Source organism: Zingiber officinale, chromosome 5B, assembly GCF_018446385.1.
Source record: "Zingiber officinale cultivar Zhangliang chromosome 5B, Zo_v1.1, whole genome shotgun sequence".
NCBI lineage: Eukaryota > Viridiplantae > Streptophyta > Magnoliopsida > Zingiberales > Zingiberaceae > Zingiber > Zingiber officinale.
This window is the reverse complement of record NC_055995.1, coordinates 133573382-133716934: the sequence shown is the minus strand read 5'-3', so window position 1 is coordinate 133716934 and position 143553 is coordinate 133573382. Positions and strand designations below refer to the sequence as shown.

The window sequence follows — 143553 nt, the reverse complement described above, 5'->3', positions numbered from 1 at the left end:
GGCTATTGGGCTCTGATACTACTTGTTGGTGCAGCGGGGCCGGCAAGATGGGGTAAATTGCCTGTAATCAAAGAGTATACCCTCTTCAAAGAACTTCAACTCAAAAATAAAAGCAACAAGAGTAATTAAATTAAATAACAGAAACAAAAAGAGAGATGACTCAGCTATTTAACTTGGATACAACCGAGACGGTTGTTAATCCAAGGCGGTTGGAAAGCGCACTAGAAATGTCTCATTCTCTAAAGGCGGAGAAGCCTTTTACACTTTGAGAGCATAGAAGTTGCTAAGAATGAAAGTACAGAGTTGATTCTCGAATAGCTGTTCGAGACCCCTTTATATAGGGGTTCCAACACTCATCCAGATCACCTGATCTTCGGGATCAGGCTTTGACTCGAGAGGGATCGATCGACCGATCCCTAGGTTCGGTTGACTGAACCTGATGAACTTTCCCATCTTTCCGTCTGGATGCAGGCTCTGTGGATCGAGCTTAGGTTCGGTCGACCGATCCTTATGTTCGGTCGACCGATCAGCCAACGGTCTCTACTCGATCTGACCCGATCAAATCGCTTAACCAAGTCTCTAATTATCTTCTGTTCAGTCGACCGATCAGAAGGTTCAGTCAACCGATCACTTCACCAACGGCTGGCTACTTGTCATGGCTTCTGACGTGTCACCAACAGCTGGCTTTCTGATGATAGGGATTCGGTCGACCAATAAGGGCGTTCGATCGACCGAACACTTGTCAAGTCAACATCCCGGTTGACTTGCTTTGGTTCTGCTCACTTGGGTGATTTCGGCCATCCGGAATAGGGCTCACCCGAACCCAGTTCCTGGCCTTCTCCTCGAGTAGTCTTCCGTCCCGGCTTTACGTCCCTCAAACGCCGCGCACGTTCTTCTCGCCCACCGTGTACTCTTCCGCAGCTCTCTCGTCCTTCGGACGCACCGAGCCCGTCAGCTCCCTTCCCGTGCCGTCCTTCTCGCTAGCTGCGTCTTCTGCTCGACTTCCTGCGCTCGCCGCGCACGTTCTTCTCGCCCACCGGTGTACTCTTCCGCAGCTCTCTCGTCCTTCTGACATACTGAGCCCGTCAGCTCCCTTCCCGTGCCGTCCTTCTCGCTAGTTGTGTCTTCTGCTCGACTTCCTGCGCTCCTAAGCTCCTGCACACTTAGACACAGAGATCAGACAAATAGGACCTAACCTAAACTTGATTGATCACATCAAAACAACCACGGGGTCCAACACTTCACACCATCGGCCAAATGGAGAACTGCGACCTAATAAGGTATGCTTTAAACGCATTTCCTCATAATGCATTGTGGGCATCCATTGTAGATGCCTACAAAATTTCGAAGAATCTTTCAAAATAAAGTTAGATGAACTATTTTGTGAACTTGAGCTACACGAAAAAACTAACGCCAGAACCGAGAAAGGTGTTGCTCTTTTTGCAGGTTCTTCCAAGGAAAAGTCAAGAACCAAGCCTGAATCTGAAGGTGAGTCTGACCAAGACTCAGAAAATGAAGAACACCTAATGACCTTGGTAAGAAAAATATTCACCAGGAGGAAGAAAAACTTCAGCAAAAATGTCCTACAAAAGATCAACTCCACTACCAAACCAAAGAATGTGACCTATTTTGAATGCAACAAGAAGGGTCACTACAAGAATGAGTACCCAAAGTTGAAGAATGACAAAACCAAGACAACCAAAAAGAAGGCACTCAAAGCAGCGTGGGACGAATCTCTTCAGAGGAATCAAAAGCCGAAGATCAGAAGCACCAAAGCTACCTCGCGCTGATGGTCCGCGAATCAGATTCAGAGGACAAATCAGAAGATGATGTTGGATCATGAGAATTCGCTAGAGGGGGGTGAATAGTGATTTAAAAAATTTAGTAAGTACGCAGCGGAAAAACAAGAACACAACAACGCTAACACAAAACCAATTTACTTGGTTTGGAGCCTTCGTTGACTCCTACTCCAAGGCCCGCACTCGTTGAGTGCTTTCGTTGGGCAATCCACTAACAATTCAAAATATTACAAGTGAAAGTACAATTGCTTTAAAGGATAAATACTAACAACAATAATGAATGAAAAAGAAGCGCGTTGTCGGAGGAGCTTCGCAGCGTTGCAGGAGCACAGCACGACAGAGCAAGTGTTGGAAGATCTTGTTGTTCATTGTTCTTTGCTCCAGGGTTTCACCCTCCTTATATAGGAGGCTTGGGGCGCCTGGAGTGTGACGTAGCCCAGCATACCGGCGAGCTCCACGTGGTGAAGCGATAAGGGGATAAGTTTGCACTTCCAGGTGCCCGGACCTCCACTTTACCAGCTACTTGCATAAAAGAGTTAGTCCGAGGCAAAATGCAAACTACCTTGCAAAACAAAGTATTAGCACAGCATAGTCATAAAAAGGATAGTGTAGTAATTAGATTTCGTCTCATCAAGACCGGAATCTAGTCAAGATCTCAACTTAGAGTTCTGAAATGGTTCTAAGTTAGATCGGCGCCTAAGTTCCCTTTTCGGGAACGCGTCCTCACAGTCACTCCCCTCCAGTGACTTACCTCAACTTACCCGTCAGACGTCCCGTCGACCCATCTGGACTTCGTGTCAGCTATCCGATCAGCCCATCGATCTAGCTGGACTTCGTGCCAAAGGTCCGGTCAGCTCTTCGACCCGTCTGGACTTCGTGCCAACTATCCGGTCGGCCCGTCGACCTATCTGAACTTCTCCTGCACACTTGATCAAAGTATTTAGAACACAAATGAAACTAACTTAACCTATTTTGTCATTCATCAAAATTTGAGTTAGACCGTTAATACTAACCGCATCAACAGATGAGTCCGAACCCGAATCAAGCCACGAGTTCATACTCATTTCCGAAAGTTCCGCTGAGATATATTTTAATTTAAGCAAAAAGTTCTTTAAAGTAATTGCATGCTTAAATAGAAAATTAACCGAACACGAAAATCAAAATAAAATGCTCTTTGAGGAAAACCAACACCTTAAGGAATAAATTGAAAAATCTAATCCAAATCAAGTTGTAAAACTTGAGGAGGAAAATTCAATACTAAAAATTGAAATTAACAAACTTAAAAGGTTGTTAGAAGATTTCACAACTAGATCCAAAAATTTAGATCTAATATTAAATAATCAAAAAGTAGTATACAACAAATCTGGGCTTAGATACAAGTACAGCTCAACAAATAAATCACTTGTAACTCAAAACAAAACACAAACTAAAGTTTGGGATCCAAAAGCATGTCTAACCATGCAAGTAGGAATTAACCAATACTATATACCTAAAAATAAAGTATATTATGTGAAATCAAATAACCCAATTCAGAATCCTAACTATAAAACTAAATCAACTAAACCAAAATCAAATAATAGAAATAACTAAAACCAAATCAAACCCAAACTATCATCAAATTCATTACAATTATAAAAATAATCGACATAAACCCAGAACTAAAATTTAATCCAGATCAATAATTCTGGGGGAGACTCCAAACTAATTGACACCTCCAAAAATAACCTACCCGGTAGAGTAATTAGGATTAGCTTAAAAATGGACAAAAGTTTAACTTGACCTACGGTACTGGTGAAGTTTTGGATGATAGTAGGTTAGGGAAGTTCTGTCTATGCATGTCTAGGAAGATATGACTTTGACCTGGCGTATTTGGCTTAGTAGAACTAACTGAACCTACCCCTTACGGATCCTAACTAGTTAGACCAAAGTTTTGTACTAAATTCAGTGGATAGGACTATTTGGAAAACGTCGAAGGCATGATTACTCTAATGATGTCCAAGTGACTTACCATAGCCCAGAAGTTTATCCAAAAAATATCTGTTTGTTAGACCCAAAGCTAAATCTGAATCTAACACAAGGTTAAACTAAACCCTAAATTTGAACTTAACTCATCTCACAAAATTATATAATTCCCTGATTGAAAACATAGATCGGGTGAGATGACTAAGGATTTCAATTCAATTCAAATGAAAATCAAAATTAAATTTGAATGATTTTTTTAAAAAAATAAAAATCTAAATTAACGTTAATATTAAATTAAGTGTACTAATTAAAAAAATTATTTTAACTCAAAAATTATTTTAACTTAAAAATTATTTTAAAAATTATTTTGATTAAAAAAATTATTTTAACTTAAAAAATTATTTTAACTTAAAATTTATTTTAACTTAAAATTTATTTTAACTTAAAAATTATTTTAAAAATTATTTTACTTAAAAAATTATTTTAATTTAAAAATTATTTTAAAAATTATTCCACAATTCAATCTCAGGAACTGACGACTTTAGATTTACTCCACCATGCGCCTATGACATGTATACCTATATAAAACTCTCTCTATATCCATGGGTCCGACATTGTGGAAATGTTAAGGTAGCGGATCTATCTTTTTTTTTTTTTTTTTATGTTGTTTTAAATATTTGAATGGGTCAAGTCAAATTACAACTAAAAATAACCCTAAAAACTTTTATATTTTTGGCATTATCACATCGTAAACTTAGCTCAAAGCATGAATTAATATGAAGGGTATGGTGCTTAAGTTGGATATCTGGTGTTAACTAAATAAAATGAATGATTTGATGATCAATTTACTTGGATTGAGTCGCATCAAGCAAGAGCACTCCTTACGGAATTCAAGGTGGGGCACACTGATAGAATGAAAGTTTACTCTTTTTCTTAGTCTTTTCTAATGATTTTTTCAAGCTAGTAATTGAATCAACCAATTGCTTTGGCAAGGAAGAGTTTCCCTCACTTTTTGGGCTATGAAACTCCCCTTTCGATAGTGTAACTCTTCCCTCACCATTCGAATTGATTACATTTGCTCTTTATTCCTTTTAGTAACTTCTTATTTCAATCTTTCTCAAATTTTTGTGTTCTTGAAGGTCCTCTTCACCATGAGTGCTTTATGTGATTCTTCGTCACTGCATGTGATTCTTTGTTAGTATTGGATGATGATGAAGATGATGATGGTAAAGCATATGATGATTCCGATGACAAGGAGGAACTTCTCTCTTCTTGGAGTGCACAAATGCAACCCCCTTTCTTCATGGCTTATCTTGCTCATGCCATTCTATTGTGGAAAATAATTCTTCTAGAGTGCAAATGTCTAAATTCCTCAACATTGAGAAAACATCCACCAGAGAATCCCATTTTCTTCTTCTAAATGTTCAAATATCCATTATTCAATTATGCGAAATGAGATCCAATTATTGCTCTAGAGATCATTTCTTGATAGTTGATCATGTGCTACTCTACAAAAGGTTAATACGGGGAGGAAAATAAAAGAAACAAACACCTAATGTTGAGTTTTAATTCAAAGTATTCTTTTTGTTTCTTTTTGGTAATGCATATGTGTATGCATTTAGTCTCATATTACTAAGCTAAGAAGGTTAGAAGGTCTTATATATGGAGCCCTTCCATCCTTACTTAGTAAAGTTAAGGGGACCTATACGCATGCGCGGGTTGAGCCCAAATCAGGTGGTTTCGGGGGGTTCGAGCTGGAAATCCATAAACTGGGCACGACGCACGCGATCATCGCGCGCAGGGGGGGGGTGCAAATTCCCAGCTCGTGGGCCTCGCACTTGCAGGCGGCTTGGGTTTGGTCTGCGCGTGAGGAAGCGGCACACCTGCCCGGTTTCCCAATCTCTATCTGTCTGTGCTTTCTCCTCCTCACTGAGAGTTTAGTTTTTCCATGTTCTGAGGCCTGGTGTTCCGCGATCTGAGGTTGAATCCGAGTGTGGCGTTCGTCTTGGAGTGCACCTATGGACGACGCGAGTGGTTGTCGGATCTTGGGAGAATTTTTCCGGAGAGCCTCTGCACCGTGGGCGGCAATAAATTTTCTAAAAACAGTCGGCACGCCGACACTTAAACTGGAGATACCAATTTCTTAACCTTACTCATCTATTTACCTGTTTATTGCATGTTTGCTATTTTGGTGCAATTACTGTGTCAGTGCTCTCTTTAAACAACACATAACACCTCAATTTTATAAGCGAGTATATTCTCGCGACCAACAACCTCCCGGTAGGGTTCTCGTTGAAGGGCGCTGGAATCCGTTTAAATTTTCCTGTACAAAAGTTGTACAAGTGCAGAACTTTTCCTAACAACCCGCATGTTCGATCAGACATGTGTTTGATCAATCAAGCAAGTTCTTGACAGATCAAAGCACACCTTGGTCGAAGTACAAGATCACTGGCCTCTTGTGTTGGTATTCAAGATCGATACAAAGAAAACTAAACTAATTACGCAGCGGAATTAAAGAACTAGTTGTATCTTTCCTTTGTAGCCAAAGACCTTTTAATCTTCTGTCGTATTCCTCTCCTCTTCTTGGACATCATGTGAGCGATGATTTATCAAGACAAAAATCACCCTTCTTCTCTTCTTTGTTTCCAAACCGCCGGCCACCAAAAGGAGCTCTAGGATGGGGTGCCTTCTCTTCTTCTTCCTCTTCTCCAATCCGCCGGCCACCAAGTGAGGAGGGGCCACCAGCCCTTGGCAAGGAGGAGGGGGGCTTTGGCCCTTAGCAAGGGGGAGGGGGCGCCGACCCTTAGCATGGAGGAAGGGGGGTGCTGGCCCTAAGCAAGGAGGAAGGGGCTTGCCACCGACCCTTACAAGGGTGGAAGAGAATTGTGTAAAGTTAAGGGGGCGCCACCTCCCTTTTTTATAACCCTTGCCATAGGTTACAAAGAAAGAAAAATAACAGAATTCTGTTTAGAAAAAATCTTCCTTTGATTTTTTATATCCAAATTCTGTTTAGAAAAAATCTCCCTTTGATTTTTTGTATCCGAATTTTGTTTAGAAAAAATCTCCCTTTGATTTTTTATATTCGAATTTTGTTTATAAAAAATCTCCCTTTGATTTTTTGTAACCAAATTCTGTTGGTGGATGCGAGACTTTATAGAGGCTACAACAGGGACCTAGAGGAGGAATTTGTTTAGGTCTCCTGATGGGCTTGGGCTTTCTGTGTTCGGCCCGAACACCCAACTCAAGTCCATCAATAATAACTCATACCACTAAAGGGTTATTATTGAATTACCGCACCAATCCCATATTACAATATGGACTCCTTCTTATCATGAGTGTATTAATCTCCCTGTGTTTAAGATATCGTATGCTCGTTAATTAAATGAGTTACTAACAACTCAATTAATTAACATCTGATTCCAAGAGTAGTACCACTCAACTTTATTATCATGTCAGACTAAGTCCATCTGCAGGGTTTACATGATAATCCTTATGAGCTCCTCAAGGGGACATCATCAGCCTAAATAATTAGGACACAGATTCCTTCTATAATCAACAACACACCATATAAACAGTATTATCTTCCAACTTATCAGGCATATTGATTTAACGAATAAATCTCACCCATTGATAAGTTAAAGAAATAAATACTGAGTATACGTGCTTGTTATTATATATGGATTAAGAGGACGTACATCCATAATAACAGAGGTTCTGTTTTTTTATGTAGTCAGTATAAATTGAAAAACCTCAAACGGTCCTGCTTAATACACACATAGTGTACTAGTGTAATTTTATAGTCAAGACAGACTAATACCAAATTACACTGCAGTCGTTCCAATGGTTTGTCTCAATCTATCTTGGTTGTGAGCTATTATTTATAATTTATAAGAAACCGATAACATGATCTTCTATGTGGCACCACACACCATATTATCTACAATATAAATTACATAGACAACTGCATTGACATATATATAAATATAAAATACAAACATTTGACCAAAGTGATTCTCATTTCAAAATATTTCAAAACAGATGTTCATACAAAAGCTAGGCTTATAGTATACATCTCAACACTCGTGACCAACGGCCTCTCGGCTGGACACAACGACTATTCAGTCATGTTTGCTCCTCTACCCAGCACTCACTGGTCATGTCTCACTCGTCGCTTAGTCAACACTAGCGACTCATTCGCTGCTTGGCTCACGGGCTTCATGCCCACTTAGATCCCCGGCTTTGCCCCTTCTTGCATTCGCCTTCGATGGGCTTCGTGCCCATTTGGGGTATCGACGTTGTGCCTTTCGATCTCTCAGAATTCACTCCCGCTCGATTCACGAGCTCTGCGCTTGCTCGACTTAAGGGCTCGACTCCTGTTCGCCTTCGATCTCGTGGGATTCATGCCCGCTCCGTTCACGGGATCCACTCCCACTCAACTCATTAGTTTCGCTCCTATTCGTCAACGACCTCTTGGTGCAACTTGATATCGTCTCTATTACCAGGTCGGCATTTTTTAGTCATCTGATTGCATTTTACGATCACTCGGTGGATATTTTTTGATCGCCCGGTCGTAATTCACTGTTGCTCGATCGACATTTTCTCAGTCGCGCGCTTAGCTCTGCTCGCCTGTTCTCTTTCCACCCGCTCTGCATGGTCTCAGTTGCTTGTGTTGGGACCTTGACGTCCGCTAGAGGGGGGGTGAATAGCGTCTCACCCAAAACTTTACTTCCTATAATGTTAGTGCACAGCGGAATACAAAAGCAAACTAACAAATACGAAAGTTAACCTAAAACAAGAAGGAAGAAGACAACAAACCAAACACAAACCCTAACACAAGGCGTGTACGTGGTTCGGAGATAACTTGCTCCTACTCCACGGCGTGTCCGTAAGGTGGACGATCCCTCAATCCGTCGGTGGATTAGTCCCCGGCAAACTCCGGCTAGCTCAACCTCCTTGTGGGTGGAGAAACCTCACCACAACTCCAACCAAGACCTCTTGGCACACAAAGATCTCTTGAGCACTTTGGTGACTACTAATTAGGCTTTAACCAAGTCTAATTTCGTCACCTTGGCCGGCCATACCAAGCTCCTTCTTATAGAGCTTGGAACAAATCAGAACCTGATTTGCCCGTTACCAGTCGACTGGTCAATGCACCAGTCGACTGGTACCAACGGCTATCTCAACGGCTCTCTGCTACAGTGCATCAGTCGACTGCTACAATCATCAGTCGACTGCTACAGTGCTGCTACAGTGCTGCTACAGTACGCTACAGTAAAACCCTAATTTTAGGATTTTGCCTCGAGTACATTCACTCAGCACTCGTTCTCGCCCGACCAACCTAGACCTAGCCTTCTAGCCTCCTCCATCAGCCTCGCGTCCCTCGGATGTCTCCCCATCCTTCACGTCTTGCCTTCTGGAGCTTCCTTCGGCCTTGTCCATATTGTCGGGTTTTCCTTTGCCAAGAGGCTCCTCACCTCCGGGGCTTCATCCATTGTCAAGTCACACTTGGACTTACGTTGCCAAGACTACATGCTTGGACTTACACCGCCAAGACTCATTCTTGGACTTTCCTCCTTTGCCAAGATCACACTTGGATTTTCCTTGTTGTACCTGTATCCTGCACACTCACAATGCATATCAAATACAACAATAAACCTAACTTAAACCTTTGCCCAAACATCAAAACCTAGGGCACCTAGATTGCTTCAACAGCTTGGTCGGCATTTTCTCAGTCGCGCTCTCGGCTCTGCTAGCCAATCCTCTTTCTACCTGATCGGTATTGTCCCTGTTGCCCGGTCAACACTCTTTCGGTCGCTCAGTTGGCTTCTTCGTAGCCACCCGATCAATATCGACCGGCCATTCGCTCGACTACTCACTGGTACCACTCGGCTGCTCACCCAGCATTCTCTCGGTCACCTGCTCGGCACTTCCTATCGATGCGTTTGGCATTTGCTCGGCACCGCTCGACTATTCGCTTTGTCCTATTCAATCTATCGGTTGGTATTTTCTCGGTAGCGCGCTTTGCACCGCTCTCTGGTCGTCTTTCCACTAGCTCGACATTCTCCCGATCATTCGGTCGGCATTTTCTCGGTCGCCCGTCGACATTGCTTGGTCGTTCGCTTTACATCGCTCGACATTTTTCGATTGCTCGCTCGGTACAACTCGGGCTTTCGCTTTGTTCTGTTTATACGCACGCTCAACATTCTTCCGTTCACTTTGCATTTGCTGGGTACCATTCGGTTGTTGGATTAAATTCTCTTGGTCGGCTTTCCAAACTCTCGCCCGAGAGTGAGTTATAATCGAGCATGACTCTCGTGGCTAACGACTTCTCGATCGAGCACAATAATTAGTTGACCGGATCCTCTCCCTGATCAGGTGCTGGTCTCACTTGCCACTCTATTCAACGCTCATCGCCTGGTTGAAATATTCATCTCATTCATCGCTCGCACCTCATTCGCCGCTCTGCCCAGCGCTCATCTTTGGCGTCTCACTCGTCGCTCTACCCGATGCTCATCGTTCACATCTCACTCGTCACTCTGCCCGACCTCATCATTCGCGTCTCATTCATCGCTCGAGCCTCATTCACCGCGCTGCCCGACGCTTATCGTTCGCTTCTCATTCATCGCTCGCACCTCATTCGCCGCTCTGCTTGGTGCTCATCGTTCGCGTCTCACTCATCGTTCTGCCCGGCACTCATCATTCGCGTCTCACTCGTCGCTCAGCCCTGCATTCCCCGCTCTGCCCTGCACTCATCGTTCGCGTCTCATTCATCGCTTGCGCCTCATTTGTCGCTCTGCCCAGCGCTCATCATTCACGTCTCACTCACCGCTCTGCCCTGTATTCCCTGCTTTGCTCGACACTCATTGTTCACATCTCATTCATCGCTCGCGCCTCATTTGCCGCTCTGCCCAGCGCTCATCGTTCGCGTCTCATTCATCGCTCTGCCCAGCACTAATCGTTTGTTTCTCACTCGTCGTTCTACCCGCATCGACTGATCGTTTTCTTGATATCGCTTGGTCTCCCGTTCGGCATCTGATCAATCGTTTGCTCGACACGTGCTTGGCACTATTTTTCATCGCTCGCTTGGTATTATTTTACTCACTTGCTCGGCATCGCCACAACTACTCATTTGACTTCATATTATAGGTCCAGCGATTGGACTTTGTGTTGGGATTTTCGAGCCGCAAAAACCACTTTTGCGTTGCGAAAACCCCGAAATCTCATGCCACCGAATCCGTGCGAATATTAAAATTTTACATGTACAAGTTTTCTAATCCTAGATCTACTTTAGATCTACATGTTTAGAAGTTTATACCTTTGATGCGAAGCCCTTCGCTTATCCCGCTCGTCCAAGATTCGCCGGATCTCAAGGGTGTCAAGTGAACACCCCTCTATGTGTATCCACACGAACAAAAGGTGGAGAAGAAACCTTAGAGTGTGCTAGCACCCTTGAAAGTTTCGGCCAAGGTGGAGGAGAGGGAGAGAAGAAGATGAGATGAGGAAGAAGATGGAGTTACAAAACAAAAATGAAACTCACAACACTTGAATGGCGGCCGACCACTTCATGAGGAGTTTTAAACTCCCTGGAATTCCAAGAGTGACAACTCTTGATTTCCCTCATGAGGTGGCACACACATAAACCAACCTTGATGATGTGGAACATCATCATTGGCCCATCTAATGCCAACTCACAAATGAGGTGGCAATGGTCAAGTCAAACTTGACCTTTCATCTTCCCTCTCAAGTCAAGTCAAACTTGACCATTTCTCTCCCATGGTTGATCAAATTTAACCATTGGTTCAAGTCAATTTTAATTTAATGAATCTCTATTCATTGAATTAAATTGACTCAATGAATCCAAGTCCAAATTAGACTCATTTAACATATGAACTAAATTGAGTCCAACTCAATTAGTTTAATTTGGATTACTCTTAATCCAATTTGGTTCATTACATGAACCTAATCCTCTGGGTATATCAAATGAACCTAATCTTCATCTATTTCTCTTTGTGTGTGACCCTATAGGTTCTTTTAACGTTGGTAATGCTCCTAAACCCATTTAGAAGCATAAGTAATGAGCGGTATCTAGCAACACATCATTACTACCCAAGTTACAAGAATGTTGAGATCCAACATCACCTTGTGACTACTAATTATGACTCTTCACAATATATAGAATGTCCTTCTATCCTTGACATCTAGGTTGATTAATTTGAGGCATAGACGGTGTCATCCTCTGATCAATCTAAATCTTGAACTCCAAGTAGACTCACTCTAATCAAATGAGCTCAATATCTCATATTGACTCATTTAGGCATGGTCATGCACTTAGTGGTCTCACTCTATCAAGAATAATGATGTCACTCCTGTTATATAGGAGAGATAGATTTCATCTACATCACTCACATCCCTCCACATAATTTGTTACATACCCAGTAATCGCCTTTATAGTCCACCCAGTTACGGGTGACGTTTGACGAAACCAAAGTATGCAACTCCTTATGTAGGGAACCATGGTGACTTCAGGTCCAAGGACTAATAGTCATACTAATAGCCACATGAGAAAGTATATGACACTCATATAACGATCCATGATACTTTCTCATGGCGGGTCATTCAGTATACATTCTCCAACGCATACCAATGTGTCAACATGATATCTCTATATCCATGACTTGTGAGATCAAGTCATCGAGTTGACCTACATGTTAGTCTCGTCGCATTAACATTGTCTCTGAATGTTAATACTTGACTAGGAATGATTAAGAGTAGTATTCTCTATATCATCTCACTATCGATTCAACCAATCGATTGATATAGATAAGAACCTTCTACTCAAGGACGCTATTATACTTAATTATTTGGCACCAATACAAGTAAGTATAATAAACAAAACAAATACCTTTATATACATAGAATATGATACAATGAGTTCATACAACGATCATCATATGATTGACTCTAGAGCTCTAACTAACACTTTGCATTCAAGAGTGATTTCTGCTTTACATTATGTTGGAACCCCGTGGTAGTTTTGATGTGATCAACCAAGTTAAAGTTAGGTCCTGTTGTGTTTGAACCTTGTGTCTAAATGTGTAAGAGCTTAGGAACACAAGAAGTCGAGCGGAAGATGCAGCTAGCGAGAAAGATGGCACGGGAAGGGAACCGACGAGCTAGGTGCATCCGTGGGACGAGGTGCTGCAGAAGAGTACATCGATGGACGAGAAGGATGTGTCCGACGTTCGGAGGGATGAGAAGCCAGAGAGGAAGTCTGTTCGAGGAGAAGGTCGAAAAATGAGTTCGGGTGAGCCCTATTTCGATTGGCCAAAATCACCTAAGCTGAAGAGCCAGAGGAAGAGAGTGAAGCTTGGTAGCTGTTGAAGTCTTCTGCTGGAAGGCGCCTTCAATGTGCATGGAAGGCACCTTCAACCCTTCATAGAAGGTACCTTCAATGTACATGGAAGGCACCTTCGACCAAGTAGATTTTGCCGTTGGCAGTGGATAAACTTTTATCCATCGGCGCCTTGCTGGAGGCGCCTTCCACTCCTATAGAAGGCACCTTCCAGCCACGGATAAGATTTTCAAGGACTATAAAAAGACCTCTGGACCTGGAAAATAGAGAATAACTCCTGTGTTCTTTTTCTAGCAATAGTCTGAGCAATTAATGGGTGTAAGAGGCTTCTCCGCCTTCACCGAAGGAGAGTTTTAGAGCATTCTTTATCCTTGGATTAACAACTGTTGGGATCCTTCGTACGGCTAGAGAGGGGGGGTGTGAATAGCCGACCCCAAATTCTCGCGTTTCTTCCTACAATTTGTCAGCGCAGCGGAAAAACAAACAAGGAAACGAAAACAAGAAGATCAAACCTCAACGCGTCGATGTAACGAGGTTCGGAGATTAGGGCTCCTACTCCTCGGCGTGTCCGTAAGGTGGACGAGTCCAGTCAATCCGTCGGTGGATGAGTCCCCGGAGAACCGGCTAATACAAACTCCTTATGGGTGGAGAAACCTCGCCACAACACACTCTTGCAACAGCAAGTAAGGAGAGTACAGAAATACAAAGAAAGACAGCAAGAAATACAACAGTAAGAAAACTCTTGCTTGCCTTCTCTTCGACTGGAAGAAGCAGCAGCTCTAAGCGCCTACAACAGCAGGTGACCCAGCCAAAGGGAAGCTCACGCAAAGCTTCAACGCTTCAAGAACTCAGCAGAGCTCAGCAGCAGAAAGAAGAGGAAGTAGGAGGCTCGCAGCAGCAGCCCTCCTTTTATAACCTGCGAAGAAAGCGAAGAAAACACAGAAGAAATCTAGCCGTTGTGTCGCAACGGCTAGTGCCTGGATCGGTCTGTGGACCGATCAGGCTCCATGTGGATCGGTCCACAGACCGATCCATTCCGTCCCTGTTCGGTCGATCGGTCCATGGACCGATCGGGAAGATCGATCAGGAGCTGGGAACCTCTGATCGGTCCGTAGACCGATCGGGCTTCTTCTCCCGAACTTCTGCGCCTCGATGGTTGTCCGATGCGGCGGGCCGATCAGAACTATCTGATCGGTCACCGATCGATGGCAAAACTTACGTTGATCGATCGGTCACCGGGCCGATCGAGCAAACAGTATCCGGATCGGTGCGGTGACCGATCCGAGCTTTTTTGCCCAAACCAAGTCCCAAGACTTCCAAACCAATATCCGGTCAACCTTGACCTATTGGTACTTCATCCCTAGCATCTGGTCACTCCCTTGACCTGCTAGAACTCCCTGCCAAGTGTCCGGTCAATCCCTTTGACCTACTTGGACTTTCCAACACCAGAAGTCCGATCATCCCTGATCCATCTGGATTTTCCCTTCCCACTGCCTGACTTCACTCACCAGGACTTTCCACACTGCCTAACATCCCAGTTAGGACTTTCCACTGCCTGGCTTCACTCACCAGGACTTTCCACACTGCCTAACATCCCAGTTAGGACTTTCCACTGCCTGGCTTCACTCACCAGGACTTTCCAACTGCCTAACATCCCAGTTAGGACTTTCCCAGTGCCAAGTCTCCATACTTGGACTTTTCCAGTGCCAAGTCTCCATACTTGGACTTTTCGCGTGCCAAGCTCCCTGCTTGGACTTTTCCGTGCCAAGTCTCCATACTTGGACTTTTCCAGTGCCAAGCTCCCTGCTTGGACTTTTCCGTGCCAAGTCTCCATACTTGGACTTTTCCCGAATCAGGTCAACCAGGTCAACCTTGACCTACGGTTGCACCAATAATCTCCCAAACATCTATTCTTGTCCCACATCAAGAATAGAACTCTCTCACGAGTGTCAAACATCAACATGCAACACAACTAGGTCAACCTTGACCTAAGGTTGCACCGACAATCTTCCCAAGTCAAACATCAAAATACAACTCGAGTCACGTCAACTCGAGTCGGGTCAACCAGGTCAACCTTGACCTAAGGTTGCACCAACAATCTCCCCCTTTTTGATGTTTGACAAAACCATAATCAAGTTAGGTTAAACCTTAACTCAGGTTTTCCAATGTTCTTCCTTGAACATTCTTTCCAAACTCCAATATTCTCCCTTGAACGTTTCTCCCCCAAACTTAGGTTAACCCGATAACCTAACTTGGGTTCCCCAATAATTCTCCCCCTTTTTGACACACATCAAAAAGAATTCCAATGTTCTTCCTTGAACATTCCTTGACATTCTTCCCCTAGCTTAGGTTAACCCGATAACCTAACTTGGGTTCTCCAATAATTCTCCAATGACTACTCTCCCTTTGTGACACACATCAAAAAGAAAAAGGAGGGTATCAAGGTCAAGAGTTTCTTCCTAATGAAAGTCCCATACCTTTCATTTGAAACTCTTAATTTCCCCCTTGATACTAAACTCAACAATCAACTTAGTGATAATCCCATATCACTAATCCTCAAAAGTCTTAAGGAGTACAAACTCCCCTAAAAGTCAACTCCTCTTGACAATTAGGTAAAACTCCCCTAAAGATCAACTCCCCTTGACCATTGCACCAACAATGTCTTTGAGAGTTCAAACCTTTAGAAATCCACAAAACCCAACTTCGGTGAAATTTCCGACCAACGGTGAAAATCGAAGCCGACACGCGATCGGTCGGTCCCGGACCGATCAGAATCGATCGGTCCCGGACCACGCTCGCATCGCATTTTGCACGTCCGATCGGTCACCGGACCGATCGAACTTCTGGATCGGTCGGTGACCGATCCACACTCAATCAGATTTCTGATTTCCCTTCCCGGAAATTCAGAAACTCCTAATAAATTCCAAAAAATTCCAAAAATCGTAAAATTTTGAGGATACACTCCTCATACCATATACTATCACGGAAAAATAATTTTCTATGAAAATAGTTTCCATTTTTCAATCTTGATACAAAATTCAAAAACTTTGAAATAGTTCAAAGTTAAGTCAACTTTGTATCACAATGTTCAATGATGAATGCAATCACTAAGATGACTTCATCAAGGTTTTCCAAATCAATTTCAAAATGATTTTAAAACCATTTGAATTTAGGACCATAATCTTAGGGCTAGATGTACATGACTTGTACACAAGCTTTCCCTATGATCCTTAATTTCTTGAATTAGGGTCATCTAGGTACAAGGACTATGCACCTTGATCCTAACTCATGATCCTAATATCTCACACACATCTAAAGTGTATCAAACACATCCAAGTCAATTTTGATGTGAGATATGGGTTTAGGTATCTTATGCTAAGGTCTCATGCATTTTCTAAACACAAATTTGATCTCAATATCAAAGTGTGTTTTTCATCCTTAAATCAATTCAATTGATTACTAATGCAAGAGATGATGACATGGCATAAAATGGTATCATAAATGAAAACATGTGCCAATGTCATGATGTCATGGCATAAAGTTTGAAACGAAACTAACACATGACATATAGATAACCTAAGCATTATCATGACATTTCAAATGATAATAAAATAAATATGATGTCATGGCATGGCATATGGCAACCAATCATGGCAAGTTAGCACAAATAAAATACCTAAATTCCCTATCTAAGTATCCTTAGCCTTAGCTAACTTAGAATCTAACCCTTGATTGCCCATATATCCCTAAGAGACAACCAAAATCCCAATTATGGTATTTCTCTAGGTTTTCTTAAATTGTGCCAAATAAGATTAAAATCGATATTTTTCAAATATGGCACAATTTACTCTTTAAGGAGTAAATAATAATCCTTTTTCATTTTCAAAGGTTATCAAAACCTTGAAAATGCTCCTTGAGTGTCAATTTCCTCAAAGTTGGGTTAACTACCCTTCTAATTGGAGTTGACACTCTCTAACCCATCTATGGGGTAGAGAAGATGCTCCTAGGAACCCAATACCTATTAGAGCTCATTGGGTTCACTAAATATTCACTAGGGATAACTTCCCTAGCAACCCTCCTAATGACCCTCTTAGGCTTTGAAGCCTTGGTCATTTGGGTCTCATCAAGGTCAACTATAGGGGTGACTCCCCTTGTAACCTTGGTAATGGTCTTCCTAGCCCTAGGTTTTGTTCCATAATCAAATGGAACATTGTGGTAAGTGGGCTTGACCATTTGGGACTTAGGTTTGTGACCCAAACCTTTCTTGTCCTTGGACTTGGGTTTTTGACTCTTAAACCCTAGAGATGACTTCTCCATGTTTTTAAGAGCCTTTTCTAAATTATCAAGTCTTGACCTCAAGACTTGATTTTCCCTCTCCAATACCTCAAGTTTTAATTTGTCATTTTCTCTTGAGATATTCCTAGGCAAGTGTCTAGTCTTCTTGGGATTTCTACCTAGGTTTTCCTTAACTTTAGAAGCGTTAATCCTAGGGTTGGTATTTCTAGTGTTATCCTTACCTAGGCTAACATGTTTAGCTCCTAAGCACATGTATTGGTTCCTAAAGTTAACATGCTTATCATTATTAACAATTGCAACAAAACTACTAGCATGAGTTTTATTAGAATTGCAATAATGAACCTTAGAGGTTACCTTAGGGTTTGCCTTAGCTCCCCCTATCGATGTGCCCGGTCTCTTGCCCTTGTGAGGTTGCCTCCCCCTCGGACATTGGCTCCTATAGTGTCCCCTTTGCTTGCATTGGAAGCACACCATGTGCTCCTTGCCTTTGCGTATCAGGACTCCGACTTCCTTGACCTTTGGCGCCGGTGGAGTCTTTCTTACCCTCTTTGGACACTTACTCTTGTAATGTCCATGTTCCCTACACTCAAAGCACATAATGTGTAATTTAATTGAACTTAAATTGCTCGAGTTACCTAGGGTTGAGGGTGGATGCGAGCTCTCTTCTTCATCTCTTTCGGAGGTAGAAGCTTCTTCTTCTTGCTCCGAACTTGAAGAAGAACTTTCCTCCTCTTCGTCCTTAGATGTTGAGTAACCCTCAACTTCTAATTTGCTCCCTCCATAATGTGAGCTACTTGGCTCACTAGGCTCCTCTCCATGGCTTGAGGTGGAGCTCTCCTCATGGTACTTGGCCAAGTTATCCCATAATTCCTTGGCATTGTTGTAACCTATCTTACACAAGATGTTAGTAGGCAATGAAAATTCAATTATTCTCGTTACCTCTTCGTTGATTTCGGATTTGTGAATTTGTTCTCTTGTCCACTCCTTCTTCTCAAGTGGTTTTCCTTCCTTATCCACCGGAGGAGTAAAACCTTCTTGTACACAAAACCAATTCATTATGTTAGTCATAAGAAAGTACTTCATCCTTACCTTCCAATACGCGAAGTCGCCGCATTCGTAGAAGGGTGGAATGGTGACATCTTCTCCATAGAGATCCATTCTCTAGCTTTGCTCCCTCGGGTGTTGATCCGATGAAGAGCGGCCTTGCTCTGATACCACTTGTTGGGATCCTTCGTACGGCTAGAGAGGGGGGGGTGTGAATAGCCGACCCCAAATTCTCGCGTTTCTTCCTACAATTTGTCAGCGCAGCGGAAAAACAAACAAGGAAACGAAAACAAGAAGATCAAACCTCAACGCGTCGATGTAACGAGGTTCGGAGATTAGGGCTCCTACTCCTCGGCGTGTCCGTAAGGTGGACGAGTCCAGTCAATCCGTCGGTGGATGAGTCCCCGGAGAACCGGCTAATACAAACTCCTTATGGGTGGAGAAACCTCGCCACAACACACTCTTGCAACAGCAAGTAAGGAGAGTACAGAAATACAAAGAAAGACAGCAAGAAATACAACAGTAAGAAAACTCTTGCTTGCCTTCTCTTCGACTGGAAGAAGCAGCAGCTCTAAGCGCCTACAACAGCAGGTGACCCAGCCAAAGGGAAGCTCACGCAAAGCTTCAACGCTTCAAGAACTCAGCAGAGCTCAGCAGCAGAAAGAAGAGGAAGTAGGAGGCTCGCGTGACCCTCCTTTTATAACTGCGAAAGCGAAGAAAACACGAAGAAATCTAGCCGTTGTGTCGGCGGCTGGTACTGATCGATGCGTGGACCGATCAGGGCTCCATGTGGATCGGTCCACGGACCGATCCATTCCCTAACCTTCGTCCCCGATCGGTCCATGGACCGATCGGGGAACTCTGATCGGTCCTGATCGGTCAGGGAACCTCTGATCGGTCCGTAGACCGATCGGGCTTCTCTCCGAACTTCTGCGCCTCGATGTTGTGCGATCGGTGCGGCGATCAGAACTATCTGATCGGTCACGCCGATCGATGGCAACAGAGCTTACATTCGATATCGATCGGTCACCGGACCGTCGAGCAACAGTATCCTTTGGATCGGTCGGTGACCGATCCATTGGTTTTGCCCAAACCAAGTCCCAAGACTTCAAACCAATATCCGGTCAACCTTGACCTATTGGTACTTCATCCCTAGCATCTGGTCACTCCCTTGACTGCTAGAACTCCCCGCCAAGTGTCCGGTCAATCCTGACCTACTTGGACTTTCCAACACCAGAAGTCCGATCATCCCTGATCCATGGATTTTCCCTTCCCAGCTTCACTCACGGGACTTTCACCAGCTTCACTCAGGATTTCCACCTGCCTAACATCGATTAGGACTTTCTCCTCGCTTCACTCACGGGACTTTCCATCTTGCCTAACATCCCAGTTAGGACTTTCCACCGCCTGGCTTCACTCACCGGGACTTTCCAGCCTAACATCCATTAGGACTTTCCTGCCAAGTCTCCATACTTGGACTTTTCGATCAAGTCTCCATACTTGGACTTTTCGCGTGTCAAGCTCCCTGCTTGGACTTTTCCGTGCCAAGTCTCCATACTTGGACTTTTCCAGTGCCAAGCTCCCTGCTTGGACTTTTCCGTGCCAAGTCTCCATACTTGGACTTTTCCCGAATCAGGTCAACCAGGTCAACCTTGACCTACGGTTGCACCAATAATCTCCCAAACATCTATTCTTGTCTCACATCAAGAATAGAACTCTCTCACGAGTGTCAAACATCAACATGCAACACAACTAGGTCAACCTTGACCTAAGGTTGCACCGACAATCTTCCCAAGTCAAACATCAAAATACAACTCGAGTCACGTCAACTCGAGTCGGGTCAACCAGGTCAACCTTGACCTAAGGTTGCACCAACAACAACCACCTAGGTTGTAACTAAGTAAACCCTGCACCTCTTTCTTTATTTTTTATTGTTTATTTTAATTATACTATTGCTGCTAATCTGAGTTGAACAGACGAGAATAGTATTTGTTTTACTTTTTGACAGATAAACTCTACCCCCTCTTACTAGCTCTAACTGGTCCAACACATTATACTTGGTCTAGTCAGTCGGACTTGCACCTCTTTCGACTAGACTTGACGTGGAGACTTGTGATATGGATATGTCTTAAGGACCTAAGGGGAATTAGAGAGAAAGAGAGGGGCATTTTGGTCAAGTCATAATGTAGGGCATTAATAAAGTGAGGAGACACTGTTCAAGAGGAGCCTTCTTCATGTTTTTTTTGCCGCCAAGCACAACGCACCCCTCCTGCTAGCGTGAGCCCCTCGTCGTCGGTCAGCTGCTGACCCCTCTCATCGTAGGCACACCAGCAGCCTCATCGTCTCTCTCAAGTCCCCGCTGCCGACGACCACGTCGCCGCCACCAGGAGGCAAATTCGACGTTGCCACTACCGCCTTCTCCTTCATTATCGGCAAACCACCGCTCCCTCTCCCTCTCTCTCTCTCCCTCACTCCATGATCTTCTACGTTTTTCTGCCACCGTCACCAAGAGGATGCACGCTTGGGCTGCCTCACCACCTCTCCTCTTGCCGACAACCCCCTCTGGCATTGGTTTCTTCACGCCTAACCACCATCCTCTCGTGGATGACTATAACATCTCCCTCGTCAGCAGCCGCCTCACGCCGTCAGCACCGCTTCTCCTTCTTGATGTCACGCCACATTTCCGCTGTCGATTTCCCTCTCGTGGCTAGCGCTAGTGCTGCCTCATCTCCACGCCGACCGCCGATGTTGATGTTGAGGCTGACGTTGCCTCCCTTGCTCGCCCCCGTTCCTCGCTACGCACCACAGCCATCTTATGTGGCTTCCGTAGCAATCGCCAAGATCGCTTCACGACCATCGATGGGTATGCCCTAGTCGTCGGCGTGGCTGCCAGCACTACCAACGCAAACCCGACACAGCCTCTACTGCCGGAGCAATCCCCTCTCTCCTCCTTCACCATTTATCCGACTACACAGCCTCCCTCTGCACATTGGTAGTCCGAGTGTTGCCTCCGGTTCTGTTAGTTGGAGCCCTAAAGTCAATCATTTGATGATTGTTGTATGGACTTATTGTATCATATTCTTGTATATATATAAATAAAGATATTTGTTTTTGGTTATTATACTTACTTGTATTGGTGCCAAATAACTAAGTATAATAGCGTCCTTGAGTAGAAAGTTCTTACCTATATCAATCGGTTAGTTGAATCGATAGTGAGATGATATAGGAAACACTACTCTTAATCATACCTAGTCAAGTATTAGCATTCAGGAACAATGTTAATGCGACGAGACTAGCATGTAGGTCAACTCGATGACTTGATCTCACAAGTCATGGATATGGAGATATCAAGTTGACACATGGGTGTGCATTGGAGAATGTATACTGAATGACCCCCCATGAGAAAGTATCATGGATCGTTATATGAGTGTCATATACTTTCTCATGTGGCTATTAGTATGACTATTAGTCCTTGGACCTGAAGTCATCATGGTTTCCTACATAAGGAGTTACATACTTTGGCTTCGTCAAACGTCACCCGTAACTGGGTGGACTATAAAGGCGATTACTGGGTATGTAATAAATTATGCGGAGGGATGTGAGTGATGTAGATGAGATCTATCCCTCCTATATGATGGGAGTGGCATCGATATTCTTGATAGAGTAAGACCACTAAGTGCATGGTCATGCCCAAATGAGTCAATATGAGATATTGAGATCATTTGATTGAGTGAGTCTACTTGGGATTCAAGATTTAGATTGATTAGAGGATGATACGGTCTATGCCTCACATTGATCAATCTAGATGTCTAGGATAGAAGGACAATGTCATATATTGTGAGGAGTCACAATTAGTAGTCACAAGGTGATGTTGGATCTCAACATTCTTGTAACTTGGGTAGTAATGATGTGTTGCTAGATACTGCTCATTACTTATGCTTCTAAATGGGTTTAGGAGCATTGCCAACGTTACAATAACCTATAGGGTCACACACAAAGGGCAATTAGATGGAGATTAGGTTCATTTGATGAACCTAAAGGATTAGGTTCATGTGATGAACCAAATTGGATTAAGAGTAATCCAAATTGAGCTAATTGAGTTGGACTCAATTTGGTTCATGTGTTAAGTGAGTCTAATTTGAACTTAGACTCATTTAATTAATTTAATTCAATGAATAGAGATTCATTAAATTAAAATTGACTTGAACCAATGGTTAGATTAGATCAACCAAGGGAGAGAAGTGGTCAAGTTTGACTTGACTTGAGAGGAAGATGAAGGGTCAAGTTTGACTTGACCATTTGCCACCTCTTTGTAAGTTGGCATTAAGTGGGCTAATGATGATGTTCAACATCATCAAGATTAGCACATGTGTGTGCCACATCATGAGGGAGATCAACAGTTGTGACTCTTGATATCCCATGGAGTATAAAAACTCCTCCTTTAGTGGCCAAACACATTCAAGGGGTGTTGAATGTGTTTGTTTTGAAAACCTCCATCTTCTTCCTCAAGCTTTTTCTCTCCCTCTCCTCCTCTTTGGCCGAATCTTTCAAAGGTGCTAGCACACCTTTTGTTAGGTTTCTCCATCTCTTGCTTGTGTGGATACACATAGAGGAGTGTCTACTTTGATACTCTCGAGATCTGACGAATCTTGGACGAGCGGGATACGCGAAGGGCTTCGCTTCAAAGGTATACCATCTGATCTTGTAGATCTAGTGTAGATCTAGGAGTAGAAAATATGTATATGAAATTTTAATACTTCGCACGGATCCGATGGCATGGGGTTTCGGGGTTTCCGCAACGCAAAAAACGGTTTTTGCGGCCTGAAAAATCCAACAGGTTCTTCCTACTTCTCTCTCGATCCGTCGGTGGCCAAGTGCCACCTCCTCTTTCCTCTTATAGCCATTACAGTCATGCCCGGTAGGGATCTGGTGTCTATTGTCCCCTAGCACGGATTCAGCTACTATGGCCGCTGTCGTCGATCTAACTGTATTCCACCTCTGTTGTGTTCCGGCCTTCGAGCCGAGGCTATATATTGTTCTTCGCGTCATTGTCTTATTTGGGCTTGTCTGTTGTATCCCTGCCTGTGTGCCGGTGTCATATCTTGGTCTGTGTGTCGGTTTCATATCCCGGTCTTCATGCCGATGTCCTATCCCGGCCTACGTGCCGATCTTATATCCCAGCCTGCGTGTCAATGTCATATCTGACTCCGCGTCATTAGATCCAGCTCTCCAGCCTGTTCAGAGTCATCTACCCTTCCGGGTCACAGCAATACAGGCAGCATCCCGACTAGCTAACCAATCCACCAAAGGGCGCCCCTGGCCAGGGTATGTTACCGTACTCGCTCCATTCATTTTATTATTCTAGTATTAGCCTATTTCTTATATATTCGTTGGATCTGCCTCGAGCATCGGGGTACCAGAGACCGGGGCGATCCGGTCGCTAACTGCAGGTAGCGTTGACAAGAGGACTTCTGACTACTTAGTCAACATAGAAGCCATTTCAATATAACCCCTACGGGACATCGCAATTCAGTCAACATTCCATACACCTCACCCGACAATCCATCTGACTCAAATTCCGGACAGAATCAGTTCAGAACCCTCAATTCGTACTCTTCGGCCTAGAGCACTAGTGGTAACACCACTATTCTTTTTTCTTACCGGACATCTTCCATAGGTAGAAAACCTCTTACAAAATTTATTCTTAAAAGCAACGCAAACCAAATACAAAGATAAAGATGAAAATAAATACAATGTAAATAAACTATTTACACCATCAATCTTTACTTTGCTTGCATTGTGATTGTTTTAAATTGCTCCCTGAAGGTTAAGAATGCAACAATTTCTTGAAATCTTCACAGAACCCTCTTTTATAGGATTATTGTTCGTGGCTGAAATTCACCCATCAATCAACTGATGACTTCTTTGCAATCGTATATTGTACTACAATTCAACCGTTACTATGCTCTGTTTGCTCAACGGCTTCATGCAACTCAGCATCTAGGTCAATAATCACTGTTCTTCTCCCTATCAGTCGATTTCTTGAATCGACTATGAAACATTCTGTGTGTTTCACAGTGTCATCAATCGAGTGCACCACTCGACTGATGCAACAATCAACTGCCAACATCCAACAGTCGATTGCTCATGCCACAACCCTATCCAAAACCTTAAATTCATTGTTTCAAATTCATCAATCGACTGATAATCTTATCAGTCGATCGATACCTTCATTAATTGAGCTGACCTCAATTCAGACCGAACTAACAATGTGCAAGTGATTTGCTCTTCCTCGAACCTTCCAAATAGGGATTAATTTTCTTATTTAATGGAAGTTTATTTTAAAAATTGTTTGATAATCTACTCGTAAAATAGTTCATAGTATCTATTTTTTTTTATTAAGGTACAGTAGATTCAATTTGAATGTTTGATTAAGATTCTCATGGGATGTCCGATAGAGACTGACAGACTTGTTATAATGAAACAAGAAATTAATTTTCGACGGACGCATGTCCTTAGAGAAAAAATCTCTCTCATCCCTAATTAACTTGATGATTAATTATAAATTGACCCCATAATTTATTTCTTTTCACATAATTAGGAATAAATTATTAAAAATGTATGAGGTGAATATAATTATATTTCATTGAATATTTGATTAAGTCAACAATTTAGCATTTTACCACAATAATGATCCATCCTCATCTAATAATTAATGTTTTCTTTAAAATTTAATCTTTCTAAAACCTTTTAAGATTCAATTTCAAAACACATAATTCATTAGTCATCACAAATCTAAAGTTTAAAAAATCTTTGTAAAGTCCACAATAATAACATTGCATTCAAAGCAAATTGATAGACAATTCAACTCCTCCACCCTAATTACATATTCAAACATCGAGTACAATCACAGCTTCCAAATTGACATCCTCCATTGGATCACCTTCTTCCCCTTCCTCCTCACTGTGGAGTGAAGGCCTGTACAAAATCCAAATCGATCATCAATAGACATGTAAATGTTTCCTAGGTACGTAGCAAAGATGATAAAAATAATAATTCAGAATGATAATCATAAACTGGTTTATTATTATAATTATTTCTAGAAGTATTAAGAACACCTATAATATTATCTATCATGATATTTATCATATTTCTTTTTAATTAGATCTCCTCGAGACGATGTCATGATTAAGACATAAAATATTACTAGCTATATGAGATTTTATGGTCAAAATTTGACATGTTCGATCATGCCTCTCTCCATGTCTTACTATCTGAACTAATGACTAGTAGTCATTCATAATTTATCTTTTCCGTGTTGACTAGGGACGGATTGACACGGGCAATCGAATCTTATGCCATATAATATTTTTTTTAATTATATATTATCTAGGCAGATCAATCAAAGAGAAAGAAAGATCCTTACGGCGAAAACGGTGTTATGGCCGGGGTCGGCGAGGTGGGAGAAGAGGTTGTCGATGGGGCCGGTGCCGGTGTAGACGGCCTGGAACCAGGCGCCCATGACGGCCAACATGGCGAGGCGACCGTTCTTGATCTCCTTGGTGCGCAGCTCCTTGAGGCTCTCCGGGGAGCCGGTGCCCCAGCCGAGGGGGTCGAACCAGAGGCCTCCGGGGTAGCCGACGTCGGTGCCGGTGAGCTTGTTGTTGGGGAAGACGGGGTCGGTGTTGACACTCCCGGGCTTGATGATGTCGGCCCACCGCCGCCCCTCCGCCCACCCGATCAGGATGAGCTCGATCACGAACAGGGTGGTGGTGTCGGTGAAGTACTCCAGCTTCCCCGCCTCGTACCACGACGGCGTGTTCAGGATGCCGATCTTGGTGAGGAACTCGGGGATGAATATGCCGGCGGCGCCCAGCATCGCCCACCGGCAGTGCACCAGCTCCGCCTGCTGGTTCCACCGCAGGCTCTCCGGATCCGACCCTGCAATCATCATCATCATCTCACGTCACCTGCCGATCGCAAAACAGAGAGTTATATATATAATCGGTTACCGAGGCCGAGGGGATCGAAACCGAAGTCTCCGGGAAGGCTGCCGTCGAGCCATGGAGGAGGAGTGCTTCCGGGGAACCAGATGGGTCTGTCCGGCGCAGCGACGGCGGAGACGGAGAAGGCCCGGCGGGGGGTTTGCAAAGCCGGCCGACTTCCTCCCTGCCTTAATCTCCTTCCCGTGAGGAAGGAAGCTCCGGCGGCTGCTGCGAGAGCAGAGGAGGAGGCACAGAGTGAAGCCATGTCTGGTGCTGGTGGTGGTGGTGGGTGAGCTGAGGAGGAAGATGGTGTATAAAGCTAAGGAATGGAAGGAGTGGGCTTATCTTGGAGAAGATAGGATGGTAGATTCTTGATGCTATTGCGTCTCGCCACGTGGCACAGGAAATCTAAGTCGTGGCTCTAAATGCTTGTGTCTCAGTTGACATGGATAGAATAGATATCAAATCTAAATCTCGATCAGGAAAAAGATTTGCTTAGACCATCAATCATGATATTAGCACTGTCTAGTAGCCTATTCAGACGGTTCAGAAGTTATTAGAAGTTCGATAAAAATTTTATTTAATAAAATTTATTATGAAATAAATTAAATTTAAATTTTATAATATTCGATAGTTCGTGATGATATTTATTAGTAAGTTCGTAAATTAATTTTTAAATGAAAAAATAATAATTTTGATATTATAAATTTTATTTATTAAAATAAAATTATAAATTTTAATATAAATATTATAATTTTTTTAAATATATAATTTAATTTTTAATAAATATTTAAATTTATAATTTATATTTATTAAGCTCGTTTAGTCTCAATAAAAACTCGAATAAGCTCGTGAGCTATGGATATATTCGTTAAATAAAATTCGAGCTCAGTTTGATTATAAACGAATCAAACTCAAACATTCAAGAGTTAAACTCTGTTCGACTCGATTACACCCCCCCCCTCCCCACATCACATCACATCACATCACATCTAAGGAGTTAAATTATCCCTAGGACGTAACGTAGACGGTGGACGTATAACATCTTTGGCGTAAAGCAAATGTCGATTTTCAAGAACTAACAACCTAAGATTTATCCCACCATGCACCTATGACTTATATACTTACATTTACCTCTCTTCATATTTATAGTGTCGGTACTAAAAGGACCGTTAAAATAAAAGATCTAGGAGCTAAATCAAAAAGTTAGAATTAATTAGTATGAGAAGGAAATTTTTTCCTTGATTTTATTTAGATTTAAATCCTTATTTTATGATAGTAATTCTATCCCATATTAACCAACTTAATTTTACTTGGGATATTATATAACAACATATGATAACAAAAAATAAAATCTATGCACATAATTAGCCCCATAATTATCTCTAGAGAGGTAAACCAAACCATTATAGTTTGTAAGTATAAAGACTTTCAATTTTTTAGCAAAAGATAAAATCTATCCTCCCACATAATTAGCCTCATAATTATCTCTGAAGAGGTAAGTCAAAAAATTATAATTTGTAGGTATGAAGACTTCAATGTTTTCCGAGATTTAAATCCATGCCATGGGGAGGATACCCATCCTTTATGTGAAGGCTCTCTTTTAGCCAAGTAAATATACATTATTTGATTATCCAGAAGAGATAAAAAAAATAATAATAAAAAATTAAAAAGACTAAAAATCAAAAGGGCATCTGACATAATAAACAGTTAAAGGAATTTCTTTTTTATAAAATGACATCCCATCATATTATTTTAATCAGAAGAATACCATTTTTTGAAAGACTATTATAGCATTAATTTACCGACTAACTGGTGATAAAATATAATATTTTATTCTAATCAAAATTACTATAAATAAATACTATTATAAAAATATTTTTATGATTAAAATTATTTAAATTTTATTAAAATTATTTGGATTTGAAAAAAAAAAATCATTCTAAAATTTTTATAGTAGCTATTAGTTAAAATAATTTTGATCAAATTGATAAAAAAAATATTTTGATATAACAGTTAATTGTAATTGTTACAATCATATTGGAAGTAAAAATATTTTCAGAAAAAAAAATATAATGAGAGATCCATTTTTACAAAACCGACATTCGATTCGTTTCTTTTTTTTCTCTTTTTTTGCCCAAAATACGTGTTGAAAGGCTAAATAAGAATTACTTAAAAATAAAAGATCAACTTGCAATACCAACTCACCTTTTCATTATGATATTAAAAAGCTAGATATAGAGAGTTTTTCTAAACTTTATTTTCTCTATGCATACTTCTTCCTCTATTAGGTCATTCAAAAAAAGTAGACTTCACATTTTCCATTTCTTTTGTGCAACAAGAACCATCAATATTCAATAGTCTTCAATTTTACTACAAGAGATTTCGCAAATGTCAATACCTAGTTTTTTTGAGAAAATCCTTTACACATAAAATAAGTTTTAATACTATGGCCGCTTTGCTTTTCAACAAAGACCTTAAATCTCTTAAACCTAAGAAATGTTTCTGACTTTTCCTTAAAAAAAAAAAAAAATCTAAGTCAGAAATTAATAAGAGCATCTACATCAACTACCATATCTAAAGATTTTATCCTAAATTTTAAATAAATTAGCTAAAATTTTTTTTCATCAATTGTCCTATCCATTCCCTAAATTTAAATTTAATGAATAATGATTGTCTAAATTTAGGAAATGAAATCTCTGTCCTAAAAATAAAATAATATTTTTTTAATCTCTCTCCTTCCACTCAATCTTTTTAATCTCTCCTTCCACTTATTTCATAAATATAATAATAAAAATAATAGAAGAAAGAGAAAATAATAATAAATTAAAAATGATGAAAATTTTAAAATAGTTGATATAATGTGTAGTGAAAAATGATTGTCTAAATTTAATAAAATAAATTATTTATCTTAAATTTTAGATATAATAATATGAAAACTGATATGGATGTTCCAAGGATTGAGTTTGCATTTAGACATAAATATCAATGTAAATCAACTCTAATGGTGTTTTGATCGCTAAGAACTTTGTCGAGGAAACGAATTTTGATGTTACTTGGTCATGATGCACTTTTTTTCTGTTGTATTTTCAAATTCAAGCACCCCTTAAATATATTTTTCTACTTGAAAAGGTTAAGACCATTAAAGTTCAAATGACAAAAACCTTTTATACCATAATCAAGTGTCTTGTTTAACTTTTCTTTTCATCGCTATAGTAACTCCAACATGAAGATTAATAGAGATATTTTTATTTCTTTCATTTTCACATTAGTAATCATCAAATCTCTTTCTTTTTATCAAAAATAGTGCAATCACCACCTCAAAAGGAAGACAAGAACCATTTTCAACCAATTGACACACACTCAGTAAATTTTGAGTGAGTTTAGGCATAACACATCATTGACATATTTTATGTCTCTTTTAGTTTCGGCATAAATTCTCCCTTTACCTTTTACTCCAATGTAAGATTATTTCCTAACTTCACAGCACCAATATTAAGAAAAAATATTTTCATTGTTGTAGCACATAGAACAAGATCTTCGTCATTATTATCCATTTTAGCTTGATTAGACTTTTTGAAACTGCAATCTTTTTCAATGTGCACCAACTTTTTTAGGTTTGTGCCTACGAATGAGGCAGCCTGCGGCCCACAGCCGTGTGCGGCGGCCACCGTGAATGGCCGCCCACGGCTCGTGGTCGCAAGAAGCGGTCATGCAAGGCCGCTGACAGAGGAGGGTAGAGCCTCTAGTAAAAAAAAACAAATAGAGTAAGGATCGTAATCATAATATGATAATAATTAGTTACACTCTCATCATCCCTAGATTATAATTTAGATCGGGACAGATAATCAGAGACCGCCCGAATGAGAGGATGACCTTCGTGTAACCTCTGATCATCCGCCCCGACCCAAACTATAATTTGAAAAGACGATGAACCCAGAAAGAGACAATTACGACTGGATCACAATCCAACCGTAATTACAAATGATTCATCCTCTGTTCTACTTTTTTATGGACAAAGAGATCTGAGTTCTTTACATAGGGTCATGCTAGGCGAGCGACCGTGCAATCCAATAACCATATAATTGTTATGTAAACTAAAATAATCATGTCCAACATTAAAACCAAAACCAAAAATATAAACCATAAGTTTAGAAATACGATTCTTAGAAATTGAAAATACATTAAAAATAAATTACAAATCTATAATAGATTTATATGATAACCATTATCTATAACCAAACGATAAGTCTAAAATTATATTGTTAGAAAAAGTTTAATTTTACAGCCACCCGTTCAATGGAAAATATATGATGCGAGTACCATCTCATGGGGAACAGGAAAGACAGGCTTACATGTGCGTGACAGCGAGTGAGATATTCTGTGGTACATTCCCAGTCGCAGCAACACATTTATAAAAGAGTATTAACTCCAGACATTCTAGAAATAAATTAATAGTTCGACTTAATTGGCTTCCAAGAATATCCATGATCATGTCAATCTATAACATTTTCTTAAAAAAACATCTACAGATTCTGAGAAAATAATTATGTGGCCACCGAGATAATGGAATGGATAGGCAAAGGAATATAACGAGGCCTTTGTCTCCTGAAATGTTATTATTGTGGGAAGAAAAGGCATTTGAAATTGTACTTAGTCAAATGAAAGTGATAAAACACAATTCAAATGGGTAAAACAGATCTAATGTTTTCCCAGATTGTTACAACTACAAAAAAGAGTAAACTCATAGCAGAAATCAGACAAGTAAAAGATGAAATTGAGTATGAAACAGATAAATAAACAGACAATCATTAAGTTTAGATAGAGTTAGAGATCAGTCATAATTAGTTGTAATCCAGGTTTTAGTTTCAAACTGAGACCATTTGTATTTGACTTCGATGTGTTCTGAATCTTCATAATTGAGATAGGTCAAGTCAAGCTTGGTGGGAAATAGAATACACATAGGGTTCAAGGAACAGTTCTGTTAAATAGATTTCAGAAATGAAAATGAAGGTTACTCTCATCTCAACCTTTCATCTGAAAGAGAGGAATGTCTTTCTTAAATCTATTTCACAAATGGAAAATGAAGATTACTCTCAACTTAATTTTCAACTGTATGAGAGGAATGCTTTTCATTCTAGGAAACCGTGAAGAGAAGCAAAACTGATCTGATTCCTTATTGTAAGAAGATCAAACATGCTGCCATAAAGTCCCAAAACCAACAAAAGCAGCATTCTCAATAAATCAATCTGGGGGCTCAGGCAAAAGTACTTTGAAGTTGAGCCGTAAGAATCTAATCAAAACAGAAATGAGGATTGATCATTGTACTTATCTGATTCTTCAGTTCTGGAGAGAATCTGTCTATTGTGCAAGTAAGACCAATACGGGAAAGCAAATATGTTTTTCTAAATTAGACTAGCTTGTATCTATTAAGAATTTTTTTTATTTATATTTTAATATTCATATATGTGCTTGCAGTGTGATTTACTGTAATGATATTATAGTACTACAAATTATGTTAAGTAATTCGCTATGACTTCTTTCTATCTTTCTATTATTACTTAATCTACTGTATCATTCATATTAACCCATTTAACTAACCTATTACATATTATTTAATAATCTTGTGTTAGTTGTTATTGTTACTAGTGATCCTCTCGCAAGATTTCACCCTCCTCGTGCGAGGAAGGAGCTGAGCTGCTGGTGACAACATTTATTATGACTAACCTATTACTCTACTATGACTTGGCAGACAGAGGATGGCATTGATACTTGCTGTATATCTTTCTCTAAGCAAATCCAAACCCTAAACCTCTTCTACTCCTCGAACTATCAATTTCAAGTGAATTAAATTGTCACAAGTCCAAACAAAGTTTCCAATGAATGATGGTCAAATTGGGCATCTCTCTGTTGGATATCAGTTCACGCCTGACAAATCAGACAATATTGGATCAAGATCCAGTTCAGGAATGACTGATTTTTAAAACTCAGGGTCGAATTTATGACAATGTTCATGTCCTAGGCTTTATATACGCATGAATGATTCATTAAAAAAAATCCTGCTCATTCCAATCCTTCAATAAATTATTCAGACAATAAAGGAATATTACCTGGATCAGACCCTGATTTTGATCACAAAAATATTTGAACTCCAAACAAGTTGCCAAAGTACTAGACAGTCAACAAAAAAAATTTGATGATGGACAAATTTCTATTGTATGGCACTTGTGATTTGTTACTAATAGTCTAACACTATTATCAACTAAAAGAAATAAGCGTGCAAATCACAAGCATTTGATGATACGTAAGACTGCCTAACAATTACCCTGGAGAGAAATTATCCATGATCTCATATTAAGGGATTCAGGTAGCTTCTGATCTTAGAGGATTGGCCATGAAGAAATATGATGGCATTTTAGATACAATGTATGTTAAGAGTTGCAGCCAATAAGAACTGGTGAATATTAATGGATGGTTAAAACATGCTAAAGGAAAGCCATTGCATAGCAATAGCAGATAAATAAATAAGAAATCAATAAAACAAAATATGGGATGTGGCTAAATGTAAAAAAGATGAAATATGATCATGCCCTGAAACATTCCTGAATGGCTGGTTTGGATGGTTTAACAAGCTATGAAAATTCACATACATCCAGTCAACAATTCAATTGTTGGATTAAAACCCTAAAACTACTATAAAAATTCACACTTGCACATGACTTATGTATTATATATATGAAAAACTAACACTATGTGTAACCGATAAAATGACTAGAAAGGGTCATTGTCAAGCTTACAATCAGTGCAATATCTGAAGTCTGAACCATGCATACAGAGACCCTAGATGAAACTTAGATCATACCTGCCGCTTTCATGAGCTAAGTTTTTTTTCTTGGAGCGAATCCAGGCAAACCTTCAAACAGATCTGAAAGATTGCTCTCCAAATCATCTGGTGTATACTTCATATGTCTTGTTGCTTGTCTTCCACCTAATTGACTACCAAACCTTCCCATAAATGAGCGATATGCTGGGATGACCGCCTCTGATACTAAAATTCTCAATTCTTCTCGGAGTTGAGGATCTGGAACCTTCCAAGTTGTCTGAACCCTATAGATTTCTTCAAATGCCAAGTTGAAGTTTTTGAATTTGTCCTTCGGAGTGACCTTTGAGACACTGCTGGAGCTACCACTCCCAAATCCATCATCTTTCATACATGATAACACTTTGATCCAGGAAGTTCTAAGGTAGCTTCTGGCATACTGCCGAATTTGGCTGCGGTGCTTTCTTATCCAGTGGTCTCCCAAAAGCTTCCCAAGATCTGAATCCTTGACTTTATTGACAATGTAATTTATATTGTTCATCAAAAATATATACCTCATTGCTCCATCTTCATATATTTTAGATTTTTCATCCAGGTTAAATTCTAAATATGAAATTATCACAAGTATATGGTGACCTAATGGAGTCATACTCTCCAGATTCTCTCCATCAGAGATCCTACTATTACCATAAGATTCAGCATTTCCCTGATCACCGCCAATCACTTCATTTTCTAAAAGAAAATTTAGTGTATCCATGTAATCCGCCAGTAATTTCACATAGTTCAACACATATCGCGCCATGGGATGGATCTCCCCTCCCTGTGTTGGCCTCCGAGATGGTTCCCTCTGGATTGCATTGCCAAATTCCATGAGAGTTCTTTTTACAGAATCCCCTAACCTTTTGAGAATCCCCTCTACTGCTTCACATATAAGGTCCTTTGGGTCTCCGGCAAACAAGGCCTGGAGATCTGGTAAAACATCAGCCAGGGCATCATGCATATCCAGCATACGAAAGAGCTTTTCAGCAGACCGCTGGCATATTGTAATGGCATCGCCAAAGTTGAGCAGCTGCATGACCGGCCCCTTAACTGTCTCCATGAAGCACTCCTCCTTAAGCTCCTCTGAGGCAGCAAGAATATGATCACAGAGCCGCCTCTCTCCCCAGAGCAGAATTCGAACTATGATTTTCAGGGCCTGAATCCACTTCTTCATCTTGTCATCCAGCATCCTCCACTCAATTCTCTGTACCTCTTCAATGCTTATCCTATCAATACCAAGAATAGAGAGGCACTCATCCAGAATATCCCGTCGCACAGTGCAGTACACCTGATGGAGCTCACGGTCATACTTGGCCAAGATCATATGATCCGCGATCACCTTGAGATCAGCAACAACTTCGGGATGGATCAGATCTAAGCACCGATCATCCACAAGAGTGCTCCCGGATCTATCCTTAGGGCTACCTTCCAGCTGTTCTGATGCCGGCTGTTGTTGCTGCTGGAGTTGGTGGTGGTGATTTTCATCATCGACGGAGCTCTCAAAGTCATCTATAGGCTCACCGCCGTCGGATGCAGACGAGAGAGAGAGACAGCGAATGGAGGAGCACAAATCGTTGGAGTCCAAAGGAACGGCATTCCGGACCATCAGATGGCGGAACTCCTCTTCAAGGCGAGACATTGATATCTGAAGCGCGACCTCCGCACGAGTGACGAGGTCGTCCGCAATGGAGACGGCTGGAGAGGTACCGTATCCCGCTAAGAATATGAGATAATTGACAGCAGCGAGGTACTCCTCGGCATCCTCGGGGGAAGACTCCCACAAAAGGGAATCGGAGGCGTCCCAGCGGAGGACGACCTTCTGGGCGGCCTCGAGTCGGAGCTCGGCCTCCGAATCATCTACACCATCCACTTGGGCGTCTCCGTCGTCGTCCGCGACAGCGGAAGGGGGGAAGAGGTCGTTGATGATGGAGAGGCGATTGTCAAAGCCGGAGAGGATGCGGATCATGTCCTCGGTGGCGCTCTTGGAGTTGCCGAGGCTGCTGACGATGTGCTTCGCCGCGGCGATCACCTTCTCCTGCCCGTCGCCCCTCGCCGCCGCCGCCGCAGCCGCCATGGCTCAAACGGAGATCCGGGGGCGTCGGTGCTCTAGAATTTGGGCCGATGGCCGGAGGGAAGCAGCTAGGATTAGGGTTCCGAGGAGGAGGAGAAAACGGGTAGAGCGGAGTAGTCGCGTGGTGGATGACAAGAGGCCTGCTTCTTTAATTAGCAATATTTAAAGGATTTCCTTAGAACTTGCACAATTTTCAATTTACACCCCCATTGATTGAAAATGACCAAAAGACTGCAGTGGGGGTGGCAGTCGCATAAATGGCGGGCCCAGCACATGTTCCTACCGAATAGTCGCATAGAAATATAGAATTATCTGTGTTTTTTTTTGTCTGGCTAATTAAAGTTGAAGTCATTAGTATCATTTTTATCAAATTAAAATACTTACCTTTGATTTCCAACTTTATTCCCCATCTCGAAATATAAGCTATAATTTGTAAATTTATTTCATGTATAATTTATTTAAAACTATATATAATCAATATTTGATTTCTCAACTTAAGATAGTTGAATTCCAAATTTGCTTTTGACATTCAGATCAATTGTGTAGTGATCAAGTATAGTGATTTGGAATAATGCACTTGATGTTAATTTAGGTATCCAAACCATGTAAGATTCAATTAATTTTGGAGGTGGGCGGCTTCCTCTGATTCGTCTATCGGATAAATTCAAAAGAACTCATTGTAATTCATCAAGTATCCATCTTCCATGGTCAAAAATTGTGACAAAAAAGACGAATACGCTTGAGGGGAGCGAGAAATAATGCAGTTGAGATTGTAGAGCTTCTTGGTTGATTGCCTAGTTTGAGGTGGCACATGGAGTAAGCTTGGAGAGTTTAGTCCATTTAAGGTATCAAGAGCTTGATGCAAAGGTGTACTCATTGATCAAACTCATTGAGCTTGGTGCACCCAAGTGACTAAGGATAGTATGATTGGACTCAAGGTAACAAGGAGCATTCAAGAGATTAAAAATAATTATGGGGAAAAATAATTGAGTTGCATAATGAGAACCAAGATCATCAAGAGAAACCTACTCATTGTTAATTGTAAAACTTCACCATGAAAAATGGAGAGAAGATTAATCAAATGCATGACTTAATTGCACTTAGAGAGGAGGTAAGCAATCAAGATTTAGTTAAGTTTTCATTGTAGGTGTTTCCTATTACATCAAATGTGAATGCTTACAAGGTATCAAGGGACCTCAAGTCAATTCGATTGGAGAAGTCACATGGAGGTGTAGCTATATGAGGGATTAGACCAAAATGTCAAAGAAAGTAGGGTAAAAGTATTGCATTTATGGTTCAAGCACCAAGAAAGGAGGAATTTTTCATCATCCTCTACATCATATTCACCATCATTATTGTCATTGTCAACTAAGTTAGTTGTAAATCACATGCTAATTTCTAATCTAAAAATCAATTTGCATTATTAAATCCATAAATTTGTGTAAAATTAAAAGGTCAAAAATCAAAAGGACACCTAAAGTATTCTAATATTGATGCCTCTAAGTCTACCAAATTTTATTATGTGCTTATTTAAAAAGAACAAACTATCCAACCATATATATAGTACTTTTAGTCAAAACTATTACCATGTTACAATTTTTTTTTAAAAAAAAAACAAAATAGTAAATTTTAAATAAGCTATAAATTTAATAATTATAAAAAATACACATTTTTAAAAATAATAAATATCAAAGTGATAAACTTTCTATATGTTCAAGAGATTTTTTTTTCTCAAAAAACAAGTGGAATGTAAATTATATATGTGATAATTTTGGTCAAAACTAGGCATAAAGTAGTTTGGGCCAAAATTACTACATGTTTATTTTGAATTATTCTATCATTTTAAAAATAGTATTAGATTTCATTTATCTCCTATAGTGTATCTATTTATTCATATTCAAAATTTAATTTAAAAATAACCTTGAAATAATTTTGACTAAAGATGTTACATTATCGATTTTAAATTATTTGGTTACTTGAAAGCATACAACTCAAAAATATATGATAAAAGATGATAATGCTCATTCAACTGATTTAGTATCATTGATCATCTGATTAGATACAAATAGATAAATTATAGAAAATTTCGTCCAATAATAATAACATATACAAAGGATGAGATAACTCAAAAGGTTTCTGTACCTGGGAATCGACTCAAGTGATCGTACAAGAGTTTGGCGAAAATCCTTATATGACCATTTGTGTCAAATTTTGAATATGATAAATACACTTGAAGGTAAAGTTGTCATTAAAGTCCATATATGTTTTTAAAGCAATTAAACGTATCAAAAAATAGTCATATAGTAATTTTGAAGGCTAATTCTTATCAAAATTATCATATCTTTTATGATAAATTTTATCTTTTTTTAAAAAAACTTATATTTTATAAATTTATAATTCACATTGCACTTTTAAAAAATCATAGCAAAATTTACATTTCCAATTCTTTATTACTCTTTATATATATATATATATATTTTTAAAAACATTATAGTTTAATAATAATTTTGATTAAATCTATTATATGAGTTAGTTAAGCACGCAATAAATCAATTGGAGCACTGAATAATTTTTTTTAGAAGGGTTAATTTTAATTAAAACTATTATATGAGTCTCTTTAGGCACCCAATAAATCAATTAGGCCATCCACTAGATTTTTTTTAGACAGATTAATAAGAATGCAATTATTTAAATTTGACAATGAAATTATCTTTTGATGATACATCAAAATAAAATGCGACCATTTGAAAAATATAATTTATGAGCCTTAGGTCGAAAATTGCTAACTGTTAGATCATTTAAAAATATAACTTATGAGCCTTAATTTAATAATTTTAGGTTGAAAATTGCTAAATGTTTTATTCCTATCGACAACTCGACAGGCTAGCGCACTAATTTAATGTAAAAATCACCTCGAGAAAGTGAATATGATAGAGATTTAAATTATCAAACAAACAAAAAACCTAAGGGAAAGTGAGAAACTAATGGGGAAAAAAAAGTTAATACTGATTTAGTGAAAGAAAATAATAGAGGTAAAGATGAATAAAGGAGCATGATTTTTTTCTTTCACCAACCATAATCAGGTTATCCAATAGGTACGACCTTTGTTGAGAAAGTTATAAATATTAACAGAAATATGGATTACTTTAAGAATAAAGAAAGACTTTATGCTTATTTTGGTTCGAGATAGAGAACACCAAACTGCAAAAAATTATAGATTTTGAATTGAACCAAATTAAATTGGGAGAGCATTCAAACCCAATAACCCCTTGATACCTCGTGGATGGTCGACTTTGAATAGATCTTGCAAATCTTCCAAATAGCTGACTTATTAGACCACATAAATTAAGGTGAAAAATGAAGCTCCAGCCACTGATTCAATAAGATAGCATCCAGTATTATTATACTTCAAAATGAAACAAAAGAAATGCTATAGACGCAGTTTTCCAATATTGGCTACATGCAGGAAGCAAATGCACGAAGGAAAAAATGTATTGAAAATTATAAGAAAAGAATGACGAGCAAAGACCATGAAATTCTCTACCACTTCCTTGGATATTTTAATTGTTGAATTTCTTCAGCAGTATTAAATTATGAATGAACTAAAAGAAAAGAAATTTAGCGAGCTCATATGTGGATCTATCTTTTGTCTATAAGTTTTTTCAGGCCACCTATTTACCAAAAAGATTGAGGCATACGAACTGAATATGTTTACTTTAGGAGGAACCCAAATGCAATGGGGCCTTGTAGAGGCAGTAGAGCACCAGTACTTTGGCATCATTTGGGCAGCTTATGACAGATTCAACCCGTAATGAAATGATTTCAGTCCGGTCGTTAATATCTTCTTCAAAACTTGATCTGATTTCTGAGCTATCATGGATTACTCTTTGTTTATGGTAGCACACATAGCATTCCATGGCCGGTGTTTCTTTCCAGAGGATACATGGAAGCACCTTCCACATATCTCTGATGATTGACAGCGGGTTCATGCAGTCCTGGAATAGTCGGAAACTTTCCTTTCTGGCCCTTATTCATGATAGAGCATGCACCAAATTTGTCATTCGTCCCAGCACCTGCTCTCCTAAGAATAATAAAAATTGACAAGTTAGAACTTGTTAAAAACTCCTTTACATGATTGTTAATTAATAAAAATGAGTTATATGACTCTTAACAATATAGAAGTCCTTAGGAAATAGTTTACATCCGCTACATAGTGAATAATAAAATACAAACAAAACATGAGTCCCTAACATTTACTGATAAGGAATATTCATTAGCGCAAAAAATCATAGGTAAATTCCTTGTAATTGTGATTATTGTCTTACGATCCTCTCCCTTTATTTTGGGGTGATTGTCACATAGGGTTCTAGAAAATGGTCAGGAGAGTATAATCGATTTAGGGGGTGAACTCACTTGCATGTGGTAGTATGTGAATGTGGATTCACAGTGTCGAGTATATTGTTCCTATAGCCAGAAACAAGAATAAATAGAGGATAATTCATGTCAAGTTTCAAGGAGAGATTGGGGTCCATCAGTACACCATGTGTCCCCACGGGAATGCCCAGTTGGCTAGAGGGTGACAGGTTAGTTACAATGAGGCAAGAATCAATTCCCAACGGGCGTATGTCCTCGAGGAAAACCTCTTCCCAACCCCCCTAGCCACTTAGCGGTCTACTATAAGCTGACTTCGTGATTTACCTCCCTTCACATAACTTGGGAATGGGTTGTGAGGGGCGCCTAAATGAGCGTAATCACCTTTTGCTACAATAGTCTATTTCGAATATCATGATTAAAGATATAATTGATGTTTGGTGAAGATATAGTTGTCATGGTAAGCGTTGGAACCATGAGCTCATTGTTGAAGTTTTAACGTTGATGTTGTGGCTATCAAACAACAATGATGTGATATGCTTGGATTGTAAGAAGACATGTGGCAATTAAATGGTGTAACAATGTGGTGTTCGATTGAGTGTCATGAGTTTATATAACCTAGGGATAGACCAAATCCATTCAGATCAATTATTGGATAATAATAGGATTGAAAATTTCAATCTCATGCTTGAAGTCATGATTATTAAAGAATTTGGTAGAGTAGATCCAGTGGCAAAAGGTGAAGCCGTCACCTTAGCAGTCCTCCAAGGCGACCCCACACATTCGGGAAGGGAGTAAATCACGGAGACTGATTGAACCTTAGCCGAGTGGCCTTCCTAGATAGAGGGCATGAGATAAAGTAGAATTTGCACCCGTTAGGAATAACCATGGCTCACTGGCGGCAAGCCCTGCCTGAGTACCAACTCGGCTACACCCGCGGGGGCATTTGGTAGAGTACATCTGTGAGCTATGAATATTGCATTTGGTAGAGTATATCTGTGAGCTATGAATATTGATTGTTCAGGATGTGAGGTATGTATATTGATAATCATAGTGAATTATTCGATGCCAATGTGTGGTTTATTATCATCATGCAACTATATATCAATATACAACTGTCATTGACAAGGCTTTGATTATAAGTGAGTTGACAGTGGTAATAGTGGCTTGAGTATGATGTGTCGGTTGTATTAAATCAGGTAGATATTTAGTTGCCTGTCAAATTAGTGATCTTGATGTCAATGGTCCCTATGTTATGCTAAGAGTTAGTTGGACCTCATGTTTGATTCAGTGATGTAATATTGTAAATTGTGATTGTCAAGCAACGATGATTGAAGTTGAGGGTAAATCAAAGACTGTATGGATAGTTTGATCAAGATGTTGTCTATTGTCAACGCAATTTAGGTGTCATTGCTGAATCTTAACCTGACAGAGTATACAACAACAATAACAACCAAGCATTTTGCCACTAGGTGGGGTCAGCTGTATGAATCCTTTTACGTCATTGAGCTCTATCTCCTATTATATCATCATCTATATTTAAATAAATTTTATTTTGTTTTATTGTTGCTAACCAAGTCTTTTTTGGTCTTCCTCTTCCTCGTTTGATATACATGTTTATCATAGTTTCACATCGCCTAATTGGAACATTTATTGATCGTCTAAGTACATGTCCGTACCATCTTAAATGTGTCTCTCGGAGTTTTTCCTCAATAGATACAACTCCGACTTTCTCTCTAATGCTCTCATTTTTTATTTTGTCCATCCTCGTATGTCCACAATCCACCCTAGCATCTTCATCTCTGCAAGTCTCATCTTCTGCTCATGTGCTCGAGTCATAGTCCAACATTCAGCTCCATATAACATAGCAGGTCTAATTGCGATTTTATAGAACTTACCTTTATTTTGCCTCTTTGCTTGTCTGGATTCATATGTTGTCGGACCCCTTCTAATAGGTGTTTGTTTGGCATGTCTAATCTTAACTATTGTGCTTTTATTACTATAGAGAGATTCAGCATATACATCTTTAGAGTTATTTAGCATGCTACTGTATTTGTGGATGTATTACTTATATTAACATGATATGTTAGACACGAGTAACATGACATCGTAAACTAACAATACATACTTGTGTCATGCATTGAGATATTAGTTAGTGCATGGAGACATGCATTTGCACCACCAAAGGGCAACACCTAATAGGCTTTTACTAGAGAGATTGCAAAGAGCTATATGGGTAATGTGATTGGGTTATGATAAACCCAGTTGCCTCGTTGACTAGCCCTGGGATCCCAGCCCCACAGAAGTTTGCTACCAACCACTAAGGTAAATCGGGAAGCGCTCGCGACGAGCGGCCAAGAAGCCCAACATCCTTTGGTTGCGCTCCCCATTTGAAGAAAAAATTCCTATAAATTCGTCGTAACTGGGGATTGAACCACGGGTGCAACGACCTGGATGCCCTACCGCTAGACCATAGCCCGGGGGCGATTGAGCTTTTAAATTAGACTTTAGAGATTGTTGCAATGGGGAAATTATTAAGGTCAATTATGTTACATAGTCTCCTTTATTTATATGTATTATCTTATTATCACTTTACAAATACATCCTTCTTCTTACACATTTAAAAATAGGTCGCTGGCTATTTACAGTTTAAATTCAACCAATGAAGTCTCTTCAAGATTCAAACTCGTTTGACCCTACTCAAGGTCCAAAACACTCTCAATAAAAAAGAAAAAATTTAAATCAAATCAAATCAAATAAAGAAAAAAGAAAGAAAACCATAGAGCAAAGTTGTTCAAAGTAATTGCTGTGTGGTTATCAGGGCAAGATCCTGTAGTGCCAGGTTATGAATAAAGATGATAAACTCCAATTTAGTGCATGCATGCTCCCTTTGAAGGCCACTCAGAATAGAAACAGTTTTTTAGGAACCATAACTCATAGCTATAATTGCAGAGTGCTGGTTAACTGTGGCTATAAGGTACAGTTAGGCTAATATGAGTTGTGACAATTTAATACGATTAATCAACCGAACCTCAGGATCAAAGTGACGAGTATGATTGACAACCAGATAGAAAGATTGAGATACAATGAGTCATCAATATAACAATCAAAAAACAGCTGAACTATGAAGTGAGACAGCATGAATAAAGAAATAATATAGCTGGTAGTAGGTACCATAGTTGTCAAACTTGGCTGACTCAGATACAGATCTGCCGAGTTGGATTGGTATTGACTCTAGCCAATACTATTTTCTCTGGTATTTCGGACATCCATTAAAAGGTCATCAGAAAGCTGAAGATAGGATCAAACTTAGTGGAAATCTCATTGTATATATACTAAAATCCGGTAAGAATTGAGAAAATTTAGTTATTTTTTTAGAACCAACTTATTTCTCAAAAAATCTCATTTCCAACCAACAAGAAAAGAAAGAAAAAGGGGAGAGAAACCTGGCCAAGAAAATGACAATCTTTAGGAAGAGAGGAAATGGCAAAGAAAATTTCCACCTTCCATCAAGAGAAGATTAGGAGTAAGCTTATAGGAAGGCTTCAAAAATCATAAGGTAATAACGTCTACTAATTAAATTAATATTTAATAGTATATAATATAGGAATTAGTAATTGTAGGGCTGCATTTTCTGACTTGAATTCGCAGAGGCCATTAATTTCTTCACAGGGAAATGATTTTAATAATCAAAAATATATTATTAAATTTAATTCAAAATGCTATAACATTTTTGCAGTAAATTATGTAGAAAATTTAAAAAACAAAAGTGTTAATGTAACATATATTGAAATAATTAAGAATATACATAAAGATGTAATGACGAGAGTGAAGACTCTAGGCAGATTAATCGACGTGCTTCCAATAAAAAAAATAAGAAAGATGTTAATTTAGCATATATTGAAATAATTAACAATATACATAAAGAAGTAATGACAAGAGTGAAGACTCCAACATGTTTCCAAGAAAGATAATAGGGTTACATTAGGTATTAGCTCTACATCCATATTTTTTTTACACTAATTGGGGATAAACTCATTGGAAGCATCCAAAATAAGTCACCATGTTGCATGTTACAAATGACATTATTTTGTTCAACAAGATATGTGAAGAAGTAAATGTTAAACTCGAATCTTGGCAAAACCAAGTAAAAAGTTTTAGACTTAGTAAAATATATAAAATTTATGTTTAGTAGTGAACGTAATAAGGCAATTGTTAAGAAAGGAGATAACGAGTTACTTTAAGTATCTGAGTTCGGTTTTATATTGAATACAAGCAGCATGGTCGAAATGGATAAAGACGTCAAATGTTCCTTGTAATCGTAAGGTGACTCTAAAATTTAAAAGGAAGTTCTATAAAATAGTGGCTAAACCTACTATATTGTATGAAATTGAATGTTGGGGTATGAACCGAGCACACAAGTAAAAATAAGAGTCATAGAGATGACAATGTTAAGGTGAATGCGCAAGCATACATGAAAGGACAAAATAAGAAATGAGAATACAAGAGAGAGAAAAAGTTGCATTTGAGGGAATACTTTGAGAGATGCATTTAAAATGATATAAGTATATACTTAAGCAATAAATAAATAACTCAGTTAGGGAATGTGAGAGCAAAACAAATATGCACATTAATCGAGAAAAAAAAACAAAGAGGATTGAGTTAGTAATAATAAAATGGGATAAAATTCATTTAAATATCAGCAAATTATTAAACTACGTAGTCAAAGTTTCAGAATACCCAAATCACGTAGGTAACTTTCAAAATTACCAAATCACGTACCAGTATCCGTTATACCCCTCTTTTTTTTGTTCCCAATCGATTGGTAGATTTACCAATCGAATTGCTACACTGTAGCAATCGATTGGAAATGATTATGTGCCATGTAACATTCCACCAATGTAGCAATCGAAATGAAATGCAACTCGATCGAAAATAAGTTGAAAAAATCATTGCTCTCAATATAATGTGTCAAATTGATATTTGAGGGCATAGATGTATTAAGGAGACTTAGACGAGTACAAAGGTCCTGATTTGGAGTGATTCTGAGTTCTCTAGGCCCATCAGTTGGTTTCGGATCTAGAGAACTCTAAATCACTCCAAACCAAGACCAATATACTTGTTTAAGTCTCCTTAATACATCTATGCTCTCAAACATCAATGTGATACGCTATATTGAGAGAAATTTTTTTTTTTTAACTTATCAAAATCTAGTTGAAAAATCACTACACTCAATATAGTGTCAAATTGATGTTTGAGGACATAGATGTATCAAGGAGACTTAGACGAGTACACAGGTCTTGGTTAGGAGTGATTCTGAATTCTCTAGGTCCATCAGTCAGTTTCGTCCAAAATCAACTGACGGATCTAGAGAACTCTAAATCACTTCAAACCAAGACCGATATACTTGTCTAAATCTCCTTGATACATCTATGCCCTCAAACATCTATGCGATACACTATATTGAGAGCAGTATATAGTGCATCACATTGATATTTGAGAGCTTAGATGTATTAAGAAGACTTAGACGAATACATCGGTCTTGGTTTGGAATTCTCTAAGTCCATCCATCACTTTTGGGCGAAACCGACAGATGGACCTACGTCATTCAGAAAATCAAATTTTGATATTGTCCGACAAAGGAGTTCTAGGAAGTCATTTTTGATGTCGGTTAGTGAGTATCATCGTCGTAGCACTTATAATGAATAATGAACATTTGATATAATTTTTCATGCCGAGTTAAAAATCACTACTCTCAACAAAGTATGTCAAATTGATGTTTGAGGGCATAGATGTATTAAGAAGACTTAGATGCGTATATCGGTCTTGATTTGGAGTGATTCGGAGTTCTCTAGGTCCATAGCTGATTTTAGACGACCCGACTGATGAACCTAGAGAACTCCGAATCACTCCAAACCAAGACTGATATACTCATCTAAGTCTCCTTAATATATCTATGTCTTCAAACATTAATTTGACACACTATATTGAGAGTAGTGATTTTTTCAACTCATTTCAGATCAGTTACATTCCACACTGTAGCAATTGATTGGTGGAATGTTGCACGTCCACAGAATCATTACTAATCGATTGGTAATTATGTCAATCGATTGGGAACAATAAGAGGGTACGTGATTTAGTAATTTTGAAAGTTGCCTATGTGATTTGGGCATTCCGAAACTTTGGTTGTGTGGTTCAATAATTTTTTGTTTAAACATAGATGAAGATATAGTAGATAATCGATCTCAATGATGAAGGAGGATTCATATAGTCAACCTCACTTAGTGGCATGGTGGTTGTTGTTTGTAGGATATAATAGATTTAAAAAAATTTAATAACTTGGATAAATGTAAGAAAACATGTAACATTTGGATATATTTAAGTAAAAATGTAAACTTTTTAAAGATTTAGATATGTTTATCCAAGTTATTTTAGTATTTTTATTATCTCATACATTAAGCATATTTATTTTATTTTTATATTTGTTATTAGATTCTTTCCTTCATTTTGATTTTTTTTTCTTATCGATTCCTAAGCAGAGCTTACTGATCTGCTATGGTTGTTATCTATGTTTTTGGATTGTATCATTAATTTGACAACCATGGCTGGTACATGCAACAACTTCTAATAGGTGAAAACTTTTAGGCCCTGATTATGTTGGTGCGGGAAGCATCCAACGATCGAACTTTTGATTATGTCAAAGGGTTCAAAGTTAAGGTATTTTTTCACTAATATGTTGAATAAGCATTGCAGGAAAAGTCCTAAGTGTACTTAGGCAAAAGTCCTAGCTGCGGTTAGGCAGGTGGAAAACCTTAGGGGGTGGTAACCCTAGGTCATAAGGGGTGGTAACCCTATGCGGAAAGTCTTGGCGGGTCGAGTGCTTCAGGCAAAAGTCCTAAGGGGTGGTAACCCTAGGTGAAAAGTCCTGGTGTCGAGAACCAGGTGGAAGACTGGACGGGTCGGGGAGCGGGAGTCCAGCAGAAAGTCCAGAAGCATCGAGCATTGAGCAAAAGTCCAGTCGATCTGGAGGATCGCACTGGTAACAGGTAACTCTCCTGAGTGGAGTAGGTGAGGACGCGTTCTCCGCGGAGAGAACAGTAGACGTCGGATCGACCTAAGGTTTCCGGTTGGAAATTCGAAGTCAGACCCAGACAGTTCAGAGACTGTCAAACACTATTCTTATCATATTTATGTGTGCTAACTTTGTCTTGCAGAGTATATGTGTATTTTGTGGACTAACACATTGTGCAGGGACAAAAGAGTACACTTGGCCTCGGATGAACAGTGTCCGAGGCGCCTCCATGGAGCTTGGAGGCTCCTCGGGTGCAAGCCAGAAGAAGTCAGCGCAGCAGAGCTTGAGGCGCCTTGGACTAGGCTGGAGGTGCCTTGAACCAGGCCTTGGAGGCGTCTTGGACCAGCCTTGAAGGCGCCTTCAAGTGGATGAGGTGCGACCGGATCAGTGCTGATCCACGCGGCTGACTCGGCAGGTTGGAGGCGCCTCGGATGGACTTTAAGGCGCCTTCAGCAATGTATAAAAGGACATCTCGACCAGCAGCTCAAGATCATCACCTTCCAAGAAATCCTTATGCAACCAGCTGCTAACGAGAAGTTCCGACGAAGCTACAACTGGACGCCGACGACCCGGAGCTCAGAAACGACCATTTCTATTGTCGTTGGTATATTTAATTATTGTGAATTGTACTTGAAATTTGTAATCCTTTTCGAAATTATAGTTGTTGCCCAACGTAAACGCTCAACGAGCGTGAGCCTTGGAGTAGGAGTCGCCACAGGCTCCAAACCAAGTAAATACCTTGTGTTTGCGTTGTGTTCTTTTATATTTCCGCTGCTTTACTCGATTAGTGTTTTACGAATCAAACGAATAAGATTATGGTAGGAGCACTTAATTAAAATGTCAACATAGAATCACTGAATGTTACACTACAAAGAACCATTTGAAAATTACCCATAGCAGTACATCATAGATACTAAAACAGTGTATTCAAATATATTCCAATTTGATAATCATTAGAAGACGTTTAAAAATCAACATAGCATATAAGTGATAAATAAGTTGCAGTAATCCAGTTACCTCAAAAGTTTCTCAGATGCAATTCGAGCAGCATCAAGTGTGCTTTTGTTTGGCAGATAGTTAACTCTTCTGCTAAAATCAGCACGCATAGGAGAATGGATCTTGATAATCTGAACAGGAGTATTGAAGCATTCAAAAGTTGGACTGACTTCTAGATACAACAATTATAAAATAAGGACAGTGTTTTGCTTACTCCTAAACACTCCATCATCTGATAATATGCCCTACCATGAAGTGGAGTATGCCCCTTCCTAGACTCTGAAAAGTACCTAGTCCTGCAAGCAGTAAAGATGCAAGCTTAGGTAAGAACAAAATTGTTGTCTGCATACAAGGCAAGGCTGAAGGTGTTTTGATTTTTTACTCAACCATTCTTTATATCCTGGATCCACTGTGAAGCCATACATATCAACAGTGTCACAGATGGACAGAGCAAACTCAAGAGCTTTAAGTCCAGTTCCTTTAGCTGAAGAACCAAAGGAGGTGCCTAACATGAGGTATACTTGATTCCGAATTGGGATTTCCTACAAAAAGCAAAACTAAAATTTCATGTACCTAGAATTCTGTCATCACTCTTGTACATAAGAGCTTTATGATGTCTATGTTTCACACATATAGAAATATAAAAATGGTATCTCATACTTTTTAAATTTGATAGCAAGACAGTTCCTTGTGTCCACATGCTACCAGATACGTAGATGCATCTGCAGTATTATCATATTCCATTTCCTATCAATGGTCGGACTTTAAATGAAAAAATTGATGGCCTCTACATGACCAAAATGTCAGAATCATTATTGAGCTTCTACTGATTTCATATACAAGCAAACAAATCTAGAGATTTACCGCTTGCAATAGAAATGTCACCAATACCATAGGCATGGCATTGTCCAATTCTCTATATTTTCAATCCTGTTGGATAAGCCTCTGCTGACATATACATATATTTTGGTTTTTAGCATTATAGTTTTGGAGTAGATTTTCAATTTGGTTTTAGAGATACAACCAGAAATACTGGACTATTGGACAAATTAAAGCCATGAACCATTCAGGATTGTAATATAAGACTCAGTTTCAAATTAATTGATAGTCAAGGTTCTAAATCACTTATGTTAGAAGCATGTGGGTTGAGAACAACATAGTGCATATGCATCAATGCAAATGAAATGATTATTAACTTTTGTGTTATCTATGAAAATTTAATTTAAACAAAGAGTCAACAATAAGCAAATATGAGTTAACAATTGATGGGCAAATATAAAAAATTAACTATATTTTTGACAAAAGGTTAATCTATACATTCTGCAAATATAAAGATGCATATGCAATTATTACTAACGTATGTTTATCCATAAAACTATAATTTATATACGAGTTAACAATTCTGAAAAAAGTTAATCTATGCCTACTACATAATAGGCAATCAAAAGTGCCTATTATGTAAAATTGCATCCAAGGTCTTACTGATAAGCAAAAAGTGTCGTCAAAATTTGATGTCGAGAACTGTAAAACTTATTTAAGAAGAAAATCATCATTGAATAAATATCAAATTCCTCCTCAATGTTTCCATCATTTATAAGAGGTAAAAATGAGTATGGAGTTCCTTGGTTGAGATAGCTCACTGGATCTGAAGTTATACAGGATGTTTTTTTTTTTAATTCTAAATGAAGAAATAGCCATCTCCTTGTTATCATTTTTAGCTAATGGTTTTCTTCATTTTTAATAATATATTATGGATCAAACTAAACATGAGCTATATCAGTTTTGATATTTTCAAAAATATATATATGTCTTGTGTTGGACAACATTATTTTATATCTTAAAATGTGGTGGTGGCCATAGTAAATTGATGAGACCAAGTAGTGAATTTGGGATGGTGCAACTTAAGAGTGCCTAAGGGGACTATGCAATTTTAGGAATTGGGAAGGGGAACATATAGTACCCATGTAGAAAAACAATTAAATCCCAATATAAAAAGGCGGAGAAGGGACATCAATTTTGGTATGGCTTGTGCATTACCAAGAGGCACCACACTTACCACTTGGGGAAGACTCCTGTTAGGGATAAAATGGCAAGTGTAAAAAGAGTATTATCAACAATAAATAGTAGAGGGGCTGCTATACAGTTAGCACCTACCTCTTTATGTAAACAATTTGAAGATCAATTCATTCATGAATAAGTATTTAGTCACTTCTATTGAGAATAATATATTTAATATAGATAGTGAAGATATTTGCAACAAGTTCAAAATATGCAAATACTTCGTGCAAGTATAAGAAGGAATAGTTTCAACATTTTAATAAAAATTAGTCACATCATGAAGATAATCTTTAAATATACTTCGAATGAATTGGAATATTAGACAATTAAAGCAATAGTATTGTCTCTTCATCTTTTATTTTAACTAAAATAAGCAATCAATTAAATGAAAATTAACTTTGCTTTTATATCTTGTGTTGTGTGCATGGGAACATAAATTATTGATATCTTCCACGTAAGCCTCATATTCCCTGAACGCTTCACATTTATTTCTTCAATGCAAACCGGAAATAGAAATTGGAGATTAAGATATTGATGCAATCATGCCCTTAAGCATGTGGTTTTGATATTTGGGCAAAAATATTAAACTAAAAAGATATTGTGATTTTTTCACGTGTATCAAGTGTGCAATGTAGAAAAGCTTGAAATGTAATTGCGAGTGCAATAATTGAAGTATAAATAGGTCAAGGACTGGATAATTGACAAGTGGAAGACCAAGTAGTTCGAGGACTGGGTACTTTTAAAGGAAGGGCACATAGATCAAGGACCGGATGCTTGACAGATTGCGTACCGATAAGTTAAGGAGGACACGATGCCAGGCAAGGCAAGATGGTGAGGTCCCGGAGGTAAGGTTTCTTGGCACGGAAGACCTGAAAGTGAGGCATTTTAGCATGGTGAAGTCCCAGAGGATGGAACTTCTTGGCACAAGTAATTTCTGCGAGGATGAGTCAAGTACACTTGTACAGTGAGGTACAGGTGAGAATAGACTTAGGAAAGATTCAACCTTGGAAGTGGTAGGTACAATCGATTGGAATTGTTTCAGACTAGGTTGACGACTCAGACGAACAGAAAGTCACAATATTTTTGTTGAGGATCAACCAATGCCGAAAGACTTGACTGACCAGCAACGAGGATCTAATCAATCGCCTCACTAGCAATGAAAAACCTAGAAGAGAATTGTTGATTAGACATTAGCAGACTACAACAATGAGAAGATCTATGAGCTACCATTCAACAATTGATGGATGGCTCACTTCAGTCAACTGAAGTAGCCAATACGGCACAGAAGACTAACAAAATCAAGTTAGCAGTCAACTGGTGGTATAATTCAGTCTGACTGATTGAAGGCTGAAAAAGTTGTTTGAAGGCTAAAAAGGAGCTCCATGGTAAGTTTATTGAAAGATCAAATTCTCTCATTCAAAGCTCCGTGTTATTGTATTCTTTGCTCTCATTTTTGCTACTCTACTTGTACTTAATTTCCCATCAATTGAAAGAAGAGAGTGCAAGAGTTTTCTCCACCTCTGAAAGCTTTCCAAGAAATAGAAAAAATAGTGGCTTACAAGGGTGATCCAACGAAGGATCATAGGTGGGTTATAAACCACGTAAATCACTTACTTGGTTTGCTTGCTTTATTTTTCATATTTGTTATTTATATTTCCAATGCATTACCTCAAATTCTAGAGACAAGCGATCAGTTATTCAGTTGTGGTGGCAATGAAAGCCTCCTTAAGGTGGATGCCGCAATGAAGCGGCATAAGGATGAATCATCTTGTCATTCCTCTCTTCCCGCCTTCAGCAGCTATATGCTACATGAGGCAATAGCAAAATTTTGATTTGGAGTGTTGACAAGCTTCTCGCCCTTCAGCTTGGTGAAATGAAAGCTCCAGAGATGATAGATGGGCCATGGAGGAAGCTAATTAAAGCACAAAGTTGACAACTCAAGCTTGATTTGAAACTTTGAAGATGACAAAGGGTTGTGAAGGATGTTGATCTGTGTATCCAATTAGCAATCCTAGCACATGCACCCAATATGGCCATGCAGTCAAACAACAAACAATGGTGCCTAGAGAGAATTCAAAGACTAGAATAAAAGCATTGGTGAAGGGAACAATGTCAAAGAATCACGAAATACATTCATACCTTTCACTGCTATTGCCACATGTAAAGGACTTGTGTTGATGAACTTGTTGACACAGGTTTTAATATGTAGTATAATACTTGCTAACAATCAATACAAATAGCATACATCTAATACTTAATAAATAGTCCATTAAGCTTATTAATAAGAAACACATGTGCACATCTGCAAAACACTTCAATATTTGATATATATTTAAGAACTTAATCATTATTGAAATCCTACCTCATTCTGTTTAGAATAACGCACAGTGAATCTAAGGATATTCTTTATTTAATATAGCTCACTAACTCTACAGAAAATTGTAACTAAATCTCATAGTCTAACTCTATCGTAAACTCTTTTCTGATATATTATTCTTATCATATCATTTTGAACTCTATTTGAGGTTAGAATCTAAAACTTTGATGGTTGGTCTAAAGATGAATTCAGATTGCTGAAAGTGGCAGATGGTGAATTTATTTTGTTGAATCACAAAGCTACTCCATTATTTTGTTAGTTAAACCAGTCCTCGCACAATAAATATCAGGAATGCAAGATAGAATGCAAGATGCTGCATAGGGAAATATAAGGATATAAATTGAGACTAATGCTAAGATGTTATTGATTTTGAGCAAAGGCTTGAATCCTCTGTAGTCTATTAGTATAGCCAAATACATAGAGGTTCAATAAAAAGGTTTTGAAGTCATAGTTTCTCATGTTATTAGAGAAAGGCTTGAATCCTCCGTTGTCTATTAGTATAGCCAAATACATAGACATTCAACGAAAAGGTTTTGAAGTCATAGTTTCTCATGTTATTAGAGAAGGTAATACGGTTAATAGGTTGCAGCTGGGTGGCAAATTCTACTGCTCTTAGTATGCAAGATGAGCTATGGTGAATGTGTTTCACTTGAATCTAAAGTAAACATTGCCAGATTGACCACTGATTCCCTAGTTGGATATTATAGTATCATATAAATAAACTCTTCCTAAGGAAGCTCGACTCCTATAAGAAGGGCACTGACTCATTTTTTATGACCCAAAGTGAGGACCATAATTTCATCAAATAATCGTTCAACAATCCCTACTTAGAAAAAAAAAACTTCAATAGTGTTATTCCAAACAACAATTCCCACACACACGTCATTCCAAACAACAATACCTACTTACAAAAAAAGTACCTCAATAGTGTCATTGCAACAGCAATCTTCAGTTCAATTCCCAAATCCTTCTTAAAAAGACCCATTCCAACCATGTATATTGAGCTAATATTCAACAACATGGGGCAGCATTTATTCTAACTTCACTTAGGTTAAATCATCCATGCAGTGGAGATTGTTAAAACTATTATTACTTATTGGGGATAGTAGCTTATCGAACTCAGGGGCGGAAATAAATCGAGCACGCTGGCAAGCTTTTCGAGTTGGCTCAGAAAATATTTGATTCGTATTTGAATTATAGAATTCGAGCCAAACTCAACCATGCTCGATAATTTTTTTAAGCTGAATTGGAACCCATAATATTTTGTTCCATTATTCACAAGCCACTCGCAAGCCAAACTCGACCCAAGCTGTGTTTATTTCGACTCAATTTTGGTTTGGATATACTAAAATTAAGATTTTAAGCCATTGCGAGCTATAGTTCGATTCTGCTCAAATCAAGGTTCGAACAACTCATACCGAACTTGAGCTCAAATTTCATTTCGAACTGAGCTCGAGTCAGAATTAGTTGTATTTTCAGACTTCGAATCGAAGTCGAATATCACATATGTTTCGAGTTTGAACTCAAATATCAATATACTATTCGACTCGATTTGGTTCTATTGCACCCCTAATTGAACTTATAAGAACCTACATAAAGGATGTTGTTCACTGTCATCCTAGAGTGGAGCTCTAAGCATGCAAGTTAACAATTGGATAACTAGACATGCCCTTGTTCCTTGGCTGGTAACCATTATTTGAAATAGCATCATTTGAAAAATAAAAATAGAAACTCAACTTCGAGTAGGTAGATTGACCGACTTGTCTCACAACAGAAGCTTCCTTTTGGATTTAATCAAGGCTAAAAATGAATAACAGTTTACAAAAAGATACTTGTGGACCTACCTTGGTGTTAATTAGCTTTTGTGCTTCAATCAAAAACAATTACAACAAAGCAACACTAAGTACAATGTAACCACAACGTAGTCAAAAGAATAGACACAAGTTAACAGACGTGCTACCATGTTAACTTGGGTAGCTTCTTAAGTATCAATACTAGTTTCTATCGTAGAATCACAAACTTGTAATTGCCCAACTTTCTGATTGAATGATGCAATGAATTGAGCAACTAAATGAGATAAGAGGAACAAATATCATTGAAAATCACTGTTGACAAAACTAGGATCGCTTGCAATTCAATCATGATGGTCTTAAATCATGGTTTCATAATTTTTCCATAAACATATTGCACAGATAAGTACAAGTAGGAATAAATCCTAGGGTACATAGAGATGACACTGTCCTCCCTTCAATCAAATAGCCAAAAAATAATAAAAAATCTTTAACCAGTGTATAATTTTATTTTTTCAGAAAGTTAACTCATTTACATAAAATATAGAAATTAGTTTTATATCAATTGGTAAGGCTGCATACAATGGATCCTTCCCCAGGACCCCGCATAGCAGGAGCTTCGTGCACCGAGCTACCCTTTTATCAGTTGGTATGACTTAACATTGACATGAATGGAATGACAGTCACGAAATTAATAACATGAATTGCCGGCCCAATCATAGTACAAATTTGGTTCAACAGTCAATTTGGACAGAAGGGGAGGTTTATTGCTTGTTTGAGTCAAATTTTATCACATGATGGAGGCTAAAGGTCAGCTAAAGCACCAAGATAGAGTACTAGATAGGCCTTGAGCCAAATGGACCCCAGAATAGTTGCTGACCCATCACACATCATATGGCCTTTTATGGTTATTGAAAATCAGACAAGGATGGGCCAAAAAGCCCTTATATTCTTTGAGCCAGACTGGTTGAGTTGAATGAACAAAAACTGACAACTCAGCTGCTAGCCTACTATGAACCATGCAAATATGAGAACAATTGACAGTACATGAATGGTAACTCAACTACTGCACCAAGCCAAGCAAATTCAAAAACGATAAGTGGTTCATGAATGTGTATATCACAGATATATAATTAGCCTGACAACATATATAGCATAACAGGTTCCAATCTTATAGAAGAAATAACATACTGCACTAGAAAGTGTTTGAGCATGACAAGTACCCGAATCATTTTGTTCATGATGTCATGAATAGTGGTTTTAATGATCAGCACCTCCTTCTTCGTTTCTGCAATACGAAAATTTCAGATTATGTTGACTACGACAAGCACATAGTGATATACAATAGAGATTCACACCATCAAGCTCTGCAACTTTGTCTAGTGCCTTAGCAGATCCTCTGTTAAGAAGTCGAAATGTACTTTTCCTCCCCACATATTGTGTATAGTTCTGACGTATTAGAATAGGAAGGAAAAAAACCTCTTAGTAAATAAGGGAAAAAAATTATGCAGTGAGCTGAGAGAGGTTTCCATTAAACCTGGATTGGAGCTCCATTTTCTCTCACAACAGCATCATAGCCATCTATTTCCTCCCCAAATTTTGTCTTTAGAAGGTCGCCAGAATTACCAATAACAGCACATCGTCCAAATTGCCGAGGGACAAAAGGTGGTGTTTCAGGAAGCACTGAACTAAGTTTTTCCATGCATAATGTTCTATTTTTGCATTGATCCCTGGAATAGAAAAAAGAAATTTCTGCATTTGACATCATTAACAATTCTTAAAGTTTCCTTGAACTCATTAATGCAAGTGAAAGGTTATAACACTATAATGGCTGACTCAATTTTTAACAGTGGGCTCACAGTTGTATTCCTTTATTGATCCTGCGCCATGCATATTCCTCCCACCCATTTGGTAATGCATCAATAAATTCTTTTGTAAGTATGGTAGAACTATTGCGAACCTGAACAATAAATTAGATGATTATTTGCTTGAAGTAGGTTGTCTGTAAATCATGAGTCATGTCTCATGAGGAACCTAACAGCAAACTGTACCACAATACCAATGTTAAATAAGGAGGCAAAAAGCATAATATAACTGGCACATAGACATCCAGAGAAGCTTACATTATCATATCTAAATCACAGCTCATATTTTGGAACAATTGATAGTTTCATAGATTGATTGTTAGAAATATGAAATGACGAAAAGATGTTTGAACACAATGCTTCAAGAAACATGAATGGAAAAATGACCTGCTCCCAAGTGGCAGCTGCTTCACAAAGGTTGAAATCGAATGATAAGCCTTCAGGTTCTCCGGTTTCAGGGTCACTCTATAAAAGTTAGCATAGAAACTTAGATACAAATTGATTGCACAAATTTAGCCAATATACTAAACAACATAAAGCTAAATAGATAAACATCACATCTGCAATGATTTGTACTCGTGAAAGAACTCATTTGTGAAACAATGAATGTATACTTTCCTTCTTTTTCTTTCATAAACAAAATCTTCTAAGATTGCAAGTTCGCATAAACAATGAAAATGAAAAACAACATATCTAGAAAATTGGGTACAAAAGCATATGAAAAAATAATGCAGAACTTTTTAAGGAAAACTAGCATTGTTCTTGCAGATGAACAAATGTAGTCAATTCATGTGTGATCATCAAAATAGATGTGATAGGACCAGTCATCAAGCCTATGTTGCAGAAGCAAGAGTCATAAATAGTTCTTTTTTCCTTGATGTACTTTACAACTAAGTTGGGTTCTTTGGCTCAAGAATCAATCACTCTGAAGAAAACAAAGCTGTAATAATAAATTATCCTGCACAGGAAAGTAATTCAGATTCTCAAGAATGACCTAAAATCTAAGGGTGGTCATAGTGGATGAGACGAACATAGTTACTAAAGACAAATGCTACAAAAAGTTTATACTGAAATGTTCCTTAAAGTTCTGCAACCTAACGCCATGTTTCTTACAGCATATGAAAGAGCTTAAGGATGTGGTGGCTATTCATTCCTCTCCAGCCTCCATCCATTTGTTTGCCAAAAACAGAGACAGGGAAACAAATGGAGAGAGATTTGTCTCTCTCAATTTTCTTTAAACTACGTCCACCCAGATAGGGTGAAAAGATACCAAGTTAGCTGCAAGCCAACCCACTCAATTTTAAACCGACCCACTCAATTTTAAAAAATAAAAGACAAAATTATTCTTCTATGTTTAACTTATTAGTAGTAGTAATTTTTTCCAAATTTTTAATAATTGAAAAATGATGAAAATTATGATTGTTGTGCTCTTTGTTTCTTTACAAGGAAATGAAGTGAAAGTAAGTTTATATATTTCTTTCCCCTGAATGAGATAAAAGAGGAAACCCAATTGGTTTTTTCAATCACTTTCTATCATTAGTTTTTCTAGTCACTATTTTATTTTTTGCCTTCGTTAGGAAGCCTAAGGGAATGACATGCCGACTTTTCCTAAAATGTCCTTATCAAAACAGGCAAACATGAAAGGCAAGTAAACTGCAATCATGCGGAAACATGTTAACATTCTATTCCAAGATTCATCATGGAGGAAAAAATCAAGATTCATCATGTCAGAAACAAACTCACCCACTTTGACACTGTATCACTGGGGTACTGTATCTTAACTTGACAAAAATCCTGGCTTATAAGAGCCTGTAATCCTAAACCATTGGAATCCTGCACTATTACAAGATAATAATTAGCTCTGCAAATAAGACATAAAGTTTTCATTCATCACTTCAAATAATTTTAACTAATTTGAAAACCATGTAAAGGTGGAACTCACTACTATTGCAATATGGAGTTTGATTACCAGCACAACAATCATATCACATACGGCTAACTGCAATTAATATTGTGATATTCTGTCTCAATCTTGAAAGATGAAAAACACTAATGCTTAACCTCCAAAGCTCAAACAAGTGCAGTGTAATGGGTGACACAAGCAATTATATCAGATACCAAAGGTGTTATTTGGATCATCTGGGCCTAAGGTTACACAAGCACTGCTATGTTGACGCAATCAGAATGAAGAACTTCTGCAACTTAAAAAAGAACTTATTATTAAACTGGTATCTTGAGCACTTAAAAATCCTATAGGATGTATGTCGCTTGGGAGGTCAATTAGAAGTAGTAGAAAAATATATAGCACACATTACTAACTCAAAGTAGAAGCCAATGTGAATGCAGGCCTTCAAAGGGAGTTAGGTCTACTGCTTCCCTGTTACACCAGAAGCCAAGAGCATATGAAGCCTATGAACTCGTTAACTCAATAAAGAGTTTCTAAGAACCGGATGTTGAGTAGGAAACTTGGACATTCATATTAACATGGAATTTAATGTATCTTTCAACTCTAAACCAAAGGGTACTCAAAGGACCCTATTGGAGTTAAGGTTAACTTGGAAGTGATATATTTATGCTACTATGCCAACCTCTGAGCCACACTGACTATGTTTCTCAAAGATAATTTGAGTAGTCTCCTGACGTAAGCATAGACATATTTACTACAGAGATTATGTATACGTTGAAAAGGAATGTCAAATTGCCAAAGAATGAAATCCTAAAAGTATATACAGAGACTCACCACGCACTTCTTAAAGCCACTCTGCAATGCCCTCAACGCGTTCAGATCATCTTCTGTAACCCTAAGTCTATCATCTACCAACAAAACAGCAACGAACAGCATGAGCATCGAGCGCTAAGCACAACATATTCAAAGAAATACAAGTCGAGCGGGATGGCCATCTCACATTGGTTGGACACTCCGACGATGTAGATGAGGATCGCGGAAACACCAGATGCGAGAGCGACCAACAGCCCCAGCTGCAAGATCCGCATCTGATGCCGGTGGCGAATGTAGCGGCGTCCAAATCCACGAGATTCACCAAAGCCCCCCTCGTGAATGGCCTCTCCTCCTCCTCCTCCTCCTCCTCCTCCAGATCGAACACTTCTCCGAAGGTGTGGGATTCGTTGAGTGGGGAGTGGAGTGGAGATCGGAGGGGAGATGATACTCTTAACGCAAGCTGCATACAAATACTCTACAGGACAGATTTCGGCTGCTATTGGCGTTTTCTCACTCTCGTTATCAAAGATGTGCTACGCCTCTTTTGCTGCTGGACGCTGGTCTTTCCTTATTTCCCGGAAATAGATTTCGGAATTGCCCGGGGGAAGCCCGTAGGATATTATTTCATGGGCCGGTACATATTTTGGGTATAGAAGGCCCATAAGCCCAGTCCAGTCCATTTAATGAACAATTTGGTGCACTAACAGTACATACTAAAGAAAAGTGTTTAAGGTCCCGGTATAGCACAACTGGAGGTATATGATTTCGTGACAGAGAGATCTAGGATTTGATCATCGGATTGTCATTACCTGGGGTTAGCGTCTCGGCCATGTGTTTTTAGTTGTGTATTTACATTTATCTCCCTCTATATTCGTGAGATCGACTTAGGAGACCGTTGATGTGATGATTCCATATTTTTTATTTTTTTCAAGAAAAGTGTTTAAGGATATGAGAAAAGGCAAAGAAAAATAGATAAAAAGAAGATCTAAAAGTGAGATGTATGGACGACACTTTAGTCCATACACTGTAGTGTTTCATTAAATTAAAACTGAAAGCATTCCCATTATAAATTATTCATACAAATATCCAATTTTAGGAAAAAAAATTGCTATCAGACCAGACCATGTGGATAGTTCAAAATGATCCTAGTTAAAAATTTATATTATGATAAATAGGGATGTTAGGTTTCAAATTATAAGACTTAAAAATTATATATGACGTTTACACAGATTTTTAAAAATATCATAATTTTATTAAAATTATTTATTTATATCTTAAACACGTTCAATTTATTGATGTATATGCTGTAAAATTAATTAGATATTTTAATGTGCACTAAAAATGACCGAGTTTATATGTTTTCTCCAAACACATTCAATTTATTAATGTATATGTTGTAAAATTAATTGGGTGTTTTTAATGTTGGAGGAGAAGTTTATAGGTTTTCTCCAATTGAAAAACAATGGGGCACTTGGACCTCAATTGTGGATAGTTTGATTTTTTTTACTATTTTTTTTGAGAAAATTTTTTTTTACCCTTAGTCATTTGACGGTCGACTATAAGTTGTCTTCATAATTTATCTCCCTTCACATAATTTAGAAATTGTAAAGGACGTCTAAAAAGAACATAATCATCTTTTTACTACAATTGATAAATAGAGTGCGCATTAATCTTATAGAACTGATGACTTGACATGGTTAAGTTGAAATGGTTGGCTTGTTAGATGGATTATGTTCCATGGTGTAATGAGAAGGACTCAGCTATGATTTATGAAAGCTGACTTGGAGAATCTACGAGACTAGGAATTGTTGGTGAGATGGCTTGATTACCTATAACAAGTGGACTCAAATTTGTTTAGGAAAGATGGCTTGGAGCATCTAAATGATTAGAAATTCCTAATTCCTATCGAGGTGAACTTTAGGATAGCTTAATAGGAGGTGGATTTTATAGGTGAATGATAAAGGATGACATGTGGAGCAAGTTTGAAGGGTTTAGTGCATTTAGTTCTGATGTGAGGTGAACTCAAGGACAATGTAAATAATGTTAAAGACCAAGAAGCTAGTGATTGTAATATTGAGGTTCACATTTTAGGCAACATCATAAGAGATTATGTGTATGGCTAGATAAGGATTTTGACTAGCTAATGGCTTATAAAAAGGTTTTTTTTATAGCTAGTGATTAACCTTGATCCTATAATTTTGTATAGGCTTACAAGGGTGTAAACAGAGTGAAGTTAAAATCTTTAATTAGATTCAATTGAGTGGAGGTGAGTCTCAGTCAATTTGAGTAAAAGCTAAAAATTTATTTCCATCCACATACTCATATTCAATGATGAAATGAACAATATGCCCATAGTAATTATTTGATTCTTTTGATATTTGCATGCTATCAATGCAACACTGCTATAGGTATGAGTATTAATCATGCTATTTCTAAGCCTGTGGAATGGTTACTCTTCATTCTCGGAACAACTTTTCAGATACAGATAAAAGCGTCGATCAACAAGTAAATACCAATAAATGTAGGTGTCTTTCCCAGATACATATGCCGCGAGTACCAAACACCATGAACTAGTAACTTCCAATTCCAAGAAGGAAGCAAAATCTCAGTGTAATATTAAAATGTTGTTGAATAAACTGAACTAGGATAACCGGCCAGTTAGCCAATTCCTGAAAAATCTGCTCAGGTTCAATGGCTTCTCTAAACACATGAACCGCCTTGAACCAAAGGTGAGGCTTCTCGTGTTCAAATATATCACAGAACATGTTTCTGGGGCATTAAGATTATCACTCCGACATAATCAATCAGTATTTGATAGTCTTAACTCCATATGGCAGAACAATAGGATGTCATATTGCAGAGTCCGGTGCATCCTTGAGCAGTAATTTCCTTAAAACTGAAGATTGCTAGTAAACCTTTTCAGAAACCCACCTCAGCACCTGGTCCCATCGCATTTTCATTTTCTTCTAACGTGCTTCTCAAGGCTACATAATGGAATCTGTCATAACAATTAAACAGTGTAGTATCCAAATTGGAGTAAAGCGTGAAATAGGAATATTGGGTGTTCTCTCCCTTAGACTTGGTTGTGAGTATCTAGCACAGGCATGGTTCTAAGTTTTTGACATATTTGTTTTTGGAATTTATTAAATTTGTCCAATAGGAGTGTTGGGTGTTCACTCAGATTAACTATGTTTGATATGTCAATGTTCAACACATGTAAGAAAGGAATAGATGAACTTAATTCTGTTATCGTGTCAATCTAGCTCAGTTTTCATGCACTGAAAAAATATGCTAAGAAACAAGCCACAGTCACCTACATTAGCCATCAGGGTAAGCGTAGAATCAATCTACAACTCTATAGAAGTTGCAATACTGAGCTTCAACCCTTCAGAAGCTATAACAATCATTTCACATAACATTTGCTACTATGCGGACGACATTGAATAAGAGGGTTAAGTGTAGAATTGTTCTATGAAATACAACTTAATTTCTAGTTTGCTAACAAAATATAGCAAGCGAGTTAACCTCAATCCTCCATATTCAACCCCACGATTAAGTTTCATCAATGAAAATTCTAGAAGATTATAACAGGTTCGAGATATAGTAAAATATGTCTACTAGTCCAAAATTTTAACTAGGAATATTCAAGGTTATTTATATTATTTGGCTAAGGTCTTGACTAAAAAGAAGCTTTAAATCACAAGAATCTATACATATGTACAGAAGAGACCTCAAACTTTACCATAGAACTCTTTTAGAAAATTCCATATAGAAAAAATAAGAAAATGTAGTTCCTCCATCTACTATATATAAAAAAGAAATTAGAAATGGTCACAGGCAAAAACAACATGATATTATTTTAATTAAAGAACTTGTTATAAACTTTTATATTTTTACAAATATATAGTATATTCTAATTGCACTCCATTAATCTTAAACTTTTGTTAACTAAGATTACTAGAATTTAGTTTATCAATGTCTCTTCATATTATCATACTTGCTGTAGCTAAACTAGACTACTTTTAGTATTTTACTTTTTAAACAGATTAACAATGTTAGTTCTTTCCTGTTTTTCATATGGTTGGATTATAGTGCAATTTATATTTACATTTTTTATGATTCAATTATATGTAAAAAAATTTATTTTAACTTGTAGTAATATCGTTAATATAAATTGTAAATTTTATACCAGCTATTAATATTTTATAAGTAATTACAAAGAGCTGCTTTTTAGAATGAATAATTTTAAATAAGATGTAATATTTCTAATAATGTGAAAAAATAGTGAAACAGCAACGATATGGCACTATATGCAATCCATCCAACACATTTACTTAGTGAAAAAAGAATCACTAAATTGCTATACTAGAATTGCGGTCTAAACTTCTAAAATTTACCTTTGAGATGTTGCGAAGCTTCTTCTGGAATCGCGACAGGAATGCAGGTAATTCTAATTGGTTGTTTTTTTCTGTGGAGTGCTTGGATTCCACTGCAAGAATCAATCATCATTCTTCGACATCGTTTAGAATTGTTGTCATCAATTGCCGAGATATTTGCACCCCATGTGTACATGACATATTTCCTTACCTGTTGTGTATTAGATGTTAGCATTGATGTTAAAATTCATACAAACAATAATGTTAGATCACATATACCTTATCCCAGTTCCTTTTTGCATGATTTTGTCTAATAATATTCCTCATTGCAGTATCCTCAGAACGAAGTTTCTTGATTGTGCCCTCAAACTGATATATGATGAAGTGCAAAGCAGTCAATTAAGAAATCTACATACAGAAAGAGACATGATCTGAAATAAAGAAATTGAAATTTCAAATGTCATCCTCGTTTGTAATTCAAGGATCAACAGTGATAAAATTTTGATACATTCAATAAAGAAAACTTGATATATGAGTCCATTAGGGTGTACCAAAAGGATGAAATAATTGATGAAGGACCACATAAGCATATTAGCACTGTTCTCAATCAGATCATCATTATTATCATGGAATCATGTTTGTTCAAACTATTTGAAGTTAGTCATATGAATGTTATCCCTCCAATTCAATGGAGCTCTTCCATATCATTACTAAAATAATTTTTTTTATTATATTAACTATTGTTTCTCTGTTCATCTTCAACCCTGTACATTTCCATTTTAATAGATTCAACTCTTCTAATAGAGAACCTATTGGTAAGATGTTCAATAACAATTGAGATTTTTCTTATTTTATCACCGTTTATGCAATTAATTTCTCTTGATTATTAGAATTTCATTTTATTTTATTTTTGTAACTCCACACATTTATTTAAGTGCATCCTCAGCTCTACATAAAGATTTTTATACACGATTCCTAATACACAAATGCACAACCCTATAACAGTTGGTACCATAATCCTTAGTACAAATTTTCTTTTAGCCTAAAGGGACACCATGGTAACACAAGACTTTAGAATCTTCTCTCGATTTTAACCACTCATTCTTTATTATCTTCATTAAACATCAATGTCCCTTTCTTTCTAGTTAGATAATAGATTCAAGATACTTAAAACTTGTACTAGAGGGATTCCTTGTGCACTCATCTTACATATCTATCACTTATTTTCTTCTTACTAAAGGCATTTTTCATATATTTAGTTTTTAGTCTATTTATCTTAAACCTTTGATTCTTTTTACTTTTCCTTCACAATTAAAATTTCAAATTTAACCTAAGTACTCTCATTAATTAACACAATATGTAAATAACATGCACCAAAGGATATTATTTTGAATAGGATTGATTAGTTCATCTAGTACTAATGCAAAAAGATTGGCTCTTGTCGTATAGCTATAGGAAAATCTTTTATCCTACTCCTAATAGCTCTAACATTTATAATAGCATTATGATATGTATCCTTTCTCCCGACTCAATATAATTAATTTATATTCCTTTCTTCTCCCAACTCCATAAGAATTAGGAACTACTTTTCTTCTTTCATCATTCTGTCTTCAAAAAGTTTTATATTTTTGTTCTTGAAATTCCACGATCTTGTTGTTCTAATATTGGAAATATTTCTCTCTTTACATTTTCTAAAGCCTATTATATCTAATACCATTAGTCTTGTTGGTTAATCAAGGATAACCCAAATATTAACTTAAAATTTTACACAATTTTTATCCACCTTCCTAGTAAGTTAAGGATCTATACTGTAATTATTGGCAAACTTAAAACTAACCAAATGCATGACCAAAGAAATGGTAAATCTAAGAAGAGTAAGGCAAACTGGTCTACTTAGATCAACCCAATTGAATTGGAATTTATCCTGGTTCAATCAAAGAAACCAGGAACTGATGGGGCCACTGCTTCACCCTACTGTCAACATTTGAAATACTGGTGAAATGTGATTCTATGAATGTCAAAAAGTATCTGATAACCTCAAGAATAAAAAGAGGAGAGACTTCAAACCTATTTACATCCTATGATAATAATCAACAATGTGGAATAAATTAGGACTCTCAGCCAAGGCCAAATCCCTTTGAACAGACAGATTGCTTGCACTGATCCAGTGACTCAATTAGTCCTCATACTTGTTAGGATGTTACTCTCTGCAAATCATACACTACATACATTAACCTCAATGAATAAAAGTTGTAGATTTTCCATTTAAGATGAACTCATCCAAAAGCTGAAGCATTTCATCATTGCAAGCCATTTTCAGTAAATTTCCATTCTTCATTGATGTGAATAACCAAAGAATAAGGATAATAGATATACAGTGAGATTTTTTGAATGCCCTCTCTACAACTTTGAGAGGAAAGGTTAACGAAGTCAAGTCAAAGTATGATTTGAAATTATGTACCATTCAGGGTAGCATGATCGAAACATATTGTTTTGATAAATTAATGATAATCGGCAATGTCTCATGTGCCTTGTATCAATTATATTGATAAGTATGGGTTTATGCCAATACTCGACACCTTTGGCATTCTACAATAGGCCAAGATGAATTGAGATAATGTTTTTTTAGCTTGTGTCAAAATACTATACATTTCATTTTAGGTAGAATACAAAATTCAAACTTAAGCGTATAATTAGGTTATATTCTTTTTCTTCATATCCCTCATTCCACCAAATCTTTACCAACATCATACATCAAAACGCCAACACGATACCAAAATAATGTCAAAAATAAAAAAATGTAACACAAATTTTGAACCTTGGTTCAAAGGCTAAAGATGTGTCCATGAGTAGTCTCTTTTATTTGTATGGTTGATAATTGAGATAACCTGGGATCACATCTCATAACTCTCACATAGTCTACTATGCACATAAAAGTTTTCACAATAGACAAGTGGTGAATATATAATATCTTCCATCCTCGTTTCTTTTCTTTTCCTTTTTTGACCCATTACCAATCTACTATTTAGGCAATGCAACATGTTGCACTGGTGGTGTGCAAGGTGATGTGAGACATCAACAGCCACAAATGAGCTTGGGCATAACTCCTTGGAAGGATATGTTGTTGAAACTTTATCCACACGCTACCGGAGGGACAATACTTACTTATCTGTCAAGATGGCTTGAGCTGATAATCTCAAGTTGTTGACCTAGCAGGTTGATCACCAAGTTGCTACGTCAGTGAGTTCTCTGAGTGTCGAGTCGAGGACGCTAATGCCAACGGCTCAAGACAAACGCCGAACAAATACGGAGCCTATATCCGAGTTGCGTGAGGAGCGTCGCCCAAGGAACAAAGACGCTGAGTCCTGCAACGAGGCAGTCTCCTTAAAACAGATTTATCCCCTCGGACGATGCTAAGAGGTCACGCTTGGACGTATGTTTCCCAGGATAAAACGACGAAACCATGACATAATCTAGCACAAGTTACCATGACGAACTGAGCATATACCTTAACACTATCACGAGTGTCTGCCGAATGAAGAATTGCACGGCAAAACAAAAAGAGGATGAAACAAGTGAATCACTCTTATGCTCAGTCGCTTATTTGGCTCACACAGGATCAACAATTCCAAATTGCTTCTCTGGTTTTCTTCGTTGCTCAAGACATGCCTTCTTATAAAGAGCGTCTTCAACTTGAGGCAAGGACATGTGGTCAGTGACATGTTGGAGAGCATGTAAAGATAACATGCAAAGCAACAACAAGCCATAAGCATGCCTTGACACGAGCAGCTTGAGCATGCATTGTGGCAGCATGCATGGCCAACACATGGCATTCAAGCCAAGTGGCATTGCATGGCCAACACATGGCATTGCCAAGTGTCATGCTCCTACTGAGCCACACGGACTGAGCACGTAAAAGAGTTTCGTGGCAAAGTCTGACTGATTCACGTGAATACATCGTATCCCCACCGCGGTCCGTTACGTGCAGTCATGTTCACACAAGAACCCTTGGGATGGTGGAATCCGGACCCTGAATTCACACCCCCTTACACTCCCTTATGCAGTATCGATCAGTCGTCATGCTGCTTAACTTTTGTGGGACTAATACCCACAAGTTATGTTTCCATTCACCTATTTTCCAACACTCCCCCCACATGAATAGAAACAAAGTATGTGATAATTTTCGACAATTGAGTCGTGTACAGGATAGGTAGGTGTTTCCCTTTGAACCTTCTCTTGTAAAAATCTATATGCTCACTAGTTGATCAGTAGACACGATGTCTTTGAACTATTTTGTCGTTTGTGTAAGCATGACAAAGATCTCATCCAGGACTCTCCCTAATATAGTTCAGGTCTCATGAGTATGTTCGTTCATGGCCATGAATATAGCTAGTTCTGTGAGAAGCATTAAGAATTATGCATCCAATTCTTTTCAAAGCAGCGCCACTTCTTTCTCACATAGATGATCTCTCAAGAGTCTTTCACATGACTCTACTGTGATCATTAAAAGGAAGAATGCTTATCCTTCATATGGTCACTAAGTCATCGAGTCATTCCCCCACAGTGATTATCTTTCAGTGCAGTTAGGTTGCCCCTTTGAACCTAGTTCTTGGGATCTCCAGTCAACATAGGTTGGGTTTCCTTTACACCTACAATCGGCATCAACACTTACATCAAGCTCATTCCTCGCGATGAACTAGCAACTAACTCCCTATTTAACCTTTTAGTTAGCGGATCCGTTAGGTTATCCTTTGATTGTACATAGTCAATAGTGATAACTCCTACTTAAAGTAATTGTCTAATGGTATTGTGTCTACGACTTATATGCCGAGAATTACCATTATACAGATAGTTTTGTGTCCACCAATTGTTGATTGACTATCGCAATGTATGCAAATTACTGACACAGGTTTCGACCATTTTGGAACATCTTCTAAGAATTATCGTAATCATTCAGCCTTTTCACCACATTTGTCAAGAGCTACAAACTCATATTTCATCGTGGATCTGGTTATTACGGTTTGCTTAGAAGATCCACGAAATGGATGCATCCCCCACAGTGAAGACATATCCACTTGATATCCACTTGTGGCTTTAGAGTCATTCGTATCAGATATCCAATTGGCATCGCTGTATTTTTCGATCACAGTAGGATATCTGGTATAATACAAGTCATATCCATCAGTATACCTCAAGTACCTCAGTACTCGAGTTATCCCTTTCTAGTGTTCGACAACGGGATTACTCGTGTATCTACTCAGTTTACTAACTGCATAGGGCAAATCTGATCATGTACAACTCATCAAGTACATCAAACTTCCAATCACTCTTGAGTACTCTACCTAAGATATACTTTCATTATGATTTTTTTGATAGATGTAGACTCATATCTATCGGTGTTCGTGCCAACGCGATATTAGTTTTATTGAATCTCTCCATAATCTTATCCACATAATGGGACTGACTCAGAACAAGTCCTTATGATGTTCTCAGAATTTTTATTCCGAGAATCACAACAGCACGACCCATGTCTTTCATGTCAAACCTTGAGTTTAATATAGCTTTTGTGGATTTGATTATCGTATCATTACTCCCAATGATAAGTATGTCATCTATATAAAGGCACAAGATGACATAGTCATGCTCTGTATCTTTCATGTAGATACATTTATCACATTCATTGATTGTGAATCCACATTCCTTCATGGCAGCATCAAACTTTGCATGTTACTGCTTTGGAGCTTGTTTCAAGTCGTATAGGGACTTGACCAATCTACAAACCTTATTTTTTCGCCCTAGCGCAGAAAACCCTTCAGGTTGTTCCATGTAGATTTCTTCTGCTAAATCTCCATTTAAAAAAGCAGTTTTTACATCCATTTGATGTATTTCCAAATTTCATAGAGCGACAATAGCCAACAAGACTCTGATGGAGGTTATTCTTGATACCGGAGAATACGTATCAAAGTAATCAAGGTCTTCTGGTTATCGATAACCTTTAATTATTAATCTAGCCTTGTACTTATCAATCATGCCATCTGATTTTCTTCTTGAAAATCCACTTGCAACCAAGTGGTTATTTCACGGAGGAAGAGCCACAAGTTTCCAAGTGTGGTTTTCCAAGATAGAGTCAATTTCAGATGCAATTGCCTCTTTCCATTGAGGTCCCTCAGAACAGCATACTGCTTCTGTATAACTTTGGGGATTACTTTCTAACATAAAAGTGATAAAATTCATTCCGAAGGATTTTTCTACTCGAGCTCTTTTGCTTCGTCTGAGCTCAACCTTAATAGGTTCATCAACTTCTTCTTTTCTTTGTGTTTCACAAGTCCATTTTGAGCAGCTAGCTTCCTCTTGGGTTTTATACAGAAACACGTGTTCAAAGAACGAGGCATTTCTCGATTCAATAATCGAGTTCTTATGTATCTCCGATATTTGCAATTCAAACACAAGGAACCTATAAGCACTGTTATTATGAGCATATCGAAGAAGTATACAATCAACAGTCTTTGGTCCTATCTTAATCTTTTCAGATCATGAACCAATACTTTGGCACGACACCCCATATTCGCAAGTATTTGTAGGATGATGGTCTACCAATCCACAACTCATACGGGTTTTTTTCTATTTTCTTTCAAGGTACCTTATTTAAAAGGTAATTAGCCGTGAACACAGCTTCCCCCCACATTTGCTCTGGCAGTCCAGAACTCAATAGAAGAGCATTCATCATCTCTTTCAGAGTACGATTCTTTCACTCAACAACACCATTTTACTGAGAATAGGGAGCTGTTGTTTCATGTCTGATCCCGTGTTTAACACACAACTTAGCGAACGGTGATACATATTCACCGCCTTGATCACTAGGAAGCACCTTAATTTTCTTATTAAGTTGATTTTCAACCTCACTCTTATAGAGAATAAATTTCTCTATAGTTTCATCCTTACTGTGAAGAAGATACACATAACTGTATTTTGTGTGATCATCTATAAAAGTGATGAAGTACTTATTCCCACCACGTGTCGGTGTACCTTTAAGGTCACACACGACGGTGTGAATTAGGCTGAGTGGTTCAGTACTTCTTTCAACATGTTGAAAGAGTGACCTTATCAATTTTGCTTCAACACAAGTCTCACACTTATGTTCCGAGTCAAGGTGGAATGTAGGTATGCTTTGCATATTACTTAATCTATGTGATACATTATAGTTCACATTTCCTAGTCTACCATGCTACAACCTGGAAGACTCAAGCATATACACGGAAGAGCTTTCGCCTTATTTATCTTAGGTCCAGTGGCCATTATATTGAGCTTAAAAAAACTCATCATTTACATAGCCTCTTTGTAAAATATCTGAAAAAGGCGAATATTAATAAGAGAATTTTTCGAAATTTTTGGAAATTTTTCGAAGCTCGTATGGACGAGTTTACGGGGATTAAACGGGGTCCCGGGAAAGCCTGTTTAGGCTACCCCATTTAAGTGAGGAAAAGTTTTATTTTATTTTATTTTATTTTTCTTATTTCTATTTCTTTTCCTTCCTCGTGCTGTGCTCTCACCCGACGCCCGAGCCTTCTTCCCCGCGCGAACCCGAGCCCTAACCGCACGGCGGTTTCCTCCACCTTCTCCTTCATTTTCTTCCTCCCGAGCCGCACACCCGAAGCCTTCTTCTTCTCCTCATCTCCCTCGCGCAACGCCAACCCCAATCTGCCGGCCACAGCCAAGCCCTAGCGCCGACCACCGGAAGCCTCTACCTTCCTTCCCCTCTGATCTTCGCGCCGATCGCCCTCTCCCCCGCACGGAGCAATGCCGACGCCGGAGTAGGGGTGTTGTTGTTCTTGCTGTGCCCTAGATCGCCGGCGTGGAAGGGACAATTAGGACTCCGAGGGTAAGCTACCGATCCTTCCTCTTTTCTGATCTATGATTGGTGCCCTAGATTGTGTCTTCTTCCTCGGTTCTTACTCTTCCTCTCTGATTGTCGGCAATCCTACGTCAGGTCTTGGATCCTTTCTTCATTCTTGTTAACCCTGGTACGCTGCTTCGCGGATTAGATCGGATCAGGAGACCTTTCTGGAAGCAATATATTGAGGTAACATTGGTAATTATGTGGATTCAGGGACTTTGATGAATTCTTCCTCCTTAGGATAATCTTCTTGCTTGATTCATTACTTGATCCGATTGAATAGGGAAGGATTTCAGTAGGATTGTGTTCTGTGAATTTTCTTTGGCTCCAGCAGTAGCTTACCTTGGTTACGACAGCCACTTCATCTAGTAGCTTTTCTGATTTCAGTAATTATAGTAGCTGAGATAGAGGTAAGGAACAGGGAATTGGTACATGATCATGTGTAGATTTGAACTAGGGTTATGTTTGTATTTGAATTAGGTATGATTTGGATTTAATTTAGGCAGGTTGAGGAAGTTGGTTTGGGGTTTTTGCCCTAAATAGTTCTGAGGAATTTTATTTAGTTATTTATGTAAATTGTAGCTAAATAAAATATATTTATATTGTTTGACACAGGACTTTGACGCGAGATGAGCATCTCGATGTCGGAATTGGACATTCCTATTGGAGGCGGGTACTTTTGACTTATGTCATTTGATATACATAGTAATGAATTTAACAAGTTGCATTAATTATGTTCTTATTTGTTCCGGTTAATCACTACCCGATACTTGTTACATGATTGATTGATTGCTTGTTTTGCATCTCATGTATTCCTTACCTGTTGATACATGCTTATAGGGATAGTGATATACCATGCTTCACCATGTTCAGGACCTAGGTTTTATACCTTCTGTGTACCTTTGATTTGATTTGATTCGTTGACCTATGATGCACTTTTATATATATATGGATTAGGTCAGGATATTTTGTGGTTAGTGTCATACACCATTTGCATGATTGCATGCTGTGTGATAGTCCGCTCCATTATTATTGAGCACATCGCCAGTTACATGGATCTGCACACACCACCACTCATGGGTTAGTGGTCGATTCAGGCAGAGTGTGTTGCGTGAGGACTCTGTTAGCACCGTTGGTCCGCTGGGTAGTGTGACACAACGTGTTATCCAGGATTCCTCCCTGTGGGATGAGAGCATTAGCCCCCCATTTATGATTTGGGGTAGGAGGATAGGTGTACTCCGACAACATCCCGTCCACTCGGTCACTCATCAGGAGTAGTGACGACAGAGTGCATGGTTGTCACAGCCCTACCCACTCGGCCTCGACTGGCGTCGGGGTGACCAGGACGCATCATTGGCATCATATGCATGATGCATTTATTGCTTGTGTTTGTGTTTGCTGCATTTATATGCTGCATATTGTTTGAATGCCTATGTTTGTCATGCATACAGGATTTCTATACCACTCGGACTGTTTGTCCTTATACCCAGGTCCTGGTTAGTACAGTTTCTCTCCTGTTTACTTCAGTTGCATTTTATCTTTCTTATATCAGGAGACTGTACGCATGATTAGTGCTAGGTGTTATTTCCCTACTTTGTATATCAGTTGTACCTGCTGAGTGTTGAACTCACCCCGCCTCCATTGTTGCTATTTTTCAGGTTGATGCTGTCAGGAGAGAGTTCCAGTTGCTAGTCTCTGCAGATCTCAAAGATATTATTGGACTTTTGGTTTTCTTATTTAGATTATGCTAAACTTGTTCTGGTTGATGGTATAGACATTGTATGGATTTTGTGATGTCGATGGATTTTATTTCGATATGTTTTACTACATGCTTGCCTGGACGGCAGAAGAGGTGAGTAAATCGGATTTGTGCTTTATGGGTGTAGTGGAGTAGGATTGATTTCGAGTCAGAGTATTATTCTTCCGTTTACTTGTTATATAAACTGCGTAGAATGTCTGTCTATTGTATTTTATTTCTGCTATTATTCCAGCCGCATATGGCTGAGGTATGTGGATATGTAGAAAGTTTCAGATTGTCCGCCGTACAGGGGAGATGCTGTCGAACTTCTTCGGACAGGGACTCCTCCGGGACGTGACACTCTTCCTATAAACATTCCATGTTTGGACACCACAACCTTGTCTGACTCAAACACAATCCGAAACCTATGCTTGTAGAAAAGCAATCCAGATACTAGGTTCTTTCAAATCTCTGGGACATACAACACCTTGTTCATAGTTAGCTCCTTACCAGAGGTCGGCTTCAGCACCACTTTCCCTTAGCCCTGAATTTCCGAGGTTGTTAAATTGCCCATGAACAGCTTGTCCCCCTCTTTGACTTCTTCAAAGTTGTAGAGTAACTCCTTATTGCAACAGACATGTTTGGTGACACCATTGTCGAGGGTTGGAACCTATCAGGTTCACTTCAGAGACCATGGCACAAAGGTCCATGTCTAGTTCCTCAATCAGGTTAGCCTCTGCTTCTTCTTTGGTTTTATACACTCCGAAGTTTTGTGACTAACTTGATTACAGTTGTAGCATTTCCCAGAGAATTTTTTCTTGAAACTTTCTCCTTTTTTTTCACTCGAAAGCTTTAGAAGATTTGGGATTCTTCCGTTCCAAGGTTTGACTGTGCCGACCACGTTGGCTTTTACAGTTGTCTAAGAGAATAGTTTCTTCTCTAAACTCTTGTTATCTTCCTCAATTCGAAGTCTTACAATCAGTTCTTCTATAGTCATCTGCTTCCACTTATGCTTCAAGTAATTCTTGAAGTTTTTCCAGCCAGAAGGCAGTTTCTCAATTATTGCAACCACCTGGAAGGTTTCACTCAGTGTCATACCTTCTGAGTAAATCTCTTGCAAGATCACCTGTAGTTCCTAGATTTGGCTAATCACTGACTTGGAGTCAACCATCTGGTAGTCCAAGAAGCGACCAGCAATGAACTTTTTGACCCCAACATCCTCTGATATGTATTTCTTGTCCAAGGACTCCCACAACTCCTTTGCTATTTTCTTCTCACAGTACACAACATATAGCGAGTCGGCAAGACTATTGAGAATGTAATTTCGACATAGGAACTCAGACTTGTTCCATTTGTCGACTGCAATGATGGTTTTCACATCATTGACACCCTCAGTAAATTTGGGAAGTTCCTTAGTCAGGATTTATGCTAGGTTCAACGTGGTCAGGTAGAAGAACATCTTCTGCTGCCATCACTTAAAGTTTAACCCGGTGAACTTCTCTGGCTTTTCCCCATGTGTGATTGGATCATTTCCATTCAGGGCAGAGGAGGTCGACGCATGTTGAGCCTATTGCATCTCAACATCTTCTGCCGCCATCTCAAAGGAACGAATTTGTTTTAAGATTGTTGAAACTTTATCCATATGTTACCAGAGGGACAATACTTACTTATCTGTCAAGATGGCTTAAGCTGATAATCTCAAGTTGTCGACCTGACAGGCCGATCACCAAGTTGCTACGTCGGTGAGTTCTCTGAGTGCCGAGTCGAGGACGCTGATGCCGACAGCTCGAGACGAAGGCTGAACAAATACGGAGCCCGTGTCCAAGTTGCGTGAGGAGCGTTGACCAAGGAACAAAAACGCCGAGTCCTGCAACGAGGCAGTCTCCTTAAAACAGATTCGTCCCCTCCGATGGTACTAAGAGGTCACGTTTGGACGTCTGTTCCCAGGATAAAATGGCGAGACCACGACACAACCTAGCACAGGGTGACGTGGTGAACTGAGCATATACTTGAACACTATCACAACTCTGCCGAGCGAAGAATTGCACGACAGAACAAAAAGAGGATGAAATAAGGGAATCACTCTTATGCTCTATCGCTTCTTTGGCTCACACAGAATCAACAATTCCAAATTGCTTCTCTAGTTTTCTTCGTTGCTCAAGACATGCCTTCTTATAAGGAGCGTCTTCAACTTGAGTCAAGGGCATGTGGCCAATGACGTGTTGGAGAGCATGTAAAGATAACATGCAAAGCAACAACAAGCCATATGCATGCCTTGACATGAGCAACTTGAGCATGCATGGCCAAGTAGCCAACACAATGGCATTCAAGCCAAGTGGCATTGCCAAGTGGCATTGCCAAGTGGCATGCTCCTACTAAGCCACAGATTGAGCACGTAAAAGAGTTTTGTGGCAAAGTCTGACTGATTCACGTGGATATATTGTATCCCGACAGTGATTCATCACATGCAGTCGTATTCACACAAGAACCCTTGGGGTGGTGGAATCCGGCCCTGAGCCTTATGCACTATCAATCAGTTGGCATGCCACTTAACTGATGTGGGACTAATACCCACAAGTTATGTTTCCATTCACCTGTTTTCCAACATATGTTGCTAGAGAGAGAGCAAAAAAAATGAATTTAGATGTGAGCGACAACATTTTGACTAAAAGACATTTCATTTATATGGATCCTGACGTTGCCATTGTTGGCTATTTCAGACAAAATCCTAAACTATTGATACTGGAGTAGACCATACCTTGGATCTTAAGACTATCTAGATGTTCTTTCTGAAGACAGAAATAAAGCAAATAGAACTTACATGATTGGAATAATAAAATTAATGATGATGCAATATCATTTATGCAAGCTCATGTTCTCTCCAATTAAGCTTCAAATACTAAATCCAGGAGACAAGACTCAGTTCAGATCATTGAACATATTTTCTCCGTATTCAACATCTAGCCAATGTCCCATGAACTAAAACTATATTTGGAAAGAAATCCAAATATGTCATCAAGTAAATATTATATTCATATTATCAAATACAAGTTTATAAATTAACAACCAGGTTTTGCTACTGTGTATAAAACTTCACTTAATTCATTAATGAGAGAATGATATAAAGGTGAACTAGCATGATATGCAGTAAAATCTATAGCCTTAAAACTGGATCATGAAATTAATTACCTGCACCAAAAACAAGAGGAAAATTGCAAGACTAAAAACGTAAAGACCTCCCACATCCGCAAGGAAAGTCACTGCAAGTATTAAACATTGGGTACATTATTACTATGCCAAATGTTTAGTTTCAAAAAAGAAGAAAAACATGCAACGTAGACATCCTACTAACGAAGAATTTTTTTTTATCTGAATATATAATCGTTGTGATAGGCTATTACAACTCAAATTCAAGAAACAATTTTATCTGAAAAGCTTATATCAAAATATGGCAAACATCAAACTTCCACGAGAGATGTCCTATTAATCAAAGGAACAGCCTACTGACCAAATTACCACTACATTGAATAATACTTCCACTAGACATGTGAACATGTAAAAGGAAGAAGAAAAACAGTATATCAGTTGTACACATCAGCTTAGTACTAATAAAAAGCATTAAACATGTATTAGGCACGCCTATAACTGTACTGAAATCTGGGAATAGGGCTTCTCCATTCAGGTTGCTATTTGACGGCTAAAAACCTTCTATGTTCTTTTGTTATCCATCTGAAATAGAAGGCTGGAGTTTTGGTCTTCTAACTGAAATGGATATGGTTGGGTACTGTATAATGTTATATTGATATGGCTTATTTATTTTCTTAAATATAAATGTACAATGATCAAAATGATTATTTTCATATGTTTTTGAGAGCAATAGGTACACATTCAATTACACCTACTAGAGTTTGAAAATTTGAAGTATATTTTAACAATTGTAAAATTTCAAGCAACATTTTATAAAAAAAAAGTTAAACTTCAAGGGAGGAAATGAAAAAAAAACCAAAACTAACCTTTTTTTTCCGAGTTATCACCATTAATACATTATATATATTATATCATATTCTCATTTTTAATAATCAAACTACATTTTTAAAATCTTTGAATCTACATTTTTTTTAGTTGAAAAAGGAATTAACTATTTCTACTTGTTTCCTTGGGTAGGAAGTAGGAGTTCAGTAACCTCATATGAGATGTGTATTCTATATATAAAAAACAAACTTGTGCTAAATCTATATTCATCTAATTAATACTTGCATATTTCTACTTGTTTCCTTTTGTAGGAAGTAGGAGCTCTAGCTACCTGAAAGAGCTTGACCGCATATGAGATTTGTATTCTATATCTAAAAAATAACCCTATGCTAAATCTATATTTTGCATTACTAATAACATTATTTTTGTAGATATAGAATTATCAAAATGAGATCAAATCTTTTCTTTTAATCTTTTTTATTTAAAAGAGAAAAATCAAAATCTTTCCTTTTACCTTTTTATTCATGTTGTATTCATCTCATTCATATGAACCAAATTGAAAGAGAATAAGTGTGTGTTATGTTTTCTTAGACACTTCAACAACAACAACAAGAATCAAGCCTTTATCTACTAAATGTAGCCGGCTATATGGTTCCTCATATGTCATTTGATTCAATTCTCTACTATATCATCATCATCTATATTTAACTAAATTTTATCTTATTTTATCGTTGCTAACAAGTCTTCTTTGATTTCCCTCTTTCTTGCTTAATGTGAGTATTTGTCATATTTTCGCATGGCCTAACTGGGATATTTATGGGTGCCTAAGCACATGTCCATATCATCTTAAATGTATCTCTCGAAGTTTTCCCTCAATGTGCAACCCCGACTTTCTATTCAATGTTCTCGTTTTTATCATGGTATATCTACATATTCAACTCCGTATAACATAGTAGGTCTAACGACCATTTGTAAACTTTGCTTTAAGCTTTAGAAGTACCTTAGGATCACAAAGAACATCTAACATCCTCCTCCATTTCAACCATCCAGCTTGTATCCTATGTAAAACATTTCTATTAACCCTTGTATCCTTTTGTAAAAATGATCTACCTAAAACTTTGAATGACAGATAACTCATCTCCTATCTTAACAATTGTCTTGCTACGTCTACTACTATTAAACTTACATTTCATATATTTTGTCTTTACTCTACTAAGTCTAAAACCTTTAACTTCTGAAGTCTCTCGGCAAGATTTAAGCTTTGCATTTATTCGTCTAAAACATTTAACTTCTGATGTCTCTCGGCAAGATTTAAGCTTTGCATTTATTTAATGTGTCACATCGACCAAAACAATGTCATCTGTAAACAATCCATCATGGTAAAATGTATTGGATGTATTCAATGAGTTCATCCATAACTAGAGTACTAGAGTTGATTCGTGATGGAATCCTATTTTTATATGAAATGCTTTCGTTAATAAATTGTCACTCTTGTTATTAAATCCTTATAGATATCCTTAATTGTCTCAATATATGCTACACTAATATTTTGTTTTTTAAAGTTCTCCGCATAATTTTGCTAATGACTCAATATCCTTCTCTTATATTATGGCAGATTTGGACTAAAATAAAATAAAAGGATTAGGCATAATCAAATTGTTTCATCATCACATTATTTACTTGGAAGAAACTGACAAGATCATTTTCTTTCTGTTCCCTCCTAGTCCTATCCAAGTAAGCACACCATAATTGTATGATCACACCTGTTGATGTATTCAAGTGAGATAATAAAGAACTATAAAATCGTGGAAGGTAAACGTGTGGATTTTGTGTTTTTTTCACTTAAATAAATCTAATCAATTTGAAACAAGATAGATTTGGGCATGATCAACCAAACTCAATCTATTTGCATTCCATTGGACCTAAGAAAATTCAAGCCCAAATTTAAACTAAGCCTACTATTAGCCCATTTCAAATATAAATTCAAATTTTAAATCAAATTTAAGTTCAAAATTTTAAAAAATTTAGTCGCCTATGGAAGTCGGAATAGTTTCCTACTCAAAGGCCTATTAAATTCCCCATTTAAATCTTTCTAAAGGGGAAGAGAGAATTGGATCAAACAACTTCCTCAATCTGAAAAACAATTCTTTCCACCATTATAACCCTATTTTTTCTCACAACCAGCCACCTTCAATTTAATTCACTAGACAAATCAAGCTTTTTGTTCATCTATTATGAGCACATACATTTTCTTTTTCTTCTTCATTTATCCCACATCATCCTTCATACTCACAATATCATATACATCACATCCCCTAGGCAAAAAACATCAACTTGCTTCAACGTCCATTAATGCTAGACATGTGGCAATAACAGATACTCATCATCTTCACTTTCTTCTCCAAACACAAAGGTAAAAACATTTATAAACCCTCCTCTTCACGAGGATAAATTGTATCCCTGACCATGCTACCTTCGTAGTGGCCTTGCCTCTATCACTACCAAACATAGTGTCGACATCAATGTTGCTAGGCTCTTTTGCCCTCATCTCTAGTTGAACGTGGCAAACAATCATCATTGCTCTAATTCTTTCATTTTAGTCCCTTCTGCTGAGAACAATAAGCTATAAATCTCGTCGCCAAGGAACTTTTGAAAGAAGCAAAAGCACGTTATACACCACAAACATCAAGCAATGGAAGCAGAGGTCTCACGACCTAGTTTTGATATTGTGTTGTAAAAACTTAAGTTACAAAAGAATACCAAACATTATTTCAATTAATCTTGACATTTGTTGTACTATGCCAAGGGATTTCTAATGTCAACATAATACGACTTCATCTATTGGAATCAGTGTTCTAAATTGCGCCCTAGGCGGCCGCCTAGGCGCTGTGCGGCAACAGGCCGCGTCGGAAACCAGTCAGGCGGAAGACCTAGGCGGCCCTCGGCGGGCTTCCGCGGCCAACGCGGGCTTCGATGGCCAACGCAGGCTTCGGCGGCTTGTGTATTTTAGGTATGTTTTTTTATCGCGATTCGCTAAATCAGATTTGCTGGCGCTTCGTCTTCTCTCATCGCGCTTCGTCTTCGTGCTTCGCCGACTTGCGTCTTCGCCCTGCAGCAGCTTCCGGTGAGTTTTTATGGTTTTCTTGTTCTGTTCTTTTTTTTTTGTTTGTTTCTTCGTCGTCGCGACAACTCTCCGGTAACACCGGACGCGTCGCAGGGCATCAGACGCCGCCGGAAGGGTCGCCGGGCGCGTCCGGCACGTCCGACGAAGTCTGGCTTTCCTTCGAGCAACGCCGATAGCATCGCGATGCGCCAGACGCATTCCGCGACGCTATCGGCGCCACTGGAAGCAACGCCGGACGCACCGGACTTGTCCGGCGACACTTCCGTCGGCGCCGGAGGCCTCTCGCGAGGCGCCGATGGAGTCCGGTGGCGGCCGATGGCGTCGCAACTTCGCGTGACGCCTGCCGCGACGGCATTTTTTTTTCACAAATTTATTTTATTTAATAATTAATAAATTAAAACAATTCCTAACGGGATAATTTTAATAATAGGATAGGATTCGGTTCATAAAGCCTAATAAGGATTCAAATCATTCAATAATAATAGATTTAATTTTTTTAATAAATATTATTAAATATTAATTTATATAACAGATTTAAAAAAAATAAAAATTATTATAAATATTTTCAATTATCATTTCATTTATCAGATTTAAAAATTTAAAAATAAATAAAATTTAAAAAATCATAATACATATTATTAATTTTAATAATTTATATAAATCGTATTTATAAATTTTATATATTATTAATTTATATTAATCAGATTTATAAATATTAAAATTATATTAAAATTTTAAAAAATCTAATAAATATTATTAATTTATATAAATCAGTTATAAAAATATGAAAATTATATTAAATTTTTAAAAATTCCAATAAATATTATTAATTTATATATAATTTTATAAAAGTAAAAAACAGATTTAAAAAAATTAAAAAATCATAATACATATTATTAATGTATATAAATTGTATTTATAAATTTTATATATTATTAATTTATATTAATCAGATTTATAAATAATTAAATATTAAAATTATATTAAAATTTTAAAAATTCTAATTAATATTATTAATTTATATAAATCAGTTTTAAAAATATGAAAATTAAATTAATTTTTTAAAAATTCTATTCATCTTCAATTTCAAACAAGCCACTGATAATAGTTGGATCATCCAAGCCTTGCCTTTCTACAGATCGGAAATTGAAGATGAATAAGATTATTTCAAACAACCAGAAAAGCTACACATTACAGATTTAAAAAATATAAAAAATATATTTTAAATTTAATTTTTTTAAACAAATATCTATTATGATTATCTAATAAATTTTTAATTTTATTAGTTAGATTAAGATATATTGATATATAAAAAATATTCTCAGACTTGTTAATGTTATATTTCATTATTTTGTATCGTTTGGTATAGTTAAAATGTATAATTAAATTTTATTATCATGCTATGCTATGTTGTTACTTGTTAACTTGTTAAGTTATACTGTTATATATAATTTTTTCAGGTTATTTGTTATCATAATGGCAAGCAATCCATCTTCGACAGCATCTGTCACTCAACCCGAAACCGGAATGCTTAGAAGAAAGTCAAACGATATCGGATGGGAGTTTGGGATATTGATTGATCCTAAAAACCTCGACAAAATTAAATGCAAGCTATGTGGAAAAACAATGTCAGGAGGAGTGTATAGGATAAAGGAGCACATTGGAAATATACCTGGAAATGTATCTGGTTGTCGAAAAGCATCTCAAGAAGACAAAAATAAGTGCAAACAGGCTATTTTAGAAGGGAGGAACAGAAAGAAGAACAAATAATGGAAGAACAAAGTTGTAGAGCAGAGGTGGCTATTTCTCTAGATGAAGAAGAAGGCCTTGAAATTGAAGGGATGGATGGAATTAAGAAACCTCTTCCACTTGGCCCCATGGATAGATATGCATCGACAATTGCTCCAGAAAATGCAGGCTCCAGTGGAAGTAAAGTGCTTCGCCAACAAAATATAAATGAGGCACTTTTCAAAGAGAGAACTCAACAAGTTCAACAATATGTTGGGAGATGGGTTTATGAAAATGGAATCTCATTCAATGCTGTTGATAATGATAGCTTCAAGCAACTAATGGAGGCAGTGGGTCAATTTGGACCAGGATTCAAGCCTCCAACTCAATATCAACTTAGGGAGCCACTATTGAAAGCCGAAGTTGAAAGAACAAAACAATTGATGAAGAAACATGAAGAAGAATGGGCAAAGAATGGATGCACAAATGCATGGAGTGATAGAAAAAGAAGAAGCATCTTAAATTTGTGTGTTAATTGCAAGGAGGGTACTACATTTTTAGAGTCTAAGGAATCTTCAGAGGAGGCGCATACAGCTGAACTTATTTTTGAGTATGTTGACAAGTGTGTTGAACAAGTAGGAGCTCAGAATATTGTTCAGATTGTTACAGACAATGCCACCAACAATATGGCTGCAACTAAATTGATGAGAGAAAAACGACCTGGGATCTTTTGGAGTTCATGTGCAACTCACACTATTAATCTCATGCTTGAAAGTATTGGCAAACTTCCACGATATAAAAAGATGATTGAGCAATCCAAGGCTTTTACCATTTTCATCTATGCTCACCATAAGACTTTATCATTGATGAGAAGTTTCACGAAGAAGAGAGACATAGTTCGACAAGGAGTTACCAGGTTTGCATCAAATTTCCTCACATTGCAAAGTTTGATTGAAAAAAAAGCTAGTTTAAGGGTCATGTTTACAAGTGATATGTGGGAGAAATGTAAATGGTCAAAAACAAACAAAGGAAAATTGGCTTACTCTACAGTGATGAGCATGAGTTTTTGGAATGGTGTGACACTGTGTTTAAAAATATTTGCTCTTTGGTAAGAGTTCTTCGATTGGTAGATGGAGATAGAAAGTCATCGATGGGGTTTCTATATGGGGAGCTTCTTCAAGCTAAAGAAGATATCAAGGTGGCTCTGAATAACGTGGAATCAAATTATCAGCCTATCATAGTCATTATTGAGTCAAAAATGAAGGATAGACTTGATACATCATTGCATACCACTGCATTTTTGTTGAATCCTTATTTTTACTACAAAGATAGTTCTATTGCTCTTTATGAGGAGGTCGCGATGGGGATTTTGGAAACTTTGCATGCCAATGAGTTAGATCTACAAGATACAATTATTAACAAGGAATTTTCAAAATATAGAAATAAGACTGGGTTATTTGGAAAAACATTGGCAGCAAAAGCATGTGAAAAAAATGATGATACATTTGATCCATGTGCATAGTGGAGTACATACGGTGCTCACACACCTAACTTGCTAAGGGTGGCATTGAGGATACTTTCATTAACTACAAGTTCATCTGGGTGTGAAAGAAATTGGAGTACATTTGAAGGAGTAAGTTTTAAACTTTCAGTCTACTCTTTAATTAAATTAGTTATAATTTTTAACGTCTATACTTTATATTCAGGTACTGACTATAGTATTTACTTTCTCTGTTTTTTTTAGATTCACACAAAGAAAAGAAATAGGTTGGATGCCAACCGGTTGAACAATCTAGTATTTGTCCAATTTAATGCTAAATTGTTGAACAAACAAAAAAGAGAAAAAGAAAGAAATGTTGATGTCCTTCTTGCAAAAGATGCTTCAAATGCACAAGGTTGGATTGTGGATGGTGGGGAAGATGATGAAGTTGAACTAGGTTCCGGGCTCACTTGGCAAATGGTTGATGAAGCAAGTGGAGCAGATGAAAATCTGCAACCCCGAAGAAGCTCTAGAGTGAGAGAACTTCATGAAGATGATTTTGAATCCGAAGAAGAAGACGAGGATCACAATAATGATATTGAGTTTGTGTCCGATGAAGAACAAGTTATTGAAAATTATGGAGAAGAAGAAGCAGAATAAATATGAGTCTATGAGATATTATTAGTTGTGTAATTTTGAACTCATTTTGTTAAGACATGATTTATGTTATTTAACAATTATATTTTGCTTAGTGGTTACTAGTTCACAATGCATTGTAATCTTGAATTGAACTATTGCTTCTATTTTCCAATGTTCTACTTCTACTGTTTACTATATGATTATGATAACTTACTGCATGTTCTATTATTTAACTGTTTCTTTTACTCATATTTAATGAGTCTAGTATATTTCCTTTGCACAAAACTATTAGTTTTCTTTTATAGTTTTTCATTTTTTGGTATTGGAAAGTATGTATTTATTTCAGCATACATAGTTAGATCTTCATTGCTATGAAATTGTTTAAAACAACATTTAGATTTGCATATGATATTGTCCACAGTCCACATGAAACAAGGGATACCGAGGAATCCGCCTAGCGACGCCTAGTCCCCGCCTAGGCGGCCTAGGCGCTAGGCGCTGGTCTGCCGCCCGATTAGCGCCTAGCGAATTTTAGAACCTTGATTGGAATAATTAGTTTTGATGTATGTCAAAGGCTTAAATTAGATTATGTATTTGACAAGTTGTGACAAGTGTGCTAGTCCAAGTCACATGACAGCAAGAAGTCCTCACAGATAAAAACCCGTCATTTGAGTATATCTTGTATGATCTATTTGATTTGGCAAATCCGAAATCGAAATCAATATGAAGGGGATGTGCCAAACATTGAGAGGTTGTTTAGAAAGGTTCAAACGCAGGTATTTAGATTTTTGAGTGTTCCTCATGTAAGTTCTTGATCAACTTTAATACAATTTACCTTTATCAAAAAAAAAAAAATCCTGACAGATCAAGATCGATCAAATATTTGGAAAAGAAGAAGTCCCATAAGATGAAGGGTAATCGAATGTTTGACAAATGAAAGTCCCAACAAAAGAAATCCTGTCAGATCAAGTTTGATCTGATGTTTGACAAACGGAAGTCCTAACGTATTAAGATTGATAAGATGCTTGGCATATCAAGGTTAATTGGATGCTTGGCAAGAAGAGGAAGACCTCAATGAAGGTGGTGGGAAAAGGTATTCTCTAGTGACCTAGCATATTATTTTTGTGTAACAATGAGTATGAGTGCACATGTAACTTGGGGAAAGCAAGGGCTAAATTAGACTTCGACTAAAGCCTTCGAATTGACCTACTTAGTGTTTTAGTCGACTGAAACATGATTCTTAGTTGATTGACACTTGAGTCGATTGGACAGTCAACCCAAGATCAACCCTCACTTTTTCCACAAACCTTGTGCTAGTTATCGACTCAAACAGGGAAATAGGAGCAGGAAACAAGAGCATACTGCTTTAACAATTCTGTTGAGCAATCAACGGATGGTACCTTAAGTCAACTATTACTATGTTTCAATTGATTGATAGCATTTTGGGTCAATTGGTACTGATTTGTGGTACCTTAAGCCAACTAATACTATGTTTCAGTTGATTAATAGTATTTTGGGTCAATTGATACTTTTGCAAAATTGGCATTGTTTGACTAATAGTCAACTAGTTAATTGATTGATGATGCATGGAGTTAACTCAAGATTTAATTTCTTTACTGTGACTGAACATTTGAACAGTCGAGTGATGGCTAGGAGTCGGGTAAAGAAGTGATTGAACAGTTACACCAACATAAACAACATAGCAGATTAGCAGTTGACTAAAAACTTGATCAGTCAGCAGAAGCAATAGTTTGACAATTGAGTATTGAACAATCTAGCCAATTATTGGCAAGGGGCAATCATTTGAGGGTAAGGATCAGTCAACTTAACTATGACCAGAATTAGCAGACTGGTTGTAGGAGTTTGAGGGCTTAGAAGAAGGCTATGAGTATAGGGCATGTAGACTATGAAATATAGATTATGTGCTCTCCAACTAGAGGGGGGTGAATAGCACGTTTCGCTTTTTCACGTTTTTCGTAAACTCGAGAGAACGCAGCGGAAATAGAAAACAAAACAAGGAATTGCACCAACACAACCTAACATTTGTCTAATGTTAAGAAAAGGTTATTCCAACCCCCCCCCCTCCTCTCTCTCTCTCTCTCTCTCTCTCTCTCTCTCTCTCCCCACACAAACAGTCCTCCCTCTTTAGTTCTTCATCATATACATGATTAACATAGCAACAAGAGAGATTTCCCATGTCATGTTGAATAATATTGAATTTCAATAATTTATGAGAAAGATCCATTTTGATTGTGCTGCTTAGTGCGATATAAGATTTTAAACCATGTATAGAAGTTTTAGCTAGGGATTTAAAGATGAAATTGATGCAAAGTGAAAGTAGACAAATCCTTGTTCTAGACTAAATCAGTGTAGAGTGAATGTAGTGAAACATGGTAGCACTCAAAAAGCATATAAAAAGTGGTGTTACTCATACTAGGATCATAGAGAAAATGTAGTTGTAATGACATTTAAATACACAAGTAGTTATCTTACCGATTCCTAGCGCATTTTCTTTATTGATCTCCACAATGTAATCAGAAAGATAATTGACATATACTGTGATATTGAATAAACCATCCTTGACTTGCTGAAGAGATGCTTGAAGATTATTAATATCAGAAAAAGATGTTCCAGGAATGAAGTCATGGAAAAGTGGCTGTATGAGTTTCAAGTTTTCCAAGTTGTAATATGTCCGAGGAAACAAATGGATTTTCAAAACATTCACATCTTGCCCTCTGAAGGTTTTTGGTTTATCATTTGAGAAAGTGCATGAGTTAATTGTACCACTAGCATAACTAACATGCTTACTGTCAGCTGGGTTCTTTGCAGTCAGCTTGAACTGGAAGCCAACAGCACTTGCAGGATTCATTGGGAGATCAACAAACTGCCATGAAATATAATACTCTCTTCGTAGAATCTGGCAACTGTTGCACTTAAGAGATATAGTAGGACCAATGCTTGTGTTTTGGCACTGATGATTAACATAAGTAGACAAGGAAACATTTTTGGAACCAATAAAGCCAGGTGTACCAATCACCAGGGAATCAAGACCACGTAAATTGGAACAGCTCATGTCAGAAATAACTGTGATATTGAATTCCAAATCATTGACAAATGATATATCTGCAGCAGTTGCAGGTCTGACTCCATGGATCTCAATACTCCGTTTTGTAATAATCTGATACAGCAAGCTGGCACACACTAATAGTTAAATTGTCATAGAAAGTTGCTAATTTTAGGATGTACAGAAATATTCAAACAATGAAAAATAGAACTAACAAGCCTGAAAAGAATTCTGAGGATACTAAAGCTGACAGTGATATCCATTACTTACGCAGACAAAAGTCCAACAAATAGGATACAGCTTGCCACTGAAAATGTTCCACCCAATTCTGTTTTCCTCATTATTACCACCTTGTTATCATCCTACAAAGACAGAAAAAAGAACTAAATCAAGATCAAAGGAAATCAGCATCTATGCCTTGAAGATCGTTGCATGCTATTTGGAAGAGTATAGATTTGAATGTTTAAAAATAGGAGAACATGGAGCCAAAAAAAAGTTACTGAAACATGTTGCCATGTCATGTTGTAGTTGTCCCAACCTTGCTAGGAGGTGGTGGCTGCAACAAACATGGGAGCAATAGTGGCATTTATCGTCATTATCATATTTTGAAGTAGACTATCTTGTTTGATCCAGAGTTTGCTCTCCATGTTATAGATTGTGTTGCCATCTCGCACAATTGCATATGGTGGACATGGATATGATCCATTGATGTATCCCATCGGAACATAACCATGAAGTAGGATTCTAAGTTGGGTTTTCCATCTTAGATGCATACGGTTACAAGTGAGTTTGAGAAGACTTCGTGAGGTAATTTTCAAATATCAAAGTGATTGGCAAAAGATTGTGGCAGGTTACTTAGATGGAGTATGGAGGTGAAGTTTGAGATGATGTGGAGAGGTGTTTGGGAAAAAATTACCAAGTTTTAAATGAACAATGCAATTTTGTAGAGAAATTTTAATTAATTTTCTTCATTGTCCATATCTACTTTTACAAAAGAGCATGTAGGAAGAGAATTCCTATAATAGGGATACGAATGCAAAGTGATTATAGGAGTCATTTGGTGGAGAATAATATCCATAATTCCCATGAGAATTCCTTGAATTTGGGAGTGTAAAGATTGAATGCTCAAGAATGAGAGAGCATGGGATTGAGGAAAAAAAAATGTTTTGGTCATTTATAGCTTAGACTTCAAACCATCCAGCATCACTTACTTCTTAGCACCAACAAGAAAAAATTATGTAAGGAAGTTATCAAGAGCCTTGCATTTCTACTTACAAGAAATGCTAAATAAATCCACAAGATAATCTGATTGGTCCACGTTATGGCATTGTAATTTCATTTAAGGTGATTAAAATAAACTTTGAGCCAATGTTCAGAACTTGAAAGAAGTAGCAACTTTTTCTTTGTCGACTGAAGCCTTTATCCTATTCCTAGGTCTGCCTAGTTCGACTTACCAGCCAATGGTGGGTGTTATAGAAGAAGTCGATGCGGCTGATCCACCAACGGAGCCGGAACCAGAGACTTTGGACGCCGCCATCGACCCTGGAAAAGCGCAAGGCGAGGCAGAATCCGAGCCAAGCGATGAGGAAGACAAGAGTCGCCTCCAGGATAACGGCCTGCGACTGGGTGAAGCTCTTGAAGGTGTCGAAGGGGAGGAAGGTGGTGAGGAAGGCAGGGGACCTCGAACCGCCGGGGCTTATCACCCAATCACCCCGGGCGTCCAACATGGCGCAGCTCCCGTTCACCATATACCTACCGGGATTGCACGAGCACAGCGAGCCGTTGTACCGGAAAGCCATCGCGGGGCAACCGCTGCTCCCGTTCGGTACCATTTTTCCCCTTTCCACCACCGCCGCCGCGGCCGCCGCGGCCGCCGCTTCGTTCCCTCCGTAGCTTTGCGATGGAGATTCCAATAAGACTATCGATCTCCGCCTTTTTAACGCGGCCTCGGAAATGCCAAGACGAAAATAGGGACGGAAATTCTCAGGAGCTTTTCTATTCCCGCGCATTGCAACAAAAACTAAAAATATTTTTTAATAATATTATTTATAATATTTTAATAATATAATTCAGTATAAATCATCTCATTTATTTAAATTTTTTAATATAAAATTATTCTATCTTGCTCATTAATTTTATTTTATTTTTTATTTATTCAATATTAAACTCATTAATCTTACTCTCATTATTTAATTAAGAATAAAAAAATACATCATCATATTTCTCTTTAGTCAATACGATAAAAAAATTTCTATAAATATCTTGTCAATAATATTAAAAAATATTTTTTTTTTATAATATATATTCTTATCGATTTAATATTTATATGTGATATAATTTAAATTTATATTTTTATGCTTACTTAAATAAATAAAAGATGTTACAAAAAACATATTATTTATAAATATTTTTTATATTTATTTTTTTTTCTTCCATCCTCTTCTACCTAGACAAATGTCACCGAAGCCGCTTCTAGCAACAATTTGACACGTTGTGTTTTTCGTCCACGTGTGCAGGTGCAAGCGACGAGGTGACCCGACTCGTCTCGTAGTTTTATTGATAAATAGCAATGATTGAACAGAGCAGAGCAGAGCTCCTCTGTTTACAGGGACAGCAATGGCGGCCACCACCCAAGTCGACGTGCCCGGAAAGCCCACTGAGACCGGCACCGCCGTTCTGGATACGGCCACCGCCGCCATCCAAAACTTCCACCCGATCAACAAGATCCACCAGCACCTTTGCGCGTAAGCACTAATTAAGCCGCTCATCGGGATATATTAATTCAATATTTCAAGATATAATCACGTATAATTGCAGGTTCCATTTCTACGGGGACGACATGACGCGGCAGGTGGAGGCGCACCACTTCTGCTCGCACCAGAGCGAGGACCTGCGGCAGTGCCTCATCTACGACGGCGACGGCCCCGACGCGAGGCTGATCGGCGTGGAATACCTGGTCTCGGAGGAGCTCTTCCTGGCGCTTCCGGAGGCGGAGAAGCCGCTGTGGCACTCGCACGAGTACGAGGTGAGGAGCGGCGTGCTGTTCATGCCGCGCGTGCCCGGCCCCATCGAGCGCCGCGCCCTGGAGCAGGTCTGTAGGACCTACGGCAAGACGTTCCACTTCTGGCAGGTCGACCGCGGCGACCGGCTCCCCCTAGGCCCGCCGCAGCTCATGATGGCGCTCACGCGCGACGGCCAGCTCCGCGAAGACCTCGCCAAAGGTCGCCACCAGACCTGAAGTACAACTGCTTACTTATTGTTACTGATAATTAATAATTATGTGGTGACGGTGCAGATGTGGAGTCGAGGTACGGGGTGTCGTTCGAGAAGGAGAGGGAGAAGAGGGAGTATATGGAGGGTCCGGCGAAGGGGATTCACCCGCTGGCGAACGGAGCAGGGAAGGGGCTGAGGTTGGTACTCACAGAGGTGGATCTGCCCCCTGTTTCTTCTGTGCCAAGGGCCTTCGTATAATAAATGTACGCGTACTCGCGTAGTGCAAGGCTGTCAGCGCATACGGGATAGAGAAAGAATAAATCATTTACAGTTTGATATCTGTTTTGGATGTATGATAAGAAAAGAAGATCAGTACTTCACTTATTTCAAGTGGTTATAGGTAGTTTGGTTGGTAGAATTGTAGTTCAGAACGAGCATATGGAATTTTGGTAACAAATTTCACCAACGTAGAACTCATGAGCATCAAACTGCAAAATATCAGAAGCGCAGAGGCAGATGTTGACAGCCCAAGGTAACAAATTTAAACGCCCCTTAAACTGTTTCAAACCAGAAGCCAGTCTACTAGGTCTGTTCTCATGATACACTTGGTAAAACCACATAATATACTGGCAAATAAAGGAACCAATTTGATGCCAACAAGTAATATCGCAGCTTAAATACAAGTAGCAGCAGTATAAGTATCAATAGCCCAAATAGTCTCGATAAGTACTTAAAGAGAAGCAAGCAGCAGTCACCCAATTCCTCAGTTATTTACAGAATTTGTACTTAACACTACGCTTTCTCTCCAGCGATGAGATCCAACACGGTTCGCTTAATGCTGCCACCATTTTTAATCAGAAGCTGCTTGTTCTTCACCCTATCAGAGAAACCCTGCCATGATCAAACTATCAAATGATTAGCACGTGAATCTCTGGTCATCATGGTATGATCATAGTTCTTAAAATAGCAGAATTAAAAGCTGACCATGTCTGCCAGTTCATCCAGAAGCGGATACCATTCAGCATAATCACAGAGTTCATCTAGGGACTGCTCCAGGTCATACTCGTTTCGCATGAGAACTTCCTTGTTCAAGTCAATCTGCTTAAAGCCCATGTCTTCCAATTCCTTCAGCAATGTATCCTCAACAGTGTTGTCGACCGGTGTAGTAGGTGGCGGTGGCAATTGAGAAGAGTCGCCCTTGGTTGACGTTAAATCAATGATAGGAATAGGACTTGACAGAGGAACCACATCAGATGCAGGAGCATTGTTGTTAGTGGGATTATCATTCAGTTTTGTTGTTTCATAGATGATGTTTGGTTTCACAAGTTTGTCTGAACTATCACCAAGGACCGATTCAGGAGGAAGACCATCACTTGGATCTGCATTGATATCAATAGTTCGAATCGGACCTTGAATACTGCTTTCAGGTGGCAAATTCAGATTCAATCCACTACCAGAGCTTCGTAGACTGGTATCCACCTGTTGAAATAGAGAAGAAAACTTTTTAAGTACAGATGAGAGAGAGGACAGTGTTGCAATACAGTCCATTTATATTGCAAACCTCAATAAGAAGCCAAACTTGTTGCCCAAACTTATGTCCAGAAGGTGTTGCCAATCTCCAATATGAGACATACCTCCCAGCCATTGCTGGAGAAACAAAATCAACAGCAATGTCAACTTCCTCCATAGGAAACCCATCAAATGAAATCTGCATAAATATGCAAATATTTCTTCAGTTAAAAAAAAAAACTCACTGAATGATGATGATAATTTCATACAATACCTCTAATAAAACTGTGTCTTGGTTAGCAAATTGATCACCACCAACCCAAACAAGTCGTGTACCATAAGGCCATCGAACAGTGCCATTATTTCTCATCCGCCATATTTTCGTGAATGGGGTTGAAGGAGGGATCAGGGTCCCATCTAACACAGTTACGTCTTTGATAAAGAGACTCTCTAATTTTGCTCTTGGCATCCCAAAACCATGCAGATGTGAAGATCGTCGTCTATAATGCTGAAATATGGAATTGGAAGAAGTTACACATTGTACTATGGAATCAAATCAAGTTATTAGTTAGTCTGAATATTGAAATATGGAATTGGAAAAAGTTACACATTGTACTATGGAATCAAACCAAGTAAATTAGTTAGACTCATACAGCACGATGAGAATGTTTGATCAATTTACGAGAAAACCGATGAGATTTGTCAATCAGGGCATAATCCGCTCCATTGCCCATCTCAGAAAAACAAATACTACATAAATCATAGTTATCCTTCCTACAGAGTAAAGGAAAGAAATGTCATTAGATGTATGTAAAATATATGTAACCAACCAACAATTAAATTGAAAGGCAAGAAATACATACACTTTAGATTTGTATCGTGGACCAACAATTGGGTGCATTCCACAACCATCACATATGATACCTCTATGAAAAGTATGGAGCACATTATCAATAAATGCATCATCCCTTTGGTTAGGATGACGATTGGGCCTTACACCACTACTATTGGGCCTTACACCAATCACAAAAGGTGGGTCGACTGTAGTGGACCGCTGTTTGTCTCCCTCAAAATTAAGCCCATCAAATGTTCCAGTAGGAGCTGCACCAGTCGGAAATGGTTTATTATCATGGTCATCCATCAAGTCAGTAACCGCATTAGTCAAAGCTGGAGCTGATGGATTGTAGTTCTCATTCTGTGTCCCAGTCTGCAAAGGAGGCACGAAGAAAGGGGGGCAAGCTCTAACAGATTTCCCATGACAGCTAACATTACCAATTTGATTCTGACGATCAGATGTTTCACTGCTACTCCAAAATGTTCTCAGCAAATCATCAATTGAGGGTTTCCCTGATGTTTGTTCAAATGCTGGTAAATTGGAACTGCAAACAGATGCCTGAGTCTTGTCTATATCAACCTGACTCGTAGGAACAAGTTTCTTGTGCAACTGCTCTGAAACTGGATCAGATGATATTGCCGACACTGGAATCGAAGTTTTTAGAACTTTCGGTTCCTCAATGATGTTAAGATCCTTCGGCTGAGTCTTTGTTTGATTAGGTATTTCTGATGGCTCACCAGTTGGCCTGTTCAAAGACTGACTGACATTTTGTATACCTAATTTAGAGATGTGGTCTACTATATCAGCTATTACTGGTGAAGATGATGCAATCTTTGGAAGGAATTCAGCAGAGAACTTGGAAAGTGAAGATCGAAATTGTTCAGGGACAGGTTTTAGCACCTCATCAATTATTGAACTTAATCCAGGAGATTGGTTCTCTTCTTGTTGACAATTAGCAGTTGCAGCAGTTGTAGAACTTGCAGTCTCGTTCCTCAGGTAAGACTCTTTACTAGTATTAGATTTCAAACAGACATTGATTCTAAGAGGATTTAAATGCTGATTAATAGCGGCATCATGCAGCTCATCATCGTCATCAAGGGCTACAACTTCGCCATCTTCATCGATATAGGTAAGGATTATATCAACTCCTGAACTGAGTTTGAACAGGGTAACAATCTTCTTTTTCAGTCTAGCTATGTTGTGATCAATTGCCTCTCCATGGACATGAGAACTAAATCGCTTAAGTGTGTCACCATACTTCACCTGGGAGTGCAAGTGGATGTTCACAAAAAAATAAAGAAAAAAAAACTTAAAACCAGAAGAGGAGCTAGCCTTTCAAAGATTAAAATGGGCAGCAAAAAAAAAATAGGTTGTAAAAAAATGGAAAAAAAATTTTCCGTTTGCCCCTTAGCTGAAAATGGGAAAACTTGTATCAGCACCACAATTGAAATACAAATAGATCTTGTTGTGAGGTAAGTCCACTTTGCTAAACATACAACAAAACAGCTTTTTTTGGAGCCAGGATTGAAAAAGAAGAAGATTGTGCGCATAGAAAAGATATTGAGAGATAAATATGACAACAAAAACTATAGAAAAAACAAATTTAGAAGTTACACAAAAATCAGAAGATGTGACTACGAATCATGTTGTCAATTTGCTAAGATCAGTGAAGAGAAAAAACTACAATTCATGTCAAGAAATCATAGAATAACTATGACAAGGTATATGTCCTACCAATTTTGGATAAGCTACATAAATTTTATGAAAATCATCATCGAGTAATTTGATATCATAATATAAATGGATCATAACAATGAAATACATGTTTTTATGTGAAGTTTGATCTAAAGCACTGAACATTCCTTTGCTATTCTTAGTATGTCTTGAATTTCTAGTGTTCCCTTGTTAGTTGAGCTTAATAATAGGTCATTTATTTTCAGAAAGTTAAATTTTTAATCACAGTAGAAATATTTAAGTACAGATGGTTATGGAGGTTAATTTTTCAGACATCTGCATTTGCAAAGCTCAAGCTAAATATTTAACTTCCCAAAATCCATATAATGGTTCAAGAATTAATGAAGCACATTGACATAGAATTGAGTCCATCATGTTCTATGGTGGAAATTATCTACATCTCATAGTGATAACCTCACAATTTATCCAATGATGGAAAATGGCTCATAAGGAACTTCCCAAGAGGTCAACCATCCCAAAATTGCTCTGCCTGAGCACATTTAACTTCTGAGTTCTTACAAAGAATCATGCCATTTCAATCAAAAGGAAACACATTATCTAGGGTAAACAAGTTACACTTATGAAACAATCACTCTTTCTCCTTCAGCATATGATTCAATTTGTCCCCACCCCCAGCATCATAGAAGAATGCCAAGAGCCAACTTTGTCTGAGCTATCAGCACCTATTATCACTCGTCCTCATTAGACTTACTCATTACAAGGCCACCAACTTCAGTTGGTCCATTCTCATACCATAAACCTCCTAAATGAACCTAGCACTGATGCCAAATTGTGACACAGCAAGTCAGCAACCACTCAGTAACATTAAAATATGACACATTTGTGACCAGCATCTTGTGCTATTAATCTCACTACTTTGTCTGTAGGTGAAAATTACCACAAACATAAGGAATTTCCAGTGTGTCATCTACATCTATGTTTCTCTTCACTAAATATGCTTAACTATACAATTTTCATGAAAAATTGGCCAAGTTCCTTGAAAGGCATCTCATTGTTTAAAGTATATATTTAATCCATTTGAGACATATCACATTCATGCTTTCCTAAATCCGGCATGTAATTTTGATTTAATATTCCTCCAACTTTCCAAGAAGTCTACCAAGAATGGTACCTTATTTGAGCTATCTACCACCCTAGCCACTGGCAAATCTATTCCAATAAGCTTTTAAAAAGGCGTAGCCATAAAGATCTCACCTAGCCACTAACAATGAAATATAGAACTTAAAAGGTCTATCTCCAATAAGCTTTTAAAAAGGTGTAGCCACAAAGATGTCATTATCAATATGTCCAAAAGGAGAATACTACTGTGAGGTCGTGAGTCTAGGTTAATATGCATCCTCATCAGGTTTTACTAAAATGTAAACTAAACTAAGCGTACTTCATATTTGACAATGTTTGCATGGGCAATTACAAGATTATCATTCCTCCCAAAAGAAGGTGCTTCTCTTATCCTACAAACAAGTTTAAACACAAACACACACACATATGTATATTTTTTTTTTATATCAAATATTGATAGCCACCAAATTTTGAAAAAAGTTGCTTTTTGACACGAAAATCAAAATAGTTAACCTGATGCCTTCCAATGTCTTAAAAAGCAGATAGGACCACTTGGTTAAACCCGAAACTGGATGTCAATTGGGTTAGCTTTGATATAGAAACCACTTTATGCAAAAACCAGATAAAACGACTTAAAACCACTAACAGGAAAATAATATCAAAACCTGGTTTCTTGACTTTTCGGCTAGAGGCTTTTGCTCTAAGTAATGTGAATGAGGAGGTTTCACTTCAAACCTCTGCGAAATTTAATTTGTTGGTTATTCATCAAAAAGTTGACAATATGTTATATTTTATATATTTAATTTTTTAATACATATAGAAATCAGATCTCATAATATATTTTTGAAATAAAAAAATAATATATTTGAATTTTTCCACACAACATACTATAACCACATATATTTGATTTTATAAAAGAAATATATCCAAAATTATATGTTTAAGTTAGCTTCTAAAAATTAGACATTAAAATAGTTGAAATTGATTTAGTATTTTTTTAAAGTGTGCGCGTGTGTGTGTGCGCGCGTGTGTGCGCGCGTGCGTGTACAAGAATGTTAGCCTACACACCTCATGGTGCACACATTGTGAGCACGAAGTGTATTTTTTTTCTTTATTTTTTTAGAGCTTAGGGTTTAGAGTTTAGGATTTAGGTTATAGTAGTTAAGCTAAAGAAATTTTTAAAAAATAATACACATGGTGCTCACAACGTGTGCACCATGAGGTGTGTAGGCAATCAAACCTATATATATATAATGTATTAGAACCTTATATATAAAAAGAGAGGGAGAGAATATAATAAAGTTTTTTTAAAATAGATTAGTAATAATTTTCTGAATGAATAAATAAAAAATTCTAATTTGTTTTCCACAAAATATACTTAAAATTACATATTTTAATTTTGCAAAAGATATATGTTTTAAGTCATATGCTTATCTTTTTAAAAATGATTAAACAATATATTTGAATTATATATTTGATTTATCAAAGCTTTTATTATAATACGTATAAGTTAATGTTTGATATGAATTTGAATATATTTATTAGATATAAGTAATAAATATTTTTAATAGTATTTTTAGTATATTCAACTATAATAGATGAATATATAAATTATATCTATGGCATGGTTAGAAATCTCTACTATGCCGAGTGAAACAACTGAGACGTATCGTTTCAATAAATTATCAAAACTCAATACCCAGAAAATGTCTCATGTTTAACACTCAACACCTCTTGACATGCTAAAATTGAGATAATAGTGTTATTCTTTTTTATATAGTTTGTTTTCATACAAGATAATGTCAAAATCATAGCATTCCAGATGAAAAGCAAACATTGAACTTAACTATATAGTTGTCTCATCCTTTTCTTTTTCTTCCTTCTCTCTTTCCCCCTTCCATCTCCCAAACATCAACACAATACCGAAGTAATATCATTCCAAGGCACCGACACGGCTCAAGATTTCAAACCTTGATCTACAATATTATTTTTGTGTTTACTGGTTCGACTTGTCAAACCATAGGCCCAATAGTAATAGAAGTTCAATCTCCAATCCAGTTTTCAAAAACATCGATGCCTTGATCACCTCATGCAACAAGGCATGCAAATCAAAGGCTATGACAATGTTATCATCCAACTCAAAGAACCATGTTATTTTAGTTACTAATCAACATCAATGTCAATATTTAAGATTGCCTACATGAATCTTGCTCATCCAGTAATCTCAATAGGGGTCATTGACCAAAATGGCAATTGGATAGGTGTTTATTTAAAGCCTATAAAAAGGGAGCTAAAACAACTGAAATGAAGACTTTTGGAAGCATTGGAGTCCTACTATAGTATTCATAGAGCTTTAGGTCAGAGTTAATCATCACCTCAAGCTAATCACTTAGTAACCACCGCTTTGGAACTCCTAATTCTCTCCATTTCAACCCTAGCTAATTACTCCACCACACCCCCATAACCTAGCTCCACCTCAACCTCAGTCGTCCAACTTAATTCTACATCCCTCTATCGCAGATGATCCGGTTATAACTTAACAAGATTCACCATTTGCCTAAGTTCCTAGTACATTGCCCAAACTTAACCTAAAACGCTTAACTAGAATGGTTGAACTCTTCTTAACCCAGCCTTTTCTAGCCAAGTTCCTCAACCAAGCTCTAAGCTAGACTAAAAGTCTAGCTCTGAGCTAGACCCAAAGGCTAGCAGACTCGTGTATCCATTACAGTTTTAACCATAACATATAGAAATCAACTTCATTGTTCATAATGGATAAGGGCAATTGACCACAAGTTAGCATCATCATGGCATGCAACTGAAACAATTACTCAGTTAGTACCATCGTGGGAACTGAAACAAGTACCTAAACTGCAACTAAAATGTTGACATCAAGCAACATGAATATGGTTCTCATGGCACAAAACATTTTTCCTTCATTGTTCAACAACATATGATGGTTTCAGAAATAAATACCAAAGCTTCAGAGTTCAGTGAAGTTCGATCTCACAAAATCATTAACTTGTCAAGTAGAGATAACGATATCTAGCATTCCACATGGAAAATGTTGCTTTCAAAAGGTTCTCTAAAAGAGAGGTGAAAGAGGCACAAATTAAAAGAAAAGTTTGTTCAAAGAGTATCAGCTGTGGAATAGTTGAAAGAAAAATAATCACCTAGAATCATAATTGATAATCATCAACTACTTTCTTTTGAATTAATTGTCTAACCAAACAAAAAAAAGCAAAAGAACCGAGCAAATTGCTCTTTAATATAGACACGCATAAGTGTGATTTTTAACTTGATCCGCTTTGTTTTAAACTTTCACCTGAATCCAAACAACAAAGAGGAGATAAGTCCCAGATATCTGTGTAATTTACAAGGCTTGTCTTTTCCATTGAGCTTGGCTAACACTATCTTTATTTTTGAATAATTCTGGAGAATATTATTCCGGGAATATATTTGCAGAATAGTTTCTCACTTTCTCTTCTGATAATTTAAACATCAAGGTTAAATTATCATAGTAAAATTATAAAAGCAGAAATTTAACAAGTATTAGAAACAGGTGATCCTGTGTTGGAATTCTACATGTAATATTTCTCCCGTGAGGTCACTTATTGAACTTATGACAATAGAAATCCGTCAAAGCCAAACCGAATCCAGTGCGCCAATTCACACACACAGATCGATCCCGTACATAATATCTCATCCTTTTGAATGAGTGGCCAGGAAAAGATAATGGAAATAATAATAATAACAACGTTCGACGATCATGTAAAACCGAAGAACAAATCAAAAAAAATATCCGTTCCACACGCATCTAAGAACACAAAGTCCCAGTTTTAAACTAAAAAAAAAAAAAAATACACCGGCGAGAACCGATCATTCCTAATAGACGGAAACCTCAATCAACGAACATTGGCGAGGACAAATAGTACCTTAATGACAAAATCCCACTCGTTGGCGCGAGGCTCCATCAGCGGGAAGGAATCGATCAGCGAGAACTGCGCCAGCTTACCAGATGAGGAGCAGATCGGATCGAGAAGGTTGTGCAACCCTAATAGCTAGTAACAAACCCGTTGAGAGAGAGAGAGGCGCCTGTAGAGATCAAGGCTACGAGTGTGGAGCTACGAGAAAGGGGGGAAGGGGGCGGAGCGCCAGGGGAACCGGGAACGCAGGGTTATCAGCCACGGCAGCTTTCTACTGACGCATGCCCCCTTTTCTTCGTTTTGTCATGATTTAGATGATTTCTTCGTAGCGAAGAAAAGAAAAGGGACAAAAGTCAAAAAATGCCTTTCCTTTTTTTTTTTTCATTTCATTTCATTATTTTATTAAAAGATTATCGTACTAAAAATATTATCTCGCGTTAAAAAAAGATATTCAAATAGTAGTTTATCTAATATTTGACTTTGTAATAAAATTTTAATAAAAAATATTAAAGTTATTTTAATTAAGTTAATTAGATATGAGTCATTTTAGTTTTGATAAAAAAAATTATAATAATAGTATTAGGATAAAACAATTTTTTAAAAAAAAAATAGAATAAATATGTTTTTACTATTTTTTAATATAATATGACTTTTTGAGAAATCTTTTGATTTTTGCACATAAGAAAATTACGGTATTAAAAGATTGCTTCGAGCCCGAGTTGACATGAGAACATAAATAAAATTTTGAAAAAAAAGGTGCATTCTTGATATATTTTTTATTTTTTTTTCCAAATTACTAAACTATACATTATTGCTAAAATGGCACATCACACTTCCTTATTTACCCAATCACACACTTGATGTTCAATGTGTCATTTTCGCCTAAACTACACATCTTAATTGTTTTAGGCCTATCCACTCCCCTCCTCGTTGAAATATCGAAACACTCTTTCTTTCAACACCTCATTCTAGTTAACCATGTAGCTTTTGAAGTAGTCACCCCGTCATCGGTTGCTGAGCGATAGATTCACCTCCTAGATTGAGAATTGACATCAATAAGTATAAAAAAATAATCCGATGTACAAAACTTTCATCATATGAGATCCCGATAAATGATCCATTGTACATAACTTTACATGTATGGAATAAAAAAGATTATGAAATTTGGACGAGATCTCCATATAAAAGGAGATCTCTAACGACCTTCCAATGCAGCATTTCCACTGACGTTGTCCCACCCCGCAGATAAGTGGGTCAAAGTTCCAAAAGAGGATCTCAATCTTAATGGAAACATTTTGAAGTTGTTAGCAAAGGAGAAGAATTTCGTTAATACAAATACATTGGGTGAGACAATGAAGGTAAGAAACTTGATCAAGCTAAACTCAACAACACAATGGCACTCAAAATATCAATCTCTAATTTCTTAATTTGTTCTTTAATCCATATTTTTTTTATGGATTTTTTTTATCCCTTAGAGCTTCGAAGTCATCCATCAAGGCGAACCCATTGTTGGTGTATGTCATGATGAAGTACTCCATTCACTACCTTCAATATGTGAAGTTGCTTATTTCTAAGAATGACGGAAGTCGTGGATCAAGATATCCATCTGCGGCTCCATTGACTAGTGGATTCTATAAATCCTTTAGGCTACGTTTGGTTGGGTGTAATGTAATGGAGCTTGTAATGTAATCAAATTTGTAATGTAATGTAATTTTGATTATATTATTAAGTTTGGTAATATAATGTATGTAATCTTTGATTACAAGGATGATTAAATTCTTTTGTTTAGTGTCCATTATTTTTTATAAGAAATGTAATTCATATTATTATAAAATGACAAAAATAACCTGTGACTTTTATCGTCGGGCCGTCGCACCTCTGTCGAAGCTTGCGGCAACCATTGGTAACTAGCGGTCGTTACCACTGGTCGTTGCGGGCGCCCAGCGGCGAGCAGGCAGCGGGCGACGGCTAGCCGGCAGCGAGCGATGGCCGACGAGCGACGGGCGACGGGCGACGGTCGGCAGGCGACAAGCGATGGGCGGGGGGTGGCGGCTAACTAGGGGTATATTCGGTATTCAAATTTTAGTCAAGCAGTGACCTCATAATGTAATCGGATTACGTAGTATTTACTTAGTAATCCAGATTATAAAACTTCATTATATTTTGTAATCGAGATTATATTACATTACAAGTTTAAAGTTAAATCAAATAAAATAATTAATCTTCAAGTATAATCTAAATTATATTATTAAACCTACTAAACGTAGCCTTAGCTTTCTATTTCCTCGATGGTTCGTTTTGAAGAGTAGTCTGCCTTTTTGAAGAGTAGTCTGCCTTTGTTTAGATTGATGGTAGTAGCTAGAAAGGGTGACTAGACGCTCATAAATTCATGCATCGTTCTCGTCTACAAGTATTAATTACATAGTGAAAAAATATAAAACTAAACTTAAATACAAGGACCAACCATTTATGTGGTTTGAAATCCTCGACTCCTACCGAATGACCTATGGTCCATAAGATGGATCACTCCTTGCAATCATTGTTATATTTTTCTTTCTTAAATACCTTCTAAAAGATGTAAAAAGCTTTTTACAACAAATTTTTAAAAGAGAATAAAATTTTTCTTTTGATTTGCTTGCTTGTTGATTGCTTTTGTGGACTCAAGAAAGATTACGAAATAAAATAACATTCGTCCTAATTATTATTGACTATTCAGTCATCAGTCGACTATTGATCATTAATATAACCACTTCTAAAGTCGAGTATAATTATCTTAATTTTATTCTCGTTTTCATAGACACAAGTCAATCAGCACTCAACTCATTGAAATCTCACCGTCGTAGATTAATTTCAATCCTACATCATCTACCATTCTACATGTCATTCTTCACGCATCATGCCTATATAAGTCAGCCTCTAAAAGTGGTTATTCCATTGTCTCAATACTTCTCATTTCATGGTCCTTAGTTTACTTTAATCTCAACAAAGCTTGCCTAACCATATCGTGCAAGTTAATGCTTTATAGTCGCTCTAACATTATTTTATTATTTATTGTTCTATAGTTTATTGGACGTTCCATATCATTATTTTCTCATTTCAATAGATCTCTAAGCTATTATAACACCTAATATAACACCTATCATCTTATCAAAAAAACATAAAGTCTACTATCACATACTTATTATAATAACATATTTCTTTCACCAACGTTCCTTTTAACATTAACACTTATTATTTATGGGTCACAGAGTCCACTCAATTATCTTAAAATTGTATCATATTAAATAAATACACTCATGCTTCATTATTTACCCATTTTATCCAAAATTTTATTTTAAAATTTATAAAATTTTTGAATAATTAAAATAAAAAAAATAATACACTCCCATCCCACACCAACTTGAACGTGTTCAAATGAAGGAGTATTATAACATCCTTTCACAATGATTTTAACACCAAAATAGTATTATAACACCTCATTAATGAGAGCAATGTGGATGCTCTAACTCCTAAGTCCTCAATTTTTTTTTTCTAATTTATCCTAATAGAACTAAACCAAGCTATTCCACTTGAAATTTTAGTTCACCCCTATGCTAGCCAGAACAAATCCAAATCGAACCTAATTTAAACTCATATTATCCTAATCACCACTATACCTAATGAGTTCACTCCAAACCTAATTTGACTTCAATTCAATGCTTAAAATAAACCTATTGTTTCAGTTTAACTTATTCCATCTTTTAATTTCTTAAAAAACAAATGTTAAAAAAATTAAGACGTAAAAAAAATCTATTTAAGAAATTGAGAGCTAATGTCAGTAATTTATGCATAATGTAGTCCTAAAAAATTTTATATTATCGACATTAAATGATTCATTAATAAATTTTACTATTGTGGAAAATTGAAGGATTCGTGGGGACCGCGAAGATCGAACCATGGCAGTGTACCTCGGACGGTTCAGATCGACTACCTCAAGAAACGGACCTTCGGCCGCTCCACCAAACAACAATTAAAATACCCACTAAATTACATTTCTACCCCGAATTCAAATCGTCTCAAAGCTCCTCCGCTTCGGCGCTTCTCTTCTCTTCTCTTCTCTTCTCTTGTCCTGCCCCGAACGTCTCTCTCTCTCTCCCTCTCCCTCTCCGTCCACGCCTTCTCCGTGTCTCTGCTCCGATCTTGATGAAGACGCTTGCGAACGCGAGAGGCGCAAGGGTTGGCGAAACCCTCACCCCGTCTTCCCAGAAGCAGCGCCCGCCTCGGATCCCCAAGGAGAATGTCGATCCCAACGCCACTACACCGGAATCATCCCCTTTCCGGTCTCCGTCCACCTCCGGAAAGCCTCTCTCCACCAGGAATCGGAGCCCACTCCCTCCCAAACTGCCGATCCCAGCGGCGCACAGTGGCAACCCGCTCAAACGGAAGCTGACCTTGGAAACCCTCGCTGAGAGCAGTGGGCCTCCTTCCATGCCGTCAGATTCCGGTGTTCAGGTCGGATGCCGAGATCACGTGAAAATGTTGGTCAATGTTTTTGTTTGAAAGGCAAATTGCATTTTCCATTGATTGCATCAGGTGGTTGTGCGAATGCGTCCTCCAAGCAAGGAAGAAGAATACGGAGATCTGATCGTAGAAAAGATCTCCTCAAACTCCGTCTCAATTCTTGACCACACATTTACCTTTGATTCAGTAGCTGATACTAGTTCCACGCAGGTGAATCTCAAATGTCACATTTCCGATCTGAAAGTTATTATTTTTATAGTGCTTTTCCACGCATTTGAACTTTATCATTGAAGTTATGCTGTTTCATTCTTATTGTTTACAGGAAGACATATACCATCTCGTTGGAGTTCCACTTGTTGAGAACTGCTTGGCTGGGTTCAACAGTTCCATATTCGCATATGGACAGGTATGCATTTCTGTAATTTAAGAGGGATCAAGTTCCTTATGCTTTATGCAGCTAAAATTTTGTCTACAAATGAAAAATAACTTTTTTCAATCTAAATTTGTTGGGAAAGACTGGTAGTGGAAAGACATATACGATGTGGGGACCTCCAAGTGCTTTGTCTGAAGACTCTTCATCTAGCAGTGAACGAGGTTTGACTCCACGTGTCTTTGAGCGACTCTTTTCTCGCACAGATGAAGTGAGTAGCTTATACTTGTCTTCAATACTTCATTTGAGGCCTTTGTTCATCCTTTTTCCTAAAAAAGAAATATGCGCTTACGACATTGTCTATATTATAGGAGCAATCTAAACATTCAGACGAGCAGCTGAGTTACCAATGCCGCTGTTCCTTTCTGGAGGCATGTCTGCTGATGCTACCTTGTGATGGTGTACTTTCTCTTAGCTTCTTGTTACTTCATAAACTGTCTTGTTTTTGGCTTACAGATCTACAATGAGCAAATTACTGACCTCTTGGATTCAACACAAAAGACCCTTCAGGTGTAATACTTATCTTGGATTTTCTTTGTTGTTATTTATCTCTACAATTTATTTACTTACTGGTTTGGTATGTCTTTCAGATTAGGGAAGATGTCAGAACTGGCATTTATGTTGATTATTTGACAGAGGAATATGTATATACCTTGAAGGATGTTATCTGTCTACTGGCAAAGGTGCATCTTGGTCACCCTTCTATTTTTTTATTTTTTTTATTTTTTATGTAACTTGTTGATTTGTTATGTCTTTTAATGAACTTGGTAGTGAATACCTAAGATACACACATGAATTATAACTTTGTCATCTCTAATAAAAAAGGAATAGTAAGTTGTGTTGTCTTGAAAATGCTACAAATATGAATCTTGATATTTTATGTCGTCATCGGTCATCATCATTTGCAGCAAGCAATATTTGTCCCAACTATTTGAGGCTGATTGCATGAATTTTAATATTTTATATCTATTTTATAGAATACTACCATTGGATATTGTACATGCACTCAAGTGGATATAAATTGCACACATAATATCTTTTTGTAAAATGCTTATACTGTTTTATATTTTACATATAAATTGATAGATATATACAAGACCTAAAGTATCATTCTCTACTAGAATTTTTGTCCTTAGTCATATTGAGACTTTTCTACTGTGTTGTGCCAACAAATGACATGATGTAACATCATTCAAAGAATGTTTAGATCAACTTAAATGAGATTTAATTGTATAATATTGCTCCACTAAACTTGTTTACCTTCAATTATAACACCATAGCAATTCAAAAGTTAATCAAATTAAAAATGTGGTGTAACAATCTACCATATAAATAACTAGCATCTCAACTATCCTTATTAATATCAAAATGATTGTTGTACATTAGATGGGAACATTAGTTTTGTAGTATTCTAGTTTGATCAACCATATGATTTTTCAAGACTCAGAATTAATAACGCTCTTAGGAGATTTGGTATTGAAATTTATTTCTCCATGTCTATAAATATATTTTGATTAACGACCAGGAGTTGGACTTAGTTTGTCATAGTTTTTACTGGTTCATATATAGGTGCAAAATATCGACAGATCTCAAGTTTCTCAACTTGGGCATCACTTCTCTTTGCTAGGATTTGCTTTCTAGTTGATGTGCACCCTCTTCTGTTGCCCTTTCTTTTTTTTAGTGTTTTATCTCTTCCCCGTGACTGATAGAAGAGAATAGAAGTGTGAGTCATTATAAGAGAATATTCTTGTCTTGAACGGTACTTGCTAAAGTAGGCATTGTCTTGGTAGGTAGTATTCAAATTGTGTTGTCACAAATGACAAAATGACATTTGCTTGTTTGATGGTGGTCGGAATGATATGCTTTGGCAGTGCCACTGGTATCTATTCACTCTTGAATCATGCACATATATCTTTTTATAGAATACAAATACCAAAAATTAAGTATGCTTTTAACTGTATTTGTCTACCAACCTGCTTTTAGAAGCTTATGGAATTATTAGTAGTCTAGTACAGTCAAGTCCAAGATCTTTCCAGTCCTTTTCCAATCATTCTGTAATTGTGTTGTTCAATATGCATAAATGCAGTTCATATCCTTTCATGCTGCTGCTCTTCACCTTCTTTAAGGTTGATGACATTTAACTGCAAAATTTTGAAATTTTTATATCACAGGAATTTCTTCAATTTTTCCTTCAGTGTTTGTGGTAATTGTTAAGGGCCTCAAAAATAACATTTTTTGGCTTGATCAGTTTTTATGTACAAAATGTCATTTCTCTATTTTTCTTTTCTCGAAAGATGTTTGTGAGACCCATTGTTTTTGATGGAGGTTCTTGTATCACATAGTTTGATAAACATGTAAAGCACCTGCTATCAAAGGTAAATTTGAGTAATGTCTTCATTTGAGTTGATGGAAAAAGTCATTTGTTAATACTATTTTGATTAAACTTGTTTTTGATATTTACTTTGCCTTTTTTTTTTTTTTAATTGTTTTTCCATTTTAATTTTAGAATTGTTGCTTTCTTTAATTACCCTGAAAGTGAAAACTTGATTGCCTTATGGAAACCCTTTGCATAATTTCTTTCTCATGGCTGCTTTCCTGGATTTAATTCATTCAGATCACATACATGTTTATAATCGTCTATTGCTTTTCAGGGATTAGGAAACAAAAGGATTGGTTCAACCAGTGTAAACGTGGATAGTTCCCGTTCTCATTGTGTCTTCACTTGCATCGTGGAATCACAGTCTAAGGTACCATATATTTTTCATTTACTTGACAATAAAGGTTAATGTTGCAAAAATAGATGCAACTAAAATGTTATACAGATTTAAAACCACAGCTGCATAATTGTAAAATTTTTGTAAGCAATTCATTTTGTTGTGAAGTCTTGCCTTGTGTTACTTTATTAATTTTGAGTTCAACATGGTACTTTAGTTTTGCAGTATAAATTTAGTAAACAATGGTTGCCTAATAGTTTAAGTTGAATTCTTGAATAGCATATCTTATGTAGTTTCTTCCACATTAGTTGAAAAAGCTAACTCAAAATATCTTTTACAATATAAAAGCCTTTTTACATTTCCAATAGAATAAACTACTCATTTACATTTACCATTTATTTCTTTGATTATGGAGTCGATTTATAATATTTTTTTGTCTTTAATGTTGTAGAACATGAGCGATGGTTTAATCAGCCTAAAGACTAGTAGGATCAATCTTGTTGATCTAGCAGGATCTGAAAGACAAAAGCAAACAGGTGCAGCAGGCGATCGCCTGAAGGAGGCAGGGAATATAAATCGCTCCCTTTCACAGCTTGGGTACGATTCTACTTCCCATACACTCAGTGTGTACATTGAGTTTGATATTCTTACAATCCACTTTTAGGAATTTCTAGATTGTATATCCATCCTATATGACCCTCCCCTTGTACTTTTTGATAGTGTCGTCTTGATAAACCTTAAGAGAAAGGGAGAAGATCCTATATATCTGTATCAAATAGAGATAGGGAGGCGCAATGAACACAAGTACAACATGATCTAGAATGTTTAATGAATTACTCGGAAAATCTGACACAACACAACCCAACATTATTATAAAAACATGATGTGCCAATATTTGTTTGTCCAATAATATTTTTATAAAATCTTTTGTGATTTTTTACAATTTTGTACAATTTCTTGACACTTGGTCAGACCAACAAGTAAACTGAAAATTAAGTCCTGGGCTTAGACCTGTCTATAATTTTAGTAAAACACATGTTTTGTGTATCAGCACATTAACTATTTAGATTTGCCTTGTAGAATTCCTAATGAAGCCAGTCCCAAATTTGTGACATAATAAGGTCTTACCATTAATGTCGAAACTTGTAAAATTGCCAAAACAGTTATTATTCTCACATATGTTAATGCAGCTTCTAGAAATGCATTTATATTAAAGAAATAATGGCAAAATTATTAAAGAAATAATTCATCATTATTGGTGGCTAGTCTGTTACTGATAAAAGAGAAGTGCAAATAATCAGAATCAGTTACATTCTTTTGGAATCCATTCTGTAAGCTTACGTGTACTAGTCGAATTGGATGGATCTATTAATCAATATTTGGTCATTAAGAGCTTACTGTTACTGATAAATATGTAAATATTTGGTCTATTTAACAAAGTTGTGGAAATAAGTGTCAAATTGTCAAAAAGATTTTTTTTTCATATGTAGGTCGGCCTAGTTTTTGGCTTTTCATCATGAAGCCAATCATTGCTATGCTCAACTTTGATAATGCATTAAGTAAGGTTTAAAGCACCATTCTGTATGAGTTTGATATTGTATTGCGTGTTGATATTTTTGTATGCTTCATCAAGATTAGATGCATGATGAGCTGAATTTATATGAATCTTACTCCTTTAACCCTCTTCCATTTAGTTTCTTTACTTAAAAAGTAAAAGTAACAGTATAACAATTTGATAATCAATTGAATTAAAATTTTAATACACTACTTACTGTGGAAACTACTTGATACTCTTCGAGATTGTGATGAAGGGTGTCCAGGTAAATTCGATTGAATTTTACTCATTTAATCAGTGTCCTTTTTTTTTCTTCTAAGAATAAACTTACAACAATAAAATAATTCATTAAATGAACTTTTGTTGTAGGACACCCTGTCAACATTCAACACACTTTCGTATGCATTGGAGTGCATTGAGTCTTTCAAAATTCTTTTATTTAACTTGTTTAGTTAAAAAAATGAAGGGGTGCCTTGGCGCAACAGTAAAGTTGTTATCATGTGACTAAAAGGTCACGGGTTCGAATCCTGGAAACAACATCTTGCAAAAAGAAGGGTAAGGTTGTGTACAATAGATCCTTCCTCGGGACCCTCATGGCGGGAGCTTCGTGCACCAAGCTACTCTTTAGTTTTAAAAATAAGTTTGTAGGAGTTAGATAGTTTGTTGAATTTCTTTTTATAAAAAAATAAGTTAAAATATAACGGATCAACCAGCAAATATAGTTTGAGATATTATTTAATCGAATTCATCTTGATGCCTTTCAATGTATGTCAAAGTGTGGCAAAGTATGTCAAGTGTTTGCAACACATTAAAATGCTCTTGGAGAAAGCAGTATAGAAGAGATTGTCCATCCCTATCAAATAGCTGAGATCAGTAATTCATCAGGATGTTGTGCTGCCAGCACAACATGAAACTTGAAGCCATGGTCTTAAGTGCAAATTATTAGTGCATATTTTAGGCATTACTGTCATTGCTGATATGTTAAAGAAATAATGACAAAATTGCTGAGATAAGAAAGTGCAGAGGATCAGAATCAGTTGTAGGATTTTGGTACAACTGGACTCATGGCCTGGTGGTAAAGTATCTCTGCTTCTTCAGATAAGGCATGAGTTGAATCTCGGTTTGTAGGATTTTGGAATGCAATCTATAAGCAAAGTGTAGTAGCTTGATTTTGTCGATGAATCAAGTTTTGGTCATCAAGTGAGTATTGTCTATTACTATTGTTGAATCAGTTATTTATTAGTCTGCCCCTTAAAGTGTCTACTATCAGTGTGGGAACATGTCTCAAATTGTCTTAACAGAATTATTCTCACATATAGCTCGGCTATGTTTCTGGATTTGCATTATGAAGCCGATCGTTGCATTCATTTAAGCTGTGTAATGCCTCAGGTGTCTATCGTTAGTACACATGCAAGTATCACAGTCATTGCTGAGATTTGTATATGGTAATGAAAAACTGATTGTGCTTCTTTTGCTCCATTTTTCAGGTTACTAGACTCATATGCTACTACGTTAGTAATTAATTCATCAATAATTTGTTATCACTAAGATATGGGTAGAGCCAAACGGTGTGAACTATACAAGTTCACAATACCATTTGATTAAATGAAAGAAGAGGTTTCGGTCTATAGAGTGAATGTTGCCATAGAATCAATGAAATGCTAGAAGCTAAAAGACCAAATAATACAATCCTTAGAATCATAAATGTATATCATAATGAATGTGCAAATCACGGTGACAGTATATCAGGATTGACAAATTATTCTATCGCACGAGTTCCCTGCTTCATAAGAGCATTATGTTGTTTCAAGCTTGTAGCTGCTACAATGTTAACCAATAGCATTTTCTCGATTGCCTTCCTCTTTTTTCATTATTGTAAATGTTGACTGCTCATTGTCGAAGTGTGATTTATATTTTCCTTCTATAAATTATATTTTCTGATAGTTTTTCTTTTTGTGTTACAGAAACTTAATTAATATTCTTGCAGAAATTTCACAATCTGGAAAGCAAAGGCATATTCCCTATCGTGATTCTAAATTGACATTTTTGTTGCAAGAATCACTTGGTGGTAATGCCAAATTAGCAATGATTTGTGCTATTTCACCATCACAGAGGTAAATTAAGAGCATTTTGATCTTACCACTAACCCATTCACTCACTGCTTTTCTGATGGCTAACTATGATATATACAGCTGCAAAAGCGAAACTTTCAGTACGCTGAGGTTTGCACAACGAGCAAAAGCGATAAAAAATAAGGCAGTTGTAAATGAAATAACACAGGATGACGTGAATGTCTTGCGTGAGCAGATACGCCAATTAAAGGTAATACTTTGATGATTCTTTACTGTTTTTTTTTTCTCTGATCATGTAATAGAACTTAAATCAAAATGCATTATCTTGTCAATAGGATGAACTTCTCCGCATGAAATCTAATGGATCTACAGGAACAACTGGAAGTTTTTCATCAGCATGGAATGCTAGGCGTAGCTTGAATCTTTTGAAAATGAGCCTTAATCACTCAAACACACTGCCCATTTTGAAAGATGACACTGATGTAGAGATGGAGATTGATGAAAGAGATGTTGAGATGCTATGTACTGGAGGTATACATTTAGATGGTCAAGCTAAAGAGCCTACCAGGCTATCTACCTCACAAGAGGAACTTCATGAGCTTTGTCAAGCACCGATGGATGATGAAATTCTATTACCAGTTTCTAATGCACAAAAAGGAAACAATGTATTAGAAGAGAAAGAACCTGTTATTTGTTCAGAAGAAACTCACAAACCTTCTAGCACTATGGATCTGGTTAGCACACCCTGCAGCATTGGGATTGTTCCCTGTCAGACATCTTCAGTTCTTATAATACCCACTTTAAGCACATCACCAGTCACTGAAAATTACAGTAGAAAGAGTCTTAGAACGTCATCATCTACATCAGCATCTCATAAGATTTTGCAAGATGATATCTCTGGAGCACCAAATGTATCCATTGCTTACAATTCATATCCTTTAAGCTCTTCTTGCAGTCGAGCAAGCAAGAATGAGAACCTTGCTGCAAGTCTGCAACGTGGTCTTCAAATTATTGATAACCAGCAGCGTAGTTCAGCAGTGAGAAGATCAACATTCAGGTTTTCTATTTCCCTTGCTGATGGCAAGCCAATTGTCCCAATAAACAAGGCTGATGTTGGCATACAAACACTTGCTGATGATTCAGAACTGACTGAGTTAGCTACATATGTATGTAGTTCTTGCAAGAAAGTAGCCTCAATCGATGAGTGTAACGATCCCAATAATGACACAAAGCTGCAACTGGTACCAGTTGATGGATCAGTACTGACTAACAAACTTAATTCAAAAATTCCCAGGGTATATTGAATCTTCCATGAAAGTTTTTCTTTCTTCCTTCAATGTTTTCTTATGAGATATTTAATGCTTATTATACTAGAGTATTATCTCATTCTACGATCGTCTGGCATTATAGGCAGTGAAGAAAGTTTTGGCTGGGTCTATCAGGCGAGAAATGGCTCTTGAAGAACACTGTTCGAAGCAAGCTGCTGAAATTATGCAACTAAACCGTTTGGTGGAGTTTCTTGTTCCTGTATAGATTCTTATCAGTTGAAATACATTATGGTTTTTAAATTGATACTTCCATTGCAGTTACAACAATACAAGCATGAACGAGAATGCAATGCCATAATTGCTGAAACACGCGAGGATAAAATTTCTCGTCTTGAAAGTCTTATGGATGGTATTTTGCCAACAGAGGAGTATATGGGAGAAGAATTTGTTTCTCTCAAGAATGAACATAAGGTCTTGTGGTTGCTCTGCTTATTAATGCTTTATTTATCTAACCATTCAGTTGTAGATAATGCTATTTTGCAAGTTATCCATTGATATGTAGCTTCTGTTTTTCATATATAGCTTCTAAATGAGCAATTTGATAATCATCCGGAAATTCTACGCCTGACTATTGAGTTGAAAAGGATCCAAGAAGATCTAGATAGCTATAGAAATTTTTTTGACATGGGTGAGAGGGATGTCTTGATTGAAGAAATACAGGACTTGAGGAATCAATTACAATATTACTTGGATTCTTCAAATCCAGCTAGAAAACAGGATTTTTTGCTTCTGGCTGCTCATTCCTGTGAACCCAATTCGAGTCCTATCTGTACAATATCGGAATCAGGTGAAGAAAATAACAAAGGAAAATTAGAAGCCGACGAGTGTAATTGGACTAAAAGGGAGAGTGAATGGATCATACTTTGTGAAGATCTTAAACATGAACTCGAAGCAAATCGATCTCTTGCCGAAAGGAGGAAGGTTGAACTTGATTCAGAGAAGAAATGCACAGAGGAGCTGAAGGAGGCACTTCAGACAGCAATGCAAGGTCATGCTCGTATTCTGGAACAATATGCAGATCTCCAGGAGAACCATATCGCTTTACTTGCTAGGCACAGAAAGATCATGGATGGCATTGAAGATGTCAAAAAGGCAGCTGCTAGAGCAGGGGTAAAAGGACCAGAATCAAAGTTCATCAACTCCCTTGCTGCTGAGATTTCTGCTCTAAGAGCTGATAGAGACAAAGAACGACGATACTGGAGGGATGAGAACAAGTGTCTTAAGGCTCAACTTAGAGATACAGCTGAAGCTGTACAGGCTGCTGGAGAATTGCTTGTGTGCCTGAAGGAAACTGAAGAAGCTGCTAAAATTGCTGAGGTATTTACACTTGCTATTATCCACATCCACATCAATTTCATTTTATATCTGATTTATGCATCTTTTTTGACCAATTGTAGAATTTATACTTTAAGTTGCGATGAATTATTTTTTTGAACACTTCTATAGATGACAAATTTAGCATGGAACTTGTTCGTTGCCTGTAAATTTTGATTAGTCAGTCAATAATAATTTGTTATATGGAGATATTAAGAGTATGCATGTATGTATATATATAAGAAAACCTGTCAGAATATACACACATATGGTTTGACAGGTTTTCTTAAAGTTTAAGCATTCAGGGACAAAGTGGGTAAGTCAATAAAATTTAATTCGATATGACTTACAAATTCAGTTGTTGGGTATGGGTTAGTTGAATCCAGGGCACACAAAAGGAGGGTCATTTTGAATATAAATCTTTACTCGATTTTGCTCATAATGCTTGATTTGATGAGTTCAAGATTCAAAATTACTATCACATAAAAGCACTATGGATACTAGTATCACTTGATGCCTATTTTATCCACATTGCAGAAAAGGGCTGGTTTGGCTGAGCTGGAGACTGAGAAGGCTTACGAGGAAATCACTAACTTGAAGAAAAACTACGATAGGCAGATTGTGTTGCTAAATCAACTTCTTACAGATTCACGTTTGCCTAAAGAAGCTTTGGCATTTCCTGTGCTTAATGAATCCAAATTGACGAGAAATGATGCCGGTGGGAGTCTCACTGACCAGCGATGGCGAGAGGAATTTGAACCTGTCTTTGAGAGAGATGCCACCGCCTTCTCTAAAGATACAAATCCGACTTCATGGTACTCCGACTATGACCGGTGCAACATCTGAAAACAGTGGTGGTTTTTAAGGCTGTAGCCGAGGAGAACATATGTTGTAAAACTTCACATGTGGATTGATTGATCTCCAACTCATTGTTGTGGGAACTGCCTTGTATTCTGTGAAATTACCTAGCCGAGTAATTCCTAATTGTATCCATCATATGCGATGTGTCAATACACGATAATAAATATTGAACAGAGTTTTGTGTATCCTTCAATTTAAGGCCTGAATTAGTACTTGAAATGGAGAAATGCTGCAAAAACTAAAACAGATGGAGATGATAAAGGGTGGGTGAGGTTACCTGCTATTTGAACCCTGAATGCTTCTGATTATGTAGGGATTCAACCCAATTAAAATTTAAATAAATATTCCTGTTTATAGTTTTTTAATGACCAAGGCTAGTAATGCATTATTGTAGCTGTGGAATTTAAGAAAGTCATTGAATATACGTAGATCTTTTTGATATGATAATAACAACAGCTAAGCTTATAGAGATCTAAGTTGAATATTGTGATCTCACCTTGATCTCATAGATACTTTTGCATCTAGCCAATTCTTCATGCATATATACATCTCCGATACATCATCCTTTAAGTGGCTCTTCTTCTTCATTATATTGTTATACGCAGTAAAATAGGACTAGAACTAGCATGTATTCATTTTTCCACCGATCTAATATAATATATTTAACTCATCAAAATAAGTATAACCTAAACAAAATTTAAGTTCCTTTACCTCAATATGAAGTTTATCATCCAAGACTCTACTTATTGACCCGGAGATAGAGTTATATGAAATGTGCTTAATGTTTTTCACGGATGTTCAGTTAATTAGAGGGTGATAACTTTATTATAATGGGACAAGAAATCAATTCTTAACGTGCGGATGTCCTTGGGAAAGAAAAATCCCTCCCATTTTTTAGCCACTTGACGATTGACTATAAGCTGATCTCATGATTTACCTTCCTTCTATAATTTGAGGGTGGACTGTGAGCAACATTTGAGATGAACATAATCACTTTTACTATCATGAAATGTGCTTATTATACTCCAACTTTCATAGGGAGATTGATTCTACTTATTGTGGTGTTCTCTTTGTTTATATTTATCACAATAAGTTGAGTACATTCATTTAATGTACTTCTAATTTTTAATATTTTTTGTTATAAATTTTCTATTTGTGAATTTTCATAATATGCAATTTTAAGAGTATATATATATATATAAAAGGCCAATTTCTAATTTTTTTTGTTGTGAATTTTTAATTCAAGAATATTAAGGTAATATTCATAAAATTTTATACCATAACTTTAAAACCTTATAAAAAAAGGTTATGATTCTATTTTTTCTATATGAAACACTTAGTAAGAAATTCAATTAGTTTCTCATGACCAGGGCCGGACCTATAGTGTAATAAGTGAGGCAAGTACCTCAGGCCCCAAAAAATTTGGGGCACCAAATTTTTTTTAAAAATTTATTAGTTTGATATGATCATGAGTTTATTTTTAAGAAGTTCATAAGTAATAGTTGATAAATAAGTCATATCTCAATTTGTATCCTAAAAAATATTCTATCTTAGTTTTAAATGTGATTATGTAGAAAAAAATTGTCCGATTCAAAAAACGTTAAATAAGAGAGAAGAAATCAACAGATTCATCAAACATTCACACGCTGAAGAGAGGGAGGAGCTTATTTCTTTTCTCTAAGAGTTCAAAAAAATCTAGATTTGATCAAAACTTGGTTGTAGTTGAACATATTGTAAGTCAAATAGGAATTGAACCTATTTTTTGAGAAAAATGCATCATTCGAAGAAAAAGACAATTTGATAAGATCAACAGTGAAAAGATACCTCAATCTTCTAAAGAATCATTTTGAGTTAATTACTTCATATTTATAATTGATCAAACTCTTTCATCACTTGAAATTCGGTTTGAGCAATTTCAAAAGTACGAAAAAATCTTTGGATTTTTATTTAGTTTGGAGAAGTTGTTGTCTATTGATGGTGATGATCTCTTGAGCTCATATGTCAATTTTCAAAATTCATTAACACATGATGGGTGTTTTGATGTTGATGGATCAAATTTATTTCTAAAAATAAAGTTATTAAGACACTCATTATCTGGAGAAGCAACAAGAGCAATTGATGTGTTGAATTATTTGAAAATAATGGATAGTTGTTATTCAAATGACTACATCGCTTATTGAGTTTTACTGACTATACCAGTTATAGTTACATCTACCGAAAGGAGTTTTTTCAAGTTGAAGTTGATTAAAATTTATCTTCGATCAACTATGTCGTAAGAAAGACTAAATGTGTTAGCTATATTATCTATTGAGAAAACAATCATTGAGAAAGTTGATTATGCAAATTTAATCAATACTTTTAATTAAAAAATGCGAGACAAATAATATTAAGTACTAGTTCGGAACATGAATTTTATATTTTGTTTGGATTTTTTTTTGTTTTTTTTGTATTTGCTTAAGACATTATTTTTGATGATATATTTTGTCTATATTTTAATTTATTCTTAGATTTCATGTTTCAAATATTATTATATTTATATTGATAAAAAATATATGAATATTAAATTTTGGGGACACTATATTTTGTGCTCGCCTCAGGCCTCAAAATCTCAGATCCGGCACTGCTCATGACTAGTCCTAAAGTGATCAGTCTGACTCTATAAAATTTTTTCACTGATCACTAAGATAAATCGAGAAGGGCTCTTGACAGATGGTCAAGAAATTAAGCATCCTTTGGTTGCGACACTTATAATAGATAATGCATTAAGTGTCAAATTGGATTATATACACTGAAAATTTGATTTGTACAGCAATAAAAAGTTTATATTCATTTTTAACATATAATCAATCATTATTTGTTAATTGGCTATTAGGAAAAATTTAGACTATAACGATTTGTAATTGATATATTGTGCATGAGTAGGTGCAAGTTTTATCTTTTTGGTATATCGAACGTTTTTTTAATTTAACATTTATATTTCTCTAATATTTTTAAAAATCTTATGTCTTGGAGAGTTATGACTGTCTATAATTAATATTTTTAAAAATCTTTTGTCTTGGAGAGTTATGACTGAATAAATCTAATTACATTCTTAATTTGAGCAAAATATTTATAAATTACTTTAAGCTCATCTAGGTTTAAGATGTGTCAAATACAATAGATATGAACGAAACTATATCCAATGATGGAGGGGTTTATTTTCTATTAAACTAATTAATGCTAATCATTATTTGACACATTATTAAAAGATTTTTTTTAACTAATCATAAAAACTACCCAATATGATAAAAAAAAAAAATAACATAAGTATGAGAGAATTCAAAACCTTTAAAATTAATTATTCATTTTGGATAGACCAATTACCTTCATGTCGACAAAATATTTATCACATCGAAAGACATTGTATTTCTCAATACTTTGTATAACAACATTGGAAATAATTTTTCATAAAATATTTAATCATTAGAGTTGTTTAATGAAAATGGTGAGGTGCATCATTAGGGGTCTATGCAGTCTCTCAACTCTCTATAGTTTGATTCTTAAATATAGTGCACTATATAATATTTTCCTCCTGTGAGATTAGTGCTGTCAATTTAGGTTGAGTTCGTCAGATTTGTCCTTTCTATCAAATAATTTAATTGAATTGAGTTGAAATTTTATCAACTCATTTAAAGGCAGACAGAGGCAGGCAAACCCTCCTGGGCCCGCGACCCACGCAGGTTAATCTGTGGCAGGCTTGGGTTGGTCCGTGAGTTGAGAAAATGATGAAATAGTCGCTTATGCATCTTGAACCGTCGTCGAGATCCCTTGGCGCTTCTCTCATGTTCATCAGAGCTAAGAGCACGACCTACAACAGACATGGGTTAACCATGAGTTGAGGAAATACTGAAGCAGTTGTTTATGCACCTTAAACAGTCGTTGAGGTCCCTTGGTGCTTTTCTCGTATTTATCATAGCTAAGAGCACACTTGTTGCTCTTTTATACCGATGCAAATGGATTTAGTAGATTGATTTATAATTATTTTTATAGCAAAATTTTTTAACTTGTGTTTTCTCGAGTAATAGATGTTAAATTTATTTTGCTTTATGAACATTTTCTCTTAACTAGATGAGCAACTTACGGGTCAACCCAAGCCGTCGCAGACTTTTTTTTATTTTATTTTTTGCTGCACCCGTGGGTTGACTCACCTAACCCACAACTCGCTTTAAGTTAAGTTGAAGATTTTCCAACCAGCTAAGATGACAGGTTAGCCCACTCCTCCCCGCCTGCCTTACCATAAGTCAGCTCGTCTGACAGCTCCAAGTGGGATGACAAATTTTGGATGTTGGGTTGTCCATTGTGAGCACTTTAAGACTTATCCTAATAGGCGATGAGAAATTTTTGTGAAACTGAATCAATCATTTCTAAGATTAGTCGACTCGAATGATTGAATACCTAGTGTTACTTATAAAAGACTATTTATTGAGAAAAACTTGCAACACTTACACTAGATCATTTTTCCCATTGTAATAAAATGTGATTACGTTCACTCGTCCTTAGGTTATATGAAGGGAGATAAATAATCATAAGGTCAATTTATAGCTGACTATCAAGTAACTAGAGGGTGGAAGGAATATTTTTTTTTTAGGATGTCAAAAATTAACTCTATCTCACTATAACAAAACTACCATCTTATGATCAATTGAACACCACCCCGTGGAGAGTAGATCCTTGAAATGCTCCCTTAGTGTCTCCTCTATGCAATTGTGACCAACACCTTTAGCTTCTCGTCTATGTTGATATACATGTAGATATTAATGTGATAAAGTTTGAAGTTAGTAGTTAATATTTATTATGGAGTTAGTAGATTAAGGGTGCAAGCGTTTTCAAAAGTTTTCTTTTATCGAGGACCGTTCTAAAAACCTATGATAGATTTATTTTTAATGGTTACCTGTATTGAACCCATTTTTTTTTTTTTCATTAAGGCAGCGGGCCCTACGGGCTATCATGTGGATCCGATGAAGAATCATAACCCGATTTTAAATTTAATTAAATAATTAGGTACGAGAATCTTGATATTCAGATATGTCCGGTACAGGGCCGTTTTAACTATTCTGACAGCATAGGCTGAAAAAAAAAATTAAAGTCTTAATTTTTTTTGAAAAAAAATATATTTAAAATATTATGAAAGACATTTAATTTTATTAGTAAAATTTAAAAAGACAATTTTATACCTTACCAATGATTATTTATACAATAGAAATCTCACTTTCTTATTAGTAAAATTTATAAAAAAAATAATATTTTATGTTAACTAATTTGAGATTAATAAATTATTATAATACTATTAATATACATTTTAATTGTTATTTTTTTAAAAAAAATTATCAATTAATTTTAACTACGATAAAGGTACCTCTTAACGCAACGATAAAAATTATTATTGTGTGACCTAGATATAATAGGTTTGAGTAATAGTCTAGTAGATATAGACACTGAGTACAATAGACTTTTCTTTAGGATTCCACGTTGGCAGGACTTTCATGACCAAGCTGTCTTTTATTAATTTTAACTTGGATAAATCATCAATTAAATTTATTTAGTCAAAAATATTTAACTAGTAAATATCGACAACACATTATTAAAAAAAAAAAAGTATGCATAATAACTCGTCGAAGAGCAAGGACACAATAATAATGATAAAAAAATGGTAATAAAAAAGTGGATAGAATGAAAAATAAAATTTAGAGAGAAATAACATTTGATGAGCTGGCCCTAGGCATATATCTTAATGGTCTATGTCTTGAGCCGACCCTGGTTAATAAAATTCTATTTATACCCAACTTAAATATCCAATTAAATTATTATTATTAGTATATATATATATATATATATATATATATATAATCTAATGTAATTTTTTATTTTTTTTTTAAAAATTAATATTATATCTTAACACCTTAATCAAACTAAATCTTAAATTAAAAAAAAATTAATGCACATCGCGCACACTGCACGGTGCGGAGTATAATAATTGCTGTATGTGTGTACATATATATACACACCGGTGTCAATCCTAATATTAAAATTTTTTTTAAGGACGACTCGAGGTTTAAGAGACGAGAGTACAGCCTCTCTTCCTCACAAATGTTTCAAGGATGATGAATTTCCTCCTTTTGATGTCATAAGAACGGTGAATCCATTAGATCAATTGATTAGCTTACCGATGTCTTGGATTTTTTTTTATTTTTCCTCTATGTGTTGGCATAGTTGATATTGCATAAGTTTTTATTATAATAGATACGTGATCAATTCTCAACGTCAGTACTTGATATCCCTAGACCATTGTGCTAGGATAAATACCTCTTTCTAGAATATGTGAAGCTAACTTGAAGGGACCGTTAAGATACATTTTTACTCTAATGTAATCATCCATTTGGGTTGGGATTACTGTTTATTGAATGTTAGGGTTGAACCAATTTTTTGTCAGCAAAGAGGTGGGGCCAGAGTCTGATCAAAGTTAAGAAGGTAAGCTCACATAATAGTCAGAGTCAAAGAAGGGTCAACCTTTGAGGCTTACTTAGTAAATCGGTTGGCCAGGTGGTTATTTGATCGAACTAGTGGACTGATCAAATGCCCAATTCCTCTCCACTAAGACATAAAGACAAGTTGACACTTCGAGAGCCAAGAATTCTGTGTCATTTGAAGGCAGCATCATTAGCCCGATTTAGTAGTTCAACTCATCGGAACTACGATTCGATTGGACAAAACAAATGATTAGTTCAGCTAAACTCTTTGGTTAAAAAAGATAAGGCGAACAAATGACAAGTTTCCGACAACACCCTATAAGTCCAAACGGCTTAAGTGACTGTCAATCGGGTTGTAGAAAGAGCACGCTCGGCTTGCCATGTAAGTGTTGGAACCCCAAGATTATTTTTGGTGTAATCAACCAAATTAGATTAGGTCATGTTATGTTCTGATCACTGTGTCTAAGTGTGGAGGAGATTAGGAGCACAGGAAGTCGAGCGGAAGACGCGGCTAGTGAGAAGGACGGCACGGGCGAGAGCCGACGGGCTCGGTGTGTCCGAGGGATGAGACGCTGCGGAAGAGTACGCCAGTGGACGAAAATGATGTGCACGACGTTCGAGGAACGAGAAGTCAGAGCGGAAGCCTGCTCGAGGAAAAGACCAAAATTGGATTCGAGTGAGCCTTATCTTCAACAGGAGTTGAAGGCGCCTCCGCGACCTTCAGACAGAAGGTGCCTTCAATGACTGAAGGCGCCTTCAATCAGCCATGGAAGGAAATATGTCAGAGTATTTTTATGGTATTGTGAATTCATTTTAGGGAATATGTCAGAGCATTCTTATAGTATGTCATTTTTTGGAAATGCTTTGAGATTCGTGCACAAACAAATAGTAACATTATAAAAAGGGGTTTGTATAGGTACACTCACACAACATGAAGCTACATAATTTTACGCATCTACTGTTCTTGTGATTCCTCATCTTCTTCTGATTACTGATTTGAGCGTCGGAAAATCTACATCAAAACCCTTCCCTACCTCGATCACTAACACTTTCTTTGACACACAAAATACTTTGGAGTCATTTTTTAGAGAGTAAAGAGTCTTTATTTGGTCAACAATAAAGCTATGTATTTAATATTTTATCTCTATCGATTTCAGACAGTATCAATTGGCAAGTAGAAGGTATTCTTTTAAGTGATAATAAAACATTTGGGTAGAATAGATAGAGATTAAAGTTGAATATAATGAGAGTTGAATATCCCTGAGAATTTAGATGAGAATTTATATAATACACGGAGATGAGATGAAAGATATGAAATCCGACTTAAATTTGAAATTAGTATTTAAGTTATGTATTTACCAATAGACTGTTTATTCATCAATGGAATCTACGAGAATTTTTTTTATCCTCTTTTGTCTTCTCTAAATTCTCGGCTCAATTATTGTGTGATTTATAAAACTTTGTATATATTTTTTTTAACACTCTTTGGCCTCAGGCGGACCTCTAACCTCCAACCGCAACTTTTCATCTATTTGAAATTCCTCATAAAAGGGTTGAAAACCAACCAATAATGGATAGGCCAAGGAGAATTGTCAGGCCCAAAATAAGAGAATTAGAAGGCCCAAAAAAGAGCAATAATTGGATTCTATTGGAGAAAGGAGGCGGGGCCTTTTTGCTAAACAGTGACCCGACCAAATTTCCAACACAAGTCGCAACTCCCCACCTTCGCGACCCTTCTCGTCTTCACCAACCTTCTCCACCATCGCCCACGCGGGAGGGAAGCGATCGGAGCCGATACAGACGACGACCGGGATACCCTTGCAAGATAGACAGAGAGAGAGAGAGAGAATGGAGGCAGAAGGTGGCGAGCAGGGAGGTAGCTCCGGCGGCCCTGCCCCTTTCCTGGTCAAGACCTACGAGATGGTGGATGATTCTTCCACCGACGACGTCGTCTCCTGGAGCGCCTCCTCGAAGAGCTTCGTGGTGTGGAACCACGCGGATTTCTCCGCCCGCCTCCTCCCGACTTACTTCAAGCACAACAATTTCTCCAGCTTCATCCGCCAGCTCAATACCTATGTAAGCCCCCTGAATCGCGATGCCGGGATTTTAATTTTTTATTTTTTTGGTTGAATCTAGTTGCGATTTTTTGAATTTCTTGGAAAAAATCTGTTTTTGGCTTCTTTGGAATTGGGAAATTTCTTGAGTTCGTGTAGCTAGATTTGAAGGAACTGGTCAATCAACCGAGGTAGAAATTGATTCTTTACGCAGGGATTCCGAAAAATAGATCCCGAGAGGTGGGAGTTCGCCAATGAGGATTTTATCAAAGGGAGGAAGGATCTCCTCAAGAACATCCGTCGCCGCAAGCCCATCCACAGCCACAGCCTCCCGCCTGGCGGTGCTGCTGTCGCGGATGCCGAGAGGGCCGCTTTACAGGACGAGATCGACCAGCTGAGACGAGAGAAATCCAGCCTCGAGGCGACTCTCTGGAAGTTCGAGCAACAGTGCTCGGAGATGCACAGCCAGTTCGATGACGTCGAGCGGAGAGTGGCCGACATGGAGAATCGACAGCTGAAGATGATCACGTTCCTGCAGCAGGCGATGCTGAACCCTCGGTTCGTGGAGACTCTTGCGAAGATGGCTGCTTCCTCATCCATGGACTTCTCGGTGATCCACAAGAAGCGAAGGTTGCCGCTGGGATCAGAGAACAGCTTGTGTGATGACCATTGCAGCACATCCAAATTCGAGTCTGGGCTCGTGCTCAATCAGGACTTTTGCGATAAGCTGAAACTGGAATTGTGCTCGGCTTTTCAAGACAGGGATTTGGTCATGGCCAGCACTCAGAGCTCCATCGAGGACACCGGTAGCTCTCGCGAAAAGCAATTCGACTATGGGCGAGGTGGCGCATCAGAATGCCTGCTGCCATTGACACCTGAGACATTGGAGCTCTGCGACACCGGAGCGTCTAGTTGCCCAACAAAAAATCTTTCGCCTCGAAGCCGACATGACAATGGGGATGGGAGCTTTCCGTGCCATTTAAGTCTAACACTAGCATCATCTGGAATGGAAATGGATAGGAGTTCAGCAGATCAAAGGGAAGAAGATTCCATGGAATTGGACAAAGTTGGCACGGATGGGGAAGAACTTGGCACACTAGTGTTAAGTAGCCAAAAGCCTGCAGTTGAATCAGGTGGCACAAAAGCTGCACAGGCACAACAGAATCCAAGAACTAGTGAAGAAACACAACCGAATCATCCGGTTAGAGTCAACGATGTGTTTTGGGAGCAATTCCTAACTGAAAGGCCTGGTTCAGATGACACTGAAGAAGCAAACTCCAGTTCGAGGGCATATTAGAGTGAGCAGAAGCAAGTGTGGCTATGCAAAAAGGATTTGGAAAAAACTTATAGTCTGATCTTCCTGTAGAGTCCTTGTATAATGTGTAGTTATTTCATAAATTCTTCAGGATGAGCCTTTCTCAGCATGGGGATGTTCTTGCTCTTAGTTGGATAGACACTTGGTGGAGATATCTTTGTTGCTGTGTTTGTGTGTGAGTGTTGATCATCACATGATCGCAAAGTTATTTATTACAATTTTGAAATGTGTGGTGACTTTAATGACCATAAGTGCAGATGATGAGCTATGTTTCACACTCCAAGGTTTTCACCTGCCTTAGGACACTGTTTTAAGTTGTGGATCCTTCAAGGACATGATGATCTACTTGTGGATCCTTCAAGGACATGATGATCTCAGATAGGCAATTCCCGATGAATGAGATTAAATTGTGCAAGTTTGGTGGACAATATGTTGACATTATGAACATGCACTTGAAGGAATATGTAGAGGGTATCATTGTTTTTTATTTTTAGAGTTTTGTTTTGTCATGAAGAGTATTAGGGTTTATTGCTTAAGATCCTTTGTTAATTTTTTTGAAGTGTATAATCATGTTTGAGTTGTACAGAATTGCTAGATGGACTTAAAATGTAGAAATACAAGAATAAATAATAGTTTTAAACTCTCCTATTTGGTCACTTTGGATTAATGTTTATTTTTACTTTTTTTGTTTGTAGTTTTTTAATACATATAACAAAAATTGCTACATATACTGATTAATCTTCACAACCAAACACTCATTTAGGTTTCTTGAAAATTATTTAGTACATGTACACCTTCATTTTTCAGCTTTGATCAATTTGAGTTTACATAACATTTTGACCAAAACTTCTATATAAATCCATACTATCCAAAGTTCACAAACATATTGTTGTTTCCTTAGAACGTATTGAGTTATTTCTATACCTTCAAAATCTTAGATAATTAGCTCTATGTAGCAATTTTGACCAGATTTCTCAAATTTGAAAAATAACTCCTCTGCCATGCTCCTTTTCAGAGTGGTTAATGCTATTAACTTTACTCTTTGAGTATTATTATATTATATGGACCTAAACTATTAATAACTTTTTAAAATAATCCTTCTTCGATGGAGATAGATCATAGATGCTAAGGGAGAAGGGGGAATAGCATAATAAAAAAAATAACTTAAATATTTTTATCAGAGATTTTAAATTCAGCGGGAAGAAATATTTTGAAATATGCACAGAAAAGAAACGCATATTTCAAAGGACTTTATTGAGAATTAATTCGCAAGGGAATTTAAAAAATAAGGATGATATGACTTAAGGCATCCACAATAATTAAGCTTATTGAAAACTTTTTGTTTTATTACCACATCAGTGGCACGTTAAACAAAAAAATCTTATATTTTTTCTCACTATAAAAAAAACCTCTCAATAATTCTTTTATATAGATCTCATGTTTTTTTATTATATATGATTCCCTCTCCTTCACATTTTACATTATATACCATTAATTTTTTATAAAATTTAAATTCATAAATTACTTTATTAAAAAATACATAAATATTACATTACATTAAATAAAAATATATAAATTATAATAATATATAAAAATAAACTTAAACATATCCACATTAGATGATATAACTATTTTTTTCATATAAATAAAGCTGTCCTGATGTCATCTCACTAGTATCCCTTGTAAGAATTTTATAATCCTTATGAAAAATCTCGACTTCCTGCAAAGATATTTTTTGTATTAAATATTGTTTAATATCTTATTATTCTTTGTCGATACTATGATGCATTGTGTCGTCCTCTCTGACTTTAGATTTACCCTTCCGCTTCGTTGTCTTTTGTCCTATCGGATGAATGCGGACTTGAGAATCATCCAAATCAACACTCGTATTTAGATTTGATGTTGAAGTGTTTTCCCTTGATTCAGATGTCCTTGCCTTCTTATTAGGGTAATGAGCAACTAGAGTATATTTCTCATACTCTTTAAGAACTCTCCACACATACATATACTTGAAATTCTTGTTATTGTTGTTGGCTTTCCACATATTCTCCAACACATTTTTGTTACTAAAAATTATTATAAGTTACAAAAAATTCATTACCATCGGTGCAAACGTATAATAATGTGATTTCAGCTGCTAATAGTTTCTCATCATAGATCCAGTGGGGTGATGCTTGTTGTAATAATCAACTATACGTTTCCAAAAAACTTGATCTTTCTGGTCATTACCAATGATTACATCGGTATTGATAGTTACCCTTGCCCATGACTTCACAAGGACTACATCTGCATCAAGAGACCAAAATCTTCATTTTGATTAATTTTTCTCCAGCTCAACTTCACGCTCTTCTTGTGATGAGTGTTAGAAGTATGGTTGATAGTTGAATAGGAGAAAATACGTAAAAATAAGACATTCCAAGTTGATTGCATATGACTAACTAATTTTGGGATGGATACATACCCAATGGAGTTAGAGCGACGTTAATTGGATTTGTCAAAAAAATTTGACAATTTTGGAAATTTAAAAAATTTGGAGGATATTATGAAATGTATGAAATATTTTAAAATTTTAAAGGATATTATGTGTGAAAGAAAATATGAGGAATTGAATATTTGGAGAAATATGAGTATTTTGAGTAGATGTATTTTTTTTTCAAACAATATAAGAATATTTTGAATAGCTAATTTTAAAAGGATACCCATATGAAAAAACGTAAATAATAAACACCCTTCCGACGACTGACAAAAATATTCTACGTGATTTAGAACCTAATCCGTCGTCACTCAAAAATCACTATATTTCCTCCTTGAAAAAGTAATTTACAATAACAACAGAATATAAGTAATAGTGGTGTATAGCCACAAAGGGAGCAATAATAATAATAATAATGAAAAACTACGAAATGAAAAAGCAACAAACAAGAGTCTAACACACTTGGCTGTCACTAAAATGTTGTGGAATGAATATTGAATGATTGCTTGTAAGTTTTTGTTCTATTCGAACAACCTTCACTTGTCTTTTATAGTTGCAGATCGATCACCATTGGTCAATTGAGTTGAAAGTTTGTTAGTCGAGCTTTTAATTGATTATTTATGGATTAGCAATCAATTGAATCCTATTGATAACAATTTCATCTTCATCAGTTGAACATGTTATTTATTAATTATGTCATCAATAAATGATTGTTTTTGATTGATATCTCATATTGCGATTGTAATTCAAGAAACAACAATTTGTCCTGCATTCTTAGTTTTAAATACCAAAATTCTATACCAAAACACTAACACAAAAGCACTGAAAGAAGAAGAAGAAAAAAAACAGCGAATTTGTAAACCGGAGAAAGATCATCTTCAGAGTTCAATTCACCTCTTTCCTGCTTTGAAAGTAAGCCTGAACTTATATGGTCAAAAGCTAGCACTAAGGCGAGTAAGGCTTGAAGAACGAAGGCATCTCTGAAGATGATTTCTTCAAGAACAGTTTTCACTTTTTTGTCAAACAAAAACAAAAACAAATCAGAAACATACATGACGCTCGTGTAAAATCTGACGAGGAGAGAAAAGAGAGAATTTTTGACGGAACAAAAGGCACCATAACTGAAATCAAATGCACTTTCATTTAATTGCGAAAGAAAGAAAAAGAAATCACGAGGCATCTAAAAAATGTCGACGGAATGATGAATATAGAAAGCAAAGAGATGTGGGCAGCATAGCGAGCCGAGAACCCACAAAAAGGGCACTGGCTTTCTGTGATGCCATTTTTGATCTGCGATCTTCTTTTTTTAGCAGGATTCGGAGTGGATCCGACTCGACATGCATCGTCTCGTCTCGTCTCCAGAAACCCCAAAGCGGCGGAAAAACGACGGCGGAAGAAGAAGTCTCCTAGAGCCGCCTCGCAATCCGCCGAGATAGAAAGATCGGAAACTTTAGGGATTTCTGTGACCCGGGCCGTCTTTTATATCCATCCTAATGCATTCTGTGCTTTGCTAACCGTCCGATTGGTTCCTTCTCTTCCCTGGAGTAATTACATTAATTAGGAAGGACTCTAGAGAATATTTAGATTTTAAAAAAAATAAGTTAAAAAATAGTTTCAAATTTTATTTATTAAAATCTTATGATACGTATTTTCCACTAGTTTAATATATCTATTTTCTCTTATTTTTTTTGTTAACTCCCTAGAAGTTAAATAAAAATTTAGCTCATTAATTTCATTTTGAAGATTTACATCTATTCGATTTAAATGGGAACGAGTGATATGTGTTGTTGGGAATCAATGCTTCCTTCTAGTCGAGTTTGAAAAATATTGTTTGACCTATTGGCAATGTTGTTTAAGTCAGGTTTTAATTTGTACATCGAGGACTTGGAGGCATGGGAGGTTTTACATGTTGTGAACCCAAACCACTATTAAAGACATAAAATTTTGATATTTGCTTCTTCTAGACCATACAATACACAAGCCATATGAGAAACCATAGTGACACAAAATATGCAAATATCTGAATTGAAGCATGAGCTGAGGATGATGCAAGAGACAACAATCCAATGAGATGTCTAGACAAACAATATAGCAACTACTTATCATGGAACACCTACTACAACTGTTGAGCTAACCCAAATACTTTTCGCGGTACCTGTATAAATCTTTCGATGCAATACCATTTTATCAATTATTTGACATTACTTTTATATAACAAAATACTATCTCTTTTATCATTTGAACAATTTAGTATTCTTTATTATTTACCTGTAGGATAAATTAATATCAATATGTGGGTAAATTAAAACTAATATAAAATAATAATTATACTTTTGAAAACAAATTCTAGCCAATAAATTTTGACTATTTTTTTTTCAAAATTTATCAACTATTATTTTAAATGGCTGATAAATTGATAAAAAAAAATAGCAATTATTTTTTTTTTCAAATTTAATAGCTATATATTTGTATTTATCAAAAAAAAAATAACTGCTATTTTTTTAAATATAGGCTAAAATATATTTGACTGATAATTTTTTAATAATTATTGACAACACACATTCAATCATATATATGTATATATATATAGTGAATGATATTTATCGGATTACTGGTCAAGACCCAACATATATATGCTTATAGGGGTGGGAATGGGATGAAACTTCAATTTACTTCAAACTTTGTACCATGACATGTGAGCTCAATCAAATCATAGTTGAAATATTCCTCAATGGAGCACGAGTCTATCCAAATCAAACCGCGTTCTAAGCTTGTGTGGTTTCAATCAAGAGGACCTGACTCTTACTTTATTTCATCCTGGATAAGTTCGACTAGATTGTGCTTGTGGGTCTTGTGTTTATAAACATGTTTTATCACCACAGCATCACAATTGTATAGAAAATACTACTGATCTTTCATGTGCCATCAAACTTGGTTATAATAAAATTCATTGTAGCAGATGAAGTCCTACAATTTCTCCTTCATCAACCCAACTTCATTGATGAAAAACTCTATCTTTTTGTGTAATTCTTTCTGGGACATGCATAACAAAGTCGGCGCCATTCTCACTGCAGTAAGAATCTCTGACTCCGTCAATCCAAACTTCATCAGGAGCTTGAACTTAGTGTTGACTATATCTTGACTGACCTTTCTAAGTGAATAAAGGGTCCATAAGAACATCTTAGAGTGTCGGGGAACCCTGAACTCATCAGCTCTACGAACCAAAGCCCGTAGTGAATCCAGGCTCTGTAGGATGAAGCTGGGATTACTTCGCACAACGAGAGAAACTCTTTCTCGAGTAATTCCACATTCATTCCTTAAAAAATTCAGGTTAAGATTTACGCTCTTCTCGCTTCCTATGAACAGTCGTTGCTTCTTCAAACACTTAAGAAGGACCTCTCTTGATCTATGGAGGCATTCTCAAAACTACAATTTGGGGAGGATGCTGCCGCACACGCTTTTGTTAATCAGGTTTGTGTTTTAGGGATGATATCGACAAGATCGGACTCGGAGAAGCCGATTTCGCATAAAGATCGAAACTTCGGCGCAAGGGTCTTCTCGACATTGTTGCAGAGCAGGCTGGGGAGCGTGCAAACGATCCTATCGAGGTGGGAGTCATGGAATCCTGGGATCTAAGGAATTTAAGAACGACGCCGGGTTTTTCAATGGATTTGAGGTGGGCTAGGGATTTGGAGGCCCTGGGCGCCACGACTTCCGACAAACCCCCGGGAGTTGACGAGATGTTACACCATGAAAATGGTTGTTGGAGCTGCTTTTACAGAGTAGGAAGAGAAGAGAAGAGAAGAACCACAAGGCGGCGGGGTTCAAAAGAGGAGGAGACGACGGCATTGTGGCGCACAACCGAGCGCCACTCGCGTTTCTGATCAAGTGTCATTCCTGGGTTAAGTTTAACGGGGTTAAAATGAGAAGGGAGTGGGTGCGCATTTTATTGAAATAATAATTAAAGATGTGTTTATTTATTTATTCATTTATTTATTATCAAAAGATATTTTATTATCGGTCTGTTGATTTTTTACTTTTTAATTATTCTTATTTTTAATAGTAGTGTAGCAATTATAATTCATATTTACTAAAATATGAACCCTAAACCTTACAACCCACCAAGTCAAAATATGACAATTCTCACTCTAATTATATTACAATAGTTATAATTCATAGTTGTTACAAATATGACTTCATTTCTGATAAATATTATAATATAGTAGCACTTCATTTTAATCAACAAATATTAAGAACATTGTGCTCCGGGGGCACCATGCAAGTGACAAGGCATGAGTAGCACTGACATAAGCATACGGGGAAATTGGGGTCAATTTCCAATAGGATATTTGTTCAACGTGATTAATTTCAGAAAGTTTGACTATGAGTATTTGGCTACTTAGCGCTTTCTGAACTTATTTTAATAAATGATGAGAAACTTTTATACGACTGAGTAAATCATCTATTAATTGGTTTAAAGAGTACTTAAATTATCAAAAATAAATAAAAATAACATTATGTTATATTACAATAACTATTATAATCATCCTATAGTAACTATGGTCTTATAATTATTATAATACTAAAAGTACGAAAAATTTCATCAAATTATTTGTATACTAATCCGATAGAATACCCTTTTAATAATAAATGAAAAAGAAATGCCACAATCCCTCCTTTTGATTTTTATGCCATTTTATTCTTTATTAATTTTTTTTAAATAAATGATATAAATTTTACAATTCAAATCTTCTTAAATAATTAAAAAAAGAAAGGAAAAACTTGTGGTGCTTCCAATTTTATTTTCCAACACAATTTTTTTCAGTATATTTATGAATTTTTGAAAAATAATAATCTCACTTGTTTTAATTTTAATAAAAATTCATTCATTTAATTACGTATAAATATGATTCAGTCTATACGTGTCGGTTTGTATAGTATTAATGCCCAGTAAATGCAATTTAAATAAGACATTTTATATAACCCTTTTTATTATACAAATTAATAATTTAAACAGGAAATTAGAAATCCTACTTGTAAACAGGAAATTAGAAATCCTATTTTAAAAGCATGGCAAATCTATTATCCATTGGTGTACGTTTTGGTTCAAATTATCATATGTAATTTTGGTTATGTGATTATCAAGTAATCACATAATCAAGATTATACGGAATAAAACATAATCAAATGTTGTTTGGTTCAATGTAGGCAATGCAACAAAAACATATTTGTTTGAAGATTTTAATGAATAACCTAGTTTAATATTTTACTATATTACCCTTAGTTACAAAACCAACTATAATAATAATAATAATAATAATATTATTATTATTATTATTTAAACTCTATTATATTATACTATATTTTTCATGTTTTTCTTTATTTTTATATTTTTTGTTTTTTAATTTTTTAATTTTTAAGGTTTTTTTAATTATTTTTTAATTTTTTATTTTTTAGGTTTTTTTTGTTTTTTAAATTTTTTTTTAGGGTTTTTAATTTTTTTTAACATTTTTTATTATTTTTAATTTTTTTCCCCTTTTTTTCTATTTATTATTATTTTTTTAAAAATTTTTTTATGTTTTTCCTATTTTTAATGTTTTTTTTTTAATTGTTTTTTAAAAAATTTTTTTTACCATTTTTTCTTTTTTTATTTTTCCTTTACATTTTACTTTTTTTTATTACATTTTTCAGTTATCCAAGGATATATTGGATAAAAAAAATTTCGATAACCCCGGAATCAATAAAAATTTCAGTTTTTCGAAATTTTCTGATTCCTGATTGTATGTCCCTTTTGCTGACGTGTCGGACATGGAATATTACTCGAGAATCTTCGATTACCTAAACCAAACAGATTTTTGTTGATAATTTTAAATGAATAATCAAGATTATCAAGAATAATCTCCCACCTACCCTGAAGATAACTAATTATAAGTATTCATTAGCCCTTCCTAACATTTTTTACACGATGTGGCAGGAGGGCGCAGGAACAGAGTTATCATCGTTGCAATCACATGACAAAAGTTCGGACATTCTAGACTCGTCTCTAATTATTTTTCCGCAAATTGCTTAGCAAGACTCATTTGCAAGCTCGAATTGAATTTAATTACAGGGAAGACAATAAAATATCCCATATCTTAGCAAAAACTCTTATAAGCTTTAGAAGATATTGATGCAGCATCACATGAGCTAGTTCTCTTACCAACTATGTTTCCTAGCGCCGTTTCAGTCCAAGAGGTAATGTGACTAAAAAAGTTTGCAATTGATTTGTAATTACAAATCAATGAGTAGGGTGATTAAAATTAACAAGAAAATTCTGACGATAATGAAAGGACAAAAGGTAACAGAAAACATCTAAAAATTGATAGGAACTGCTACAATTGTAGGTGGAGTCGTCTCGGTGGAGTCTGAATCAGGCAGTACTATCTTGTGGCATATGCGGCTAGGACTTATGGGTGAACATGAGATGCTAGAACTTCACAAGGTGGAGATTGTTGACGAATGACAAATGTGATGGATGCCATAAAAGAAAAATCTATTAAGATTTTTCGTAATAAAATTCTGTTATGATTTTATATAACAGAATTCTGTTATAGTTTTTCATAACAGAATTTTGTTGTGATTTTTTATAACTAAATTCTTTACGATTTTACTAGATCTTGGGTTTATGTATTATTTATAGGGATCATTGTAAACATATTGTACAACAACAATCATAAGAATCATTGAATATGATTCAATTGTGTAGAAAAAATTCTAATAAACCTTCAACTGTTTTTGTGAAGTAGGCACGCCGTCAAACCACGATAACTCTTCTTCTTCTCTTACCTTGTGTTTACTCTCTTTTTGTGAGTCTTTGTCTTGTTGCTCCGCAAGATCTTTTTCTATATTTCTCTTCTTCCGCATTAGAGGTTGAGAGGTGTTGTCCCCCTCTTTGCAACAATGGAGATGAGAGAGGAGAACGAGAGCCATATGATATTGTGGTGTTGATTTTCGGATGAACAGTAATAGAGGAGGGAGGCGAGTAAAATGGAAAATGAATTTAGTGAGGCTAAGTTGTTGGGATAATTCTAAAATCAAGTACTTAAATGGGTAAAATACAAAATTATCTATGAGTTTTGGTAAATTGCCGAAAAATGTAAGTCTATTACCACTTTTACCAATTTAATGATTTAATTATTTTTTTAAGGTGTACGTATATTTAATAAAGAAAATGCATATTAACCTAAGTAATTTTTCGAGAATATTAAATCATAGTTTTCTACAAATATTATTAAACACACGTTTTTTCCTATTTTGTCTCGGTTCTAAATTTTCTAAGTTACTAGATTTGAATAGATAATAATAATAATTATTATTAAAGTATACGGTAACAAATCTAGAAATTAATGTTAATTTATAATTTGAAAACTGACAAACTTTTGATTGAGACATTTATCACATTTTAGAATTTCAAATAATAATAATAATAATTATTATTATTAGTTTTAAAAAAAACTACAAAACTAGAAATATTTCTAGAAAAATATATGTTCCGAGAATCTAGATCTTATTCCTAATCTAGTTCTTATTCCTTAAATAGCAGAGCAATATATCTGAATGTTTGCTGCTTTTGTTGGATTTACAGGACATGGCTATGGTATCGATAGCGCATCCTCCACCTGGTTTTGAGAATAAAGGAAAGAGCTATTACAGTATCTGGCGAACTGTATTTGAGATTGATACCAAATATATACCTATCGAGCCCATCGGGAGAGGCGCTTATGGAGTCGTATGTTCGTCGATCGACCGTGAAACAAAAGAGAAAGTTGCTATCAAGAAGATAAACAACACCTTTGAAAATCCCATCCGCCCATTGAGGACTCTAAGGGAGATCAAGCTTTTGAGACGGCTGAAGCATGATAATATCATCACACTAAAGGATGTCATGGTACCTCCCAACAGGAGATCATTCAAAGACGTTTACCTTGTCTTTGAACTTATGGATACGAATTTGTGCGAGATCATTCAATCACCTCAGCCTCTTTCCGATTACCAATGTCGATACTTCCTCTTTCAGGTATGCATTCACTACGACAATATTAATCGGAAAAAAGACTATATATATAGAAGAATTTATTACCAACAATATAATTAATAACAATGAATTAATTTTCTTAATGCAGTTGCTTCGAGGACTGAAGTATCTTCACTCGGCCTACGTAATTCACAGAGACTTGAAGCCAGAGAACCTTTTTGTCAATGGCGCGGATTGCAAGCTTAAGATCGGTGATTTCGGACTGGCTCGTTCCATGACTCGGAGTGGCCAAGGAATGAGTTCATATATTGCTACTCAATGGTATCGAGCACCAGAGTTGCTCGTTTGCTCAAATAGATACGATACTTCCATTGATATGTGGTCTGTCGGTTGCATTCTAGCTGAGCTACTTGGGCGCAGACCTCTCTTTCCCGGCACCGATGATATCAACCAGCTCGAGCGCATTGTTAGTGTTCTTGGCGTTAAGGGCGATGCTGATCTCAACTTCGTTGACAATGAACATGCTCGTAAGTACATCAAGTCACTGCCACATAGTCTCGGCATTCCTTTAGCTAGCGTATACCCCCATGCCAATCCCTTGGCCATCGACTTGCTAAAGAAGATGTTAGTTTTTGATCCATCAAAGAGAATCGATGCCACTGAGGCACTGCGACATCCTTATATGACGTCATTCTACGACCCCCTGTTTGATCCTACTGCCGATGGCCCCGTCGATCTTGGTTTTGATGATGATGTCGAGGAAGACGCGATCAGAGAGATGATGTGGGAGGAGATACTTTTCTATCACCAAGAAAGAGAAGTTGCTTCCAGAGCCTAATTATTCTTTGCAAGTGATCTTCACACAACATTAGACCGTGTTATGAGTATTTAGCACAGAACTATACCGCTTTGTTTCTCTACTGTGACCTAACCTTGAAAATAGTTTTGATTGTGATTTCTCACTTTTTTTGTGTATGAATTTGTTGTACATGTAAAAAGCTAATTAATTTCTGTTGTAAGATTTGCAGAATGTGTGTATTACAACCAATTCAAGTTTTTGATGCTCAATTAGTAATTGATAAACTGTTGATTTTTGCGTAAATGAAATATCTTAATTATGATTCATAGTCGATGAAGGTTAATCAATTACACTGCTTACACTAAGGTGGAGTAGCCTAGTAATCATATCGTCTCCAACTTTATGAAGGATGCATATATATGCTTATTGGGGTGGGAATGGGATGGAACTTCAATTTGCTTCAAACTTTGTACCATGACGCTCGGGCTCAATCAAATCATAGTTGAAAATATTCCTCAATGGAGCACGAGTCCATCCAAATCAAACCGCGTTCTAAGCTTGCGTGGTTTCAATCAGGAGGAGCTGACTCTTATTTTATTTCACCCTGGATAGGTTCCACTAGATTGTGCTTGAAGGCCTTGTGTTTATAAACATGTTTTATCACCACAACATCACAATTGTATAGAAAATACTATTGATCTTTCATGTGTCATCAAACTTGGTTACAATAAAATTCATTGTAGCAGATGAAGTCCTACAATTTCTCCTTCATCTTTATTTCCAAAGGTCCATTTTTAATGGCTAAGCTCTATGACTTTAAATTGGGCTTAGTAAAGTAAATTCACCATAGCACATACGATCCCATATGAACAGCCACAGTGATATGAACAACACGATAAATCTGGACCGAAAATGCCTAATTAAAAAGATTGTGTGCCATAGTTGACCATTGATGTTAAAGGAGTTTTTTTGACCGGTTCTGCAACAATTCGATCCCGTGGCAAGCAAATAGACTAAGCATATGGAAACAGTAAAAGTATGAATAAAAATAACAAGTGCTTCAACCTAAAAGAAAAAAAATAAAATAAAATTTAGAGCATGAACCAGTTTCTTTAATCTGGCCATGTTAATTGTTGAAAGATTTTGTATCCTATTTGCATCGACAGAGTTTATCTCCTCATCAAATCTCCCTCATCAACCATCCACAAACTGTTAAATAGCAAATCTTCATATTGATGGACAAACTTCTACAACCAACACACAATTTGATCCGTGAGTGATCCTCTAGATTATAAGCCTGACATGATTCCTGTAGCTAATTTATTATTAAGCCTCATGACAAAAAATTAAATTTAAAAGTACTAATCCATTTTGAAAATTATAAATTATAGATTTGGTGTGTGTGTTTGTGTCAACGTTGCATAGAAATAAAATGAAAGAGCATAGTATTAAGTCCTAAGATGAATCGATAGCAAAAGGGTTGTGCAATTTTCTTCTCAGCTAAGAATAATAATACCAAAGTAGTTTGATTGACTTCGATGGACATTGTAATATATGCAATGTTTGACTTGGGGCATTTTAGAGCATAATGTATCTTTGCCACTGATGTTATGTTTACTTGGATGTATTTTTAATAGAGCAGGAGAGCATGATTTCCAAGCCTAGCTACACTACTCCACTCTGTTGTTTACCTACCTTAAAAGAAGAGGAAAGATTGTAATAGGAATTGATTTCCTCGACATCTTTTCTTTTTTTTGTTGTCGTCTCATCCAAAAGTCAGGAAAGACATAAATGAGAATTCATGAAAAAATATGGATTATTAACTCATGCAAATGAGTCGAAAAAGAAAAAGCCTTGATATAAGTGCAAACAAAATAATGTGAGGATTAGTAAAGTTTCTAATGACTCAAGGGTTTGGGATAAAAGATCTTATTTTTTTATTCAAGAGGATATCCCATAGATCACTAGTTGGGTTTGGGTTAGCTGAATCGAGTTGATTAATGTTTGTCCAACTACATGAACAGTGTTGTAAATATAAATGTATTGATTTCATCCTTAACAACTTGAGCTTTTGGATAAGTTAAAAATAATTCAGTCAATTATATTTAACAAATCTGTTAGGACAGAAAACCAACATATACATCAATGATCTTAACAATATATTCTATAGAATAAAATACTGAACCAAATAGATGAATGCTTGGGTTCTCTAGAACATGTTGCTAATTTTAAATATTTTTATGTAAAACAGTGCACAACAATCTTTGCTAAACTTTAGAATTATGAACATTAAAACATATAAACGAGGGAAAAACACACACCATGAAAGGTCTTTGCAGAATCTCAGAAAGTGTTGCTCCAATTAGCATACAAAGGATCATCAAAAAGCTCTAAGAACCCACCGTACAACTTACTAACAAAGGATCATTGACTGAGGTAATTGTTTACTAAACAAAATATAGCAATTATCAGATAGATGTTAGGAGAAAATGCCAGTAATACACAAAATAACAAAAATTCTGGTGGTTTTTTAAAGATTAGTATTTCTAATAAGAAGAAACTTAGACCTGAAAGATCTTTGCAAAATAGAAACTAAAGGGGTTGTTGGTCCCCCTTGTCGGCCATGCTTATGATCTTAAGTAGCTCAGGGGCATTTTCTTCATTTGGGAGAACAAAATTCTTGATAAACTTTGAATTTGGCAATACCAAGTAATTAAGCATGCTGAGTTTTGCACACAACCCTTTGGACTTCAAAATCTCCACGGCGCGGAATCGAGGAATTATCCTCTTCTCCAAACTATACAACAGATGTGTTGGTTGATGTGCAATGCAAGAAGGCGTTAACCCAACTTCATTGATGAAAAACTCCATCTTTTTGTGTAATTCTTTTTGGGACACGCATAATAAAGTCGGCGTCATTCTCACTGTAGTAAGAATGTCTGACTCCGTCAATCCAAACTTCATCAGGAGCTTAAATTTAGTGTTGACTATATCTTGACTGACCTTTCTAAGTGAATAAAGGGTCCATAAGAACATCTTAGAGTGTCGGGGAACCCTGAACTCATCAGCTCTACGAACCAAAGCCCGTAGTGAATCCAGGCTCTGTAAGTTGAAGCTAGGATTACTTCGCACAACAAGAGAAACTCTTTCTTGAGTAATTGCTACATGAAGGGAGATCATGATTTGGATGAGGGGTTGGCACTGGACACGAGAGAATAGAGGGGAGAGCTCCATCGTCACCACTAGTCGTCTCCACTCCACTCACAACCACCGCATATCATCCATCATCCACTGACACAAGAGACAAGGATTCCCTTCCTCTAGGCAATTTCATCTCCGACAGCTCACAATCAGCGAGTGTGACAGAGGAATAGGATTGTTGAAACAAAGGGATCACCGGTCTCAATTCACCACCACAACTCCACTCCGACCGACGAGATTAGATCACTGGAGAAGAAAGGGGCACCCTCCTTCTCAGGATTCCGATCTCGAGCCTCTTTATTCTTTCTCTAGCCTCAGCATCTGCATCGGACCTCCACCTATTTCCACTACCGCCGAATCCAATCTAGCCTTATCGGAGTTGTAGAAGACAAGGAGTTTCCCTACACCTTCAACAGATTCAGTAACACCTTCTACTTATCTAATGGAGCCTTAATTTACTCATCCACTGAGCCATTACTGATTGCATCATCGTCAAGCTGTTCTTCTACAATCCAGATTGATCTAAGCTTGGAGTTGTCATAGTGTTGGGGTTGTAAGGTTGCAAACATAGTCCCATATTGAAAACACATGGGAAACATCATGAGTTTATAAGAGAAAAGATATCTCCATTGGCATGAGGCCTTTTGGGTAGAGCCCAAGAGCAAAACTATGAGGGCTTAGGCCCAAAGTGGACAATATCATGTCATTGTGGAGATATCTAAATTTTTTTCGATCCTACACATAGCTCGTGCTGTGAGAATCCTTTATCGTTAATTTTCCCCCATTTAGTTTGCATTTTGAGTTTGTAGATATTTCAAGTATTAATTTCAGTTGGTTAAGATTTTTACTTGTTCTTGTTACATGGATGTTAGACTGTGAGATTTTGATACTTAGCTATTCTTGCCTTTCTAGGGTTTGATCATTGCTTACTTGAGTTTACTTTAGTGTAGTAATTCAAATTAAGGTTGATGTGCGCATATTATATATATATTTTAGGTATTTTTTAACATACATTTTCTTATATTTCATAAGTATAATCTATATTTATTGCATCATATTTCATTATTATATCATACTTCCATTCTATTTATTCGAAGATCTGTTCTTTCCTTGTCTCTTCCTAGGGCCATGAGGCAGGGTTATGTCTCTTCCTAGGGCCATGAGACACAATGTCTTTTACCAAGGCGATGAGGTAGGGCCACGTCTCTTCTGAGGGCCATAAGACACGATTGTATGTCTTCCCAGAAGTAGGCCCCCCTACTAGAGACAAAGTAGGCTCTAGTCTTGCCCTAAGGTATAATCGTGCCTCCCACTAGTGGTTGTTCAAAGGGTAGTCGTATGAAACCACACGACTGTACTCCTTCACTAGAGAACATTCCAAGACAGGTTGTGTGAAATCACATGGTCGTGTCCCCCATCCAGAGCTTATTCATAGGGGGTCATGTGAAATCACACGGCTATGTCATCTTTCCCGAGTAGATTCACACTCAGGCCATGCCAAAAGGCACAGCTTGGGCAGAGAAAACAAGGGGGCCATGTGCCCCACATATAAAAGAGGGTTTTCTCACCTTTTCTCATTATCTTTGGGTTGGGGCTCCGCCCCGATTCCTTGGGGAAGGGTTCTCCCCCTTGGGGGAGCCCTAGATCATCTATCTTCTTCGATTCGTCCACCTCTAGAGCAATGATTGTAAGCAAGAAGACCGATGACGCATTGATAAGCTTTCTCCTTGCTTTATATCTTGTTTATTAAGTTGTACATTGCTATTTTCTTGTTTCTTGATTGTAAATCCTCAGCAATGAAGTAGGTCCTCCGATTCTTAGGATGTAGGGAGTATTTGTGATGCGATGTTGATGTATGAACTATGTATTTACTTATTTTCTTATTCAATGAAGTGTTTATGACTTATTCTGGTATATTGTGTCTTGTATATGTTTGACAAAATGTATGTGTGGTATATGCATATGGATTGTGATAGCTTTATCACCTTATAGAGGAAAAGTACTAGATTGTATGACCGTGGGGTCTTGTGATAGGGGTAACCCTTTAAGCGGATTTTCTAGGGCGATCCTCTTGCAAGGAGACCGATTCACTACAAAGGAGTGTCTAATTAGAGTTGAGAGAGTTTCTTATAAATTATTGTTAGAAGTGCTAAAATTGTATGACTAGGGGTCCCTGTGATAGAGGATACTCCTTTAACAGGACTTTTCATATTTCCTCTTCTACTTAACTGCACTAATATACCATTAGGAAGTAAATTGGATAACTTTAGGATTGTATGACTGGGGAGCCTTAGGGTAACTCTTAATTCTTTAATCAGAGTTTCTAGAGTTGCTTCTTTACTTAACAACATTAGAACTTAGGTAAACTCTTCAGCATGATCTTCGCGAGGTCGAGCCAATCTTTAGTTAGAAATCCTACAAAGTGTAGACATTGAGGTAAAGAGATGAATAATGCATAAAGACATTAACTGAGATCATAGTGAAACTAAACTCTTAGAATCATTCCCCCAATCACTCTCTCTCTCTCTCATTCTCTCTTGCCTTCAAGCTTTTCCCAACCTTCAACCATCTAGATAATTCACCATGTGAACTCAACTAGTGTTTAATCAATAGTGTCTGTGGGATCGATATTTTTATTACTTGACGACAACCGTGCACTTGCGGACTGTATACATCAAGTTTTTGGCACCGTTGTCAGGAACTGTTCTGATTAACATTAGTTGATTATCATATGAGTTACTCTAAACTTGTTAATAGATATTTCATTTACTTGTTTGATTTTATTTTTGTACCTTTCTTTCTTGCAATTCAAATTCTATATTTTCTTTCTTATTTTTTATTATATATTTTATTTCTTGTATTTAATTTTGTATTTTTGTTTTTTTTTTCTCATAATTTTTTTAGATACAATAAGCTTTAATATGTCAAGTAGGTCTTTAATAGAATTTTTCATATCCATGATTGCAAGATCAAGATCTCCCATTGATGAAAATTATGATTCAGATGATAATCAATTTGAGTACCTTTGTAGAGTGTATGGTAATGCGTCTCATCCAGCCGCTATTTGTTACTTCTTCCAAAAAGTTGCTAAGTACACTCCTACAGAACTTTAGTGTTTGACAACAGGATGCCTCAACTGCATACATCACTGCACTTCCACTTGACACCTATCGTAATGATAAACGGCTCGTCTCATGAATGATCTAATTTCTAGCACTGATAGCTATGATTTGGGCAATCATCAGACTCAAAACTTTCAACCCCAAGAAATTCCCAAGCAGTATGAGTATTTCCAAATACAGCAACATATCTCTGACCCACCTTAGCACTACAATTAAGATTGGATAGTTCATCAAAATTTTGATTATAAAAGCATGCAAGGTGTTGATCAATCTTTTCAAGCATCTCAGAATCTGTCAAAATTTTAGGATGATTTAACACTAGGTGGACTACATTAATCTCAACATATTGAGCTGACTTCCTAGGAAGAATCCCAAGACTTTATGATGGATCGAAAGCGCTAGAGGGGGGGTGAATAGCACTCATGGCTATTTCGTTTTTCGAAATCGTAAAAGCTTGTTCAGAAATAACGCAGCGGAAAGTAATTAAAGTGGACACGAAGGATTTACTTCGTTCGGAGCTTGTGACGACTCCTACTCGAAGGCCCGCGATCCTTGATCGCTTCCGGTGGGCAACAACTGTAATTCGTAAAAGCTATTATAAGCTAAGTACAATTTAAGCAGAAAAGAATATTGTACCGACAATAAAAAGACTAAAACTGAAGCTCCGGGTTGTCGTTGCAGCACTTCTGAGTCGAGACGTTAGCAGCTTGTCGCACGGAGAATGCTTGGAAGATTGTTTTTAAAGCTGCACCTCAACCCACCTTTTATATGAGGTTCCGGGCGCCTGGGACCTTTCCGGGCGCCTGGAGTGTGACGTGGCCAGCCAACCAGGTTGCTCCACGTCGCGAAGTCGCGCAGGGGATAAAAGTTGGTCCCGGGCGCCCGGACCTCCTTTTTCCAGGAGCCGCTTCTCCTGCAAAACAAGATTAGTCCGAGCAATTGCATACCCTGCAAGACAATGTTAGAATCTGATAAAGAAGAACTGACAGTCTTCGGACTGTCCGAGTCTGACTTCGGATTTTCAACCGGAAACCCTAGGTCGACCCGACGCCTACTGTTCCCTCTACGGGGAACGCGTCCTCACCTACTCCACTCAGGAGATTTACCTGATGCCAGTCCGGTCCTCCAGACCGACTGGACTTTTCGCCTAGGGTTACCACCCCCTAGGACCTAGGGTTACCGCCCCCTAGGGTTTTTCTCCACCTAGGGTTACCGCCCCCTAGGGTTTTTCTCCACCTAGGGTTACCGCCCCCTAGGACCTAAGGTTACCGCCCCTTAGGGGTTTCCTCCACTAGGGTTACCGCCCCCTAGGACCTAAGGTTACCACCCCTTAGGGTTTTTCACCTGCCTAACCGCAGCTAGGACTTTCCTGAAACACTCATTCAAACATGTTAGATCACACACTAACTTAACCTTGAATCCTTTGTCATTATCAAAACTAAGGTTCGATCGTCGGATGCTTCCCGCACCAACAATCTCTTCCTTTTTGATAATGGCAATCGAAATTCAATGTTAAGTAAAAAATATGCAGTTATGTATAAGCACAAGAAACAAGATAAGCGTGATAGCAAGATAAGCATAAACATAGCTCCCCCTTAATTAATATAAGTTATTCTCTTTGAATTTTTTACTAATAGCCATAGCTCCCCCTTAATACAAGCTCCCTTTAAAATATTTTCTTCTTTAAAATATTTACTTTGAATTTCTCTACTATCCCCCTTTGCCATATATAAAAAATGAGCTAGTTTTGAAAAACTTAACTTTTTAAGACAGAATTTAGCAGAAAACTTAGACAAGGAGCAAGTGAAAGGCAACACCTTAGAATTGATTTTGCTTGAAGAGATATAGCAAAAAGGAGCTCTTTTTAACTTAGTGTATTTTGAGGAGTTTCCAAAATTTTCACAGAAAAATTTTCAAAACACAATTTTCAACTTCAGAAATTTTCTGGAAAAAAATATTTTGGTTTTTTAAAGAAAATTTCCAAGGAAAATTTTCAATTTAAAGAAGTTAATTGCAGCTTTAAAATTTTTTTTTTCAAACTTTAAAGAATTTTCTAACTTAAATTTTTTTTTTTAACTTAACGAATTTTTGAAAAAGTTTCAGCTTAAATAATTTTCTTACAAAATTCCAAAAAAAAATATCAAAATAGAGGACACTTGAAAGTTTTAAATTTGGAGAAGTTTTTGAAGAGCTGTTTAAGGCATGTTTTTGAAATGAATTTCAAGAATACTTAAGGCAAAGGAGAAGCGATAACCTTAATGTTTAATAGCTTGCCTTTTTGTTTTATTAAGGTATCAGAGCCCTAAAGACCAAGCATGAGTCAAAATTTATTTTGATCAGGTATCAGATCCCTTAAGTACAGACATGCTT

At 36.9% G+C, this 143553-nt stretch overlaps 9 protein-coding genes across 9 annotated transcripts; 4 read left to right on the top strand and 5 right to left on the bottom strand.

Moving 5' to 3' along the window:
- Positions 1–25249: 25249 nt before the first annotated feature.
- On the bottom strand, positions 25250–26741 carry LOC121986104 (photosystem I chlorophyll a/b-binding protein 2, chloroplastic-like). Its single transcript, XM_042539908.1, has 3 exons — positions 26466–26741; positions 25880–26394; positions 25250–25431 (listed from the first exon to the last, which is right to left on the bottom strand). Exons 1-3 carry the CDS (start codon positions 26701–26703, stop codon positions 25414–25416), a joined length of 771 nt encoding a protein of 256 aa, XP_042395842.1. The 5' UTR covers positions 26704–26741; the 3' UTR covers positions 25250–25413.
- A 6391-nt stretch (positions 26742–33132) lies between these two features.
- LOC121986103 (exocyst complex component EXO70B1-like) lies at positions 33133–35495 on the bottom strand. The gene has a single exon (XM_042539907.1). The coding sequence runs from the start codon at positions 35369–35371 to the stop codon at positions 33317–33319; it is 2055 nt and encodes a 684-aa protein (XP_042395841.1). The 5' UTR covers positions 35372–35495; the 3' UTR covers positions 33133–33316.
- Positions 35496–38894: 3399 nt separating this feature from the next.
- Positions 38895–59184, bottom strand: LOC121986102 (sialyltransferase-like protein 4). The gene is made up of 12 exons (XM_042539906.1): positions 58804–59184; positions 58638–58711; positions 57641–57730; positions 56285–56362; positions 55892–55992; positions 55570–55762; positions 55391–55481; positions 55256–55320; positions 48195–48349; positions 48022–48103; positions 47829–47938; positions 38895–39449 (listed from the first exon to the last, which is right to left on the bottom strand). Exons 1-12 carry the CDS (start codon positions 58889–58891, stop codon positions 39260–39262), a joined length of 1317 nt encoding a protein of 438 aa, XP_042395840.1. The 5' UTR covers positions 58892–59184; the 3' UTR covers positions 38895–39259.
- Positions 59185–60990: 1806 nt separating this feature from the next.
- On the bottom strand, positions 60991–88640 carry LOC121987071. Its single transcript, XM_042540976.1, has 7 exons — positions 88086–88640; positions 86902–86993; positions 86061–86758; positions 75814–75884; positions 63272–63361; positions 63014–63203; positions 60991–61614 (listed from the first exon to the last, which is right to left on the bottom strand). The coding sequence occupies exons 1-7, from the start codon at positions 88638–88640 to the stop codon at positions 61601–61603; spliced, it is 1710 nt and encodes a 569-aa protein (XP_042396910.1). The 3' UTR covers positions 60991–61600.
- A 598-nt stretch (positions 88641–89238) lies between these two features.
- LOC121986100 (oil body-associated protein 1A-like) lies at positions 89239–90340 on the top strand. Its single transcript, XM_042539905.1, has 3 exons — positions 89239–89375; positions 89449–89852; positions 89927–90340. Exons 1-3 carry the CDS (start codon positions 89248–89250, stop codon positions 90100–90102), a joined length of 708 nt encoding a protein of 235 aa, XP_042395839.1. The 5' UTR covers positions 89239–89247; the 3' UTR covers positions 90103–90340.
- A 128-nt stretch (positions 90341–90468) lies between these two features.
- On the bottom strand, positions 90469–99253 carry LOC121986099 (protein JOKA2-like). The gene is made up of 7 exons (XM_042539904.1): positions 98935–99253; positions 92217–93451; positions 92007–92127; positions 91628–91861; positions 91406–91552; positions 90829–91323; positions 90469–90735 (listed from the first exon to the last, which is right to left on the bottom strand). The coding sequence occupies exons 1-7, from the start codon at positions 98971–98973 to the stop codon at positions 90637–90639; spliced, it is 2370 nt and encodes a 789-aa protein (XP_042395838.1). The 5' UTR covers positions 98974–99253; the 3' UTR covers positions 90469–90636.
- Positions 99254–102972: 3719 nt separating this feature from the next.
- On the top strand, positions 102973–113884 carry LOC121986098 (kinesin-like protein KIN-12B). The gene is made up of 16 exons (XM_042539903.1): positions 102973–103416; positions 103498–103635; positions 103748–103831; positions 103941–104066; positions 104167–104226; positions 104312–104365; positions 104446–104538; positions 106507–106602; positions 107021–107166; positions 110089–110238; positions 110317–110446; positions 110532–111491; positions 111607–111705; positions 111783–111935; positions 112047–112841; positions 113376–113884. Exons 1-16 carry the CDS (start codon positions 103108–103110, stop codon positions 113682–113684), a joined length of 3702 nt encoding a protein of 1233 aa, XP_042395837.1. The 5' UTR covers positions 102973–103107; the 3' UTR covers positions 113685–113884.
- Positions 113885–121891: 8007 nt separating this feature from the next.
- On the top strand, positions 121892–123816 carry LOC121986097 (heat stress transcription factor A-5-like). The gene is made up of 2 exons (XM_042539902.1): positions 121892–122281; positions 122474–123816. The coding sequence occupies exons 1-2, from the start codon at positions 122054–122056 to the stop codon at positions 123554–123556; spliced, it is 1311 nt and encodes a 436-aa protein (XP_042395836.1). The 5' UTR covers positions 121892–122053; the 3' UTR covers positions 123557–123816.
- A 9864-nt stretch (positions 123817–133680) lies between these two features.
- On the top strand, positions 133681–134899 carry LOC121987070 (mitogen-activated protein kinase 3-like). The gene is made up of 2 exons (XM_042540974.1): positions 133681–134103; positions 134210–134899. The coding sequence occupies exons 1-2, from the start codon at positions 133681–133683 to the stop codon at positions 134897–134899; spliced, it is 1113 nt and encodes a 370-aa protein (XP_042396908.1).
- Positions 134900–143553: the final 8654 nt, after the last annotated feature.

Excerpts from the sequence above, each read along its gene's own strand:
- LOC121986104 (XM_042539908.1), bottom strand. The coding sequence starts at position 26,703 with ATGGCTTCACTCTGTGCCTCCTCCTCTGCTCTCGCAGCAGCCGCCGGA. Across the intron at positions 26,395-26,465 it reads TTTCGATCCCCTCGGCCTCG|GGTCGGATCCGGAGAGCCTG; the intron begins GTAACCGATTAT and ends TGATGATTGCAG.
- LOC121986103 (XM_042539907.1), bottom strand. The coding sequence starts at position 35,371 with ATGGCGGCTGCGGCGGCGGCGGCGAGGGGCGACGGGCAGGAGAAGGTG.
- LOC121986102 (XM_042539906.1), bottom strand. The coding sequence starts at position 58,891 with ATGCGGATCTTGCAGCTGGGGCTGTTGGTCGCTCTCGCATCTGGTGTT. Across the intron at positions 56,363-57,640 it reads GTGATACAGTGTCAAAGTGG|AGTGACCCTGAAACCGGAGA; the intron begins GTGAGTTTGTTT and ends TAACTTTTATAG. Across the intron at positions 55,321-55,390 it reads CAAAGTTGCAGAGCTTGATG|AAACGAAGAAGGAGGTGCTG; the intron begins GTGTGAATCTCT and ends TTCGTATTGCAG.
- LOC121987071 (XM_042540976.1), bottom strand. The coding sequence starts at position 88,640 with ATGCGCGGGAATAGAAAAGCTCCTGAGAATTTCCGTCCCTATTTTCGT. Across the intron at positions 63,362-75,813 it reads TCCTCTTGTTTTTGGTGCAG|TTTGAGGGCACAATCAAGAA; the intron begins GTAATTAATTTC and ends ATCATATATCAG. Across the intron at positions 63,204-63,271 it reads CAAAAAGGAACTGGGATAAG|GTAAGGAAATATGTCATGTA; the intron begins GTATATGTGATC and ends AATACACAACAG.
- LOC121986100 (XM_042539905.1), top strand. The coding sequence starts at position 89,248 with ATGGCGGCCACCACCCAAGTCGACGTGCCCGGAAAGCCCACTGAGACC. Across the intron at positions 89,376-89,448 it reads ATCCACCAGCACCTTTGCGC|GTTCCATTTCTACGGGGACG; the intron begins GTAAGCACTAAT and ends GTATAATTGCAG. Across the intron at positions 89,853-89,926 it reads CCGCGAAGACCTCGCCAAAG|ATGTGGAGTCGAGGTACGGG; the intron begins GTCGCCACCAGA and ends GTGACGGTGCAG.
- LOC121986099 (XM_042539904.1), bottom strand. The coding sequence starts at position 98,973 with ATGGAGCCTCGCGCCAACGAGTGGGATTTTGTCATTAAG. Across the intron at positions 93,452-98,934 it reads AGTGGGATTTTGTCATTAAG|GTGAAGTATGGTGACACACT; the intron begins GTACTATTTGTC and ends TTGCACTCCCAG. Across the intron at positions 91,553-91,627 it reads AAGACACAGTTTTATTAGAG|ATTTCATTTGATGGGTTTCC; the intron begins GTATTGTATGAA and ends ATATTTATGCAG.
- LOC121986098 (XM_042539903.1), top strand. The coding sequence starts at position 103,108 with ATGAAGACGCTTGCGAACGCGAGAGGCGCAAGGGTTGGCGAAACCCTC. Across the intron at positions 104,067-104,166 it reads TCTTTTCTCGCACAGATGAA|GAGCAATCTAAACATTCAGA; the intron begins GTGAGTAGCTTA and ends TCTATATTATAG. Across the intron at positions 111,492-111,606 it reads TTAATTCAAAAATTCCCAGG|GCAGTGAAGAAAGTTTTGGC; the intron begins GTATATTGAATC and ends CTGGCATTATAG.
- LOC121986097 (XM_042539902.1), top strand. The coding sequence starts at position 122,054 with ATGGAGGCAGAAGGTGGCGAGCAGGGAGGTAGCTCCGGCGGCCCTGCC. Across the intron at positions 122,282-122,473 it reads TCCGCCAGCTCAATACCTAT|GGATTCCGAAAAATAGATCC; the intron begins GTAAGCCCCCTG and ends TTCTTTACGCAG.
- LOC121987070 (XM_042540974.1), top strand. The coding sequence starts at position 133,681 with ATGGTATCGATAGCGCATCCTCCACCTGGTTTTGAGAATAAAGGAAAG. Across the intron at positions 134,104-134,209 it reads GTCGATACTTCCTCTTTCAG|TTGCTTCGAGGACTGAAGTA; the intron begins GTATGCATTCAC and ends TTCTTAATGCAG.